At 41.1% G+C, this 144179-nt stretch overlaps 3 protein-coding genes across 3 annotated transcripts in view; 2 read left to right on the top strand and 1 right to left on the bottom strand.

Annotated features, from left to right (window-relative positions):
• The first annotated feature begins 7639 nt into the window (after nucleotides 1–7639).
• ptgis (prostaglandin I2 (prostacyclin) synthase) lies at nucleotides 7640–28929 on the top strand. Its single transcript, XM_080423868.1, has 10 exons — nucleotides 7640–7938; nucleotides 8889–9012; nucleotides 11501–11676; nucleotides 14004–14150; nucleotides 14641–14753; nucleotides 15497–15672; nucleotides 22711–22873; nucleotides 24120–24301; nucleotides 25538–25689; nucleotides 28173–28929. Exons 1-10 carry the CDS (start codon nucleotides 7781–7783, stop codon nucleotides 28330–28332), a joined length of 1551 nt encoding a protein of 516 aa, XP_080279994.1. The 5' UTR covers nucleotides 7640–7780; the 3' UTR covers nucleotides 28333–28929.
• A 5192-nt stretch (nucleotides 28930–34121) lies between these two features.
• Nucleotides 34122–128779, top strand: kcnb1 (potassium voltage-gated channel, Shab-related subfamily, member 1; the record flags this gene model as incomplete). Its single annotated transcript, XM_080423628.1, has 5 exons — nucleotides 34122–34346; nucleotides 34902–35255; nucleotides 124452–124662; nucleotides 126010–127543; nucleotides 128578–128779. The coding sequence occupies 5 exons, from the start codon at nucleotides 34122–34124 to the stop codon at nucleotides 128777–128779; spliced, it is 2526 nt and encodes an 841-aa protein (XP_080279754.1).
• Nucleotides 128780–143613: 14834 nt separating this feature from the next.
• Nucleotides 143614–144179, bottom strand: part of LOC308082019 (somatomedin-B and thrombospondin type-1 domain-containing protein) — a gene marked incomplete at both ends in the record, with an annotated part of 11016 nt that continues 10450 nt past the window's right edge. Inside the window, one exon of the mRNA XM_080423627.1 lies at nucleotides 143614–143731. Coding sequence (XP_080279753.1) covers nucleotides 143614–143731 — 118 coding nt within the window. The remainder of the gene's footprint in view (nucleotides 143732–144179) is intronic.

Genomic DNA, 144179 nt, shown 5'->3' with positions numbered 1-144179 from the left:
TCTCCCTCCGCTAAGTAGCTCCGGGAGAGGTTCCGTAGGGGCTACTGCGCATAGAGCCTATTCCATGGGGTAAATTCAGTTTTTCAGTGTCACCCAGCTGACGGCTGCTCAGTTGTGAGCTTGTAGGGCTACTCAACTTAAGATGGCTCAGGGTCCACTCAGCAAAATACCAAAAGTCCAAGGGGCCGCCATAAAAATGACGGTCCTATTTTGGATTTTTCGATTTTGTAACACACAAGAAAATGTACATTTTGACATCATATTCTTTTCACTGTACCAGTTTATTTTGTGTTGTGTGTCCAGTGGCAGACACCTATCCTGGGCGCGCGGCAAAGCCGCGCGGCCGGAAAAATTTGGGGGTCAAACCCCCCCAAAAACCCGAAATGCATAGAAAACTATGCATTATACCTGTAACAATTGACGCACCTGTATGTATGTCTGTCTGTTTGTTTTTGAAAAATGTTTTAGCAACCCATATATTTGAACGGAAATGTATATTTTTATCCTGTGCTTAAAAAAAACCATGAGGGGGCCGCCAAGACGCTGCGATCGGGCCGCAGGCCGCGGGTTGAGTAGCGCTGATTTATTGTAGATATTTCTGCCGATTGTTTCCCCCAGAATAGGGGGTGCTAGGGTTCTATAGTGGTCAAGACATCTCAACACATAGCCGGGCTAGGAATCGAACCTGGGAGTCCCAGGCTGGGACCTTCTGTTTCCCAGGTGGGCTCTCTACCCATTCAGTACTATGAGTAAATTTACTTTACTAGAGTATTTCACAAAATATAAATACTTTAAACTTCTACTCCACTACATCTCAGAGGCAAATAATCCTACTTTCTACTCCACTACAATTATTTGAAAATGTTAGGTACTAGTTACTTTTTAGATATAGCTACATTAAGTACTTAAGCCTTATTTTATACTTTTAAAACTATTCGAAAATAGTTGATCTACAAGCTTACAATGGGTGGGTCGCAATGTGATGCATTGTGAGCTTGCAGATCAGCTATTTTTTTTAAATAAAGTTTGTAACTGTAACTATGTTTTCAGGCCAATACCTTTGTACATTAAACTGAAGTCAGATTTTGAATACAGGGCCAGGCCTTTTACTAAGTTGAGTATTTCTATAGCGTGCTATTACTACTTTTACTTACTTGGTAGAAAGTAACTAAGTACATGTACTCAAGTACTGTACTTAAGTACAATTTTGAGGTACTTACTTTACTGGAGTATTTTACTTCTACCCCATTACATCTCAGAGGCAAATATTGTACTTTTACTCCACAATTATTTGAAAACTTTAGTTACTAGTTACTTTTGTAGATTTTGATTATTATTACAAAGCCCTATTTAAACTTTGGCAATTTGAAAATAGCCGATCTACAAGCTCACAACGCGTACACGTTGTGAGCTTGTAGATCTGCTATTTTCAAAGGATTTTAATACATTTTATACTTTTGAAAACTTGTGAAAACCTTCTGATAAACGAGTACTTTTACTTTTGGTATACTTATGTACATTTTGATACCAATACTTATGTACTTTTACTCAAGTACATTTTGAATTCCGGCCTTTTACTTGTAACAGAGTATTTCTACATTGCAGTATTGGTACTTTTACTTAAGCAAAACATTTTAGTTATTTTTCCACCACTGCTTAAGTAAAATATATTTTTATTTCTTCCACCACTGCAACTCAATACAATCATTTTTTTGTGTCTTTTGTCATTAGCACTGCAATCACTTGGATAGCCAGAGGTGGTGCTGTTTTCATTTGTGTGTGAACTTGTTTGTTTCCTTGTACTCACTTGATATTAACAAGAAAATACAGCCTGATAGATTTTCCAAGTGGCCCTGGAGATTTTACAGCAGACTGTGGAGCCACAGCTCACTGACTTTGACATTGGACTGGATGCTAAAAATAGCTGTTCCTCTTATCAGTTTTTTCCTAGTAGGTTTCACCTAGTACATGACTGACCCCTGCTGGTGGAAGGCTCACAGTACGCATCAAACACCAAGACTCAGAAAATCCATAGAGCTGGAAGAAGTAGCTACTCAGATATTTTATTTAAGTAAAAGTAGCAATACCACAATATAAAAATACTCTGTTACAAGTAAAAAGCCTGTGTTCAAAATGTTACTTGAGTAAAAGTAATGGCATCAAAATATACTTAGTAAAAGTACTCACATGTTTGAAAATAGCAGCTCTACATGCTCACAACGTGACGCGTTGTGTGCATGTAGTTCTGCTATTTTTAAATAGCCTTTATGTATAAAATAGGCCTGAAATGGTTAATGTATGTTTTATAATATAAAAATGTATATCTGCAAAGTAACTGGTATAAGTGTTCAAATAATTGTAGTGGAGTAAATGTACAATATTTGCCTCTGAGATGTAGTGGAGTAGAAGTAAAAGTACCAAAAATTGGAAATACTCCAGTAAAGTAAAAGTACCACAAAACAGTACTTGAGTAAAATGATGTACTTAGTTACTTTACAACACTACTACTAGGGCTGTCACGATTACACATTTTAGTTTACTAAAATTGTCACACAAGTTATTGCGATTAACAATTTCATTGTGTTTTTGGCATTGAACATTGGAACGTACAGTATGAATAAATTAAATATAGAACAACTGACATATTTAATAATTGTATACTTAATTTAGTTTTTTAAATACCAGAAATAGCTGATGTACAACCTTACAACGTGTGTCACTTGTAAGCTTGTAGATCTGCTATTTCTGCTAGTTTTGGACAATGTTTGAAAATGTATGAAACGATTAACGATTATGCTAAATAATTGCGATTCGGCGATGATGTAGTAATTGTGACAGGCCAGTTGTGCCGTGAATAGGATTTGAGATATTTTTTATAATAGGCGTATTACTATTATCAATATCCAGAGGGAAATATTTTATAAACATATTTTTTCTTAAATCATGTTATGTAACAAGACTATCTAAGCATAATGTGCATGAGTGTTGGGCATTTACTAAACATGTGCTACTACTGTATACTATCATTACACTTTCCCCACTGGTACAATAGCCAAATCAGTAATAACATTAAAGTTACTAATGCAATAAAATTTGAACAACAATGAACACAATCTGTTTCGGACCAATGTAGCTATTAAAGGGCAAGACCACTTTGGTAGAGGTTTGGGTTGTGTACTTATCTTGCCATGATGTAACTCCAAAGGTGGACAAGAAATAAAAATAAATTGCTCCATTGATTAGAAATTGATAATTCAAAATATGCTCCTCCCTCATTGACTTACATTGTACGCTGAAACAGCTCTAAAAGTCACTATTTTAGCACATAAACAAACACAAACAAAGCTGATTCAGACAATAGATCGAACATCACAAAATCCAAATAAAAATGTTAACTTCCTGTTGTTTTTACTATTTGTAGATCCGGATCCAGTCCGGGTTTTCTTCCTAATAAAAATGCCTAAATCAACGGGAAGTTATAAAAAAAATAAACAGTACTGGGTTTGGTGAAGTTCTATGTCTGAATCAACTTTGTTTGTGTTTGTTTATGAGCTAAAAGAGTGACTTTGAGAGCTGTTTCACAGCACAAGTCAATGGGGAGCATATGTTAAATCAATCAAATTTCTAACCAATGGAGCAATTATGTCCGATTCTTTGTCCAGATTTGGAGTTACATCATGGCAAGGTAACTACACAACCCAAACCTCTACCAAAGTGGTCTTGCCCTTTAAGCCTATAATTTATACACCATAGTCGGAGGATGTCACATGCGAAAAAAAGCAGATCTACAAGATATCACCATGCTGTGATGTGACGCATCATTAGCTTGGAGTTCTGTTCTTTTCAAGCATGCGCATCCTCTTGCAAAATGATGACGTGAGTTGTACAGGGGAAAGGGGGGTGAGTAGAAAAGGTATTCCTGTAATATAACTTGTAATGTAGGCTATACCTCTTGTCTTGAGTAACAAGTGATGCCAATATAGGCTCTATGCACAGCAGCCATATTGTGAAGACATTAACAGGTGTTACCCAATGATGCTAATGAAGGCTCTGTACCTCTGTTCCATTCTGGTCAAACAGAGTCAGGGTGCTGATATTGTGCATGTTGGCTCACTGGAAACACTCAGCTACACCAGTGGGTCTAAAATGTGGGTCCAGGGACCCTCATGGTTCCTTAAGTGGTTTCCAAATGGCCCCTTACGGGTGTGTAACTCTGAGAGTGTAAAAATGGAACCAAATGGACCTGTAAGGGTCCATTTGGTTCCATTTGTACACTCTCAGAGTTATGGGGGTCGTGGAAATTGAAAAATCTGAGAACCACTGTGCTACACTAAATGGAACAGAGCCTTCATTAGTAGGGATTGGTAACACCTGTAAAGGAAGTGATAATATGGCTGCTGTGTATAGAGTCTATACACGAATCCACGGAGCGCTGCCCTGCGCGCAGCCATTGCTGCGGTGTCAACGCTCCGCGGACACGACACCGCAGCAATGGCCGCCTACAGGCAGCTACAGGCAGCGCGCCTGTGGATTCGTCTATAGACCAGGGGTTTTCAACTGATTGTGAACCAGGGACCACCACCCTGACTAAGAATCAACCTGGGGACCACTGTTGTGTTGGGTGGGGATATGAAGATTAGTGCTTTGCTAACACTTGCTATGCATCCCATGCGACTACTAGTGGTCTATTCCTATCCCACGGTAACCCTTATTCTGTTCTCTTACTTTATCCAACCTTCCATTAAACTCATGTTAATTGATTTACTGATTTGTATGTTATGTATGAGTAAGCAGACACATGTGATTATATGGGCAAATTTCTTAATAATTATTACTCAATCGGACAATCTGGTACACTTCCCCTTGAGATTCTAACTCCCTTTTCTGTAGAATTTCTTGACCTCCGACTTCCCAGTAACTGACAACATTGACGCGTCATCATAGGTCACCATGTTGTTAATGCACTGTTCTGTGGAATAAAAAAAAATCTTTCACTTTCCTTCATTAGCCTACTAAATGCATGGTCAGGGACCACATGCAATACCTTCATGGACCACCAGTGGTCCACGGACCACCTGTGGAAAACCCCTGCTATAGACCAATTATTTGTTTACCAACATTGAGACTGGATGCACAGGTGAATGTTTAATGCAATCAATTCTCAACCTGTTGTTTTGGAGTTTCAACGCACCCCAACCCCCTCTTGTGTGTTGGCTAGTGCTGCGCGCCCTAGCGAGACCTGACAGAATGGGTTTCATTTGCAACCAGTATGACGCTTGCAACCAGTGTGACGTTGTCTGTTAAGGGGTCTATATTAAAGGAGTTCTCTAGCCTAGCCTACTAAAATATAAAATTGTCTTTAACCAATGAAATCATGTACGTTCTTGTCCATATAGTTTTTTATTTTATTTTCCCCCCTTTTTTATTTTTTGTTTTTTGTTGTGCATAATGTTATTTTTTTTCTGTTTTTTTTTTGTATTGATATTTGAACTGTGGTGCCACTATATATATGTCTATGCATTGAATTTCAAGGACCTCATTCGAAACAAGACCGCAAGGACTTTTATGAACGGACCTTTTAGACAAAGTATTTTAAATGTAACTGTGCTGTTTTACATTTTTGCCTAATCAAATATTCAATCAATCAATCAATCAATACGAGTTAAACATTGACATTTTTAAAGTATTTGTCCTAATTAGGGATGCCAGTTTGATGGTGCTGTCTGTCTGTCTGTCTGTCTGTCTGTCTGTCTGTCTGTCTGTCTGTCTGTCTGTCTGTCTGTCTGTCTGTCTGTCTGTCTGTCTGTCTGTCTGTCTGTCTGTCTGTCTGTCTGTCTGTCTGTCTGTCTGTCTGTCCACTGTGCAAGGGGAAAACCTTTTGTCTTGGCTAACATCTGCATGGCTTGTCTTGCATCATGAAGGGTTATTAGTTCACTGACGTACGTGTACATACTGTATGAGACATGGTTTCATTATGTCACATCCATCCAGGGCTATTAAAGGCTCTGATTGTGACACTACAATTATTTTGAGATTACACGCGTGTTGCGCAAGAAACCTCCAGAACGTCATCCGGCTCCGTACAGTAGGCCTACACCCGGTACAGCACTGTCTTGCTTCAACCTCTTTCCCCAGTGCCATAGAAAGCTGAAAACAGAATGTAGAGCATATGTGGGCCGCGGACCAATTTGTGTGGGTCGCGAGTATGGGTCGCGAGTGAATACCCCTAACCCTAACCCTAACCCATTTCAAAACATATATATATATATTTTTTGTAATAATTCAAAAATTTTCATAAGTTAAAAACCAATTCTTAGGTGTTTGTTTTTTAAGAAATCCATTAAAAAAAATCCATTAATTACAGGGAAATAAATACTTTTAGTAGTGAAAATAGCAGATCTACAAGAAGTAATGAAAATAGTGAGCTCTTCTTCACTAGTTTGGGTCCCGGGGAGATTTCTCTTTTGGGTCTCGAGCTATAAAAGGTTTGGGAACCACTTCTGTAGAGCATGACTGATATGACTTAACACAGAGTGATCTAATAGCTGTGGAATGTGCCTGAGGCAGGTTAATGTTTGATACACACAACAAAACACCAGCAGTGCCAAGCGGATGTCTATCATTTTCTGAAGCATCTTGAATAGAGAAAGTCTAAATGTTCATGCATGCACATAGATATGTTTCAGGAAATTGTGTGTAACTGTGTATCATATCACCGTTCAGGCTTTCAGTTGTGTTTTGTTTGAATTGTTACTGTAGGCAATTTACAATAGGCATTTAGCAGATGCTATTATCCAGAGTGACTTTGAGTGTGAGATCTGAAGCAGAGGAAGCATTACATTTGGTCAATAAACAAGGTCGGCAAGGCAAGGCAATTTTATTTGTATAGCATGTTTCAACAACAAGGCAATTCAATGTGCTTTACACAAAACATCAAGCAAAGGAAACTCAACAATACAATTATAAAGTGACATTAGGATTCATAAAACAAAAGGTAAATAGTCACAATAGAGTGCAGAGAGAACAACGCACTTCCTCAAAGAAACCACGTAAACAATGTCTAATCAACATGCTATCTAAATAAGATTATGTACATACAGTTGTGGAAAAAGTACTCAAATGTTTTACTTAAGTAAAAGTATCAATACTGCAATGTAGAAGTACTCTGTTACAAGTAAAAGTCCGGAATTAAAAATGTACTTGCGTAAAAGTACAAAAGTATTGGTATCAAAATGTACTTAAAGTACCAAAAGTAAAAGTACTAAAAGTTTGAAAATAGCCTCGGTATAAAATAGGGCTAAAGTGGTTAATGTATGTTTTATAATGTAATAATTTATATCTGCAAAGTAACTAGTAACTAAAGTTTTAAAATAATTGTAGTGGAGTAAAAGTACTATATTTGCCTTTGAGGTGTTAGTGGAGTAGAAGTAAAAGTATAGACAATTGGAAATACTCCAGTGAAGCAAAAGTACCTCAAAATTGTACTTTAAGTACTTGAGTAAATGTAATTAGTTACCGTACACCACTGTGTACACAATACATTAGTGGTGAAGAAAAAGCAAGTCCGAGAAACAAAACACAAGGACAAGTCACCCAGATCTGCAAAGTAAACTATGGCATGGAGGAGAGGAGGCATACAAGGAGAGAGAAGTGCTAGGGGGGGTTTTGGTGGAGTCTGGTGTCTTCATACTACTGTGGCTGTCAGCCTGTTGTCATACTAACAAGATGACAAACCTGTCACCAGATAGCCACACCTTCCCACGCCTCTTTCACAAGTTTCATGTGCAGTGAAACTTGTTGTCACCCTGGCAGTGTGGAGTACATAAGCCGTGTGGAGAGCCAGGGGAGAGCAGTGTTTGACAGGAACATGGTATGGACTATATTTCTGCTGATTAATGGACTTCTTGCCCTCGTTTTATTTTACTCCTCCCGGTCAAGGTAAGCCCTCATGTGAATAATATTGATTATGTACTTCAAATAATAATAATTATTCAATGTTTAATGGATGATAGTGATACAATGTTTATCGTATGCAGTGGTGAAAGTTGTATCCTCCTTCATGTGTCCTTGGCAGTGAAAAAGAAAAGTCCATATTCTTCACTATACAATTTTATATACTTTTAAACACAAATATTGTGTCTTAAACACCTACTGTCGAACCAAATCAAAGTGCTCTGAATGCATTGTGTAATACATACTATAAGGGTATAGAAATCAAAACAGAATTATAGTGGTTGTAGCTCTACTGTACACACCTGGCAAGAACTGGTACTAAATAGCACTGAAAGGGGTTCTTTGGCTCACAATCGGTTAAATCTCTCTTAAAGGTGAGTTGATATACAGTGTATAGCACCTTTGTCAAAGAGTGCCATATTGCAGTGGTTCTCAAAGTGGGGTCCAGGGACCCTCAGGGTACCTCGACGTGGTTCCAAATGGACCTAAACATGTATCTCTGAGAGTGTATACAAATGGGACCCTTACATGTCTGTAACTCTGAGAGTGTACAAATGGAACCAAATGGACCCTTGTGGGTCCATTTGGTTCCATTTGTACACTCTCAGAGTTATGGGAGTCCTTCAAATAATTTTTTATTTTTTTTTTAAAGTTTGAGAAACCACTGCTATATAGAACCACCTCTAAAGAACCATACAGGATTACAAGGCTTAACAGGTTCTTTGAACTGTAGCAGTGCCATTCAGCACCTCAACCACCCCAAAGGACAGCTGAAGAAGTGATTCTCAGACAATAGAACACCTTTGCCTGGGCCCTATAGCAGCAATAAAACAAACCAGTCGGTTTACACTGATGGATGAATGAATTCCAGCAAAGCTTTTTGTAACCGATCAATCTCAATGTTTACATTTCTGTGCTGTGCCTGTGCTTGTCAGACAAAGAAATGAGCCACCGCTAGACAAAGGCTTGATTCCCTGGCTGGGTCACGCCCTGGAGTTTGGAAAAGATGCTGCAAAGTTTTTGACACGCATGAAAAACAAGCATGGGGATATATTCACGGTGAGTTTTCAAACGGTATTGTTTTATACAATGTAACCATGTAGGACTGACAACGTATTTGCGCAACACCTGAACAAACATTTGTTTTGTGGGTAAAAGCAAAGCAAAGTTTGTTGTTTACCCAGGGTGTTGGACTAAGTTAACACTTATTTACAGCCAGACCCTGCATGGAAGCCTTGCTCAAGGGCTATTCAGCGGTGATTCATGATTGATGTGATGAATTGGGGAATCGAACTAGGGACCTTCCGGTATCAAGGCCGCCCCTCTAACCACTAGGCCACCGCTGCCACTAGATGCATGCAACCGCACTCTGGAATGATTAAATGAGCAATTCACCCATTTCCAATCTTATCTTCATACAGTATAATTCATCAGGGCTTCAACAGGGGGTCCGGGACCGTAGGGGGTCCTTAGAGTTACTACAGGGGGGGGGGGCGCCAAATCTTTGTGTGATAGGATCATCTTTTTACATGAACCACTTGAACTCTATCATCCCTATTCTGAGGAGAGCTTTAGCCAAAAATAGCCGATCTACAAGCTCACAACGCTTGCAGCGCGAGGCGTTGTGAGCTTGTAGATCGGCTATTGTCGGCAAAGCGGTTTGGTGTAGAGGGGAAAAAAGAGAAGATCCAGTACAGAGTGAAAGGTCAAGTTTACCAAGTATTGACGGTTTACGTGGTTAAATGTCTATGCTATCTATGAAATCTATGAAAAAGTTTAATCTGTAACACAATGTTTAACAATATGTAGGGGGGGGGGGGTCCCTGCTTCATCTCTCTCTCAGCTATAAGGGGTCCTTGGCCTGAAAAAAACGTCAAAGACCCCCGGTATAATTGGTCTCACTAACGCTCTGTCTGGTTGCCCTGCAAGGTCAGCTGTTGACAGAAAGCTGCCTTAACGATGACATCATTGTGGGGATTCCGAGCTAATGGAAACTGCAGCCTATATCTCATGGAATGTTAGCACGCTGAGACAGAAGCCACTGCTCTTGTGTCAATAACATATATTTTAAAAGTGTGAAATAGGCTCCATGCACAGCAGCCATATTGAAAAGAAATTGGGCCTCTTCCTTACTTCCTTCACAGGTGTTACCAATTATACTAATGAAGGCTCTGTTCCATTTAGTGTAGCACAGTGGTTCTCTAACCATTTCATTTCAGGACCCTATAACTCTGAGATTGTACAAATGGAACCAAATGGACCCTTACCATTTGTACACTCCCAGAGTTACACACCCCTAAGGGGCCATTTGGAACCCCCCCCCCCCCCCAAGGAACCATGAGGGTACCTGGACCACACTTTGAGACCCACTGGTGTAGCACAGTGTTTCCAGTTAATTAATAGCCATCATGCACAATATCAGCACCCTGCTTCTGTTTGACCAGAATATTGAATGGAACACAACCTTAATTAATATCATTGGTAACACCTGTGAAGGAAGTAAGAAGAGGCATTCCATCCACATCCACCTCTGAGACAGAAATGGCATCATCCCACAGTGAACATTAAGGAATAAACATTTTGAATAAGGGGCTTTTACTTGTTGTATTGCTACTTTTACTTAAGTAACACATGAGAGTAGGCCTACTACAGTGTCACACAATATCAAAAATAGCCTATCTACAAGTTCACTTGTGAGCTTGTAGATTGGCTATTTTAGCTATTTTTTACTTTGGTTGTAAAAAAAGAAAAAAGTAAAAGTGGTTAAGTCCGTCTTTGGGTTTATAAATATTGAACCAATGAAAAGTATTCACATGAGCTTGTGACTAAATAATTTAACTACATCGGATCCATTGAAACACATGCAAAAAATATATAATCATTTCCTGAAAATGAACAATTTTGGACATAATAGGTTTCCACCCTATAGCAACGCAGTGGTGGATAAAGTACTCAAATGTTTTACTTAAGTAAAAGTATCAATACTGCAATGTAGAAGTACTCTGTTACAAGTAAAAGTCCGGAATTAAAAATGTAGGCCTACTTGAGTAAAAGTACAAAAGTATTGGTATCAAAATGTACTTAAAGTACCAACAGTAAAAGTACTAAAATGTTTGAAAATAGCAGATCCTCAAGCTCAGTTGTGAGCTTGTAGATCAAATAGCCTAGGTCTGTGAGCTTGTTGAGCTTGTAGATATGTGAGCCTGTGAGCTTTTAGATCAAATAGCCTAGGTCTAAAATAGGGCTAAAGTGGTAAATGTATGTTTTATAATGTAATAATGTATATCTGCAAAGTAACTAGTAACTAAAGTTTTCAAATAATTGCAGTGGAGTAAAAGTACAATATTTGCCTCTGAGATGTAGTGGAGTAGAAGTAAAAATACTGATAATTGGAAATACTCCAGTAAAGTAAAAGTACCTCAAAATTGTACTTAACTTAAGTACTGTACTTGAGTAAATGTACTTAGTAACTTTACACCACTCTAAGGAAGCTGATTGAACCATAACCATATGACATCATTGACTGACTAATATTCCTGTATAATAGGTGCGTGTTGCTGGTCAGTATGTGACCGTGCTGCTAGACCCTAACTCCTATGATGAGGTTCTCTATGACAAAGTCTCACTGGACTTCTCCTGCAACAGAGCCCAGCTGATGAAACGCATCTTCGGCCTGGAGCTGCCCGACTTCAACCCTGCAGCCGAGAGGGACTGGATGAAACGGTGAGTAAAAACGGGACCGTACCTATGTTCCCCAGGTTCTATGAAAAATAAGCTCGATGCACAGCAGCCATATTGGAAAGCAGTGGTGGAAAAAATACTATTTTTTTGTATTAAAGGGATACTTCACTTTCACATAAAATAAACATTTAAAAAATATATTAAAAATAAATGAAAAAAGTAATGGAAAAATCACGGCCCCCTCACGCATTAGAGTGTCCTACTAATGTGTGAGGGGGCCGTGATTTTGCCATAACTTCTTTCATTTTTCTTTTATATATTTTTTTAATGTTTATTTTATGTGAAAGTGAAGTATCCCTTTAAGTATCAATACCATCATGTAGAAATACTTTGTTAAAAATGTAGGCAACTTGAGTAAAAGTACAAAAGTATTGGCAGCAAAATATACTTAAAGAACTGTTAAAGTAGTGATTATGCAGAATGTCCCATTTCACATGTTTTTTAAATGTATGAAAATCCTTGGAAAATAGCAGATCTATATAAATTCACAAGGCACGTTGTGAACTTGTAGATCGGCTATTTTCAAATAGCCAAAGTATATAGGGCTGTATGTTTGTTTGGTAATGATAATCAAAATCTACAAAGTAGCCACTGTAACGTTTTCAAATAATTTTTGTGGAGTAAAAGTATTTGTTTCTGAGATGTAGTAGAAGTAAAAGTATTTAAACTTGGAAAAGTGAAAGTACCCCAAAATTGTACTTAAGTACAGTAGCCTACTTTAGTAAATATACTTGGTTACTTTCCACCACTGTTGGAAAGAAATTACTTATTTACTTACTTACTTCCTTCACAGGTGTTACCAATGACACTAATGAAGGCTCTGTACCATTCTGGTCAGGGTGCTGATATTGTGCATGTTGGCTCACTGGAAACGCTCTGCTACACCAGTGGGTCTCAAAGTGTGGTCCAGGTACCCTCATCATTCCTTGAGGGGGTTCCAAATGGCCCCTTACAGGTGTGTAACTCTGAGAGTGTATAATGGTACACTCTCAGAGTGCACCATTTGACTCTCAGAGTTATTAAAAAAGTTTGAGAACCACTGTAGCTACACTAAATTGAACAGTATTTGGGAGAAATTAGTCTGCAAGAGGCTGCTCTGTGACAGTGAGTAATGCATGTACAGTGCGTATATGCCAGTGATTCTCAAACGCATTTGGCCGCGGACCCTCATAACTCTCAGAGTTACAGAGCGGTAAGGGTCCATTTGGTTCCTCCTAACTGATCATAATAATGATAGCTCAGATTTATATAGCGCTTTTCTAAGTACCCAAGTCGCTTTACATAAAGAAAAGGAGGAACCAACTTTATTAAGAAGAAAAAGCAATAGGAGATAAGTGCTAGATTAAAAAGATAAAAGGTTAAGCATGTGTTGGGGAGACATCTTAACTAGACCAATCATTTACCTGGGGACCCCCTGGAACCCCCTCAAGGACCCCTGGGTGTCCCCGGACCCCACTTGGAAAACTACGGGTATAAACTCAAAATAAATCTAAGACACATTATGTTAAAAATACTTTAAGCCTGCTGTCTCAAGTCTACTCTGCTGTCACCTCTGGGTGATTTTGTTTATTTCTTTCCGAAAATAGCAGATGTACGTATCCGTGAGCTTATCCGAGATCTGCTTTTTTTATTGTTTGGAAATGTTTCAAAAATAGATAGAAAATAGGGCATAACCATTTAAAGGTAGGGTAAGTGATTTGCGTTGGTTAAAATAATTGTTAAATAGCTCTATATTCTGATAGTACTCATTGCTATAGAGTGTTTGTTCAGTATTAGGAGTCTCCTTGTCTCTCCACCTCTTTATTAAACAGAAAATGCATTTTCGTTTCAGTTTCAGTTTCATTTCCAATTTTATCCAACCAGGACAGAGAACTCAATCAGGATACAGATGAAACAAGTGAAATTGGAAGTGATGACGCTAAGAAATTAGCATGCAAAACTGGAACACTATACAAATTAAGCTTAAAAATTGGTACTTTCTCCTGATTGGCTGAGATTTTGACACCTACCGAAAAATTTATTTTCTGTTTATTAAAGAGCTGGAGAGAAGGGGAGACTCCTGTTACTGAACAAACACTCTATAGCAATGATTACTATCAGAATATAGTATATTTTAACCTTTTAACAAAATACTTTTTGTTTTAACCAAAAAATATCACTTACCCTACCTTTAAGCTCTGTTGTAAAAAGGTTGTCAACAATTTGCAAAAAAGTGGAAATAGCCAGTCTACATTTATTGTCAATCAATGTCGATTGACAATAATAATGATGATGACACTGCTTAATGTAATCAATTGACATGTCCTCAGACACTTCAATGGGGTCAATTTAGCCAAACTGAGCTGTTCCATGGGCAACCACCTGGAGGCGCTGCTGCTGGCTGAGCAGAAAGGCTGTGAACCTTCAGAGTGGAGACAGGAGGGACTCTTCAGCCTCTGTTACAGTCTGCTGTTCAGGTAATCATCATAGGATTTATATAGTATTATTAACAACTACAACAACTACAAAATAGCAACAATAATGGGACAACAATGAATGCCAAGTAATCCCTTATGGTAGAGGTAAAGTATGTTATACAATATAACTAGTACATCTGTATGGTAGAGCATGTTACACAATATACTGTAACTAGTACATCTGTATGGTAGAGTATGTTAATACAATATAACTGGTACATCTGTATGGTAGGGTTTGTTAATAATAATAATATACAGTAACTAGTAGACCTACATCTGCAGTGGTCGGAGGTGGTCTCCCTAATTCCATTGATACATTTTGACCCCGGTGTCAAATAAACCTACTGGTTGATTGGACACTACTGTAGATGTGCCACTATCTTTATTGTAGTTTGGACATTGTTGCCAAGGAGAGGGAGACAATGACCATTGGACATAGATTTAACGGAACAAATGCAGCAAGATTCTCCAACGTTTTCTTTTCCCTCAGGGCCGGGTATCTCACGCTGTTCGAGAGGAGCAAGAATGCTACTGATGTGTACAAAGAGTTCCGCAAGTTTGACGCCCTGCTCTCTAAACTGGCGCGCTGCACACTCAAGCCAGGTAGGCTAAGCATGACACTCCTCGCTTTGTAGCTCTGCCTTTACATCCGAGAGAGTTAACCTCTAATTGTGCATAAGTATCACAGTATCTACAGTAGTATGAACCATTTAGTGTATCTACGTGTCTCCCATATCTAGTCAAGCGGCGGGTTGGACGGTTTTGTGCATTTATGCAATGTCTGCGTAACATTTCACACAGCCACAACACTGTGGATTTATACATTCATAAAGATTTGTCAGTAAAAATAATATATATAAAAAACAATCAATAGAAAAAGAATGCAGTGAAAAACTATAAGTTATAAGAAGTTAAAAATCCTAAGTAAAAAAACAACAACACAGTTAGAAAACACAACTATAACTACAATGGAAATAAATTAGCTGGTCAGATTGCTTTGTAAAGGAATAGAGTTCTATCGCACACGCTTACCACTTACATTGGCACAAACGTGACGCAAAGCTTGGCTGATCCGTGAAGTTGATGGGTTGAGTTTGACTATATAACAGGGAAGCCGATGCCCACAGACAGACAGAGAGACAGACAGACAGACAGACAGACATTCGTGGATTTTCGGTTCTGGACAACCGCTTGTCCGACCGAATTCCCACACGACACACGGCAAGTTTGTAATCTATCGCTCAGACAGGATAAATCAAATTTTGAAAAGTCAAAAAAAATAGTAATAAATAGTAAAAATGCCAGATCAGACCCTGACTGTATTCATCATGTTGAATCTCTAACAGAGGAAAAGAAAATGGCCAGCTCATCTCGAGAGCGCCTGTGGGAGCTGCTGAGAAGCGGGGGTCCCTCAGAGCCCGCGGGCTCCTGGCAGCAGAGCTACCAGCAGTATCTACAGGAGGAGCGGGTAGACGTGGAGATGCAGAGACGGGCCTTACTGCTGCAGCTGTGGACCACCCAGGTGACTATAACACTCATCATGAAAACTTAAAGGCATAGTATGAAAATTTGCCCTGTGTTTAGTTTATACAACAAAACAACATATATATACATATATATTGTTTTACTCATAATGTCCCTCCACACTACTCCAGTGGCATAATAACTTCTGGTACAGAGGGAAATGATTGGTGAAAAATATATTTATATATATTTTTAAAACACATGCCAAAGCCTTAAGTGCTACTGACTTCCCTTACTGATCACACACATAAATAAACACACACAGGTAACAATTCAAGCAGCAGCAGAAAGCACAAGGCGTGTGAGTTACAGCCTGTTGACAACGTTAAGCTCTTAAGCCCTATTTTATACTTCACATGGATTGAAGCTTTCACCGGCAGTGATTTCACTCATTTGGTTTCTATAGAGGCCATCAGCTTTGGAAGAAGTAAAAGTTGCAATACCACAATATAGAAATACTCTGTTACAAGTCCTGTATTCAACATTGTATTTGAGTAAATGTTTAAAAGTATTGGCATCAAAATATACTTCATTAGCAAAGTTAAAAAAATACTCATTACGGATGGCCCAGTTTACAATTTCTTCCTTTTCTTTTACTTCTAAAAATAGCCGATCTACAAGCTCACAAGACTTCGCATCGTGACACCTTGTGAGCTTGTAGATCAACTATTTTTGTATAGCCAATATAGGGCTTAACTCATTCACTGCCACAATTATTGCTGGCCGCGTTTGCCCACTGCCAGAGATTTTTCATTTAAAAAAAAAAGTACTCAGGAGCCGAGATACAGAATTTTTAAGTTTTAAGTTAACAAGGAAGTGGATGGGAGTGTAGATCTTTAAACAATCATATCTCCTTGGTCTTTGGGTCAAATTTGAAAAAAAAACTAAAAAATAAAAAATAATAATAATTTTTTTCAAAAAAAAAAATTACGTTTTTTACGTCAGTGGCAGGATTGGTAAACGGGACAAATTACGTTTTTTACGTCAGTGGCAGTGAATCTTAATCGGGTAATGGATAGTAATCCAAATCTGCAAAGTAACTATAGAAACAAACGTTTCCCCCCTAAAAAAAAAAAAAGTAAAATGTAAAATGTATATGACTGTCCTGTCCTAACTTGCATGGCAAGTTGAAACACTGCATGGCCGAAAAAAAAAAGATACTGTACCTATTGTACCAAACGGAATGGGGTCAAGTTTTGGTGTTTGGTTGGGAAACTCCATTTCAAAGACAACAGGTTCTGCTGTTTCAAAGACAACAGGTTCTGGTGGAATTTTTAATGTGATATAAAAGCACTGCTTGAGCCCAGAGGCGTGTTAATACATGAGATGTGTGCCAGCGGGCCTCGATACAGCACAGGTTTAATCTTCAGTTGGGCGTGTGAAGAGTTTCGCCTCATTTATGTCGATTTGTAAGTAGCCTACAGATGAGACTTCAGTGAAACAAAGAGCTGGGTATAACTCATTCTTCTGGAAAACGGTCAGTGGTGGAAAAAGTACTCACAATTTTTACTTAAGTAAAAGTATCAATACTGCAATATAGAAATGCTCTGTTACAAGTAAAAGTCCGGAATTCAAAATGTAATTGAGTAAAAGTACAAAAGTATTGGCATCAAAATGTACTTAAAAAGTACCAAAAGTATAAGTACTCATTATGCAGAATGTCCCATTTCAGGTTTTCAAATGTATAAAAATCTTTTTAAAATAGCAGATCTACAAGCTCACAATGCGTTGCATCGTGACGCATTGTGAGCTTGTAGATCGGCTATTTTCAAATGGCCGAAATGTATAAAGGGCTGAAGTGGTTAATGTATGTATGTTTTGTAATAATAATCAAAAAAAGTAACTAAAGTTCCCAAGTAATTGTAGTGGAGCAAAAGTACAATATTTGCCTCTGAGATGTAGTGGAGTAGAAGTAAAAGTATTGGAAATTGGAAATACTCAAGTAAAGTACAAATACCTCAAAAGTGTACTTAAAGGAGAATTTTGGACTAAAGTTTTCTTACCTTTTCTATGACGTTATGATATCTTAGGATGAATGGTACAGTAGAAAATTTTCATAACTCCACCCCTGAGCCGCCACAGCTTAAAAGGTGCGCGGATAGGCCTTAGGTTAGATCACATATTTTAATAGCTTTTTATTTAATTTTTTTTGGTGAGATCTGACGTTCATAGTGACAAAACACTGTCCCCAAAAAAAAAAAAAAAAAAAAAAAACAGAAGTCTCGCTAGACAAGATTGAAAGATTTTTTTTTGGTTGCATAGTGTTCTGTCACTATGAACGTCAGATCTCACCAAAAAAAAAATCAAAAAAAGCTATTAAAATATGTGATCTAACCTAAGGCCTATCCGCGCACCTTTTAAGCTGTGGCGGCTCAGGGGTGGAGTTATGAAAATTTTCTACTGTACCATTCATCCTAAGATATCATAACGTCATAGAAAAGGTAAGAAAACTTTAGTCCAAAATTCCCCTTTAAGTACAGTACTTGAGTACATGTACTCCACCACTGAAAACAGTACATCACCAGACATTGTTGAAAAGAAAATCTTCTCCCACGCAGTCAATCCTTATTATCCATGCTAATAGTGAGTCAGACATCCTTACTGTACATTCATATTTAAGCCCTAAACAAAGTTGCTATGGTGCAGAGAGTTAGTTTAACTGTAATCTAGCTGAGACAAGACAACAATAGGCTTAAGTGCTAATACTTCTACAGTCTAGACGAGAGTCTACTCAAATCCTGCTGACCATGAAGTTGACGTTGCATAAAGCTGACAGGTGGGGGAGCTAGTGCGCTGTCTCTGATTTTGTCTGACTAAAAACTGTAGTGGAGACCAGTGGTGTAAAGTAACTAAGTAAATGTACTCAAGTACTGTACTTAAATACAATTTTGAGGTGCTTTTACTTTACTTGAGTAGCCTATGTCTATTTTTCAATAATTTGAAAATGATACTTCAGTAAATCCACTACATCTTAGTAGTGGATTTTTTTACTCAACTACAATTATTTGAAAACTTTACTAGTTACTTTGCAGATTTAGATTGTTATTACAAAACATACATTAACCACTTAAGCTCTGGCTTATACTTTGCCTATTCAAAAATACCAATAATACAAGCTCACAATGCGTTGTGATGTAGTGCGATGAATTGTGAACATTGCTTGTAGGTCGGCTATGTTTGAAAAAGTTTGTAAAATTTTTAAGAAGTTTGAGTACTTTTTTGAATACTTTTGTACTTTTGCGCAGGCCTTTTACTTTCTTATTTTTTTTACTTAACCCATTTTTTTTTCGTTTTTTTGCGGGGCTCCCCCAAGCGCGGGGCCCTGTGCGACCGCACCGTTCGCACTACCCTTCCTGCGGCCCTGCATCCGGTTCTGGATATCAAGCCAATAAGGAAGTCATTAAAACGCTGAAGTTCTTATGCTTTTCGTGACGGGAAATTCAAAGATGGTGGATTTGAATTCGCTGATATAGTATTCTCGAACTCCAGGCTTTTATTTTCCTTCGCGTTTTGCTAAAAAAATAAGAGCCTGGACCAGCCTGTTGACGTTCCTGGCATAGGAAGTGGGAGTCGACCTTTCATTTCCCCAACCAACCAGAGTGAATCAAGCACTTTATCGCTTTACCTCTTGCACTTTACTGTGATGATGATGGTGATGATGATGAAACAAGCACTTTATGCCGGCACTTTATAATTCCTTTTTTATCTCTTGTGATGATGATGATGATGATAATGATGATGATGAAACAAGCACTTTATCTCTTTATCTCTTGCACTTTACTGTGATGATGACGGTGATGATGATGAAACAAGCACTTTATGCCGGCACTTTATAATTCCTTTTTTATTTCTTGCACTAGATGCGCCCAGACCTATGTTTTTATGCTATGGTGTTTCTTGTCTGCTGTTGTCCTGTACTGTCTGTATGTTTTAAACCACTACTCTGGCTGTAAACCCAATTGCCCTTCTGGGACATTAATAAACTTGAACCTTGAACCTTGAACCTTGTGCAGTGGGCGTCGCTCCAAATGTTGTGACGTCAGGGCTCTCAATAGAGACACACGGGGACTACAAATTTCACGCCCACTTTTGAGACAGCGCCGCTACTCCCGGTCCGTTAGAACGATGAACTGCAGCTGCCAATGCATTCCCTATGAGAGGATATGAAAGTTAGCCTACTTTTAAAATTATCTTGCATTAACTGAAGACGATATTGATTTAAATAAAAATATGTTTCCAAATGTATGGAGTGTCTTTGTCAACATATCTTCTTGTTTTCTTAATAGTTGATGTGTTTCACATTTAATTTGCCACTTTAACGAGTTACCCATAATGCTAACGCAGCAGAGGGTAGACAGCAGACGGGCATTTCAGTGACATCACTGTCTTTACGAGCGCTGAGCGCCGACCACTGGCGTACCCACTGTAGAGGCAGGAGAGGCGGTCGCCTGCCCAACTAAGATCTCGCCTCCCCTAAAAAAAAAAATAACCCGAAAATGTGTCATTGCGTGCTTAATGTCCTCAAAGTCACGCATCCAACAAGCTTTGAACTGAGCAGATTGGACCTTCTGTTCCAGAGATAATGACCAAAACCTATTGAAAACGGCCACTTTCGGCAGTTTTCTGGGTATTGAAAACCTCAAGGGATGCGTCCGTGACGTATATACCATGCGACCACTTAAACTCTCGATCTCCGATGCTAGCGGTTTTGACATACTGATGGAGTATATTATAGTATATTGTGGGTAGTATATCGAGATGAAAGATATGGGACATTAAAAAGGACAAATTAAACAAATGGGACAGATTATTAGAACACAAAAAAAATCGCTACAGCCTCAGTAGTTAACCAGTGAAATGACGGTATTTTACAATGCCTCTCATAGAGATTGCATTGAGAGCTGCAGTTCATCGTTCTAACGGACCCCGAGTGTCAAAAGTGGGCGTGGATTTGTAGGCCTTCCGCTTCCGGCCGTGTGTCTCTATGCTGCCGCTTGGGGGAGGAGGAGGGGCGCGGGGCGGGGGCTGACGGACAGATCGGTGAACCAATGGGATCCCACAGAATCTTTCTCCAGAGATTCTGAACCCGCCCCTCTAGACCAGATATCAGACTCGCTAGGGCAGCCGACTGATATAGTGACTTCACATCACGGATCCCTTCGTCCGTATTTTTTACAGTCTTTTACAGTTCTCAACCTGTGTGGGCTGGGGCCCACTGGTCCAGAAAAGGTTTGAGAACCACTGAGGTAGAGGCAGTATAGGTTCGATCCTTTTATTGTTTTACATGAGACAGACGGTTATGACATATAGTGATGATAATAGTTTAATCTACTTTAGTTTCATCTAAAGTCATGGACTTATTGGGCGCTCGGTTCTCGGTTGGCGCCGTGGTAAAGTAACTGTTCACCACCGTCGAGTCTAGGGTTTGAATCCGCTGTGGCACGTCTGGCTTTGTCGAGCGTCTATATACAAACACATTTGGTTGTGTTCGGGGGAGGGAAGCCGGGCGGGGAGCGTGATATTCGTCACTGCGCGTGTGCGGAATGTTGAACCGGAGGAGTAGGTTGGTGGTGCTATGTCCTCCCGGTGAGGGCTCCTCACTGGCAGGTGAGCCAGTCGGATACAACAGCAGTGGCAAGCAGTGTGAGGAATTAATTGGCATAACGACTAAATTGCGGAGAAAAAGGGGTAATAAATGATTGTGCTGCAAAAAAAAATAAAAAATCAAATGTGTGATACACAATGGGAAAATCTGTCATAATTACCCCTATTCGCCCCGGTATCCCCATGCCTGGACGATAATATGTGACCGAGTCCAGCTCTCCCCAGGCTGGCAGAGGGAGAGCAGCGCCCAGGACTGGGTGAAAAAAAGGGTTACAAAATCTATTTACTAAATATACGCTACATTTTATGTGCCTCAAAAATATCTGCCCGGCATTTGAGCCTGTGTGGCAAAATGATTTGATGTGGTGATCTTGGAAGCGACAGGGAGGGTAAACGCTGCTCTTCTAACTTTGGAAGCATTTGGCTGTGTGTCAGCGGAGAGCTGACCCGAACGGCACAGAGGTGAGAAGAGCTGGGAGAACCCGGCAATTAATGTGTGACAGGCTAGGCTTGCTGGTCCGTCTGTCCCTGCCAGCCTGTCACACATGTGTCTCCGAGGACCTCTCAACATCACTCACATCCAGACAAGACCGCGGCCCCCGGAACCTGAGGGACTTGTCACCTTTCTAAATAATACATGACATTATTAGATTATGTCAAAACCTTTATTCCATCTCTCTGCCCAAGATCTTTGTCACTTTTGACTTCCGTGGAGGAAGATATTTTATTAAAGATCTACTCTACTGTGTGTGTGTGTGTGTGTGTGTGTGTGTGTGTGTGTGTGTGTGTGTGTGTGTGTGTGTGTGTGGGGGGGGGGGGGGTGCGTGGCTAATGTGTTTTTGAAGCTTAACCATGAAAGCCCTGGTTGTTTCCTGCACTCTGCAGATCTCTAAAATGTGAATATATATTTATTACATTTTTCCAATAAAAAATCTGGTTTTACAGAAAACTCACAGAAAAGTGTTTTGACTCAAGGCAACACTAAACAGAGAGTGTTTGCATTGGTTTGATGTCACTCATAGCCTCATCAAAGACGAGCATATATCACAGGAGGACTTTTACTTGTAACATCATATTTCTATGGTGGTATTGCTACAGTACTTTTTCTTAAAACCCGAGGCCGTTTTTCTACAAATGCCTTCTAAATCCTAACAGCCCTAACAGTCACTTATATTGCTAAGAAGCAAAGATTTGAGTTAAAAATGTTTGCTTAAATTTTTTTTCAAAGATTTGCAAAATAAAAAAAAATAGCAGATCTACAAGCTCCTTATGAGCTTGTAGATCTGCTATTTTTGAATGGCCAAAGTATAAAATAATGACACCGATGCTTTCCCGGTTTTAATGGGTTACGTAAAAAAATGCATACTGTGTATGTGAACACAAAGAACTGAGTTGTGTGTTTGATGTGGTGGTTCTTTTTGGTTTGTTCTAGGGCAACGCTGGACCCTGTGCCTTCTGGCTGCTGAGTTTCCTGCTCACTCACCCTGAGGCCATGCAGGCCGTGCGGGCGGAGATCAGAGAGATCCTGGCCGGGACGCTGGACGCCCCCACCCCCCTCCATGTGCTGCTGGACGCACACTGCACCCCTGTGCTCGGTGAGGAATCTGTTCAATTATTCACCATGGTGTTGTAAAGTAACTACTCAAGTTACTAAGTACTCAAGTACTGTACTTATAATTGCAATTTTGAGGGTTTTTCTTTTTACTTTATTGGAGTATTTCCAGTTGTCAATACTTTTACTTAACACCTTAACGTAACACCACAAACATTGTACTTTTACTCCAGTATAATTATTTGAAAACTTGAGTTGCTAGTTACTTTGTGGATTTTGATTATTATTACAAAACCACTTTTGACCTACCGTATATATGTACTTTCGCTATTTGAAAAAAACAGATCTACAAGCCCACAATGCGCGCTGTGAGCTTGTAGATCTGCAATGCAATTAAAGGACAACTTCATCCATTTTCAACCTATCTTCAAAACTAGTCCTCACTGATGCTCATCATGCACATCTGATCAAATACTACTGCTTATTCTATGTATTGACTCCATCGCACATTCGATCGAACCTTGCTGCTTTGGTTAGATATATCAGCAATTACCTGTAGGCTACATTTTTACAAAATGCTGCTAAATTATAAGCTATTGTACCTGTCCAAGACAAGACCCTAAACCTAATGTATATTATACATCAAGTCTTCCCAAACCTTTCGAACTGGGCACCCCCCACCCTGACAAGCACTTGGAATTGTAGGCATTACATTTAGTTTGACTTGGTTCCACCGATAATGTTGAGAAAATAGCCGTTCTGCAAGCTCACAACGCCTCGTGCGAGGCGAGGCGTTTCGATCGAAGACAGTATTTTTACTTTAATGGAGTATTTCCAATTTTCAGTACTTTTACTTCTACTCCACTACATCTCAGAGGCAAATATTATACTTTTACTCCACTACAATTATTTGAAAACTTTAGTTTCTTAGTTAGATTTTGACTATTATTACAAAACATTACATTAACCACTTCAACCCTATATACATTTCGGCCATTTGAAAATATTATTCAAAATATTTTATTTATATTATATTTTATTTTATATTTTTTTATACATTTGAAAACTTGAAATGGGACATTCTACATATTGAGTGCTTTTACTTTTGGAACTTTAATTACATTTTGATGCCAATACATTTTGAATTCCAGACTTTTACTTGTAACAGAGTATTTCTATATTGCAGTGTTGATACTCTTACTTAAGTAAAACATTTGAGTACTTTTTCCACCACTGTTTTCTCCACCACTGACCATACTGTGCATTCATTCATTCATCCCTGTGTGCAGACAGTGCTCTGAGAGAGACGCTGAGGCTCACGGCGGCAGCCATCATCACCAGAGAGGCGGTGCAGAGCAAGGTGCTGCGCATGTCCAACGGCCAGGAGTACCAGCTCAGACAGGGGGACAAGATCTGTCTGTTCCCCTTCTTAAGCCCTCAGATGGACCCGCACATACACCACGAACCCCAGGTATAGCTACTGAACTGAACTGTATGACAGACAGACAGGCATAGAGAGACAGGCATAGAGAGACAGAGAGAGAGAGAGAGAGAGAGAGAGAGAGAGAGAGAGAGAGAGAGAGAGAGAGAGAGAGATTTGTGAAAACTATCAAATGGAAACTAAGTTGAGTGTTGATCGTTAGTGATGACTTAACCTTCCCCTGTCAGGCTGTCACAGAGCATCTAAACTGTGTGCCTTGGTGTTGACGGCTACAGCATGACGCCATGCGCTGTAACGTTCAGGTACTGTGGTGTTTCAACACAGGAAGGATTAGGGGCATTCACTGAAACGGCTGAGAAGAGGCATCCTCTGGGATGAGCTGCTTAATGCCTAGTGCTGACACAAACAAAAGACATCGGCAGCAGCAAAATCACTAAAGCTGCGAAAGTATAGCTTTTGTATTGTATCTGAGCAAATAAGATGCAATCCCTCTTTGATCACGCGAGATAAAAATAATTTCACCCACTTCTTTACACCTGTAAACCTATGGTGTGACAATAAAGTAAATTCTGGGATTGGGACAGTAGCATTTTTCAATCAATAAGTGTCATACCTAAGGGGCACGGTGGCGCAGTCTGTAGCGCTGTCGCCTCACAGCTAGAAGGTCTTGCGTTCGATTCCCGCCGGGGACGGTGGGGGCGTGTTCTCTCCTCCGCGTCATCAGTGCCCATACCCTAGGTGGGGTTGTCAAAAGGGCCTTTCTGAGTTTGCATGTTCTCCCCGTGTCTCCTAGGGTAGGTAGTACCCTCACAAAAAACATGCAGTAATCCTGGTCTCTATACTGCCTCCCCCTGGTCAGCCGGGGCGCCTGATGGAGGGGAAAGGAACTGGTTGGAATAACGTGTTCCTTCCACGCGCTACATCTAACCAGGGAAACTCCCCCCTGTCGCCTGATAAGAAGCGGCCTGCTCACTCCTCATGCATTGAAGGAAGCATGAGCTCAGTTCGGGGCTCTCCCCAGGCTGGCAGAGGGAGAGTAGCGCCTAGGATTACAAGCTTAGGCAATTAGCCCTTGGTGAAAACATTTGATTAAAAAAAAAAGAAGTGTCCTACCTGACATCAGGGTTTAAATGTCTCAGTGAGGGAGACCTCCAGTTACTGTAAATCGTAAAATCTGTATTTCAGGTATAAACTGTAAAATTGTGTGTTGTCTGTTGAAATTTGATCGCAGTTTTTAACGTCATCATTTTTGTGTCTTCGTAACAGAATTTCAAATACGATCGCTTCCTAAATGCCGATAAGACGGAAAAGAAGAAATTCTACAAGGATGGGGAGAGGCTGAAATACTACACCATGCCGTGGGGCGGTGGGGCCAACGTCTGTGTGGGGAAGCAGTTTGCGATCAAGGGCATCAAGCAGTGAGTATTCTAACGTCAACTCACCCACGTTTATGAATGAGATCCATCCAGCATCGGCTACCTGGAATAACCATACCTTTCCCCTAAGCATATCCACACGGTACTGTGGACAGTGGTGGGCAGTACATGTACTCTGACTGTACAGAAATAGGCCTACTACTGGTTCTCAAACTTTTTCATGTCAAGGACCCCAAAAAAAATGTATTTGTGCCATGAACCCCCAGAAAAGAAGATTTATGTAAAAATTCAAACCTTTCCAAACATTATCGATATTTTTCAAATATTGTCAAAAATAGCAGATGTACAAGCTTGTAGCGCGACACGAAGTGACGAGCTGCGAGCTTGTACATCTGCTATTTTTGAATAGCCAACGTTAAAATGGATACAGTGGTTAAAAGGATTGTGATGCTATGTTAACTACTTTTGCTGGGTACCCCCTGGAACCACCCCAAGGACCCCTGGGGGTCCCTGGACCCCACTTTGCGAACCAATGTACTAAAGTAGTAGTACATGTTTTGAGTACGTAGGCCTATTGTACTTTACGTGTTTTTTAATGTTTTATTTTCGGGAACCTTTTTACGTTCATTCCTCTACATTTCACAGACAAATATATTGCACTTTTGACTGCACTACATGTCTAGGAAGGGAAAAGGTAGCCTACATTATGAAGTAACCACTTAAGTCCTATTTCGAAAGTAGTGAAAATAGCCGATCTGCAAGCTCACAATGCATCGCACCATGACACGTTGTGAGCTTGTTATTTTTTTAATTTGGAATACTTACGTATTTTTTCATTTTGAAAAGCAAGTACTCCAGTACTTCAACTCAATTACAAATTAGACCGAGCAACTTTCACTTAGTGGTAGAGTAATATTTAACTGGGGTCGAGTACCACTGAATCATATAATTACTGGAACAGCTAATACACCTGTTCCCTTGGAAATACCCGCGTTCATGTTACTGTGGGTTTATTCGACCCTTCCTTCCATGACTATCAGTGTAGTAATTAGCTCGACGGTGTGTTTACACTGCGTTGCGTGCAGGGTTAATGCTGAGGGAACATGTCTATCCAATTATATGGGTTAAAAGGTGCATCGCGGTAATCCACCGCACATGGAAAAAAAGAGTATAGGCAGGTCTGTGGGGAGACCTGCTAACATACACAGTAAGAATCCTCAGTCTACCAAATGGACCCGAGGGTCTGTTTGGTTAAATTAACACTGAGAGATTTGACTGTGTGCTGCCATTAGCAACCAGCTTGATGCTTCTAGGCTTTGCTGGTGGTGTAGGCTACCTGCTGTGATGTGATTTCTATGTGTAGATGTTAGGGAATCGATTTGACTCAACTAAAGCCCCTCCCAGTAACCAAGTACACACATGAAATATAGGTTCTTTGGGGGGCGGTTGAGGTGTTATATCGTCTCTGTCGGGGGTAAACCTCATAATGTCCAAAACTGTTACTTTCCAACATTCAAATTAAAAAATAGCAGATTGACAAGCCGCGACGTGTTTCGAGCTGCCGCTACTTTTGATAGGCCTATTTTTGTGTGACGCTGTAGTATGATCAAGTAGGGCATTCATTTAGGAAAAAACTGAATATTCATATTATGTCATTTTGCATATTTTTTTAATTTTGTGCCAGGGACCCCCCCCCCCATACAAGAATTGTGTTGAAAACATCAAAATATATTCCAAATGTTCAAATTTCTTTCAAGATAAAAAAAAAAGCAGATCTACAAGCTCACAACGCGTCATGCGCTTGTAGATCAGCTATTTTCAAATAGCTGATGTATTGGGGTTAAAGTGGTTAAAGTGATTTTGATGCTATATTAACTAATTTAGCTGGGGGAACCCCCTGGAACCTCCTCAAGGGTCCCTGAGGGGTCCCCGGACCCCACCTTGAGAACCACTGGTCTAGGTGTATGGTGGTGTATGTTCACTGTTATGTGACTCTTTTTGACCTACAGGTTTGGTGTACGTTCACTGTTATGTGACTCTTTGTGACCTGTAGGCAGTGTTGGAAAAAGTACTCAAATGTTTTACTTAAGTAAAAGTATCAATACTGCAATGTAGAAGTACTCTGTTACAAGTAAGAATCCGGAATTAAACATTTACTTGAGTAAAAGTACAAAGGATTGGTATCAAAATGTACTGAAAGTACCAAAAGTAAAAGTACTAAAATGTTTGAAAATAGCAGATCTACAAGCTCACAACGCGTGGCGATGCGACGCGTTGTGAGCTTGTAGATCGGCTAGTTTAAAATAGCCGATGTACAAAATAGGGCTAAAGTGATTCATGTATGTTTTAGAATGTAATAATTTATATCTGCAAAGTAACTAGTAACTAAAGTTTTCAAATAATTGTAGTGGAGTAAAAGTACAATATTTGCCTCTGCGATGTAGTGGAGTAGAAGTAAAAGTATATACAATTGGAAATAGTTACTTTACACCACTGACTGTTATGTGATTCTTTGTGACCTACAGGTTTGTGTTGATGGTACTGACTCGTCTAGACGTGGAGCTGTGTGACCCACAGGCCCAGGTTCCGCCCGTCAACCCCAGTCGCTATGGTTTCGGGATGCTGCAGCCAGTAGGAGACCTGCAGGTTCGCTACAGGCTCAAGAGGATGTCACACTCAATTTAGTGACTGACGCCTCCTTCATAGAAATGGTGGAAGAAGTACTCCCATTTTTCACCAAAGTAAAAGTAGCAATACCACAATGTAGATATACTGTACTCTGTTACAAGTAAAAGGCCTGAATTAAAAATTTGACTTTTTAATAAAAGTACAAAAGTATTGGCATCAAAATATACTTAAAGTAGGCTACCAAAAGTCAATGTCATTTTGCAGAATATCTCATTTTCCGAAAGTGTTCTAGGTTTGTCAAAATCTTTCAAACAGCAGATCTACAAGCTCACAACACATCGCATCACAACGTGTTGTGAGCTTATAGATCAGCTATTTTTGAAAGTGTCAAAATCGTAAAACCCAAAATCTACAAAGTCCTTTCTACACATTTTGAAATGGAAAATGTGAAGCATCCTTACAAATCATTTTAAATCATTTATAATTTATATCTCATTTATAATTTAAATAGAATGTAATTCACAGTGTAATTAAAGTGTAAAATAATCATTAGACATGTGTGTTCAGCTTAATACCTTTTCAACAGTTGTTTGACACAACTTCTTTATTTATATAATATTGTATACTGTATTGATGCTTTTATAATATTTAATGTTGTATGTTTTATCTACTGTAATGAAAAAAAGCTCAAACACAAATAAAATTGTGTATCCTTTGTATGAGTTCTCTCTCCTGATTCGATGACATTTGGTATCCCAACTGCTGTAACTGAACAAACAGTATAGCAATGATTACCATCACAATAGAGATATTTGACAAATACTGAAAAAATAACCAATTTAGACCGGGAAAGAATCTGTGTAATCTTTAGATTTCTTTGGCTATTTGAAAATAGCAGATCTACAAGCTGCTATACGAGCTTGTAAATCTGCTATTTTTGAAAAAAAAATAAAGTTTGCGCAAATCTTTGAATATATATATATATATATTGTCTTCTAAATCCTACAGTTTTTTGTAAACCGTATGTTGCTGGTTCTCAAACTTTTTCATGTCAAGAACCCCCAAAATTATATGTATTTGGCCGCAGACCCCCCCCCCCCCATCTCAAAATATTAGGGACCCCCAGAACCAAAGATTTGAGTCAAACAATTTCCCTTTAAAAAAAATATATATATTCAAATATTTGCACACATTTTCAAGATTTAAAAAAAAAAATAGCAGATCTACAAGTTCATAGCGCGGCTATGAACTTGTATATCTGCTATTTTTCAACAACCAAAAATCTAAAATGACAGATGCGTTCCCGGATTGAATGGGTTAAGTTATAATGAGAGTAGCACTGTAAGGCATGACTCAAGAGATGGAATGATCTAGACCGTGAGCCCCACCAGTGATTCTTAAAGTGGGGGTCCTCCAGGGGTTCTTCAGCAAAATGTGTTAATTTAGCATTAACATCAGTTTAATCACTTTAAACCTATTTTATAGCCTACTTAGCCTTTTTTAAATGTTGAAAAATCATGAAATAAAAAGTTTAATGAGGGGGGGGGGGGGGGACACAAATCTTCTCTTATGGGGGTCCCTGGCAAAAACAACAACAACATAGTTTCAACTGCCTGGCCAATTACATATAGGCTAGTATCAATATACAGGGTTCCCGAAAAATATTTAAAACAGGGTGTGCAAAGCAGTGGTTCTCAAACTTTTTCATGTCAAGGACCCCCACAATGTATTTCATCACGGACCCCCATCTCAAAATATTTCGTTCCAGGGACCCCCTGAACCATTTTGCATGTTGGCTTTAAAATACGTATTCAAAGATTTGCACGAATTTTCAAGATTTTTTTTTTTTTACAGATCTACAAACTCATAGTGCAGTGCTATATGAGCTAGATCTGCTATTTTTCATTCTGAATAACCAAAGTATAAAATATGGAAAAAGGGGTTAAAATGATTGTGACGCTTTATGAACTAATTTTGCTGGGGACCCCCTGGAACCCCCCCGAGGACCCCTGGGGGTCCCCGGACCCCACTTTGAGAACCGATGGTGTAAACTAAGGGTTAATCAGATGTGGGAACAACCAGTACTGGTGGAACCATAAGGGTCTGCCATGCACGGACCCCTCTGTAACAGACAGACAGCTGCGTCTGAACGCCCCTTCCCTTCATACACACACTCTCTCACACACACACACACACACACACACACACACACACACACACACACGCGTGAACACAGGCATACACCGTTAGCCTACATCCATACATCTGATCTGAACACAGAATGGATGCTCATACTTGTTGATCCGCACCCCGCTGGGCTTGAGGAGCAGCATCTGGGGCGTACATGATGCTGAGGCTGATCTGCACACAACAAGCCTTATTGAGACCATCATCTCCTGCCACCATGTCTGAAGGAGGCTGATCGGAACGGAACGGAACGGGTCACACAACCCTGATGGACATTATTGGGGAATTATAAGAATAAAGCAATAACGCAGACCGTTATATGTTTGATCTGCAATCTCTCCGCCTTAAATGGATGCGTTATCCCAGAGAAAAGGTAAGGTGTTGCGTTCGTGTTGAATCTCAGCTGGTCCGCTCGTTTAATAAAGCGCTATTAGGTGTATACTGTAACGTCGCTGGTCACGATGTGTTTTTTCCCCCCCCAATAAGCTGTATAGCCATATCAATCATTATTATAGATCAGCTATGGCGTAGAGACTGGTCTGCATCTAAACTGCGTCCTAACGGTGGAGTGGAGCTGATCAGCCTGAATAAACACGAGAAATGGGGAAAAAACACTCAACAATTTGTATTTTGCAACGCTGCATCTCTCCACATATCTCAAATCGTACTATTAGCCTACTTAATCATTTAATTAGTGTATAAATAGGCTGCTGTTTCATTTTGAGCTGCGATTCAAGCACAGTTCTTAATCCATAGAGAATTGAAAGAGATTGCTTTCAGCTTTTTGCAATAATGGTTGAATTGGCCAGTTAAATTGTTGAATTGTAGGCTAGACTATACAGTGAAAACGGTGTTAGGGGTGGGGGCTTCACTTAAAGCTGACTGGAGTCCACCAGGCCCCCTCCCCCTTTTCCCTCTACACCAGTGGTTCTCAAAGTGGGGTCCGGCGACCCCCAGGGGTCCTTAGGTTTTATCCTTTTTTTTTTACCATTTATATGTTAGCTATTCAAAAATAGCTGATCTACAAGCTCGCCGTATTATGTGACTTCGTGGCAGGCTGTGAGCTTGTAGATCTGCTTTTTTTTTTTTGAGGATTGGGAAATTTACGAATGATTTGGATTTTTTTTAAACATAAATCTTCTCTTCTGGGGGTCCCTGGCACAAAACATTTTCAGATGGGGGGGTCCGCGAACAAACACATATCAGTTTGGGGGTCCTTGACTTGAAAGAGTTTGAGAAAGACTGCTCCACAAGTCTATTTGGCAACAAAAAAAAACCTATCTACAAGCTCACCATTATCGACTATGTTCGCCGATTGTTCGCACAAGATCTGCTGTATAGGCTCAACCGTGAAAGCCTCCTGCAAAAGAACGCTTCTCTTTAGGTTTCTGCTGACAACGTAGGAATTGCGGACAGCCTCATAACCACAACAACAACCCCATTCAGTGGTGTAAAGTAAGAAAGTACATAATACTAAGTAGCCTACTGTACTTACTGTAAGTAAAATGAAGAAAAGTATTGTGGGTGGGGACTGTAAGTGTGCGCTGTCCACTCCAGTGGTGCTGAAATGCTCAGGATTCACCACTCTGATTCTAATAGCCTTTTTCCATAGTGGGTCTCTTGCCAAAAACATTATTAGCCTATCTTCCTGCAATTGTTTTGGCCAGTGGTGTAAAGTAAGTAAGTACATGTACTCAAGTACTGTATTTCAAATTGTCAGTACTTTTACTTCTACTCCACTACATCTCAGAGGCAAATATTGTACTTTTTACTCCACTACAATTATTTGAAAACTTAAGTTACTAGTTACTTTGTACATTTTGATTATTATCACAAAACATACAGCAACCATTTCAGCCCTGTATTACATTTCAGGCATTTGAAATCTACAAGCTCACAATGCCTTGCATCACTATAGGCATTGTCAGGTTGTAGATCTGCTATTTTCAAAAGATTTCGTATACATTGTATACATTTGAAAACTTGTGAAATGGGAGCTTTTGCATAATGAGTACTTTTACTTTTGGTACTTTAAGTACATTTTGATACCAATACTTTTGTACTTTTACTCAAGTCAATTTAGAATTCTGGACTTTTACTTGTAACAGAGTATTTCTACATGGCAGTATTGATACTTTTACTTAAGTAAAAAAATGTGAGAACTTTTTCCACCACTGCCTAATAATAACAACAACAACCCCATTGATGGAAATATACCTATAACTATAGTCTACTGTCACCATTACTTCACTTTGGCCTGAAATTAACTTTGTGTGCCGTAACTTTTACGTTTAAGACCTCTTAAGTCACAACGTCTGCAATTCAACAAAAAGTACTCAAATTTTTTATTTAAATAAAAGTATCAATACTGCAGTGTAGAAATACTCTGTTACAAGTAAAAGTCCGGAATAAAAAATTTACTTGAGTAAAAATACAAAAGTATTGGTATCAAAATGTACTATTGGTACCAAAAGTAGAAAGTACTCATTATGCAGAATGTCCCATGTCACAAGTTTTCAAATGTATAAAATGTGTAAAGAATCTTTTGAAAATAGCAGATCTATAAGCTCACAACATTGTGAGCCTGTAGGTCTGCTATTTTCAAATGGCCGAAAGGTACTGTATATAGGGCTGAAGTGGTTAATGTATGTTTTGTAATAATAATCAAAATCTACAAAGTAACTAGTAACTCAAGTTTTAAAATAATTGTATTCGAGGAAAAGTATAATATTTGCTTCTGAGATGTAGTGGAGTAGAAGTAAAAGTACAGAAAATTGGAAATACTAGTTACTTTACACCACTGTATGTAGGGTGTCTCTTGCCAAAACAAAATCAATAAGATAGGCTAATATCTTTTTTGGCAAGCGACCCACTACGTAAAAAGGCTATGAATTAAAGGCTATTACAATCAGAGTGGTGAATCCTGAGGATTTCAGCACCACTGGAGTGGACAGTGCAGACTTGGCCACCCACAATACTGCTGCACTCGTGACCCCGGACAGCTCCCACTAGTCTCAGGGAGTGGTTGGGCCAGTAACTAAGTACATTTACTCAAGTACTGTACCTTAAGTGCCATTTCCAGGTACTTTCACTTGACTTGAGTGTTTACATTTTTGACAATGTATACAATTTATGCTTCTCCCCCGCTTCTACATTTCAGAGGCAAATATTGTACTTATAATCCACTACAATGATCTGACAACTTTAGTTACCAGAGTTACTTTGCAGATTTAAATTACAATACATACATTAACCACTTATTTCATACTTTGGCTATTCGGAAATAGCCAATCTACAAGCTCCCAATGTGACATGTTGTGATCTTGTAGATCTGCTATTTTTTTTCAGTAAAAAAAAAGAGGAGAAAATAATGACTACTTTTACCATGTACTATTTTGACGCCAATACTTTTACTTAAGTAACATTTTGAATAATGTGGGCCTTTTTTCTTGAAGTATTTGCACATTGTGGTATTTCTACTCTAACTTCTTCCCATTGGAGAACATGAGTTGTGCTTCACATAACACAACTACCCATTCCTTTCTTTTTGTTGTGTCTTTTCCAAACCACCAGAAACAACAATGAAAGCAAACCCAAGCGACCACAGGAGCCCATAGCCTTCCTGCTGTGCCTCGCCACCCCCGATCTTCATCCAAACCATGGAGAACACTTCAGCAGACCTCACCAACAAGGCCGGCTCCCGCTCCACGGCCTCGCTTCCCCCTGAGCCGCTGGACATCCTCCGCAGCAAGTCGTGCTTCCGCCGGGTGAGGCTGAACGTCGGCGGCCTCCCGCACGAGGTCCTATGGCGCACGCTGGACCGCCTGCCGCGCACGCGCCTGGGCAAGCTGCGGGACTGCAACACGCACGAGTCGCTGATGGAGGTCTGCGCAGTGTTGATTTCGTCGACTAAAAACTATGACGAAAAATGTTCGTCGACTACCTTTTTTCACTGACAAAAACGAAATAAAATGTAAATAAAAACTAAGCTACGATGACTAAAACTAAGACTAAATATACTGACAATTTCGGCAACAAATAAAAACTAGACTAAATTGTTAGTGAGGGACGAGTGGAGAAGAGATCCAGTACAACTAAAAGACAAGTAATTTTATGTTTGGTTGCGCTCGGGTGTTGCGCTCTGAAAATAGCCGATCTACAAGCTCACAACGCGTCGCGCTGCGACGCGTTGTGAGCTTGTAGATCGGTTATTTTCAGCATGCAACCAAGTGTAAAATCTGCCATTACGACGCCATCAAGGCACCGCCAAAATACAGTTTTAGTCGACTATAATCTTATGATATTTAGTCGACTAAAACTAGACTAACAGTAAAACATTTCAGATGACTAAATTATGACTTAAAACTAAATGGAATTTGATTCAAAAGACTACGACTAAAACTGAATCAAAATGTGCTGTGTCAAAATCAACACTATAGGTTTGCGACGACTACGCCCTGGAGGAGAACGAGTACTTCTTCGACCGGCACCCGGGCGCCTTCACGTCCATCCTGAACTTCTACCGCACGGGCAAGCTGCACATGATGGAGGAGATGTGTGCGCTGTCCTTCAGCCAGGAGCTGGACTACTGGGGCATCGACGAGATCTACCTGGAGTCCTGCTGCCAGGCCCGCTACCACCAGAAGAAGGAGCAGATGAACGAGGAGCTGAAGCGGGAGGCGGACAACATGAAGGACTGCGAGGGCGAGCAGTTTGACAACACCTGCTGTAGCGAGAAGCGGCAGAAGCTCTGGGACTTGCTGGAGAAGCCGAGCTCCTCGGTGGCGGCAAAGGTAATTGCTTTGTGTGTGGCATGTGTGTGTGCGCACACACACACACACACACACACACACACACACACACACACACACACACACACACACACACACACACACACACACACACACACACACACACACACACACACACACACACACACACACACACACACACACACACACACACACACACACACACACACACACAATTGCTTTGTTTTCCTTTCAAAATGCATACATTGTTACATTGACCCATGGGTCTATTTCATCAGCCAGTAAATTTTTATGTTTTATGAAAAACATCTTCAGTTTAATCAAAACAATTGGTATACAGTAGGAACAGCCAGAACATTACACCCAAACCACACAGGGCCGTTCCCTCTGTGCAGACAGGGGAAAAAAAGATGGTTCTTTAAAAGACAAGGCTATATGGTTCCACGAGAAAATACCAACGAAACCTATCACCTACGAAAGAACCATTTCATTTACTTCCTTACCTATCCTCTTGGTCCAGGTTGTTGGGGCATAAGGTCTCAATCACACACTGCCACTGAACACTGTCCTGTGCTTTGGCCTGTGCTTCGTCCCAGGAAAGACCGGTGGTGGAAAAAGTACTCATGTTTTACTTAAGTAAAAGTGTCAATACTGCAATGTAGAAGTACTCTGTTATGAAAAGTCCGTAATGAAAAATTGTGAGGTACTTTTCACTGGAGTATTACCAATTGTCTATACTTTTACATCTACTCCACTACATCTCAGAGGCAAATATTGTACTTTTACTCCACTACAATTATCCAGTTGCTAGTTACTGTACTAGATATACATTATTACATTATAAAACATGCATTAACCACTTTAGCCCTATTTTATACCTGGGCTATTTTCAAATACAAGCTCACAACGTTGTGAGCTTGTAGATCTGCTATTTTCAAACATTTTAGTACTTTTACTTTTGGTACTTTAAGTACATTTTGATACCAATACTTTTGTACTTTTACTCAAGTCAATTTTGAATTCCGGACTTTTACTTGTAACAGAGTACTTCTACGTTGCAGTATTGATACTTTTGCTTAAGTAAAACCTTTGAGTACTTTTTCCACCGCTGCTTATCATCAAATCAGCTGTTTCCAAGGAGGACGATGTCCTCAGGCCTTGGAAAAGATTGATGTCATAGTGTGTGTCCCTGTGGTGTGGCTGACGGTGTGACACATTATGGGATGTGAAGGGGAACGTGAGACCGTGAGCGTAGTGAGGATCCAGTTGCAGCATGTCTGCAGCGGCCCGGGGATGCCAGGTTTCTGGATACGATGCTTGTCCCGGTTTTGGAGTATCCTAGAGTGGGACACAAACTTTTTAGCTTAAGACCCAAAAGAGAAATTAGATGTTTGCCCGGGACCCAAACTAGTGAAAATAGCAGCTTTTGCAGGTTTTGTAGTGGTGGGAATTATTGTTCATGTCAGTGTTCGAATCATTTCGTTCTTGTTCACTAAAAAGATTAGTTCTTATGATTTGTTCATCGTTCAGCGCTTCTGGTTCCGTCGTCCTCCTCTCACGTAGTTCAGTCCAATGACGACAGAGGAGCGTCTCTCTTCAGCCAGTCAAAATGTTGCATTTTGCCACGGACTAGACTGAACCCCGGAGTCACCAGGCTTTCCACATCGAGGGAAATGAACGACTCGAGGAACGATAACATTTGAGGAAGTGACCGAGATCGTTCTCTTCACACAAAACAAATCGTTCATGAACTTCACAACACTACAGTGTAGGCTGGTGTACCAGAGATGTTTTTTAAAAAAATCTAATCGGGGTCTGTGGCCAAATCCATTGGTTCTCCACCTTTTCAGGCCGCGACCCCCAAAATAATCATTTTTAACCGGGTGAGTTGAGGCATTACATTTCGTTTGACTCGGTTCCACAGATAAATATTATTTTATAGCTTGTAGATCGTATATCAGATTATTTTTTTTGCCTCTTTCTTATTTGACAATTTGGCCAATGTTTGACCAATCTTTCTAGTGTAGTTTGTTGATTACTTTTGATGCAGTAATGGTCTTTTTTTTGTTTGTATTAAAACGGTCTTAAAATTTCTTACATTGTCACTTCACTGTCATCTGGGTACAACCCCCAAAATCACCCACAGATTGAGAATCCCTGGCCTAATCAACCTGGGGATTATTGAAATGAAAAAAGCTTGCAAAAACAATGTTCTATAATGCAATTGGACCAGAGCTAATATTGGTCTAAAGCTCTAGTTAAAATCCCATCTTTTCACTCCCTGGGCTGAATGTGCAGATACATATCTGTATATCCATATCCAGATATATATTCAGCGCTCTTTCATCAGGGAGACATGAGCTCCTTTGATCGCTCTCATCTGGACCGGACCGGAGGGATCAAAGTGAACGCTGTCCCCCGCTTCCCCCCCACAACACACGCACGGCTAATAGCATTTCACAGGGAACACAGTGCCTGGTTTGCCTGGCGGCCATCATCCTTACATACTGCAGGACACGGCTTTTCAAAGAGGGAGCCGCGCCATGGGGGGCAAATTGGAAAGGAGGGAGAAAAGAAAAAGGGGGGAAAAAATACGTTTTGTAGACATATCGCTGCTGTTGGGATGGAAACCTTGCATGTCCGAAACTGTCACTTTTCAGGACTCAAATGCAAAAATAGCCGATCTACAACCTGTAGATCAGCTATTTTTGCTACTTCTGTGTGACCGTAGTACCGGCGTCGGCAACCTTTTTGACATGAAGTGCCATGTTTTCATTTTCTAGACAACATTAAGTTGAATTATGACACCACATCAAAAATGTAAATTTTCAACTGATTTTGATTGTCGATATAAAGAGAAACCTTTTTCTTCTTCATAAATATATATCAGGAGGTAATAATCATTAGGCTCAGAGCAATAACCCCACCTAATCTCCCAGAGTTTGAATGAATGTAGAATTATGTGCATGATGAACTTCATTTAACTGACTAAACTTTTTTTTGAATATTTAATTTTAAAAGAAAAATCCTCTCTCTCACACTTATGCCAGTGTGCCAGTGATCACCCTCCTCTATGCCAATGTTGGCACCTGTGTCTAAGGTTTCCTACCTCTGCTGTAGTATGACAAACTAGGGTATAAATGTATATATATATATATATATATATATATATATATATATATATATATATATATATATATATATATATATATATATATATATATATATATATATATATATATATATATATATATACTGTATAAGTAAAGGTATCTGCCCGGCAGCAACGATAATTATATATATATAGAATTTCACTTTCAGCCAATTATTTTTCCCCTTTTTCATCCATTTAAGTCATCGTGTCAATTAATTCCTCCCGCTGCTTGTCACTGCTGTTGCACCCTACTGGCTCACCTGCCAGTGAGGACATCGCGCCTCCGTTCTCCTCCTTCTCCCACTCAACAGTCTACAGCTTGGTAGCCCAGGTGGAACCAGTCTCTCAATCAGGGCCACACAGAGGGGGGAGGGGGTGAGCAGGAGCAGAGTCACAACAGGGCAAAGACAGGGGCAGGGCGTCTAGAACAGGGTAGATCGTGACATAAGCATGCTTCGATTATTTTGATTCATATTAGGACACATTTGCTCGACTGTAAAGACGAAACGGAAGCGAGCCGCGATGTAAAGTAACTAAGTACATTTACTCAAGTACTGTACTTAAGTACAATTGTGAGGTACTTTTACTTTACTGGAGAATTTCCAATTGTCAGTACTTTTACTTCTACTCCACTACATCTCAGAGGCAAATATTGTACTTTTACTCCACTACAATTATTTGAAAACTTTAGTTACTAGTTACTTTGCAGATACAAATTATTACATTATAAAACATACATTAACCACTTTAGCCATATTTTATACCTAGGCTATTAGAAAATAGACCATCCACAAGCTCACAACGCGTTGTGAGCTTGTAGATCTGCTGTAAATTTAGAATTCCTGACTTTCACTTGTAATACGAGTACTTCTATATTGCAGTATTGATACTTTTACTTAAGTAAAACATTTGAGTACTTTTTCCACCACTGCTCTGATCATTTTCAAAGCCTCCGTTGCTCCAGACTGTACGGCGGAAGCGTTTGAAAATCGTGGGAGGCAACAGTCTGGCTTGCGAGATTACTATTTGGGTGGCGCTTATTGGCATAGAAACATTCGGGAACCCCTGGCATGGGAAATGGAAATGAAAGTATTAATGGTTTGTGCCGGGTGACGGCTTAGCCGTGTGAGCGCTGTCAGTACTTGGAGAACTGACTGAGACGAGTGGGCCTCGAGTCTGTCAGTGGAAATGACTTTTTCATGGGGATCACGGGGATGTAAAATCAATGTTTATTGTGTTGTAGTTTAAGATAATGCTGTATAGCCTCCCGTACAGAGGAGGAGACGACTGCACTGAGTGCTTCTCATATTCTGCGGTCTCCATTATCATACCCAGAGTCCACAGTCTATCAAAGAGTTGGAGAAAGTTGGGGTTTTGTTGAGTTGTAAACCACATAACCCCTACTTAGTTGACCGAGGTCTCCCTGGACTAGTTTTCCCCCTAATTTTTTTTTTGGAGCAAATCTCAAAACACCAGATCTACAAGCTCACAACGTGTCGCATAGCAACGTGTCGTGAGCTTGTCGTTCTGGTGTTTTCGGTGAATGCTCGCCTACTATGACAAGCCCACAATAGGGTCGGTGTAGGGTTCATGTGATTCACCAAATTCATTGATAACTGTCATCGAAGATGACTCATGGATTAGTCACAGTGGCAGAGGACATTGTTACCCTCAAAACACATCGCTGCTGTCCAAAACTGTCCCTTTTTTATTATTAATACTTTAAGCCATTAAGACCTGAGGCCGATTCTACAAAATGTCTTCTAAATCCTGACTGTTTTTTGAAAAATCTTATTTTACTACTGTATGACAGTGGTTCTCAAACTATTTCATGTCAAGGACCCCAAAATGTATATGTATTTGGCCACGGACCCCCATCTCAAAATATGTTGTTCCAGGGACCCCCAGAAGAAAAGATTTGAGTTACAAATGTTCGCTTGAAAAAATATATATTCAAAGATTCGCACAAATTTTCACGATTTTTCAAAATTAGCAGATCTACAAGCTCGTAGCGCGGCACTCGGTGCCGCGCTATGAGCTTGTATATCTGCTATTTTTGAATAGCCAAAGTGTAAAATAATGCTTTTTAGCTCAAATTATTAAAAAAAAACATGGAGATACGTGGAGGTTTCTGCCCGACAGCAACGATAAGACCCAAGCTATATAGCTTTGCGATTTCAAATTGAAGCATTTAACGGAACGCTCTTATCCAGAGCCACTTACAAAGTTTACTGTGGGTCAGAGAAAATGGCATGAACCCAACAGCAAGGTAAATGGATGAAGCAAGTGGAGTGCAAAGACGGCAATTACACTAAGTGCTATGAAGTAACTATAGGATACCAGGTGAACATCCAACCTAGCATCGGTCTAAGCAACATGCTATCTAAATGACATTCTTAACCCCATTCACTCCGGAAACGCATCTGTGTCATTTTAGATTTGAGCTATAAACCATTATATTTATACTTTGGCTATTGAAAAATAGCAGATCTACAAGCTCATAGCCGCGCTACGAGCTTGTAGATCTGCTTTTTTTAAATTTTTATCTTGAACATTTCTGCAAATCTTTTAATACATATATATTTTTTGAAACAACATTTTCGACTCAAGTCTTTGCATCTGGGGGGTCCCTGGAACAACATATATTGATGGGGATCGGCGGCCAAAAACATATTTTTTTCCCCTTGACTAGGAAAATTTTGAACACCACTGATATAGCAACAATAGTCTTTCAAAAAAAATTAAGACATTTGTTGAGATAAATTGATAAAAATGTTCACTTTAAAAATACATATATTCAAAGATTTGCGCAAAATGTTCACGATTTCTCAAAAATAGCAGATCTACAAGCTCATAGCAGAAGGAGCGAGTGCATTCTCTGGCAGCGGCAGCAGCCACGGCGTCGCTGGTAACTGCCGACAACAGCCGCGGCAATGTTTCCTCTGCCGCGGCAGTGTCTCCTAATCCGCGGTATCTGCTATTTTTGAATAGCCCAAAGAAATCTAAAAAGACAGAGATGCGTTCCCGGATTGAGCGGGGTTAACATTTGTGACCAAGAAAGCAGTAGCTGATACGTCTTAAGATAACAGATGTGAACAAGTAACCAACATTCATTTGCAAAGAGTGACTATAAGCTACTACTCTGTATCAAAAAAACAGGCAACAAGAAGTGATACAAAGAACGGAGATAAGGCAGGGGGTGAGGTGGAGTCTGGAGACGTGAGGTTTTTTTTTTGGCTCTGGTGGAAAAAAAGTTTGAGTGAGTCTGCAGTTAACAGTTCAGTTCAGGGGAATTTATTCCACAGCTGCGGAGCCAGAAGAGTCTAGACTATAGGATGCTTGGAGCGTTGGCCAGGGCCTTGTAGAGAAACGGGGACAGATGTCCTGTGTTAGATGATCTAAGTACGTGAGAAGGGGTGTGTGCGTGTGTGTGTGTGTGTGTGTGTGTGTGTGTGTGTGTGTGTGTGTGTGTGTGTGTGTGTGTGTGTGTGTGTGTGTGTGTGTGTGTGTGTGCGTGCGTGCGTGCGGCGTGCGTGCGTGCGTGCGTGCGTGCGTGCGTGCGTGCGTGCGTTCAAGTCTAAAGCAGAAGCTTTGCAGATTCGTTTTTTTTTCTTCCTTATCAATGCTCAACGCCCGCCCCCGCAACAACATAACCTTTTTATATGTCTGTTGATTTTACAATTACAGCCCTACAGGGGAAATTCTCTATCAACCTCTGGGCTTCTAAACTTGTCCTGTAGGGTTATATATAGAATTGGATGCAGGCAGCCATGAAGGGAGCACAGAAGGCCGACAGGTGAAGATGTAGGGGGGGTTGAAGACCAGGTGCGCCGTAGTCTCGCTTTGCCAGATCAGTGGATGTCTCCGCCCATCTCCGAGATCTCTGAAAGACTCTGCGTACTGCGGTATTCTGGATCAGTTGTAGGGGTTTGAGTGAGCATGCTGGAAGACCAGCGAGGAGGGAGTTGCAATAAGCCCACATATCTGGAGGTCTGGATAAGCAGATGGGCTGATTCCTTGGTGAGGAATAAGGGTCTGATCCCATTTACATTTTGATACCAATAATTTTACTCATTTTTACATTTTGAATTCCGGAGTTTTACTTGTAACTTGTAGTACTTCTACATTGCAGTATTGACTTAAGTAAAACATTTGAGTACTTTTTCCACCACTGCCCAGATGTCGTATATGTTGAAAACCTCCTACTGGATCGAGTGATCACTGCAACATGTGCCCGATCCCTACAATAGGCTCTATGCACAGCCAATATTGGAAAGAAATTGGGCCTCTTCCTTAATTCCTTCACAGGTGTTACCAATGATACTAATGAAGGCTCTGTTCCATTCTGGTTAAACAGAGTCAGGGTCATGTTGGCTCACAGGAAACCCTCTGCTACACCAGTGGGTCTCAAAGTGTGGTCCAGGGACCCTCATGGTTCATTGAGGGTGTTCCAAATGGCCCCTTGCTGGTGTGTAACTCTTGAGAGTGTACAAATGGAACCAAATGGACCTGTAAGGGTCCATTTGGTTCCATTTGTACACTCTCAGAGTTATGGGGGTCCTTGAAATTTAAAAGTTTGAGAACCACTGTGCTACACTAAATGGAACAGAGCCTTCATTAGTATCATTGGTAACACCTGTTAATGAAGTAAGGAAGGGGCCCAATTTCTTTCCAATATGGCTACTGTGTATCGAGTCTATAACAATCTCTGCAATGATGCTTTTAGCGATATTGGCAATTAGGGAGGGGTCCGAATGACCCATTATTGGATTATTTGTGAGGGTCAAAGCCAGCCTGCTTAATTGTTGTCGGCCGTATTGAATTTCTTCTGAAAGACGAGCTTTAATTGTAAGCGACTTTACAAAATGCATGCATCAGTATTGGCGACATGGCTAATAATGGGTGTGTTGTTATGAAAAACGAATTGAAGAGATTTATTTTGTGTTTAAGATCGCTGCCCTCGCAAATGTCAGGACCAGCAGGCGGCAAGGATCCGGTTCTGAAAATGAAGCCAGTGAGGAAGTCATTAAAACGCTGCACTTCTCGTTAATGGCCTAGAAGGTGTCGCTACTGTATTTCCACTCCTGCTGGTTGCAGAAGAATTAACACTCCAGTGAATGGTTTTATTAACGTAGGAAAAAAAAATCATAATTACTCAATGCTCTAGACCCATTGTTGACCTGTCTGTCCAGTATAAAATGCTGGATGAGTGAGAACTTTCTTAAGCTAAACGAGGATAAAACAGAAGTTCTCATAATTGGCTCCAGTGAGCAGAGAGAATCAATAATAAGTAGACTTGGTAACCTGGCTGTAGAAAGTAACACCACAGTAAAGAACCTGGGGGTTATTATTGATTCTGAATTGAATTTTAATTCACACATTAATCATGTCACCAAGATTGCTTTCTTTCATCTTAGAAATATTGCGCGAATTAGAGACTATCTGTCGTTAGACGATGCAAAAACGTTGATCCACGCTTTTGTTTTCTCTCGGCTTGATTACTGCAACGCACTCTACTCTGGCCTGCCAAAGAAAACAACTGACAGATTACAACTTGTTCAAAATGCGGCAGCCAGAATTTTAACTAAAACTAGGATGAGAGAACATATCACTCCAGTTCTAGCTTCACTACACTGGCTCCCGGTTGTTTTTAGGATTGATTTGAAAATTATTTTAATAGTTTATAAAGCTCTAAATGGTCTGGCACCTTCCTACCTCTCTGACTGCCTAGAGAGAGGTATGTTCCAAACCGGGCCCTCAGGTCTTCTTCGAGGTGCCTACAATGACATAAAAAATACGGTGAAGCAGCATTCTGCTTTTACGGACCGACAGTGTGGAATAAACTCCCATTACACCTAAGACAGGCAGCCTCTGTCGATAGCTTTAAAGCACAGCTCAAGACCTATTTCTTCACTCTTGCTTTTAGCTGATTCTTTGGTTGATTTTTAATTCCTCACTGTATTGCCTATTTTAATGTTGTTTTATGCTTTTATTTTATTTTTGTTTGCTTTATTGTTAAATTGGTTGTAACTGTAATTGCATTCTTGCTCTGTAAAGCACTTTGAGCTGCATTTCATGTCATGAAAGGTGCTATACAAATAAAGTTTATTATTATTAATGGTATCAATCGCTAGTTTAAAGACTTTCAATTAAAGAATTTCAATTACTATGACATGCGTTTTTGTAAATCATGGTCCCATTAATTAAGAAAATTAAGTATTATGCTTCTAAGGCTTCTACTGAGTGAAGAACCACCCTTTGTTGCCCTTCCAGCCAATAGGCTCTATGCACAGCAGCCATATTGGAAAGAAATTGGGCCTCTTCCTTACTTCCTTCACATGTGTTACCAATGATACTAATGAAGGCTCTGTTCCATTCTGGTTAAACAGAGTCAGGGTCATGTTGGCTCACAGGAAACCCTCTGCTACACCAGTGGGTCTCAAAGTGTGGTCCAGGGACCCTCATGGTTCATTGAGGGTGTTCCAAATGGCCCCTTGCTGGTGTGTAACTCTTGAGAGTGTACAAATGGAACCAAATGGACCTGTAAGGGTCCATTTGGTTCCATTTGTACACTCTCAGAGTTATGGGGGTCCTTGAAATTTAAAAGTTTGAGAACCACTGTGCTACACTAAATGGAACAGAGCCTTCATTAGTATCATTGGTAACACCTGTTAATGAAGTAAGGAAGGGGCCCAATTTCTTTCCAATATGGCTACTGTGTATCGAGTCTATAACAATCTCTGCAATGATGCTTTTAGCGATATTGGCAATTAGGGAGGGGTCCGAATGACCCATTATTGGATTATTTGTGAGGGTCAAAGCCAGCCTGCTTAATTGTTGTCGGCCGTATTGAATTTCTTCTGAAAGACGAGCTTTAATTGTAAGCGACTTTACAAAATGCATGCATCAGTATTGGCGACATGGCTAATAATGGGTGTGTTGTTATGAAAAACGAATTGAAGAGATTTATTTTGTGTTTAAGATCGCTGCCCTCGCAAATGTCAGGACCAGCAGGCGGCAAGGATCCGGTTCTGAAAATGAAGCCAGTGAGGAAGTCATTAAAACGCTGCACTTCTCGTTAATGGCCTAGAAGGTGTCGCTACTGTATTTCCACTCCTGCTGGTTGCAGAAGAATTAACACTCCAGTGAATGGTTTTATTAACGTAGGAAAAAAAAATCATAATTACTCAATGCTCTAGACCCATTGTTGACCTGTCTGTCCAGTATAAAATGCTGGATGAGTGAGAACTTTCTTAAGCTAAACGAGGATAAAACAGAAGTTCTCATAATTGGCTCCAGTGAGCAGAGAGAATCAATAATAAGTAGACTTGGTAACCTGGCTGTAGAAAGTAACACCACAGTAAAGAACCTGGGGGTTATTATTGATTCTGAATTGAATTTTAATTCACACATTAATCATGTCACCAAGATTGCTTTCTTTCATCTTAGAAATATTGCGCGAATTAGAGACTATCTGTCGTTAGACGATGCAAAAACGTTGATCCACGCTTTTGTTTTCTCTCGGCTTGATTACTGCAACGCACTCTACTCTGGCCTGCCAAAGAAAACAACTGACAGATTACAACTTGTTCAAAATGCGGCAGCCAGAATTTTAACTAAAACTAGGATGAGAGAACATATCACTCCAGTTCTAGCTTCACTACACTGGCTCCCGGTTGTTTTTAGGATTGATTTGAAAATTATTTTAATAGTTTATAAAGCTCTAAATGGTCTGGCACCTTCCTACCTCTCTGACTGCCTAGAGAGAGGTATGTTCCAAACCGGGCCCTCAGGTCTTCTTCGAGGTGCCTACAATGACATAAAAAATACGGTGAAGCAGCATTCTGCTTTTACGGACCGACAGTGTGGAATAAACTCCCATTACACCTAAGACAGGCAGCCTCTGTCGATAGCTTTAAAGCACAGCTCAAGACCTATTTCTTCACTCTTGCTTTTAGCTGATTCTTTGGTTGATTTTTAATTCCTCACTGTATTGCCTATTTTAATGTTGTTTTATGCTTTTATTTTATTTTTGTTTGCTTTATTGTTAAATTGGTTGTAACTGTAATTGCATTCTTGCTCTGTAAAGCACTTTGAGCTGCATTTCATGTCATGAAAGGTGCTATACAAATAAAGTTTATTATTATTAATGGTATCAATCGCTAGTTTAAAGACTTTCAATTAAAGAATTTCAATTACTATGACATGCGTTTTTGTAAATCATGGTCCCATTAATTAAGAAAATTAAGTATTATGCTTCTAAGGCTTCTACTGAGTGAAGAACCACCCTTTGTTGCCCTTCCAGCCAATAGGCTCTATGCACAGCAGCCATATTGGAAAGAAATTGGGCCTCTTCCTTACTTCCTTCACATGTGTTACCAATGATACTAATGACGGCTCTGTTCCATTTTTGTAGCACAGTGGTTCTCAAACCTTTTAATTTCAAGGACTCCCATAACCCTGAGAGCGTACAAATGGAACCAAATGGACCCTTACAGGTCCATTTGGTTCCATTTGTACGCTCTCAGAGTTACACACCCCTAAGGGGCCATTTGAAACTCCCTCAAGTAACCATGAGGGTCCCTGGACCACACTTTAAGACCCATAGTGTAGCAGAGTGTTTCCAGTGAGCCAACATGCACAATATCAGCACCCTGACTCTGTTTGACCAGAATGGAGCAGAGCCTTCATTAGAATCATTGGTAACACCTGTGAAGGAAGTAAGAAGAGGCCCAATTTCTTTCCAATATGTCTGCTGTGCATAGAGCCTATAGCATCCGTTTCTGGTTGCTTTACGGGACCGGAAATTCCAAGATGGCGGATTTGAATTCGCTGAAATAGTGGCTTCAAAACGGGTCTGTAGAAACCGATAGGTGACGTCACGGCTCACTTACTCCATATCTTTTTACAGTCTATGGTCAGGACACATCGAATAACCAATGATTCGTTCCTATATCAGGCTATACCACCCAATGATTAGGCCTATTCGACCATGAAAAGCCCGGAGCTGTGCATGTGTACACTGTGAGTGCTCATCACTTCTTTCATTAGCACCATTACGAGGGTTGTAAAAAAGGCTTTGTGCACCACTGGCAGGAAAACACAGCAACCTCCTTACAACAAGTGGCCGAGTTGATCAATTCCTAATTAGCTTAAAAGCTCCACGTCGTTGATAGCTCACCACAGACCCATACAGTGGTGTAAAGTAACTAAGTACATTTACTCAAGTACTGTACTTATTATGTACAATTCTGAGGTTTCCAAAAGTGAGGTTTGGAAATTTGTACAATTACTTGAAATTTGTACAATTATCCTGCGCTGTGATTGGCCAAAAAGTACCCCGCCTAACCCTGCACCGTGATTGGCCAATCACAGTCTATTCAGGACTGTGATTGGCCAGTGTCACATGACACATGTGCATAGCCCTATATAAGAAACCATAACTTGAAAAAAAACATAAATTGGTTTTTTTCAAGTTATGGTTTTGTCCATCATAAAGAGTGTTTCAATAAATGTATTTATTTTTTGTACATGATTGGTTGACTCCATTCAGTATTGTGATTAGCTAGCAAGACACCGCCCACTTCACACAGGGTGTGATTTTTTTGTATATATTTTTAAATTTTCATGCTATTTTTGGGCGGTGAAACCGCCCCTATAAGTGAGGTTTGGAAATTTGTACAATTATTTACTTTAGTGGAGTATTTCCAATTTTCAGTACTTTTACTTCTACTCCACTGCATCTCAGAGGCAAATATTGTACTTTTACTCCACTACAATTATTTGACAACTTTACTAGTTACTTTGTAGATTTAGATTATTACTACAAAACATTCATTAACCACTTCAGCCCTATATACATTTCGGTCATTTGAAAATAGCCGATCTACAAGCTCACAATGCGTCGCGAGCTTGTAGATCGTCTATTTTCAAAAGATTTGTATACATTTGAAAACTTGTGAAATGGGACATTCTGCATAATGAGTACTTTCTATTTTTGGTACTTTAAGTACATTTTGATGACAATACTTTTGTACTTTTACTCAAGTACATTTTGAATTCCAGACTTTTACTTGGTATTTCTACATTGCAGTCTTAAGTAAAACATCCGAGCACTTTTTCCACCACTGGACCCAAACTACGAAAAAGCATTGATATGCCCAACACTCCTGTCGTACGACGGTGGGCTCGCGCATAAAAAAATTGCCGATCTGCAAGCTCAGGGCGCGTCGCACCGCTATTGTGGGCCTACAGTGACGCATTGGCCTCAGCTCGTGTGTTTCATACATGCAGGCTGTGGGTTTGTTTACTGTCACTGGCGCGTCCTCAACCGCAGGCTGGCCCAGTGTTTGCTCAGTGCGCTGGCTGCTGTCCCCCCTCCCCCCCCACCCGTCCCCCCTCCTCTTTCCAAGACAAGTGGGATTCATTGGATGTGTAACAGTGCATAAGCAGATGGTCACTGGTAGAGACAGAATGACTAACAAAACAAGCACAAGGTATACTGGTGCCAGACCATAAATCTGCAATAGTATAATTAATCTTTAGAAAGGCTGATCACAGTGGGTTAGAATGATGTCTGTCTCTCTGAGTGAGTGAGTGAGTGAGTGAGTGAGTGAGTGAGTGAGTGAGTGTGTGTCTGTGTGTGTGTCTGAGTGCTAACTTAAAGCTCCTGTACAATCCAGGTCTTATTTGAAGGAGTAAAACATTATTTTAAGTAATAACATCTCAGATCAAGGTATTGCATGCCATAGTAATCTGATGTATTGTTGTTTCAGGCTCTGATGAAAGCATAACGCCCAAACGCATCAGAAATAAAGACAATGGTATTACTAAACTGACTGGCAGTGTCTTGCAAACCCTTATTTTGGAGTGCCGCTTCCTCCCACCTCGGCGGATTATTTCATATCATTTTAGTAATGTTTTAGTAACGAGTGTCTTGATTTAACCACTTAAAGCCCATTTGGTTGAGTGGAGTCCCACAGGGCTCTATGCTAGAGTCTTTTCAGTTTTCTGTTATTGTGGGGAAAGCTTTAGCTGAAAATAGCATATCGACAAGCTCACGACACGACGCGTCTCGTTGTGAGCTTGTCGATATGCTATTGTCAGCAAAAGCTTTCCCCACAATACGGATTAAGCGGATAACTAAATGTTCTAGTTATAGTGCGGTTGTTATAGATAGCTAATCTGTTTACTGGGTAACAATATATTCAGACATCAGGATACCTACCGTATTAGAGTATGAGACCAGTGGACCAGATGGATAGATAGTCTTTAGCTATTTATTTATGGCAGTACAGTACAGGGAAATGGCAGTGATGGAGGTGATGATGATGAAACATGTGATGAAACAGTTGATGATTTATGGCTGTAATGAAACAAAGGAAACCACAATCAACTTAAAGGTAGGGTAAGTGATATTTTTGGGTTAAAACAAAAAGTATTTTGTTAAAAGGTTAAAGCACTATATTCTGATAGTAATCATTGCTATAGAGTGTTTGTTCAGTAACAGGAGTCTCCCCGTCTCTCCAGCTCTTTAATAAACAGAAAATACATTTTCCGGTAGGTGTCAAAATCTCAGCCAATCAGGAGAAAGTACCCATTTTTAAGCTTAATTTTTATAGTGTTCCAGTTCCAATTTTCCCTGCTCATTTCTTAGTGTCATCACTTCCAATTTCACTTGTTTAATCTATATCCTGATTGAGTTCTCTATCCTGATTGGATGAAATTGGAAATGAAACTGAAACTGAAACGAAAATGCATTTTCTGTTTTATAAAGAGCTGGAGAGACAAGGAGACTCCTTTTACTGAACAAACACTCTATAACAATGAGTACTATCAGAATATAGAGATATTTAAAACTTATTTTAACCAAAGAAAATCACTTACCCTACCTTCAACTTAAGTACATATATAACGAAAAGGAAAAGGAAAACAGAACTAAAACCAAGGATACTTACTCAATAATGCGTCAAAATAGGAACACAGGAAAATGGAACACAGGAACTGAACACAAACTAAACTGCATGCCTCTCAAACACACACAGAAGTAGCTGCCTATTAACTGCAATTGGGTGCAGGTGGTGTTAATCGAAATCAGCACAGGTGTGTAGAGTCAATACTCAGTCCAGAGCTCCTCCCACCTGGGATTGAGCTGGAGGGGATTTTCTACAGAGGTCAGCGTTGCAATCACCTCTCTCCGTCGGGGGTTAGGGTTAAGAAAGAGCAGCGGGAAACAGCGGACATAAATCCAACGGACGTTGTCGCTTTAAATCAACACTCGATATTTTACAATGCAGGCATTGTAACCATGGTCCATGTTTCCATTCAGAGTTAAATTAGCAGCCAGGATTTGAACAGAGAGGCGGTGCTGTCTATGTTCTCTCTCTCTCTCTCTCTCTCTCTCTCTCTCTCTCTCTCTCTCTCTCTCTCTCTCTCCCTCGCTCCCTCTCCCTTCACCCTCTCGCTGGGCTCTCTTATCTTTGCCCGCTTGCGCTGCTTCTCCAGGCACCTCCACTATATACCTCCAACTAAATGTCAGGGAAATGTCACATTCATTATTCTACCAAGGAAGTCTCCAGGCCCCCAATTTGAGGCATCCCAGTCTCAGCTGTGTTCACATTCTCCACGAGCCACACGGCGCATACGCATAGTCTGTCTCCCCTCACATGCTCACAATCACATTAATGTGTCCATGAGCTCACCGTACAATGAGATCTGTGTCAGACCACTGGCACAGCAGCATGTTGTCGCTGTCGGGCAGAAACCTTTTTTTATCATATCATATCATATCATATTTCATGTTGTTTTGTTTGTTTGTTTGTTTGTTTTTTCATAAAATAATGCCCTGTGGGCAGTGGTTCTAAAACGTGTTCATTTCATAGACCCCCAAATTCATTTGTATTTGGCTGCGGACCCCTGTCTGAAAACGTTTTTTTTGCCAGGGACCACCATGCAATATTTGTGTTGTTAAAATGTTTTAAAAATATTCCACATTTGTCTGATTTTTCCAATATGTTTTGAAAATAGCAGATCTATTAAGCTCACAACGCGTTGCATTGGGCCACGTTGTGAGTAGATCGGCTATTTTCAAATAGCCGATGGACGTGTATGGAGTTACATTTGTGTCTTTATTAACCAAACAAAAGAAAAACATTTGAGAGAGAAAAAATATAAACAGAGCAAAGAATAGTTTTGAATGAAAACAAATTAAAACAGCAAGCGAAAAATATTAATTTGTAAGCAAAGGAAATTATATAAACAGAACAAAAAAATATTCTTAATTAAAACAAATTAAAAACGCAATCAAAAAAATATATTTGCAAGCAAAAAAATATAAGATTTGAAAGAAAAGAAAAAATTATTGAGAACAAAACTTTTAAAATTCAAGAGTAAAGAAATAAGGAAAAACTGTTTAAACTACATAAAACAAAATACTTAGTAAAATGTTTGGGAAATAAAATGTTTTTAATGTTTTTTTCCTCATTTGCGAATGAAAGTTGTTTTTTCTGATTGCAAAATGCCTTCTCTCTCAAAACCTATGTCTTTGGTCTCGATTTTTTTTTCTCTCTCTTGGATTTGTTTGTGTGAGGGGTTAAAGTTCAGAAGGCGGGTCCTACGCTGATAGATGTAAGACACCTCTCCATTGGTCACTTGGAATCTGAGTGACAACTCCCCCTTCCTTATGTAGCTTGTTGAATGCAGGGATGGAGGTGTGTTACGGCCAATATGTTTTTTTGATTGATTGAATTGAAAAAACTAAAAAACATGAAAGTATAGTGCAAGGTCAGCTAAGAGTATTTAAAACCCAAGAAAGATGACTTGTTTCCATTGGGGTCCTTTGTACTCAATTCATAGAGACATTTAATGACAGACAGATATACACTACTATGCAAAACATCATAAAAAACAAAAACAAAAAAAATATGTACAGTAAACAGTTTGAGTAAACAGATTGATGGAATACTTTATTAACAGTAGGATACAGAGGTACAATTGTACAATGATTGTTATAAGGATAACACAAAAAGGCTCGTTTCCATTGTGGTCCTCTGGGACTGAGGTCAGAGCTCCATTCCAGCTCTGGACGCTACACTATTCGTTACAATATTGAGCATTTTAGGCTATTAGCAATTCAGATGATTCCCTAATGTTAGGTTTCTGTTCTACTTACAGTTTGTGATCTGTATTTAAAATTGTTGTATTGTTGTTACTGTTATAGTAGGCCAGTGGTTCCCAAAGTTGGGATCGGGACCCTCAGAGGGGGTCCCCAGATTAGCTTAATGGGCAACATTGTTTTCTCTCTCAACAATAAACAAACCAACCTATACAGTATAAGTGTATACAGGGTAACACATTTCTAAAGTGACAATTTAATGACTTTTAAGACCTTTTTAAGGCATTGTGCGCTTGTAGTTCGGCTATTTTCACAATATTTATCTGTGGAACCGAGTCAAACTAAATCTAATGCCTACAATTTCAAGTGCTTGTCAGGGTGGGTGGTCCCCAGTTCAAGTATGATTATTTTGGGGGGTCCCCAGTTCAAATATGATTATTTTAGGGATTCACAGCCTGAAGCACACTATCAGACGAAACGTTTCCAAAGCAGTCTATCTGGAATGGGCCTGGCCAATAGACCAGTCACTTCAGCCTTGCCTTAATTAGAATAACGAATATAACATAAAATAATGTAGCTTTATTTTATAATTTCAAAGGGTTCCGAGGCTGTGAATCCCTAAAATAATCATATTTGAACTGGGGACCCCCCAAAATAATCATACTTGAAGTGGGGACCACCCACCCTGACCCAGGCATTAGATTTAGTTTGACTCAGTTCCACAGATAAATATTGTGAAAATAGCCGAACTTCAAGCGCACAATGCCTTAAAAATGTCTTAAAAGTCATTAAATTGTCACTTTAGAAATGTGTTACCCTGTATACACTTATACTGTATAGGTTGGTTTGTTTACTGTTGAGAGAGAAAACAATGTTGCCCATTAAGCTAATCTGGGGACCCCCTCTGAGGGTCCCGATCCCAAGTTTGGGAACCACTGGCCTACTATAACAGTAACAACAATACAACAATTTTAAATACAGATCACAAACTGTAAGTAGAACAGAAACCTAACATTAGGGAATCATCTGAATTGCTAATAGCCTAAAATGCTCAATATTGTAACGAATAGTGTAGCGTAATGGAGCTCTGACCTCAGTCCCAGAGGACCACAATGGAAACAAGCCTTTTTGTGTTATCCTTATAACAATCATTGTACAATTGTACCTCTGTATCCTACTGTTAATAAAGTATTCCATCAATCTGTTTACTCAAACTGTTTACTGTACATATTTTTTTTGTTTTTGTTTTTATGATGTTTTGCATAGTAGTGTATATCTGTCTGTCATTAAATGTCTCTATGAATTGAGTACAAAGGACCCCAATGGAAACAAGTCATCTTTCTTAGGTTTTAAATACTCTTAGCTGACCTTGCATTATACTTTCATGTTTTTTAGTTTTTTTTGCAAACTGCTAATAATAATAATAATCAAAAAACCATGCTGGCCGTAACACACCTCCATCCCTGCATTCAACAAGCTACATAAGGAAGGGGGAGCTGTCACTCAGACTCCAAGTGACCAATGGAGAGGTGTCTTACATCTATCAGCGTAGGACCCGCCTTCTGAACTTTAACCCCTCACACAAACAAATCCAAGAGAGAGAAAAAAAAAATTGAGACCAAAGACATAGGTTTTGAGAGAGAAGGCATTTTGCAATCAGAAAAAACAACTTTCATTCGCAAATGAGGAAAAAAAACATTAAAAACATTTTATTTAGCACAACACATTTTATTACCCAAACATTTTACTAAGTATTTTGTTTTATGTAGTTTAAACCGTTTTTCCTTATTTTTTTACTCTTGAATTTTAAAAGTTTTGTTCTCAATTATTTTTTATTTTCTTTCAAATCTTATATTTTTTTGCTTGCAAATATATTTTTTTGATTGCGTTTTTAATTTGTTTTAATTAAAAATATTTTTTGTTCTGTTTATATAATTTCCTTTGCTTACAAATTATTATTTTTTGCTTGCTGTTTTAATTCGTTTTCTTTCAAAACTATTCTTTGCTCTGTTTATATTTTTTCTCTCTCAAATGTTTTTCTTTTGTTTGGTTAATAAAGACACAAATGTAACTCCATAGACGTGTACATTGTTAAAGTGGTTAAACTAATGACATTTTCATGCTATATTAACTCATTTTGCTGGGGACCCCCTGAAACCCCCTCAAGGAACCTTGGAGGTCCTGCCCTATGACAGTGAGGCATGAAAGTACCTAAAATAGTTGATACAAAAACGTAAATTCAGCAAAAATATCCCAAAATAGCCACACAAAAAAAGGGAAAATAGCAGATATTCTAGCATCACCATGCATTGCGTGCTTTTACATCCGCAATTTTGGAAAATGTTTGAAACATTTTAGGGAGGCCAGGTTGTACGAGGTTCTGTGACACCAAGTCTGTCCGTGGGTTTTCTGCCGTAAATATTGAACCAATAAAAATAATTAACAAGAGTTTGTGACTAAATAATAACTACATTGGATCCATCTGCCCCTGTTCTGGCTGCCCTGCCCCTGTTCTGGCTGCCCTGCCCCTGTCATGTGCTATTGCTGCCCTGTCGTGACTCTGCTCCTACTCAGCCCCTCCCCTCTCTGTGCGGCCTGATTGTGAGACTGGTTCCACCTGGGGTTCCCAGCACTGACTGTTTAGTTTAATTGAGACTGTGGGTATTTAATGAGTGTTTGTTTGAGTCGGGTGTTTGTCGTCGATGTTTCCTGGGAGTTTGTCCTAGTTCTAAGTTACAGTTTTGAGCCCTCTGTGAGGTGTCCTTTTGTTACCGGTTTTATTTAAGTAAAGTGTGGTCAACACTTGGTTTGCTGTGTGTTCCTGCATTACCTGAAAAGTAATTCACAGATGATAACATAATTCTATGTCATATAGACATAGAATATCCATCCTCTAGGAAGCCTATGGAATATAAAGCCATATGTATGGCTGTTCTTGGAATGTAGGGTTGTATACTGTGTTTCACAAACACTGGGTCGGGACCCATTTGTGGGTCACGGACAACACATTTTTATGGGTTGCGAGTAAATATCCCTTTTTTATGTTTCCTATATTTATTTTTAAATAATTTCAAAAGATCAATACAGTAAAAATCTAACATTGTTCAAAAGAACTTTGTACATTTAAATACATTTTTAAATAAATGAAAATAGATCTACAAGCTCACAACACGTAGCTATTTTCACCAGTTTGGGTCCTGGGGAGAAGTTTTGAGCTAAAGCGTTTGGGAACCACTGCTGTAGCAGATAATACCAGAACATGGCTTATTATATATATATAAAGTTATACTATGTAGCTTTTTCAATTTAACAGTAATTTTTTTATATATTTTTTCACAGGTATATTTTACAGAATGACCATTCCAACTTCTCTAAATATTATCAAACACAATTATTTTATTCATGAATGTCTACCCAAATGCATTTGTGTATGTGTTTTACCGTTAATAAATGCCTGTGAACCTAGCATGTTTAAATAACATGCCATCTAAAATGCATTTTAACATTGTTTACAGAAGGTGGCGGGAAGGAGTGTAGTGGTGTAAAGGTTCTCAAATGTTTTACTTAAGTAAAAGTATCAATACTGCAATATAGAAATACTCTGTTACAAGTAGGAAAAGTCCGGAATTCAAAGTGTACTTGAGTAAAAGTACAAAAGTATTGGTATCAAAATGTACTCAAAGTACCAAAAGTGGAAAGTACTCATTATGCAGAATGTCCCATTTCAAGTTTTCAAATGTATGAACATCTTTTGATAATAGCAGATCTACAAGCTCACAATGCGTCGCATCGCGACGCATTGTGAGCTTGTAGATCGGCTATTTTCAAATAGCCAAAGTCTAAATAGGGTTAATGTATGCTTTGTAATAATAATCAAAAGTATATGGGAGAGTTAAATGCTGAGGCCCCGATTTGATGTCTGAAGAGGTGAGTCTTCAGGTGACGGCGGAAAATTGGGAGTGAGTCTGCATTTCTAACTGCAATGGGGAGTTTGACTCTTATCTCTCCTTGCTCTCAAACTATAGAACAAACTTTGTTCTATAGTTTGAGAGCAAGGAGAGATAAGAGTCTGGGACGTGTGGAGCGTTGTCGCAGGTGTTCTAACGAAGGTTCAGTCAGCTGCCCTGTGTTGTAGCTGATCTGAGTGAGCGGGAGGGGTTGTTTTTTTTTGGCGAATATTCCTCCCAGAATAGTCATGCTGCTGTTCAAGTGGTTAACCTCAATCTGAAGAAGCAGACTGTGTGCAGAGCAGGTGAGATGAATGCAAAATGGGCGACGTGAAAATGACAGACTTTAGATTTTTGCATTCAAACTCCAAGGGGCGTGGTTTTCATTTCAGGAGGGTCATTCAAGGGAGTGGGGCCTGGCATAGTATCTATTATCATTATTCTAAATGAATAAGTCATAATTACAGTTTCAAAGTTATATTACTGTACTATATATTATCATTATTCTAAATGAATGTGTCACATTACAGTTTTTAAGTTATATTCCTACCGTACTAGGGTTTCAGGAGGTAGCTTTCACACAGGTACCAAAAACAGCATTAGCTTTTCCTAAGGAAAAACTGCCGCTGCTCAGTCTGAGAGTGATTCTTACCTCTCCTCCTCAAGGTGTGTTAGATCAGTGGATCTCAAAGTGGGGTCCGGGGACCCCCAGGGATCCTTGAGGGGGTTCCAGGGAGTCCATGGCAAAATTAGCAAATTTTAAACCCTAGATAAGTAAAATAATGTTGAAAAATCCACAATCCAACATCTTTACACACAAATCTTCTCCTATGGGGGGTTCCTTTCTCTTCCTGGACAGTTAGCGTGCTGAAATAGAAGCCATCGCTCTTGCAACAATTAAAAAATAAATAAAGACCAAACCTGGCAACCGATGATGTCACTGGTAGGCAGGTTTCTGAACTGTAACCAGCCTTCCTCTGAGCTGCAGAGTGAGTAGACAGAAATGATACCATCTTAAGAGCATAAGTTCACCAATTATATGAAGATAAGGCTGACAATGGGTGAAGCTCCTTTAAACACATTGATTCATGTCTAATAGTCGTTAGAAATATGACCGTTTTATTCTTTTCAATATTGCTGCACTGTAAACACGGATGTGTTTGTTCAATATTCCCTGGCTTGCCCGCCGGGTGGGAATATATAACCACAGAGAATGGCTAGGCTGAGAGGTATAAACAAACACACCCATCCAAGCCAACTCCACTTAAAACAATAGTAATTGATTACGAAATGAAAACGTGGTTGCGACAGAATCATCCTTTGGGGAGAAATTGTTCGCCGTGGCCTCGGCGTACACCCTCCCTCTCTCTATCTTTCTGTGTCTGGATCATGTGATGACAATGTGTCTGGGTTGTGTGTGGGTATGGAAAGCAGTGATGTGAAGGAACTAAGTGCATGTACTCAAGTACTGTACTTAAGTACAATTTTGAGGGTTTTAATTTTACTTTACAGGAGTATTTCCAATTTTCGATACTTTTACTTCTACTCCACTACATCCCAAAGGCAAATATTGTACTTTTACTAGATTTTGATTAATATTACAAAACCACTTCAGACCTATTTGGTAATTTGAAAATAGCCGATTTCTGCAATAGGGTATTGATACTATTACTTAAAACATGCGAGTACTTCATCCATCACTGATGGAAAGGCACAGGGCAATGGAGGTAAAGAATATAATAAATAGATGTATGTGTCATTACATCATTACGGTGCAAGCAGAGAAGACAGGCTGTATGGAGACTAATGTTTATACTGTGAACACATCAAACAGGAGTGTGACATGTTGTTCATAACTAGGACAAACATGACGTTACAATGTCTAATACAGTAAGGCAAGTGTATTTGCATAGCACAATCCAATGTGCTATACACAAAATATTAAGCAATGGAAACACATTATAAAAGGACATTTTAATTCAATAAAAAGGAAGACATGAATAAAAAGGTTAAGTTAAACACCTATCTATCAAACAGCTATTCAGGAAGTACAAATAAAACTGAAAAATAAGAGAGTGAAATTACAGTGTAGACAAATAATCAAAACATCTCAATAGATGCAGCAGCAAAACAGAACGTTTTTTTAGCTGTGATCTAAAAGAACTGAGAGTTGCAGCAGACCTGCAGCTTTATGGTAGATTGTTCCAACATATAAAGTCCCTGCTTCTCCACGTTTAGTTTTGATTCTAGGGACAGAATGCAGACCTTCCCCAGATGACCTGAGAGGTCTGGATGGTTCATAATGTCGCACAAGATCAGAACAATTTGTCGTCCCTAAACCATCCAATGCTTTCTAAACCAACAGTAGTATTTTTAAATGTATTCTTTGACACACAGGGAGCCAGTGTAAAAAAATTAAGAACTGGAGTGATATGCTCCACTTTGTTGGTATTATAAGGACTCAGCAGCGTTCTGAATCAACTGCAGTCGTCTGATCGATTTTTTTTAGGGACACCTGTAAAGACACTGTTACCAGTGTTGCCATGTCTACTTATTATAAGCGACTTTGGGCTTGTTTTTCTGTAAAGTAGCTTGTAAATATTGCTAGTTGCGGGTTGTTTCTGAAGTGTACCGTAGTTGCTTATTTGGGCTGGCTTCCCAATGTTGTTTAAACCAGTGGTTCTCAAACATTTTCATGTCAAGGAACCCAACATTTTGTATATTTGTCCACAGACCCCCATCTGACAATATTTTGTTGGGGACCCCCATACAAGATGTGTGCTGTTAAGATATTTTTTTTTCTAGTTTTGTTTTGAAAATAGCAGATCTACAAGCTCACAACGCGTAATTTTCAAATAGCTAATTTATATAAGTTTTGTGTGGCTTGGGCTTGTTTTAAGTACATTTTGACTTTTACTTGTAACAGAGTACTTCTACATTGCAGTATTGATACTTTCACTTAAGTAAAACATTTGAGTACTTTTTCCACCACTGATGTTTAGTACACTACATTGCAATATGTGTGAGCATCCCTCCCGGCTCCAATGTCCGTAGACCCCACACGTAATTGAACATATTTCTGTCATTCAACGTTCGGGGTAATCTGCAGAGTGGGATCGTTATTCCCTCGTGTCAGCTATGTTTGTATCAGCAGTCAGAGGTTGTGAATTGAAATGTAAGTGTTGGGTTTTCTCTGCTCCGCGGCCACTTAGCGAGTCCTGCAGAAGTGCTTTGATGTCACCGTTGTTACGGCTCGACAGGCAATTGTACATGAATATGAAAAGTAATGGCATGTAGGATGAGACGTACACAGCTATATGTGAAAGAGGCGGCAGACCATGGCAGCCCATGTGAGGGATGTGTGTGTGTGTGTGTGTGTGTGTGTGTGTGTGTGCGTGTGCGTGTGCGTGTGCGCGTGCGCGTGCGCGTGTGCGTGTGCGTGTGCGAGAGAGAGAGAGAGAGAGAGAGAGAGAGAGAGAGAGAGAGAGAGAGAAATAACAGATTGGTCTCTCTACCCATAAACGCCCATGACACTTCATGTTTAATTCATTATAGGGACGTTGATGAAACCATAAAATCCATGTCTGTGATTTCAAGACGGTGCCGTTTTAGTCTTTCTTCGTTGCCGGGCAAGAATCCTGTGTCTCCGTATATATTTCAACCTGTTATGTATTTTATCATAAATGAATGCCCTACTTCATTATACAAGAGAAAAGTAGTGAAAATAGCAGTGATGTGACGCGTTGTGAGCTTGTAGATCGGCTGTTTAACCCATTAAATCCGGCAACGCATCTGTGTAACCACTTGAACCATTATTTTATACTTTGGCTATTCAAAAATAGCAGATATACAAGCTCATAACGCGGCACAGAGTGCCGCGCTATGAGCGTGTAGATCTGCTTTTTTTTTTTATTGTGAAAGTTTTTGCAATTTTTTGAATATATATATTTTTTTCAAGCTAACATTTTTTACTCAAATATTTACTTCTGGAACAAAATATTGATGTTTTTTTGTATAATGTTGGTGGGTCCTTGACATAAAAAAAGTTTGAGCACCACCGATATAGCAACATAGCTTTTTCAGAAAACTGTTTGGATTTAGAAGACATTTTGTAGAATCTGCCTCAGGTCATAATGGGTAAAAAAAAAAAAAAAAGAATATCACTCACTCACTTATCCCATGGCCTAGGGGGCCGTAGGGGTGTCATGGTGGATGCTTGGGCAGTCAGGGATCTCCAGTGCTCTCGATCTTCTGCTGTGCGTAGCAGGGTTTGGAAGCTGCAGTCAGTCCATTCCTTGATGTTGTCCATCCAGGACTTTCTCTGCCTGCCTCTTCTCCGCTTTCCCTCTACTGTCCCCTGTAAGATGGTCGTTGACAGGGACATTTGTCTTGTGACATGACCACACCAGGCCAGTTTACGACATTTTACTGTTGATAGTAGAGGCTCCTGTTCTCCAGCATGGGTGGTAACTAGCTGTCTAACATAATCATGATATATGTAGCATCCTTCTGTAGCCCTTGTTTTTGAAGGCCTGTATCCTGTGCTCAGTGTCCGCTGTAAGTGTCCTGCTCTCACAGCCATATAGTAGGGTGGAGAGGACAAGTGACTTGTAAAGTCTGACCTTCACCAGAAAACTGTTAGGATTTAGAAGACATTTTGTAGAATCGGCGTCAGGTCTTAATGGGTTAAAAGAACGAATATAGCAACGCTATATCAGTTTTGGTGCATGCCATGGTGAATGTAGGCACTCTAAAACCGTATCCAAAGGGCTAAAGACTGACTTGAGACAGCTCTTACTGAGTTGAATGTGCGTGGACATCCTGGAGCTCTGTGATTTGTGGGTTTTAAGGGGAATGTTGTCACATTGTCACGCCAGCTATGCTGGTCCATTATGAGCACGAGTGCAGACTTACAGTAGATCCTCATAGGGCTCTTTTGGTTGTACACCCAAAACTCGCCTCGGCTTTTGCAGCCCGGGCACCCAGGCTCCGGAATGCCTGAGGATCTAAAGGCGCCAGCAAAGTCGTTCTCTTTTAAATCACTTCTGAAAACATACTTTTGATATCAAGGCCGTTTCCCAGTTGCATTGCCTCTTTTATCCAACTTCTTTCTTTCCTTGTATACTTGGTTTCGTTTGGCCCAATTTGCTTCTTTGATTCTATTCTTGCCGTTTCTTTTACAGTCTGTTTTTAATTGACGGTGGCTGTATAGCTCCTTATGGCTGTGTTTTGTCTTGCTGTTGTGAAGCACTTTGTAACAACATTTAGAAAAGCGCTTCATGAATAGTTTATAATAAGCCGGAGGTGACAGGATTGTTGTAATTGGATAGTCAGTAGTACAGTATGTATCAGTGGTTCTCAAAGTGGGGTCCTTAAGAGGGTTCCGAATGGACCCTTACAGGTCTGTAACTCTGAGAGTGTACCAAATGGAACCAAATGGACCCTTTTGGGTTCATTTGGTTCCATTTGGTACAATCTCAGAGTTATGAGGGGTCCTTGAAATTAAAGGGATAGTTCACCCAAAAAAAAAATCTATCGATTAGTCACCCCATGGAGACTTGAATTCATGGATATTTTTTAGTTTTTGTCGCATTCCTAAGCCAATAATATGATGACCAGCGGACATGTAGCCAGCGGTTCCCGTAGGACATACAAAGGAGACTCTTTGTGTCTCCTACCGGAACCGCTACCGGTCATCAAATTATTGGCTTAGGAAAACAAAAACAAATCCATCCATTTTGGGGGTGAACTATGCCTTTAAAACAATTGAGAACCACTGGTATCGATCCCATCAGCTGGACGGGGAGGTGCAGGATTGGCTAGTGCCAGTCCATAGCCTCACGGTGAAGTGTATCCCATAGCCTTGAGGGATGATTGTTCTGTGATTAATTCACAACAATGACAGTTGTCATTGACCGATCTGAAAAATATGAAGAGAATTGAGGTCCTTGGACTGCTGTCAGCGTGCAGAAATATGGAGAAGAAATCTGAAACGCACACACACACACAGACACACACACACACACACACACACGCACACACGCACACACACACGCACACACATGCACGCACACACACACACGCACGCACACGGCAAGGTTGAAAGCATAAATCTCCCCGGCAAGACATTAATTACTTTGGCGCCAGACAATGCACAGGACAAACAAATAACCAAGGCCAAGGCAGAGAGAGTGTGTGACGTCGTTCCCTAAAACCACCCAAAAAAACACTCCTCACATCTGTCAAAGTGCTTTTGTGCGTCAGATAGCAAGCAACAAAATCCAATTATGCTTCTCCCACGTCAACGCATTCTCCCTGCCGAGACGGTTGACGGCTTTGGGACGGATTTGACCATACGTCAAGCGTTTGACGTGGCGGGGGTATACCCGCGATGGCACATGTTGACTAGGGGGGTGGGGCGATGATTTACGATTCTGTCCCTTTTCGGGACGTAACTCTTAATGACGCTGAGTCAGCTGAAGCGGACTTCGGAGCATTCGGCACGCCGACTCGTTCGCCTGACGGCTCGCTCGCCGTTAGCCTCTCGTGGCTCAAGTCCGCTTCAGACGACGCGCCTAATCCGTAGTTTGGTTCTCAAACTGGGGTCCGGTGACCCCCAGGGGTTCTTGAGGGAGTTCCAGGGAGTCCCCAGCTATATGATAAGGAACCAAATTGACCCTTATGGGTCTGTAACTCTGAGAGTGTACAAATGGAACCAAATGGACCCCATTTGTACACTCTCAGAGTTAAATTACAATACAAAATTGGGGTCCCAGAGATAGAAATGCCATTAAATGGGGGTCCGTAGCCTATAATGCAGGTCAAACTGGGGGTCCTTGAAATTAAAATGGTTGAAAATCACTGCTAGAGCCGTAAAAAAATCTTCTCTTATGGGGGTCCCTGGCATATCTTTTCAAATGGGGGTCCGCGGGCTAATAAGTGTCAATTTGGGGCCACTGTTTTAGTTTGAGAACCTTTGTTTTAGCGCATCCGTCACCCGTTGAGAACGGTACTTCCGCATTCCAGGAATGGCCGAGAAGAGGACCCCCGAGGACCCCCGTCACATCAAATGTTTGTCCCATGAAGTCACTATATTGCTATCTGGGAGTGAGAGTATGTCGCCCATGTCATATCATTGCCGTCTGGCAGAAACCTCATATCTCTCCATATTTCAACTTTTTTGTGTTTTTTTTCATGAATTAACGCTACTTCATCATACAAAAGTGTTGCATAAAAGTAGTGAAAATAGCCGACCTACAATCTCACAACGAGTCGCAAACTTAAAACATAAAAAATGTACGTTTTGGACAAGGTTTCCCCTCGACAGCGACCATATTTTATATATATTTATATGACAAAGTAAATTACTTTTGTCTTTCTTCCATCCATCCATCTTCAACCGAATCGGGTCGCGGGGTTAACAGTTCCAACAGAGAGCTCCAGTCTTCCCTTTCCAGAGCAACATTAGCAACTTCCTCCTGGGGGATCCCAAGGCGTTCCCAGGCCAGTGTGGAGATGTAATCCCCCCATCTGGTCCTTGGTCTGCCCCGGGGTCTCTTCCCAGTGGGACTTGTAACCAGTGGTGTAAAGTAACTAAGTACATTTACTTAAGTACTGTACTTAAGTTGAGTTTTGAGTTTTTTTTCTCTTTACTGGAGTATTTCCAATTTTCAGTACTTTTACTTCTACTCCACTACATTTCAGAGGTAAATATTGTACTTTTACTCCACTACAATTATTTGAAAACTTTCCAAGTGAAGGAGCAGCGGTTCTACTCTGAGTCTCTCACGGGTGATTGAACTTCTCACCCTATCTCTAAGGGAGAGGCCGGCCACCCATCGGAGAAAACTCATTTTGGTCGCTTGTACCCGCGATCTTATTCTTTCGGTCATGACCCAGACTTCATGACCAGCTCTCTTTTTGTAACCATAGTGCGGTACAGCCACTGCAATACCGCTACTGCTGCTCCTATTCTCCGGCTGATCTCCTGCTCCGTCCTCCCCTCACTCGTGAACAAGACCCCGAGATACTTAAACTCCTTCCCCTGGGGCACCTTTGTCTTTCTTCCCATCATAAATAAGTCAGCCGGCCGACGGCATAGAAACCAATCCCCAGAAGCAGTAATGGAAGAATTACAACGCCACAGTGTAGAAATACTCTGTTACAAGTAAGAAATACAAGATTTTTTTATTTGAGTAAAAGCAAGAAACGTACTGGCATCAAAATATACTTAATGTACCAAAGTACAAGTACTAAAATGTACGCACACACACATTTTTTTAAGATACTTATTTAAAAATTTGTCAGGTTCTTTTGAATAATAGCCGATCTTCAAGCTCACACTACCTCTGAATCACATCCATTTTATTAAGTCATGATTTATCATCGGCCAAGCAGTTTATAACTTTTAATGAAGACTCATTCAGTCTTCATTTAACTCTGAGAGTCCATGTACACATGGAACCAAATGGACCCGTAAGGGTCCATTTGTACACTCTCAGAGTTACAGACCTCTATGGGTCAATAATTCCTATACAAAATGCACGAGTACATGGCACATTCATGAATTATAATCCAACCCCTATCTCGACTCTCATGCATTCATAACACATCTCTGACTGTGTACTGCAGATATCGCACATAATATCCACCTTGTAGTTGTTGCAAAGCTATCGTCCTCAACTTATAGATTACTTATCAATTACAGTGTGTGACCGAATTAGGTCTAATAGCAGTATATTTGGCGGCGTAGACCTGAACAGGAAAATAAAGTCAAAACGGGTCCACATTATAGCCTCACGTTACCAAAAGAGAGTACTATATCTATAACGGGACTCCGCAGACCATGCAGGAGACACAAAAGTCCTGGATTTACGGTATAGCTAATAATAACTGAAGGGGAGGGAAGTGATCACTCTCAGGCTATTTCCTTTTGTCTTGGACTTCATCTGGGCTGCGCAGGGACAGAAGCTTGTGGGATCCTTTGTATGCTGAGATAGAGTGTGTGTTAGCGCGTGCGTGCTTGCGTGCGTGCGTGCGTGCGTGCGTGCGTGCGTGCGTGCGTGCGTGCGTGCGTGCGTGCGTGCGTGCGTGCGTGCGTGCGTGCGTGCGTGCGTGCGTGCGTGCGTGCGTGCGTGCGTGCGTGCGTGCGTGCGTGCGTGCGTGCGTGCGTGCGTGCGTGCGTGCGTGTGTTCCACTGGTTGCTCTCATGCCAGGTTGTTCTCTGCACCTGACATCAAGTACTTAGCATCTCTCTCCATCCACGATGGTTTAATCTTGCCCTGAAGTCTTAAAGCTACAATCTGGAACTTAACGATTAAAATGTCTTCTTTTTTCTAACCAATCTGTATGGTGGAGTATGTTAAACAAGGGATACTGAATTGTGAGCAGGCCATTGTTGAGAAATAAGCCCTGACAAGGTGATTAGACCCCGAGGCGAAGCAGAGGAAATACATATTTTTCGGGTGTTTATTTCTCAACAGCATCTTTTTTTCTCAACAATTCATTATGCGGTTTATTACATGGCTAATTACATGGCTATTACATGGCTAAATAAATAAGTCGACGCAACATGTAGCAACCAAACTATTGCTTACTGTAAAGAAAATAGTCCGTAGGAAGTGTTGATCAAATAATCAATATTTAGCACAAACAGCACAGCGCAGCGCAGCGGATTGATTGATTGTTTGACTCAGTTGCACACTCTACGTCCATTGGCCATTTTCTGGTTCCACTCCAAAAAAGCCAATGCATTTTTCCCATAGAGATTTCCAAAAATATTTATATCAATTATTTTAAGCTTAGAATCAAGCCATCCAGGGTCCTGGTGAATTAAGATCATAAAACGTTTGATTCTGTAAAAAAATAAAAAAATAAAAATAAAACAAAGGGTATTTATCAAATAAAGTATATCATATAATTAAATATTCCATTTTTTTCCTCACAGAATCAAAGGTGTTATGGTCTTAATTCACCAGGATCCTGGATGGCTTGATTCTAGGCTTAAAATAATTGATATAAATATTTTTGGAAATCTCTATGGGAAAAATGCATTGGCTTTTTTGGGGTGGAACCAGAAAATGGCCGCCACTGCCATGCCCTATAGCATGGACTGCTATCCAGAAATAACAGACAGCTGAGTTCAATCAGTGCATGGCAAATCAGCATTGACCATTCAACCAAGCCGTGTAATAACGCAATATAACTGGTACATGTGCAGTGGATGGAGGTGGTCTCCCTACTCTTCCATTAAGACGTTTAGACCCTTTGACGTCTGATAGGACACCTACAGGTTGACAAGTAGTACCGCCTGAAGCTCATAAGCGCAATATGCCCTCTGAACAAGCATGGATTCCCTCTGGGATGAGCGGCAGATGTTTGGGTTCCCCTCGCGAGAGACGTTGGGTTTGAGTTCCAGGTGTTGCAGTTGCGATTACCTCTCTCTGTGGGGAGAGAACAGTGGTGGAAAAAGTACTCAAATGTTTTACCTAAAGTGAAAGTATCAGTACTGCAATATAGAAATACTCTGTTACAAGTAAAAGTCCGGAATTCAAAATGTACTTGAGTAAAAGTACAAAAGTATTGGTACAAAAATGTACTCAAAGTACCAAAAGTAGAAAGTACTCATTACGCAGAATATCCCATTTCAAGTTTTCAAATGTATAAAGATCTTTTAAAAATAGCAGATCTACAAGCTCACAATGCGTCGCATCGCGACGCATTGTGAGCTTGTAGATCTGCTATTTTCAAATAGCCGAAATGTATATAGGGCTGAAGTGGCAAGTGGGTAATGTATGTTTTGTAATAATAATCAAAATCTGCAAAGTAACTAGTAACTAAAGTTTTCAAATAAATGTAGTGAAGTAAAAGTATATAATATTTGGATCTAATCCGAGATGTAGTGGAGTAGAAGTACAGTAAAAGTATTGGAAATTGGAAATTCTCAAGTAAAGTACAAATACCTAAACATTTTACTTACTGTAAGTACAGTACTTAAATTAAATGTACTTAGTTACTTTCCACCACTGGGAGTGAACTCACAATGTATGGATTGTATATTTAAAGCCCTCTATGGTAACCACTGAGCTGGAGAGTCCCATATACTACTGTACTACTACTACTGAGTTGTGTCATGAATTGTTGATGGCTATGGATCTCTCCCTGACGTTTAGCCACTGCACTGTTCTAACAGTATAGATTTATGATCAGGGAAGAGCTAACCTATCGATTAACACTCCCTGACCTGTGAACTATGACCCGTGACCGCTGTGCCCATCTCTATCGAGAGTGTCTTAAAATGAGCAAGACAGACAGACAGACAGACAGACAGACCGACCCTCTGTTTCCATGTGTTTTTGTCACTCCATAGACCAATCACAGGAGAGACTGTGTTTGGCAGTCAGCCATTTGAAGTTATACCTGGCTGTGTTGAGTTGAACCTTCCTGCCTTGAGTCTCGGGTCCTACTCTGCATTTTCCTGACACAAGCTCACAATGCACCGCAACACCTTGTGAGCTTGTAGATTTGCTTTTTTTTTTAACACATTTTGGCAAAGTTTCACAAATCTTGAAGAAAAAGTGCAATGGAACATTCAGCATAATGAATACCAATTACACTTTTGAACAGTGGTGTTAAGTAACTAAGCACATTTACTCAAGTACTGTACTTAAATACGGGGGAAAGAATCACTGAAAAATGGGTTTAAAAGTGATTCAACTGGTCAGCCAAATGAGATATCGGCATATAAGTGATATTACAATAAATGTACATCTGTTCTTGAGGTAATTGTTCATCCCCCAAAATCACGAAGGCTAATTTGACCTTTGGGATACACAAATAAGTGGGTGTGTCCAATAACATAGTTACTGCACTTTGGCTTGGCAGGGCAACAGTTGTGAGGTATTTTTACTTTACTGGAGTATTTCCAAATGTCAGTACTTTTACTTCTACTCCACTACATCTCAGAGGCAATATTGTACTTTTACTCCACTACAATGATTTGAAAACTTTAGTTACTAGTTACTTTGCAGATATAAATGATTATAATATAAAACATACATTTACCCTTTTAGCCCTATTTTATACATAGGCTATTTGAAAATAACCTCACAACGCGTCGCGATGCGACGCGTTGTGAGCTTGTAGATCTGCTATTTTCAAACATTTTTGTACTCCTTTGGTACTTTACGTATATGTTGATGCCAATATACTTTTGTACTTTTACACAAGTACAGTTTGAACTCTGGACTTTAACTTGTAACAGAGTATTTCTATTTTGCATTATTGATACTTTTACTTAAGTAAAGCATTTGAGTACTTTTTCCACCACTGCTTTTGAATACAATATAACTTTTATTCATAACAGAATATAACAATCTGTGTAGCCTACGTCTTCCTCCACTCTGTGCTATGAAAGTAACCACTTCAACAGTGAACATGATCAAAGTGAATACATGTTTTCTTTGCCAGCCAAAAGGTATAATGTAAGAGCCAATATCCCTCTGTTTGAGACTAGCCATCTGGTTCTACCACGAGTTAATTAAAACGGGATGAGGACAAAACAATATCCTCCCACACTAGTGATTACGGTATGCTTAACTCATAATTCCTCATTTGATTGAAAAGGAATGTAATATCGAGAGAGAGAGAGAGAGAGAGAGAGAGAGAGAGAGAGAGAGAGGGAGAGGGAGAGGGAGAGAGAGAGAGAGAGAGAGAGAGAGAGAGAGAGAGAGTTATTTATAAACTGGTTGATATTTAGTGTCATCATATCCATTAGCTTCAGTGATGCTGTTTCACTATAGAAGCTAGCTGTGTGTGTGTGTGTGTGTGTGTGTGTGTGTGTGTGTGTGTGTGTGTGTGCGTGTGCGTGTGCGTGTGCGTGTGCGTGTGCGCGCGCGCAGTGGTGGGAAAAGTACTCACATTTCTTACTTAAGTAAAAGTATCAATACTGCATTGTAGAAATACTCTGTTTCAAGTGAAAGTCCGGAATTCAACATTTACTTGAATAAAAGTACAAAAGTATTGGTATCAAAATGTACTTAAAGTACCAAAAGTAAAAGTACTAAAATGTTTGAAAATAGCAGATCTACAAGCTCACAATGCGTCGCGATGCGACACGTTGTGCACTCGTAGATCTGCTATTTTCAAATAGCCTAGGTATAAAATAAGTGGTTAATGTATGTTTTATAATATAATAATGTATATTATGTTATATGTTATATATATATATAATGTATAAATAGACAGGGATCTAAGACAGGTGAACTCAACAACAATCATAGCAGGATAGGCTAAACTAGGGGTCTTCAATGTTTTTTAGCCCAAGGACCCCCTAGCTGAGAGAGAGATGAACTAGGGACCCCCCATATGTTGTATAAAATGCAGATAAAACTTTTTCACAGATTTCATAGATAGTGTCATAAACTAGATCTGCTATTTTTGTCTAAAGTTCTCCTCAGAATACGGTTCAGGTGGTGAATGTAAAAAATAAAGATTTGGCGGCCCCCCTGTAGTAACTCTGAGGACCCCCTAGGGGTCCCGGACCCTCTGTTGAAGACCCCTGGGCTAAACTCATAGACCGTAAAAGAATATATGGACAGCGTCACGCCATTGGTTTCTACAGACCGTAAATAAAGCCTATTTTGCAGCAATTTCAAATCTTTCTATATCCGGTTGATATCCGGTCCGAAATGCAAACGGAAATCAATGCTAAATTGGCTGAAACCGCAGCGAGGGCGGGTCTTCACTCGGTAGAACCAGTAGAAACCCTAGAAACAGGAGGGGAGGGGAGGGGGGGGGAGCTAGGGGAGCGGAGGAGAGGAGAGGAGAGGAGAGGAGAGGAGAGGAGTACATCTAGATGTGAGGGCCGCAAAGCCTCAATTTACAAGCCGGATGCTAAACCCTTGGCTAAACTACACAAGACACAGGTGGAAACCATGACTAAAAATCACAAGACGGGTGAGACCAGACAGATAACAACAACAAGGCCAGACAGGAAGTACAAGAACGTAACGACAAAATAAGACACGCGAGAAACACCAGAGGGTCAACAGACTAACAGAATTACAAGACTAACACGGAACATACTGAAGAGACTGAACAAATAACTACAGAAACTAAACAAGTAAACAAGTAAACAAGACTAAACACGTAAACCGAACAGGGAGCAAGAACAAAAGAATGTCCAAAAACTGAGAAAAACTGCCAAAGTCCAAGGACTGAGTATCGGGCCATGACAGCTTGTAGATCAGCTACTTTTGAATATCTGAAATATAAAATAATGACTGAGAGGTTAATGTATGTTTTATTATAATAATAATCTCTGCAAATTAACTACAGTAACAGCTGTCAAGTAATTGCAGTGGAGAAAAAAAGTATTTGCCCATGAGATGTAGTGAAGTATAAATATAAAGCAAGTTCTTACAAATTGTACTCAAGTACAGACAGTACTTGAGTAAATGTACTTAGTTGCTTTACACCACTGCTGAGGCGTTTACTTTTCTTGCCTATACGTACAGCACAACGTGTGTCCAGAGACAGTGTTCAGTTTAGGGTTCATTAACACCACTTGAGTCATAAAGAGTCAGAAATGTGTCAAAACATATAGGTGCTGATCCACCATAATTGGCACAGGTGCACTGGTTATATCATCACTGTCAGACAGGTGGAAACCTTGTTTGTCCAAAACGGTTACTTTTCAGGAAATGGAAAAAACAATAACATGTGTTCCAATGGATCCAGAGTAGTTATTATTTAGTCAGAAGGCCTTGTTAATACTTTTCATTGGTTCATTATTTATAAAACCCTTTTTTTTAAATAGCGAAAATAGCATTTCTGTCAACTCAGGACAACTCATGAAGGATAAGATATTTTTATTGAATATAAAATGAGCAATATATTTATTATGGTTTGGCGATGAATTGGATCTACTTTTAGGTACAGTACTCTGATAAAGCGCATCTCCCAACCATAGGGACTCCGAATCCCCCGTACATAAACAGCAGATCCAAAACGACAGGTGGTAGCTGGGGTGGTGGAGGGTGAGCAGCAATTTGAGCAAGACAGCAATGACAGCAGCAGCATCAGTATGAGTGCAGCATAAGCAATCAGGATGAGAAGTGCAAACTTCCAGCTTAAAGGGATAGTTCACCCTCAAAATGTCATTTTTTTCCTTTCGATTAGTCACCCCGTGGAGACTTGAATTTGTGGATATTTTTTTGTTTTTGTCCTAAGCCAATATAATTTTATGACCAGCGGACCGGTAGGCAGCGGTTCCGGTAGGAGACACAAAGGAGGCTCTTTGTGTCTCCTACCGGAACCGCTCCCGGTTACCAAAGTATTGGCTTAGGAATGCGACAAAAGCAAAATAATATCCACAAATTCAAGTCTCCACGGGGTGACTAATCGAAAGGAAAAAAACTAAATTTTTGGGGGTGAACTATCCCTTTAAATAGAGTGGTCTGAGAATGAATGCGATTGGGTGTGTGGACGTGAACGTGGAGCTGAGGCGGCCCAATAGTCGGCCGCCAACAACTGCACTAAGTTCTATTTTCGCGACTTTTGCGTCTCACACTGTTGTACGACAAAGTAGACGGAGATGGAGATACAAGGTTTCTGCTTGACAGTGAAGATTAAATGAATATTTTCTCCTACAACAGACTAACTCACATGAATTCCCATGGGGAAATATATTGAACACTGGGGTTGAAAAATGGGAGGTAGTTAAAGACATAATGCAGGCCATGATCATCTGTATACAACAGCAAAGCTAGAGCAGTCTGTGTTCATTAAAGGCATATGTGACTTTGCCCTCTGCACTTACAAATGACAAAACAATAGATACACTACCAATCATTTCCCTCTAGACCAGCAGTCATCAGCCACTGGAGTAGTGTGGTGGTTATTAACTGCCGAAACACATTATGCTCTCGCTGTATTTCGGTGTTTTCACTGTTTGTTTTGGTTGCCCAAAATACAGCGAAAGGGCAATATGTTTCCACATACAGTTACTGGTGGCTGCTGGTATAAAGTGAAATGATTGTTGATAAATGATTTGTTGCTGCCCTAGTGCAGCGGTTAGAGCACACGCCTTTCGTGCGGATGGTCGTGGGTTCGAACCCTGCCTGGGGTCGACGTCAGCGAGGGCATGCGTTCGCGACAGGTTCCCGACGCCAAACCAAATGGGTTCAGATCTGAGCCAAGTCTCCTGAGGAGGCGCCCGAGAAGCCCGTCCTTGACGGGAGTCTCCAGACGTAAAAAAAACTTATGACGACGATGTCAACACAAGGCAAAGTTACTAGGCTGTAAAAGGTGGTGACGACGCGACTCGTTGTGACCTTGTAGATCAGCTATTTTTGGCCCAGTGACACCGGTCCGTCACACAACTGAAATTAAGCATTATTCAGCACCGCTAAGTGGAGTGTCGAGCAAAGCATGCTTAAAGCCTAGTTTATGCTTCGTCTGCGGGATTTTGACTCTGAAAAAGTGACACATTCCTGGGATGCAATGAGGCGTTAGCCATTAGCGCTCTGAGGGGAGGGAGGCATGCGGAGGAACAGACAGCAAAGGTGAAAGAGTTATGGATGTGATACAAGACAACCTGGACTATTACAGAGATAGAAGAGACATGCTGAGAAACAGTGGTGGGAAGAAACTTACATCTACATTTACTCAAGTACTGTAGCCTACTGTACAATTATGAAGTACTTTTGCTTTACTTGTGTATTATGTCTACTTTTCATTATACTTTATACTTCTACTCCATCTCAGAGGCAAATATTGTACGCTTCACTCCACTACAATTATTTGAAAACTTTAGTTACAAGTTACTTTGTAGATTTAGATTTGTGTTCCAGAACATTCATGAGCCAATTAAGTAGTTTCTTTTGTAGTAGCTGATCAACATGGTGACAAGCTTGTAGATCATGCTGTGAGCTTGTAGATCGGCTATTTTCAAAAGATTTTGAACATTTTGAAAACTTGAAAAGATGAAATGGGACATTCTGCATAATGAGTGATTTTACTTTTAGTAGCCTACTTTAAGTATTTTGTACTTTTACTCAGTACACTTCAGGACAAGATTTGACTTATTTACGTATTTCTTTGTATTTCTACTTCTACTTACAGTATACTGTACTGTAAAACAGTAAAAACATCTTGGAGTAGAGAGATGCTGAGAAACACCTTTAGATATATATATATATATATACCTTTTTATAGGTTGTCCGTCTTTCCGTCGGTCCATCCGTCCGTTTGTCCATCCCTCCAGCGATGAAATGAGCAGTGGTGTAAAGTACACTAAGTACATGTACTGAAATACTGTACTTAAGTACAATTTTGAGGTACTTCTACTTTACTGGAGTATTTCCAATTTTCTGTATTTTTACTTCAACTCCACTACATCTCAGAGGCAAATATTGTACTTTTAACTCCACTACAATTATTTAAAAAACTTTAGTTACTAGTTACTTTGCAGATATAAATGATTACATTATAAAACATACATTAACCACTTTAGCCGTATTTTATACCTAGGTTATTTGAAAATAGCCGATCTACAAGTTCACAACGCTTCGCATCGCGACGCGTTGTAAGCTTGTAGATCTGCTATTTTCAAACATTTTAGTCCTTTTACTTTTGGTACTTTAAGTACATTCTGATACCAATACTTTTGTACTTTTACTAAGTAAAGTTTGAGTATCGGAGTACTTCTACATTGCAGTATTGATACTTTTACTTAAGTAAAACATTTGAGTACTTTTCCCCACCACTGGAAATTAATAGAATTAGGTGGTCAAATTTCAAGGTCCCTGTGTGACCTTGCAAATCACATAATATACAGTACCCCAAAAAAGAAAAACCCAACACCTTTTGTTAAATTCCCTCAAAGTCTTCACTACGTGTTCTATGTGAGTCTGGCCGGCCAGATTAGCTGCAACTGCAACTGGTTGTCAGTGGCACACAATATAACCACAATGCAATATTTACACTTATTTTTCAATTCTATCTTCGTATTATCACCTCCAGTCCAAACTGGCTGCCATGCCAGACACAGCCCTAGGCAACCAGGCCTGGTGGGGAGCTGCGTTCCAAGGAGTGCACTTTTCTAGTTATTTATTTAATGTACTGCAATTTCTTCCACTTACAACAAATAATTTCACAGACTCTTCAGTGTAAACTTGTGATGTGAATATAAACTCGAAGTTGAAGAAATAGCAGAAAGGGTGTATGACTTAAGGTAGAGTATATGGTAGGTGAGGAGGCTGTTTCCCCCTTGGCAAGAATAGTCTCCAAAAGTTTGAAGTTGTCATGGACTGACGTTTGTTATCTTTCATGGTGTACTTGTGCTTTCTTCCATATCGTTTCATAATGCTGCTTCCTAAAACGCTGGGTTGGGACTCAAAATGTGTCATGTCTGCTGCCCCACATGACTCGAGATAGAGTTTTATGTTCAACTTGTCTTCAGTTCTTCTCAGGCTTTGATATTTTATATTATGAACAAAGTGAACGTTCTGACTTACTGTGAAAACAGAACTATGGCAAAGGGAATAATGCATTCAAATGTGATCATATAATTAACAGGCTCTTGTAAGGGGTTATCTAAGACTTAGATAACTAATATCTAACTAATATAACTTCGATTCTAAAGTTACTGTAGACAGGAAATTACAATAGTTTACATGCACCAGATCAAGATTCAAGTTTCATTTGTCACTGACATTTCGCTACAATGTTGATGGGACTTGAAACATTGTAGCGCAAAAAAAATTATTCAGACAATATAGAACATCACCAAACCCAGTACTGTTTTGTTTTTTTAATAAACAACTTCCTGTTGATTTTACTATTTGAAGATCCGGATCCGGATCCAGTCCGGGTTTTCTTCCTAATGAAAAGGGTAAAATCAACAGGAAGTTAACATTTTTATAAAAAAAAAAAAACAGTACTGGGTTTGGTGATGTTCTATATTGTCTGAATCAACTTTGTTTGCGTTTGTTTACGTGCTAAAAGAGTGACTTTGAGAGCTGTTTTACCACACAATGTAAGTCATTGAGGAGCATATTTTGAATTATCAATTTCTAATCAATGGAGCAATTATTTTAGATTGGAGTTACATCATGGCAAAGTAACTACACAACCCAAACCTCTACAAGTGGTCTTGCCCTTTAAGAGCAAGTGTCAAGAGCCATTGATCATTCATTCGAATCAGCTGTGTGGAGGGAGAACTTGCAGGGTAAGTAGGCAGACTAATATGAACCTTATTGATTCCAGCCAGGTTGTGTTCCCACATTATTATTGACTGAGAGGGATTACTCAAATGAATTGAATGACTGGAAACAGGAAGTGTTCAGGCGCGCGGGAAGTCCTTAATACCTAGGGGGGCTGTGCGTCGGGGGGGACTCCTCGCGGGCGCGCGATTTTTTTGGGGTTTTCTGTGTTTTTCCCCACACAAAAAGGCATTAAGACAGTGCAAACACCAGGTTGAAGTTCATCCATGACCGTAACAGACTGCTATGATCCATAAAATATATATATATTATAAAAAATAAAATAAAATAAAAAGTTTTTTTTTTTTTTTTCTTCCCATCACCAGGGGGGCTGCTCCCATCACCAGGGGGGCTGCAGCCCCCATAGCCCCCCCTTCCCGCGCCACTGGAAGTGTTGCCCATAATTCACGCACGGCCTCATGGGACACTGGAAACTTGTGGTGTCACGAGATCCTCCAATAATGAGCCTCTCCGCAGAGGAGCAGCATGGACACAGGCCACTGGATCTAAGGGCTTTGGGGCCGTCACACCACTTAAACCCTGTACACTGACCAGAGTCCCATCTCTATTAGCCCTTTTAGACCTGAGGTCGATTCTAAAAAGGCCTTCTAAATCCAAGCAGTTTTACTGAAAAACGTATGTTGCCATATCTAGCTAAAATCTAAAACGACACAGATGCTTTCCCGGATTGAATGGGTTAAGGCCAAGAGCCCAAGCTGCCTCCCTTGAACCCCAGTGTAAAATTAAAGTTCTAAAAAGTGAAATATTAACGTATAAAACATTTTAAAAAGTTGCCCATGACATTCCCCAGATCATAACCGCTATAGAAAGTTTCGGTCTAAACTTACACAGGGTGTGGGCGTGAATGAAAGACAGACACACAGGTAGGCAGGCAGGTAGGTAGGTAGGTAGGTAGGTAGGTAGGTAGGCAGACAGACAGACAGACAGACAGACAGACACACAGGTAGGCAGGCAGGTAGGTAGGCAGACAGACAGACAGACACACAGGTAGGCAGGCAGGTAGGTAGGTAGGCAGACAGACAGACAGGCAGACAGACAGACAGGCAGGCAGACAGAGACAGGCAGGCAGGCAGGCAGGTAGGTAGGCAGACAGACAGGCAGACAGACAGACAGGCAGGCAGACAGAGACAGGCAGGCAGGCAGGTAGGTAGGCAGACAGACAGGCAGGCAGACAGAGACAGGCAGGCAGACAGACAGACAGACAGACAGACAGACAGGCAGGCAGACAGACAGACAGACAGACAGACAGACAGACAGACAGACAGACAGACAGACAGACAGACAGACAGACAGACAGACAGACAGACAGGCAGGCAGGCAGGCAGGCAGGCAGACAGACAGACAGACAGACAGACAGGCAGACAGGCAGGCAGACAGAGACAGGCAGGCAGGCAGGTAGGTAGGTAGGTAGGCAGACAGACAGGCAGGCAGACAGAGACAGGCAGGCAGACAGACAGACAGACAGACAGACAGACAGACAGGCAGGCAGACAGGCAGGCAGACAGACAGACAGACAGACAGACAGACAGACAGACAGACAGACAGACAGACAGACAGACAGACAGACAGACAGACAGACAGACAGACAGACAGACAGACAGACAGACAGGCAGGCAGGCAGGCAGGCAGGCAGACTCGCAACTTATACATTATTATACATTACATAGCTTGTAGATAGACAATAAGGTTATGAATCATTTTATTAAATCTGGTCAGATGCTACAATGAAGTGCTGTTTGACGTGCCCAAAAGTCATATGGGATGTTACAACATGTCACATCCTTTTTGCCAGACCCAAGGGGTCGGCCTACATGAGGCTTTGTCGGTCGGTCGGTCGGTCTGTCCCTCTTTTCCTGTCCTGTCCCTCTTTTCCTCTGCACACACGTCATACGAAGTCCGGCCATTCAGATTTCAACCACTAGGGGTCTGGCAGTACCAGGTCTCCTGGTTCCCTATTTTCCCCTAGGGTTGGGGTTGCCATAGAGCTGAGGGAAGATATAGGGGCGAGGGAGGAGGCCCTGGATCCTAGCCTGGCATGGCCAGACTAATATCACTGCGTAGAGATTAGTCTGGAATCTCTGTGTGGAACCTGCATTTCCAAGGGGCAAATAAAAAAAATGCCTCTGGTGATAAACCCGCCCCATATTTGCATACTGGGCCCTGATTGGTCCCTCACTACTTCGGAGGGAGTGAAATCGAATCACAACTGAGCGGTGCCAGACCTTTTTTGCAATGGCAGATTCGTCTGGTTTTCAGGCTACCTGGATCCAACCCTGATGTTTTGGTTTCCCAGTGCTGTGCTTCCATCAGATCCAACCAACAGCCTGAGCCCTTCATCTTCTGAACTCAGCAGACTATGAGCAAAATTCTCACTCTGCAGTATCTTTTCTATGATATCGTCAGGATTCACCCTGGTGTCGTTAACTCTCTTCGACTGATTCTCTACAGAGCCCTGCCTTATGGCATGTCTCGTGGTCGTGGAGCAGGTGAATGCCTCTGGTGATAAACGATAAAGACCTCCAGTCTCAGCTTGTGGGATTCGCGACGTCATAGCTGTAGATGGAGGCGCACGGACACTCGGCACGTGCAAGGTTCTAGAATTCCTGTCCTTTCCTTGGCACTTATTTTGCATTCATAGGCGAATCTCTTATTCCACTGCACACGGTTATCTTTGACTGGTTCCCGAGAGGACACTTCGGTAAAGCGACCGTCAAAGAGTCTGACTTTACAAAATATAACTCCATTGACGAGGGGAATCAAAGAGAGATCGACCAAGTCGAAGTCTACTTTGAATTTGAATTTCTTTTTCTTTTCTAGAATGAAAGACATTGTGTCAGGATATCTTTTCTCTCCTGACTGTTGCTACCTCAACAATCCTGTGCTGAGGTATCAGCACAGAGGCTATGGTGTCATAGGTGTGCGTGTTGCCGACTAGGGGAAGTTACTACCGGCAGGTGGATTTGTTGGTGGCTAAATGACGTAGTGATGTCATTGCGTGATGATGTCATTGCAAAATGACGTAAAACGTTACTTACATCGACTGGCAAGTCTTTAGTTTTTGTTGCCAGACCCAAGGGGTCGGCCTACATGAGGCTTTGTCGGTCGGTCGGTCGGTCGGTCTGTCCCTCTTTTCCTGTCCTGTCCCTCTTTTCCTCTGCACACACGTCATGCGAAGTCCGGCCATTCAGATTTCAACCACTAGGGGTCTGGCAGTACCAGGTCTCCTGGTTCCCTTTTTTTGCCAGACCCAGACATGGCCAACATGAGGCTCAACATGAGGCTCTGTCCCTATTTCGTCCATATATGGGGATAAATGTCTGTCCATCTTTTGTCCCTCTTTCGTCCATACATGGGCATAGACACAGGCTGACACGTCATGTGAAGTCCGGCTTAGCCGTGACGTAGTGCTCTGATCTTATAAAGTACTTATTCTGGGTCTGGCAGAACCAGGTCCCCTGGTCTTTTTTTGTGACATGTTTTGGGCTTGTATATCTTGTATTTTCACTATTTTCTAACAGAAAAACTATACAATAACGCGGTTGTCATTTATCCGATTAATAGAAACTCTAATTGATAGAATAATTGCAAAGAAAATGATCGATACTTGCTGCCCTAGAGAAATAGATTATGCTTGTGAGAAGCTTACTTTGGTTGGAACAGAGTTGGAATTTGCTGACATACATTGTACTAAAAATATTCTCTGTGAAAACGAGTCTGGGGGATTAATTAGCTTGTGGTGTACGCCTGTAAAAGGGAGATTATGACCTACAGCCAGAGTTGCCAAGTCTGCTTATGTAAAGTCGCTTGTACATTTTGGTAGCCGATCTATGCTTGTAGATTTGCTATTTGTTTTTGATTTCTTTTATACAAATCTGGAATGTTTTTGAAACATTTTACAATGTGTATGGGGGTCACTGGCACAAAATATTTTCAGATGAGGGTCCGTGGCCAAATACATATTAATCCGGGGATCCTCGGCATGAAAATGTTTGAGAACTACTGATTTAAAACAACATTAGACTAGAAAGTTTCACTGACCTGCCCTAATCGCTTATTTTGGTGTATGTTTTCATACACCTGGCTGCTTGTTTCTCTCGCAAAATCTGGCAACACTGCCCTCAGCCCTCACTGTGCCATGCACTCCAAATCAGCAGCGACCCCAAAGGACAGCGCTTATCAATGACTCACACACTGCTTCATAATGACAACATGAGGCTGTGTTATCCTGGTCAATTTGGACACCAACGTTTCCATGAGAATTATGCCATGATGGACAGTAACTAAGTACATATACTTGAGTGTACTTAAGTTACATTTTTGGACTATTAATTTTTTGTTTTTGTTTATTGCAAGCTGAAGACAACGGTATATTTCAAATAGAAATATTGTACTTTTAACTTCACTACATTTGTAGGAAGGGACTCTTGTGACCGAAACGTACAAAAATATATTTAAGCAATATTACACGAGAGGGTGTGCTTTACCGTCATTATTGGCACGCCAGTGATGCGGTCAGGAACGAGGCGAAGCCGAGTTCCGCGAGCATCACTGAAGTGCCAATAATGTAAGGTAGTTGTACGAGCTCTTGTCTTATTGGATCTTGTTTATTCGATACACTTATTTGTTTTAGCTCTTGCTCATTTGATTTTCTTATTTGTCTCATCTGTTTATGAAAGTAGGTAGCTGATATATTGCACTTTTACTTTAGCGCTAGGTATACTCTTAGTTGCTTGTTTTAGAAGAGAATGCACTTAATACTTCTGGTGATTAGTGGTTTCCTTGCCTACCTATGTTGAATGCACTTACTGTAAGTCGCTTTGGATAAAAGCATCTGCTAAATGACTGTAATGTAATGTAATGTAATCGCAGATCTACAAGGTCTCAGCACGTCGCAGCATTCAGAGCTTGTAGATCTGCAATTTCCTGAACATTTCTGAACATGTATTTAGTAATTACTACTTTTGAATACTTGAGTATTTATTTGGTATATCATTTTTCCACCACTGATCGAAAGTACTAAGCACATTTACTCCAGTGCTGTACTTAAGTACAATTTTGAGGTACATTTTGGGGCAGTGTGTGTCTGTGACCGAAAGGTTCGATCCCCAGACCGGCAGAAAAGATCTGTGTGTGTGTGTGTGTGTGTGTGTGTGTGTGTGTGTGTGTGGGGTGTGTGTGTGTGTGTGTGTGTGTGTGTGTGTGTGTGTGTGTGTGTGTGTGTGTGTGTGTGTGTGTGTGTGTGTGTGTGTGTGTGTGTGTGTGTGTGTGTGTGTGTGTGTGTGTGTGTGTGTGTGTGTGTGGGCTTAGCTGAAAAAGAGATCTCCACCCTCAGCATACCTACCTTGGGTAAATAAAGGTTTAAAAAAACACTTACCGTACTTTACTTGAGTATTTCCATATTTTGATACTACTCCGCAAATATTGCACTTTTTACTCCACTATAATTATTTGACAGCTTTAGTTACTAGTTGCTTTGCAGAGTTAGATTATGAATTTACTTTGGTACTGTTATTTTATTTTGTGGTATTGCTCATTTCAAATCGGAGTACTTTTTCCACCACACTGATGCGAACATGAGGCTGTGTTATATCACTGTCAATTTGTCACAGAGTTTTGGACAACAAACGTTTCCATGACAAGTACGCGTGCGTGTCCGAGTATGTGTACGTGTGCACGTTTGGGAGGACTGATTCCATTAGACCTCCAGTCACACATTTCAAACTCAAACCCTGACGGAGTGAATTTTTGCCACGTCTTTTTCGATGTGTAAATGTGTGTGTAACATTGCAGGCCTCCCTAGAGCCTGCCTCAGCTAGCATGGAATCCGAAGCCACCAGTTCCCCGCACACACATGCTGTGGAATATTTTTTACAGATTTCATGCTAAACAGATGCAGCGCTCGGAGGCAGGCAGCCCCGCCGACACATTTCTCCGACACGCTCACACTGGCACCTCCTCGCACTCGCGCCCGCGCTCTAATCTTGCGAGATCAAAAAGGTTTGGAAACGACGGCTGACACTGAAGGCAGACAGCTTGGAGAGAGGGTGGAGAGGAGAGTTGCATAAGCAAGACTTAAATCGTCAGATAACATCAGCAATGCAATGCACTATGCCAAGTAGACTGTCACCGAAATTAAATCCAAGATCCTCTGTCTCTCTTTTGGGGTTATTGTTTCTCCATTATCCTTACCCACTTAAACCCATTATACATCATTGACGGCGGTCCCCCAGGGGTGTGTACTTCGTCTGCTTCTTTTTCCCCTTCTACACCAAATCTCTTAATGGAAAATATTCTACAATCTCACAACTTGTGAAGTCTTACTTTATAAAACACCCTCCTCTCCCTCCCCGCTCACAAACTGTGAAAAAACTCCCCATTGCAATCAGAACTGCAGACTCACTCCCAATGCTCTGCCATAATCTGAAGACTCACCACTTCAGACTCCGCCTCACCCCATAGCACTCACCTCTTCAGACTCCACCTCACCCCCTAGCACTCATCTTTTCAGACTATACTTCACCCCCTAGCACTAACTTAGTCAGACTCCACCTCACCCCCTAGCACTCATCTCTTCAGACTCCACTTCACCCCTAGTACTCATCTTTTCAGACTCTACTTCACCCCCTAGCACTCACCTCTTCAGACTCCACCACACCCCCTAGCACTCACCTCTTCAGACTCCACCTCACCCCCTAGCACTCATCTCTTTAGACTCCACCTCACCCCCTAGCACTCATCTCTTTAGACTCCACCTCACCCCTAGCACTCATCTCTTTAGACTCCACCTCACCTCCTTAGACTCCTCCTCACCCCCTAGCACTCACCTCTTCAGACTCCACCTCACCCCCTAGCACTCATCTCTTTAGACTCCACCTCACCTCCTTAGACTCCACCTCACCCCCTAGGACTCATCTCTTCAGACTCCACCTCACCCCCTAGTACTCATCTCTTTAGACTCCACCTCACCTCCTTAGACTCCACCTCACCCCCTAGCACTCATCTCTTCAGACTCCACCTCACCCCCTATTATTCATCTCTTTAGACTCCACCTCACCTCCTTAGACTCCACCTCACCCCCTAGCATTCACCTCTTCAGACTCCACCTCACCCCCTAGTACTCATCTCTTTAGACTCCACCTCACCTCCTTAGACTCCACCTCACCCCGTAGCACTCACCTCTTCAGACTCCACCTCACCCTCTAGCACTCATCTCTTTAGACTCCACCTCACCCTCTAGCACTCATCTCTTTAGACTCCACCTCACCCTCTAGCACTCATCTCTTCAGACTCCACCTCACCCCCTAGTACTCATCTCTTTAGACTCCACCTCACCTCCTTAGACTCCACCTCACCCCCTAGCATTCACCTCTTCAGACTCCACCTCACCCCCTAGCATTCACCTCTTCAGACTCCACCTCACCCCCTAGTACTCATCTCTTTAGACTCCACCTCACCTCCTTAGACTCCACCTCACCCCGTAGCACTCACCTCTTCAGACTCCACCTCACCCTCTAGCACTCATCTCTTTAGACTCCACCTCACCCTCTAGCACTCATCTCTTTAGACTCCACCTCACCCTCTAGCACTCATCTCTTTAGACTCCACCTCACCCTCTAGCACTCATCTCTTTAGACTCCACCTCACCCTCTAGCACTCATCTCTTCAGACTCCACCTCACCCCCTAGTACTCATCTCTTTAGACTCCACCTCACCTCCTTAGACTCCACCTCACCCCGTAGCACTCACCTCTTCAGACTCCACCTCACCCCCTAGTACTCATCTCTTTAGACTCCACCTCACCTCCTTAGACTCCACCTCACCCCGTAGCACTCACCTCTTCAGACTCCACCTCACCCCCTAGTACTCATCTCTTTAGACTCCACCTCACCTCCTTAGACTCCACCTCACCCCGTAGCACTCACCTCTTCAGACTCCACCTCACCCTCTAGCACTCATTTCTTTAGACTCCACCTCACCCTCTAGCACTCATCTCTTTAGACTCCACCTCACCTCCTTAGACTCCACCTCACCCCCTAGCATTCACCTCTTCAGACTCCACCTCACCCCCTAGCACTCACCTCTTCAGACCCCTCCCCCAATGCATGCTCTTCCCGTACTGCTAGCTTACTACGCAGATATACTGTATCTTGAATACCTGTTCTCATGTTTTGTGCATTAGATTAGTTTTTGTTATTTAGACAGATGCTTGGTTAATTATTTACCTGGCATGCTTCATTGAGGCACTACACTGTTCTCTCTGCACTCTACTTATGTGACTATTTACCTAGTTGTTTTTTGACTAGAGTTCATGCTTACTCCGATTTTGCACTTGTAAGTTGCTCGGTATGAGAGGGCCTGCTAAATGCCTAAATTGTAAATTGTATAATATCTCTGCTGTCCGGCAGGAACCAGCTAACTCCAAAATGTTCATTTTTCAGGAAATGGAAAAAGTGGAGTTAGGAGGTTTTGTTCATCATTGATAAGAACAGCTGAATGGACCTCCAAGCTCACAATGAGGTTGGAGGCCAAAAGGGGGTGGAGCCTGGAGTCAGCAAAACCAGCTAACTCCGGTGGACTTTGGTTTAGCAGAAAAATTGAGGATCCAATGGAGTTAGCTGGTTTTGTCAGAAGTGCTTTTTAATGATTTTCATTGGTTAAATATTTGTTTTACCAACACACAGACGTAAAGGGTGTTCAATGGAGGGACAGCGAGTGCATTTTCCGGCAGCGGCAGCTGCCGCGGAGCTGCCGCGGAGCGGCGGAGCTGCCGCGGAGCTGCCGCGGAGCTGCCGCGGAGCTGCCGCGGAGCTGCAGGCGGCGCCAGCTTTGGGAGTGTGCTGCGTTTGTGTAACGCAGTCCCCACCAATATTATTTACGATTCTGTGCCTATCGGTACATAACTCGGACGGCGCTTAGTCGACTAGCAGACCATCGGCCGGTCGTCGCGGGCACTCGCGCCTGGAGGCGCTCGGGCGCGACTCCTTGGCCTCAAGGTCTGCTGAGTCGGCGCGCCTCCGTCATGGTCCAAAACTATACTTTATCGGCGGAAAAAATAAGTTGACTGCCGCTCCTCCACCGGCAGTGCCGTGACTGCCGCTCCTCCACCGGCAGTTCCGCGGCAGTTCCGCTGCTCCGCCGGCAGCTGCCGCTCCACCGCCGGCAGTCACTGCCGGGAGCTGCCGCTCCTCCACCGGCAGTTCCGCGGCTGCTGCCGCTGCCGGAGAATGCACTCGCTCCTTCTGGTTCAATGGCCATGATTTATGGAAAAAAATGCAAAAGCGTCAAAATGGAGTTAGCTGGTTCCTGCCGGACAGCAACGAATTATGTAACAACAAACATCTTGGATAGCCTACAAGTACTGTACTGGAAGTACAGTGAGGCTGTTTGTTGTTGTTCGGTGTGGTCCTTGCTTACAGCTAACGATGATTCATGCATTGGCCATGACCCTTAAGAATGACTGTACGTCACCATTAGCATGATATGCAGCCCATTTCCACTACACACGCTATACTGTATAGACACATGTGGTCAGTGGTGGAAAGTAACTAAGTACACTGTACTTAAGTACAATTTTGAGGTATTTGTACTTGACTTGAGTATTTCTAATTTCCAATACTTTTACTTCTACTCCACTACATCTCAGAGGCAAATGTTGTACTTCTACTCCACTACAATTATTTTTAAACTTTAATTACTTTTCAGATATGAATTATGATATTATGAAACATACATTAACCACTTTAGCCCCCTTTTATTCATAGGCTATTTGAAAATAGCCGATCTACACTGTGAGCTTGTAGATCTGCTATTTTCAAACATTTTAGTACTTTTACTTTTGGTACTTTAAGTACATTTTGAAACCAATACTTTTGTACTTTTACTCAAGTAAATATTTAATTCTGGACTTTTACTTGTAACAGAGTATTTCTATATTGCAGTATTGATACTTTTACTTAAGTAAAGAATTTCAGTACTTTTTTCCACCACTGCGTGCGGTAGGCTACAGCCAGTGCCTATATAATTAGACACCGTAGCCTTGCAGACATGATGCATACCGCTCTCCTTGACCTTCGCAACCTTCCTTAGTAGTGGACGATCGCTCTCTGCTCGGTCCGCTGCAGGCCACAAAGGGGCAGGAGGATGGATGTTTGACTTTGAGAGGAAAGTGGTGAAGGCCAGGGAGACAGAAATAGAGTCCTCTGAAGTGGAGGGGAATCACTCGTCAAACGTCAAGCTCACGGTGGCTGATTGGGGAGAAAAGGGAGAGTGCCACTTGACCACTGGCGAGAGGAAAACGTTCGCCTTGAGGAGCTCTACTCTCACCTGGCCCCCGGCCCGCGCTGCGCGCACACATCCACGTCACACGCACGTTGAAGTCTGCGCAGCTGAAATGCAAGCCAATTGATTGATTGATGTACTTTAGTTAGTAAGACATGAGAAACAGTACATGGAAGTACAATTCACAATACAAGGTCTACTAAACTGGATAACTCATAAAAGCACTAAGCTTGTTTAAAATGAGGTCCCACGCACACAAATCATGATGACATACTGTATAAGAGACAGACAGATATACAGTACTATACAGAACGTCATACAATCAGCTTACAGGTTACTGGTATGAAACATAAGAAATATGTAAAAGAAAAAAAAACAGTTTGGGGCAGGGGGGGGGGGGGGGTGTTAGTGGGGGGGGTAATCCGTCAAACGCATTTATTTTCCTCGTTATCGTGCGGAGCTGTAGGCATGAGTGCTGCTTTTCCGGTGTGTCGTGACTTGACTTGGGTGTATCGCTATATTGTTTTGAAGCGAGCACCAGGCTACATGTGCGCACGTGCGCAAGTACATTTTGATACCAATACTTTTGTACTTTTACTACTTTTTACATTTTTCATTCCGGACTTTTACTTGTAACAGAGCGTTTCTACATTGCAGTATTGATACTTTTACTTAAGTAAAAAATATGAGTACTTTTTCCACCACTGTCAGCGCCTACAATACGCTGCAAAATCTACATCTAGTACGTAAGGAAAAAGCACAGTCCTAAGTTTACCTCGCATGCTACAGCAATCGAATGACATCCCGTGTCTTGGACTTACACCACGCTGAGGACAAGTATGACTGAACTGTCTCGTGACGCACTACGCAGACACTATTCTAAGTGGGTAGATTGTACTGTACGTACTGTACAGCACAGACACCCCCGGTTACAAAAGAGTCAAGGATAAGCACGTTAATCTGAGTGCACGCTTCCCAAAAGGATTACGACGAGCGCCAAGTAATGCCCACATATCTGCGCTGTAAGAACGCAGAAGAAAAGGCCCAGAGATGTTGACTCTGCTCTGCTGTAGCAGGAGAGTTAATTGTGAACAGTGGTTGGAAAGTAACTGAGTGCATGTACTCAATGTACTGTACTTGAGTACAGTTTTGAGGTACTTGTCCTTTACTGGACTTTCCCATTTTCAATACTTTTACTTCTACTCCACTACATCTCAGAGGCAAATATAATATTGCGCTTTTTACTCCAATGCAATTATTTGAACACAAAATGAGTAAAGTAAAAGTACTCATTTTGCAGAATACTCTATTTCAGAATCACATAATCTAAATCTACAATGTGGTAACTAAAGCTGTCAAATAATTGTAGAGGAGTAAAAAGTTCAATATTTGCCTCTGAGATGTAGTGGAATATCAAAACATAAGTAAAGCAAAATGTAACCGATCCACCACTGATCCTTCCTGATCTCCTTTGTGTTCACAGTTAATTCATTCAGTCTACTCATTTGCTGTCATGGTCATTATGAACCCTATTATAGGAGCCTACATTTGGAAAATAGGCAATCGACAAGCTCACTACAAGCTCACTACAAGCTCACTACAAGCTCACTACACTACAAGCTCACTACAAGCTCACTACACAACAAGCTCACTACAAGCTCACTACACAACAAGCTCACTACAAGCTCACTACAAGCCCACTACACTACAAGCTCACTACAAACTCACTACAAGCTCACTACAAGCCCACTACACTACAAGCTCACTACAAGTTCAATACAAGCTCACTACAAGCTCACTACACAACAAGCTCACCACAAGCTCACTACAAGCTCACTACAAGCCCACTACACTACAAGCTCACTACAAGCTCACTACAAGCTCACTACACTACAAGCTCACTACAAGCTCACTACAAGCTCACTACAAGCTCACTACAAGCTCACTACACTACAAGCTCACTACAAGCTCACTACACTACAAGCTCACTACAAGCTCACTACACTACAAGCTCACTACAAGCTCACTACAAGCTCACTACAAGCTCACTACACTACAAGCTCACTACACAACAAGCTCACTACACAACAAGCTCACTACACTACAAGCTCACTACAAGCTCACTACACTACAAGCTCACTACACAACAAGCTCACTACACTACAAGCTCACTACACTACAAGCTCACTACAAGCTCACTACACTACAAGCTCACATAGTAGCTCAAGCTAAATCGAGATCCCTGATGTCATTAGTATATGGCCATATATGGGCATGGCCCCTTTTGTGGGCATATATGGAGCTGAGTAATTTGTTTGCACCTGATGCCATGATGACACATTGAGGTTAGACAACACACTCCATATTTGGGCTTAGCTGCTTTGCAAATTCTTTAGTATATTGTTATGGCTGAGTCATGGTGACATGAGAGTGATGGTGTGGTCCAACCGCCCGCCTGTCCTCCTTAAGCCAATTTTAATATAGGATTAGTCCCGCAGGGGTTCTCAAACTTTGTTATTATACCACAACCCCATTTTATGGTGTGTGTTTTTTGCCGACCCCACACTTTATTTACAGTGCAATTTGAAAGTGGAAATAAATAATATCTTGCTGGCCTTATATATGAATGTTTATTAGAAAATGAAATGACAGTGATTCCTGCTGATTTGTATGCCTACCTTATCAATGAAATGAATAATGTAGCTGGCTGGCAGAACGGAGGCATGGGGTGGGGTCGACTATTGACTTCGTCACTGTCTGTCACACACACACACACACACGTTAGTTAGTAGCCTACTCAGTGGATGAAGAGATAAGAGACGTGGCGAGTACGGAGTTTGTAACTGAAGCACGCCCGTACAGAGAGAGAGAGAGAGAGAGAGAGAGAGAGAGAGAGAGAGAGAGAGAGAGAGAGAGAGAGAGAGAGAGAGAGAGAGAGAGAGAGAGAGAGAGAGAGAGAGAGATTCAGCAGCACGCTGTAAATATGAAATAAGCAGCAGGATGTGTTTGCACGTACACTAAAGCAAGTCAATTAAGTCACTCTCTCTCTTATGAAGAGAGATTTATGGAGACGAATAGTATGCCTGGTTATACACTGCGGTCACGCCAGCCACACCTCGTTCACAGTTATTATAACACATGTCTCTCTCTCTCTCTCTCTCTCTCTCTCTCTCTCTCTCTCTCTCTCTCTCTCTCACACACACACACACAGTAGCCGATAAACTGAAAATGAAATAAACAAACTCTTTCTCTCTGTGTGCAATTCCTCTCAAATGAACAGCCCCCCCCCCCCTCGCTCACTCTCTCATGCTGTTTTGTAATGTTTTTGGATGGAAATATTGCAGGCTGGACTAAATGGCAATACATTTTTGTTGCGGGCAGGAGCTGTGGTCATGTCCAAAGACCCTCCCCTAGCCACCTGGCTGGTACTGTGCGTACTGTGTGTGCGTGTGCGTGTGCGTGTGCGTGTGCGTGTGCGTGTGCGTGTGCATGCGTGTGTGGCTGTTGCACGGATCTGCTTGGGGTAGTGAATGATTGCAACCCCATTAATGCTGTGTTGTCCTAAACAGCTCCATAACTTCCATAGACCGATGTGGAATTATTTAGGGGAACTACTCCTCTGTGTGTCCAGTGAGGGCTTGGTAAGGTACTGTTACCAAAAAGGGGAGGGGCCACTGGCCGCATGGTGAGGAAAAAGAACAGAACTTCAAGCTAACAACGCGTCGAGTGACGTAAACGACGCCAGACCACTTCCGGTGCTAGTCTGGAATATAATTTTCAAGTTTCATACAAACTGTACATTGTGCAAGTTCATTGACGGTGCGGAAAGCAGCTTTTCCAATAGCCAGACTACTGAGCAATATGTGTGCAAAGTGTGGAGCACGCGTTTGCCGTGAGACCCCGGACAGTGCTGACTCCGAACTCCATGGGTTTCGTCCTTGATTATGGTTGAAAGATACCTGGAATTCATATAGCGCCTTTCGAAGTACCCAAAGTCACTTCACGTGTGTGTGTGTGTGTGTGTGTGTGTGTGTGTGTGTGTGTGTGTGGGGTAGGGCATTCACAGAATAGTCGAATATTCGAATATTCGAATATCAAACCGACTATTCGACTATCAAACCACTATTCGATTATTCGAAGAAAAAAAAAATTGTTTTTTTTAAGATTTTTTTTTTTAAAGTGGCTTTTCTAGAGCAGACACGCAGCTGTGAGCTCTGGTGTGACGTCAACTCGCATTCCTTGAGTCGAGTCATCAATGCCATTGAAAAAAAAAAAAAAAAAAAAATCCTTTTTTTTTTTTTTTTTTTTTAATCAAACCGAATAATCGACTATTCGAATACTTTTGGGTCGAATAATTCGAATACCATAAATCACTATTCGTTAATGCCCTAGTGTGGGGGGGGGAAATAAAAGCAGTAAAACACTAAAAACAAGAGTTGAAACAAAGTCACCCGGAAAGGCAATTCTGAACACGTGGGTTTTTTGGCTCTTGCTCGGGATCCCGCTGAGAAGTGCGGTCCAGTGGTTTTCAACCCTTTTCATATCAAGGTCCATTACTTATTGGGCATTTTAGCCACGGAAACACCATTTGATGAGATTTAGACTCTTAGACCCAAGACTTAAAATATTTTTGTTGTCGTTTAATAAGATAGGAGAGAGAACAGGCAAACTTTGATCAAAATACCAAGGACCACTGGTGGTCCCTGGACCACTGGTTGAGAACCACTACAGTAGTCCATCCTGGAAGAGACAAGGGACCATCTTTACAGCATCAGGCAGAGTGAGGGTGGGACGGAGTTTGGCTTTATTTATTTAGTGGAAGAAGGAGGTTTTTTACAAAGGTGTTTAATGTGGGCCTCAGAGTTGAGGTGGGGGTCCATCGTTACACCCAGGTTGGGGACAATAAATGAAACCAGTAGAAGAGTTTTACCCTCAATTAACCCATTAAGACCTGAAGCCGATTCTACAAAATGTCTTCTAAATCCCAACAGGATTCTGAAAAACGTATGTTTCTATATCAGTGGTGCTCAAACCTTTTCATGTCCAGGACCCACAAAATGATATGTATTTGGCCGCGGACAACCATCTAAAAATATTTTGTTTCGGGGACCCCTAGAAGCAAAAGATTTGAGTTAAAAATGTTCGCTTTGAAAGAATATATATATTCAAAGATTTACAAAAATAGCAGATATGAGCTTGTATATCTGCTATTTTTGAATAGCCCAAAGAAATAAAAAAAATTACATGGATTCGTTCCCAGTCTTAATGGGCTAATGCCAGGAGACTTAGGACCAATCATTATGAAGATAAGGTTGAAAATGGGTGAAGCGCTCCTTTAATTGTTTAGAGTGTTCTCTTTCTATAAGAGCACCAAACCAGACGGCTCTCGGATCTCACATCTGCACCAAAAAACCCTTTCAAATCTTCTCGTCTTCCATTATGTGCCCGGCAGGAGGGCCAGGGCATTACAGTACAAGGAGAATGTCATTGTCACCCGCTGTGAGCGCTCACACACTGACGATGTGACACACACGTCTTTATCAGCAGAGCTTATCGTTGCTGTACCGTGGAAACCTTGTATGTCCAAAACCATTACTTTTTTCAAGAAATGAAAAACAAAAAAAAGAACCTTGGGCTCCAACGGATCTATTGTAGTTGTTAGTCACAAGCTCTTGTTTATAAAAACCCACGGAGGCACTTAAGCACTTTCAATTTCACTTTCAAAATGTTTCAAAAGTAGGAAAGAAAGCTCACAAACAGGTGTTGAAATACGGAGATACAAGGTTTCGGCCTGACAACGACGTTATGTAAGTGACAGACCCAGCCTTTGCTTCTGCTTGTTGTTGTCGTTTTGTTTCCTTGAGTTTCTGAAAGTCTCTCTGCCTTTCTCTCTCTCCTCTGCTCTCTCTGAATGTCTCTCTGCCTTTCCCTCTCTCTCTCCTCTATCTCTGAATGTCTCTCTGCCTTTTTCTCTTTCACCTCCGCTATCTCTGAAATGTAAAAAAGAGATGTGTCACTATCACCATAGCAACTGTCACTTCTGTGATGCTTTGGACTTGCAGCTGCCTTCTATTCAGACATCATCGTTGATTTGTGTGTGTGTGTGTGTGTGTGTGTGTGTGTGTGTGTGTGTGTGTGTGTGTGTGTGTGTGTGTGTGTGTGTGTGTGTGTGTGTGTGTGTGTGTGTGTGTGTGTGTGTGCACGCGCGTGTGCGTCCGTGTGGGTAGGTGTGCATACGTGTGTGTGTGTGTGTGTGTGTGTGTGTGTGTGTGTGTGTGTGTGTGTGTGTGTGTGTGTGTGTGTGTGTGTGTGTGTGTGTGTGTGTGTGTGTGTGTGTATGTGTGTGATGTATGTGTGAAAGTGGATCTCATGTGTCCAGTCATTTTCTCTCTGTGTTGTGGTTTGCACAGAGTTTTGTCATTTCCTTTTATCTATTATTTCTACAGCATCCAAGCTGTGTGCGGTATCAACAACATAATGGCATCCATCATGAAAGGATGCAATGGCTTAATAGTTATGTCTAAAATAGTAATAGAATTGTTTTCCTATTTCATGGCAAGGCCGTAGAAATAAATGTATAGCATGCAGTGATGGAAAGTAACGAAGTAAATTTACTGCAGGCCGACTTAAAGGGATGGTTCACCCCATGGAGACTTGAATTCATGGATATTTTTTTGTTTTTGTCGCATTCCTAAGCCAATAATTTGACGACCGGCAGCTGTTCCTGTAGGAGACAGAGAAAGTCGCATTGCGACGCATTGTGAGCTTGTAGATCGGCTATTTTTAAATGGCCAAAATGTATATAGGGCTGAAGTGGTTAATGTATGTTTTTTTTATAATGATCAAAATCTACAAAGTAACTAAAGTTTTCAAATAATTGTAGTGGAGTAAAAGTATAATATTTGGATCCGAGATGTAGTGGAGTAGAAGTAAAAGTATTGGACATTGGAAATAGTCAAGTAAAGTACACATACCTCAAAATTGTACTTAAGTACAGTGCTTAAGTAAATGTGCTTAGTTACTTTACACCACTGCTGGTCTGGACAACTCCGATGCACTCTACAGCAAGGGGACGAGCAGGCTGTTCGTCCTGAGAAGGCTCAGATTTTTTTGGTGTGTGCAACAGGATGTTGCAGATGTTCTACCAGTCTGTTACGGGACATTCTTAATTTGATTGGCTGCAGCTGTGTTGCTACTATAAGGGCAGTGTTATGCAGCCTGCCCTGTTTTTAGCCCGTTGTAAGTTTTTAACTTTAAGTGGAAAACAAGCTACAAAATCAGCATAGGGTTTCAACCCATTTAGACCGGGGAAGAATCGAAGAATCTGTGTGTGTCATTTTTAGATTTCTTTGGCTGTTGAAAAATAGCAGATATACAAGCTCATAACGCGCGTTATGAGCTTGTATCTGCTATTTTTGAAAAATCGTGAAAATGTGTGCAAATCTTTGAATATATATATAATATATATATATATATATATATATATATATATATATATATAAGCATTTTTTTTAACTCAAATCTTGCTTCTGGGGATTCTACAAAATGTCTTCTAAATTCTAACATTTTTGGGGGAAAAAACGTATGTTGCTATAATATAGTGGTTCTGAAACCTTTTTCATGTCAAGGACCACCCAAAATGATATGTATTTGGCCACGGACCCCCATCTCCAAATATTTTGTTTTGGGCAGAAGCAAAAATGTGAGTTACAAATGTTTACTTTAAAATATTCAAAGACTTGCGCAGATTTTCACGATAAAACTAAATAAATAGCAGATCTACAAGCTCGTAGCTTGTAGATCTGCTATTTTTGAATAGCAAAGAAATCTAAAATATGCGTATGCGTTGTGTGTGTAATGTGTGTAATTCTTCCACCACTGATAGCATGGACATTTCCATTTATAGCAGCGAGCGCTGTGCCGCCGTGACAAACACGGCAGAGGAAGTAATCAATCGGTGCAGGGGGGCCTGTGTGTCACGGTTATTTGATATGAAGATGCGTCGGTTATGGTATCCATAGCGATGTACGTCACTGGGTGCCCCGGCAAAGTATGTCTGAGTAGAAGGTATACTCCAAATGTTGTCGCGTTGGAAGGAGAATGACAGGGAAAAGAGTCAGATAAGGTTTTGACAGATTTTACTTAAACTATGAGTGTTCTATATGCCTAACTGAAAAAGACGGGGTGCCGTGATTTTCAGTGATTTCCCCCCCCCCCTAAAACATAATCATCAGGTATTATGGTTATACTAGGAGGAAGATTTAAAAAAAAAAAGTGTACAGAAATGGTTAAAATTATGTTTTTATGTGGACACGCCTCCAGTTCACTAAGTATACCTGGTTCTCACCTTAGCACCTCCTCCACCACCTTAGCACCACCCACCTGTTGTGTTATGATAATGAGGGGGAGGGTATATTTTTACTATGTCACTAAATGGCTGTTTTTCTTTTGGCACGTTAGACCCTCAAGGTTTCAGCCTCCAGGTAGAAACTCAAAATAGTCAGAGAAGACATAAAACACAATAAAAACACCACCAGGGGGCTTAATGAAGTTCTATCAACCTCATAGACACATGAAAAACAGAAAAAGTGCAAAACCATGGCACCACCTCTTTAAATTCAGCAAAGCACTGCATTACAAAGCATCTGCAAAGCTTGTCGTCTAGTAGTCCTCAGTCGTAATTTAAGGGTGCTCTTAGAATTATTATTTGTTTGGTTGAAATAAAAATGTCTTCAAAAGTTAAAGCTCTTTTATGATATTGTGTTTGTTCATTAACAGGGGTCTATCCGATTCTCCAGCTCTTTAACACATTCCATGCCAGAGTTTAATCTCATAATGTACTCACCAGTGCCAGCGTTTTATTGTTGTTTTTTTGTTTTTTTCATGTCGCCACAGACCTCGCTAAATAAGTTAAAAGTGCGCGTTCATTTGGTTCTAAACACACGGCGGATCCGTGAGAAACGGCCAGCGAAAATAGTTTCCAAATCCGTGCCGCCATCTTGAAGATACAGCCGATCAACGGTAAACAGTGATCAGCGAGGAGAAAAACAACAACCGAGAAAATCGAGTTTTAAACAGGATCCCAGACAGGAAGCGGATACGATCGAAAAAACCGGAACCCGAATAATTCTGTTTCCGACCGGAAACCGGAAACGGAAATGGATAAAAAAAATTCGGAAAGTGCACCTGGGGCCATTACAATGGGAATCGGCGGTTCGCGTAGATCTACGCGACTGGCACGCTGCGGCTTTAAATAGGTTCGCGTAGATCTACGCGACTGGCATTCAATGTGTTAATGAACAGACTATACATGTTCAGGTTGGTCACCAATTTCATCCAATCAGAACAGAGAACCCATTCATCAGCTTCCGTTTTATAGTGTTCTGTTAATTGTTTTGTTTCATCACTTACAATTTCCCTTGCTTATCCTGTATCCTGTATGAGATCTCTCTCCATATTGGAAAAAAAAATGGTAACCCAACATGAAAATGTATTTTTTGTTTATAAAAGAGCACTCTATAGCAAAGGTTCCGAAACTTCGGAACTGGGGACCCACCCTGACAAGCACTTGGAGTTGAGGCATTACATTTAGTTTGACTCGGTTCCACAAATAGCCAATCTACAAGCTAACACAGCTCCTCTGTCTTAAAAGTTCTTAAAAAAAACAATGTTGCACATTAAGCAAATCATCTAGGGACCCCCGATAAAATCTTTTGGGGACCCCCCTGGGGGTCCCGACACCCAGTTTGTGAACCGCTGCTCCATAGCAATGATTACTATCTAATTATAGAGCTATTTAACACATGTTTAACAAGAACAAATCACTTACACCACCTTTCACCCTTGAGAATGTACAAATGGACCCGTAAGAGTGCTTTCCTTTTCATTTGCACCTTCCCAAGAATGTAATTAACACTCAGGGTTTCACCTACCCAAAAAATGAAATTAATGATCAGATCAGTCTTGTGTTAGCCTGGTGCACCAGACTCGAGGTATTTTTTTTCTGCGTCTATTTATATACAGCCAGCGTTGACCGGCCACGGTTTAAATATAGATGCTAAGTCTGGATTCTCTCCTTCATCTGAGATGCATGAATAATTGAGGAGGAGAGGAGATGAGGTGGAATTCATTCAGGAGATGAATATGAGTCCTGACTCAGTGTCCGATGGCCTGCGCATACTCTATATGCTGAAAAGTCAGTGCACACTGACAACCTTTATAATTACCGTTTCTAATTATTGCTTCCTTTGTTCCATGTATAAGTAATTCTTATCCACCTAGTTTACTATACTTAGTAAACTGCATGGACCTGAGTTGGCTCTGTACTTGGCGCACTGTACTTGTCAGTGGTGTAAAGTAACTAAGTACATGTACTCAAGTACTGTACTTAAGTACACATTTGAGGAATCTTTACTTTACTGGAGTATTTTCAGTTTTCAGCACTTTTACTTCTACTCCACTACATCTCAGAGACAAATATTGTACTTTAGTTACTAAACTTTGCAGATACATTATTATATTATAAAACATACATTAACCACTTTAGCCCTATTTTATACGTAGGCTATTTTCAAACATTTTAGTACTTTTTGTAAGTATATTTCAATGCTTTTTTTTACTTTTACTCAAGTACATTTTGAATATTGGACTTTTACTTGTAACAGATGTAACAGATCTCTGGTATTGATACTTTTACTTAAATAAAACATTTGAGTACTTTTTCCACCACTGGTACCACACCAAATCTCTTAGTCGATAAATGCAAACATTACATTGTGCGCTTGTAGATCAGCTATTGTCCACGAAAGCCCTGTCACAGGTTCTGTGCCTGACATCCCTGTAACAGGGCTGGTAATAATGGTCACATGACCTGTGACATGATGGCCATGACAGCCCTGCCATTCAGTGCTGTGAGAGGGGCCTGGTGTGACAGGGCCTGACATTCATATACAATTCTACTTATAATCGTAACATGCTTTTTTCTCTCTCCCCGGGAAGAATGATAATCACATACTTAATCACATACAAAATCAGATATTTGGAAATCGATTAGATGTTTTCAAAATGATATTATTATAAACATTATGTTATACAATACACAATAAAAAGTAAGCTTATAATTTAATTGGGTGTGGGGGGTGGTAAAGACTTAGGCGGTATACCATCAGTATCATGGCCGGTATCATGGTCAGTATCATGTCAGTGGCGGTCAAGAGGGCACGCACATCCAAAAATTTCAACGGGTGCTTGATCTAAATGGATGAAATGTAAAGAAAAAGAGAAGGTCTGCACATCGTCTTAATGCTCCCAAAATAATGTATTAATTGAGCGGTAAAAAAAACGCTCTATTAATACATTATTTTGGGAGCATTAAGACGGTGGGCCAACCTTCTCTTTTTCTTTACAGTATCATGGTCAGTATCATGGTCAGTATCATGGTCAGTATCATGGTCAGTATCATGGCAGTATCATGGTCAGTATCATGTCAGTATCATGGTCAGTATCATGGTCAGTATCATGTCAGTATCATGGTCAGTATCATGGTCAGTATCATGTCAGTATCATGGTCAGTATCATGGTCAGTATCATGTCAGTATCATGGTCAGTATCATGGTCAGTATCATGTCAGTAGCATGGTCAGTATCATGGTCAGTATCATGTCAGCATCATGGTCAGTATCATGGTCAGTATCATGGTCAGTATCATGTCAGTATCATGTCAGTATCATGGTCAGTATCATGTCAGTATCATGTCAGTATCATGGTCAGTATCATGTCAGTATCATGGTCAGTATCATGGTCAGTATCATGTCAGTATCATGGTCAGTATCATGGTCAGTATCATGTCAGTATCATGGTCAGTATCATGTCAGTATCATGTCAGTAGCATGGTCAGTATCATGGTCAGTATCATGGTCAGTATCATGTCAGTAGCATGGTCAGTATCATGGTCAGTATCATGTCAGTATCATGGTCAGTATCATGGTCAGTATCATGGTCAGTATCATGTCAGTAGCATGGTCAGTATCATGGTCAGTATCATGTCAGCATCATGGTTAGTATCATGGTCAGTATCATGGTCAATATCATGTCTATTGCAAAGTTTTTGAAAAAAAGAATATTGTTGGAGCAGCAGCAGTTATTAATATTAACGCAAATACAGAATGTATTGCTGACATCAGGGGGAGTCCCCGGAGGAGTTGTAACCTGAGGGGTTCACATTGCCGGGGAAAACTACACAACACAAGTTCCCGTCGATTATGGATTACTACGTGATTGACATCAAAGGTCATAATTGTATCATTGTCATGATTGTCCCTATGTTATCTGCTGCTATGCTATGGGGTGCTAAGATTTGGAATATTGTTGAGAGTTGCAACTAGCTGTTGTGCACTGTGTGTGTGTGTGTGTGTGTGTGTGTGTGTGTGTGTGTGTGTGTGTGTGTGTGTGTGTGTGTGTGTGTGTGTGTGTGTGTGTGTGTGTGTGTGTGTGTGCATGTGTGCATGTGTGTGTGTGTGTGTGTGTGTGTGTGTGTGTGCATGTGTGTGTGTGCGCGCCTGTGTGCGTGTGTGTGTGTGTGTGTGTGTGTGTGTGTGTGTGTGTGTGTGTGTGTGTGTGTGCGCTCACTTGCTACAAGTGACACAGTCACGAGTTGACACGGAACCAGTAGATTATCATCACAGTATTATGGTGCTAGTAAAAGCTGGGAGAGTGTGTTATTATTGTTGCTCCTTTATGGTCGTTTGAATTATAGTTTATATTTGGGAATGTGTTGGGATGAAGTGTCTTGTCGCAGCCTACTGACTGACTGTCTGATTGGTTTGATTGGTTTGATTATTTTGAACGATATCAGGCGGTCAACGGGACCGCCGTGACTGTCGATCTCAAAGACACCTGACATAATATTTTGAGGAAATTGAAGGCAAAAATATGAATTATTGTCTCCGCCAGGCCGAAAGGCATGGCGAGAGAGTATGTTTTCGCCCCTGTCCGTGTGTCCGTCCGTGTGTCCGTCCGTGTGTCCGTCCGTGTGTCCTGTCTGTGTGTTAGCAGCTAATCTCTGGCTCCGTTGGCCCGGTCGCTCCGAAACTGTGCACACACACTCCCTGGATGCCAATTCAGAACCTCTGCCCAAATTTTTTCACATGGGCCTGTTATAGCGCCACCAGGAGGCCGATTTGTGCAAAACCCTTTTTTTTACATTACTCCTACAGATTTTGCAAATCGGTACACAGTATCTCTGTAGTCATGTGATCAACACAAATCTGTCCGATTTCCCATATTCCATCCTAATTGCCTATGGTTGGCTTCCAAAGTTTGCAGGATTGGTCCGTTTTGAACAAAAAGCCTCAAACTATGCACGCAGTTGGCGATTTCCGTGAATTTTCACACACACATTCCCACTAGGCCGAGGAAGAAATGCCACCCTTTTCACATTGGCCTGTTATAGCGCCACCAGCAGGTCTAATTTAGCAAAACACATTTTTGGAACAAAATGCCTCAAATCATGAATGCAGTGTCTGATTGCCGTGAAAGACCTAAGAATAAATGGCACCCTTTTCACATTGGCCTATTATAGCGCCACCAGGAGGCCACAATAACGTACCTGACCTGGCGGAGACCTGTGCTCCGAGGAGCACTTTTTCTAGTTTAATGAATACATCTTTTTTTCGCAAGGCCTAGCCACTAATTAATTCCTGCCTACGCCACTGCTCTTGGCTGTTATAGCCTTCTCCACTGTTCTGGGATGGATTTTCACTGGTTGGAACTAAGCCTGTCACAATTAACACAAAATCGCCTGATTGCAATTATTTTAGATAATCATCATAATTGCTTCCAGTCTTCTGTATAAATCAATTTGTCGAAAAACAGCAAAAAGAGGCGACGTATAACGTGTTGCTTTGCGATGCGTTGCGAACTTGTAGATCGCCTATTTCCACAACTTTTTGAAATAAATAATAAAGTATAAAATGATTAAAAGGATGGTTATTAAACAAAAATGAGCCCTATAGTTGGAATCCAGCTGCTGCAGTTTGCTTCGAATCAGTAGGGCATACAGTACAGGTCCATTTAGCAGCCCAGGACCCCAGTCATTTAACCCAGTTAGACCGGAGGCCCGATTCTACAAATGTCTTCTAAATCCTATAACCTTTTTATGAAACGTATGTTGCTATATCAGTAGTTCTCAAACGTTTTCATGTCAAGGGCCGCGGACCCCCATCTCAAAATATGTTGTTCCAGGAACACCCAGAAGCAAAGATTTGAGTTAAAGATGTTCGCTTTAAAAATATATATATATTCAAAGATTTGCACACATGTTCAGGATTTTTTAATAGCCAACGCTAAAATAAAAAAATGACACCGATGCTTTCCCGGTTTGAATGGGTTAAAAACCGCAGTGAATTACTGCGATCACAGAATGAGAGACTCAGATGAATGCTAACCACTTAATCTCGGTTGGTCATTAACTTTATATAATGACAGGCCCCTTCTCACAAGAACTGAATATTTTAGAGTGAGCTAGTACATTTACTCAAGCACTGTACTTCATTACAACTTTGAGGTACTTTTACTTTACTTGCGTATTTCCATTTTTCAATAGCCTACTTCTACTCCACTACAACTCAGAGGCAAATATTGTACTTTTTACTCCACTACTATAGAGCACCGAAGTCTGAGGTCACTGCCAGTAGAGGGCCAATAGAGGGCGCTGTTCCAGGGTTCGTGGCTTTATTTTTTGTGTTGAAATCCCCATTTGGGAATCTTAGATCACGTCATATAAGAACTGTGTTCCAAACATAAACACACCACCCTGGCGTTTTTGTCAGGGGGGTGGCTCTGCATCGTTTATGATATTCATTCATATTTGATACAGCCTGTTTCTGGCGAAAATGGAATTAATTCTGCCTTAAAAGTCTTAAGAACTACTACTTCCGGGTCTGAAATCACTGTCCCCACACTGTCCCACACAGCACACCTTCAGTCGATGCTTCATATCCATATGAGTAAAAACGCCAGGGTGGTGTGTTTATTTTTGCAACACAGTTCTTATATGAAGCGATCTAAGATTCCCCAATGAGGATATCAATACAAAAAGTAAAGCCATGAACCTGCGGAATGCGCCCTCTACTGCCAGTGACGTCAGGACTTCGGTGCTCTATTATTTGACAGCTTTACTAGTTACTTTGCATATTCAAATTATTCATACAAAACATATATTAACCCTATTCGAAAATAGCTGATCTACAAGCTCACAGTGTCTCATCGTGATGCGTTTTGAGCTTGTAGATCAGCTTTCTTTCCCAAACAAAATGACACACTTAGAAAAATCTTTGTACTTTTACTTTGGTACAGTAAGTATATTGTGATGCCAATACTTTTGTACTTCACTCAAGTCATATTCTTAACACAGGCCTTTAACTTGTAACAGAGTATTTCTACATTGTGATTTTTCTACTCTAAGTAAAAAAAAAAGTAAATCGGAGTAGGCTTCTTTTCCAACCCCAGCCTGTGAGCATTTTGAATTTAGTAGCACGGAGCGAATGCAATAGATTGCTGGCTATAGGGACCGTTTGACAATCCTTCCCAGATCGGTCCGTATATCAACATGAAGAGATGGCATAACCAATTAAGAAAAATATGTCACCCTTTATGACAGCTGTGGGATTGCTCATAGGGCACGCACATTCAAATGTGAAGTGTTAATTCAGCTAATCTAATTGTCAGAACGGACCCTTATGTGTCCATGTTGACGCTTTCGGAATTAAATTAACCCATTGAAACCGGTAAAGCATCTGTGTCATTTTAGATTGTTGCGTTGGCTATTCAAAAACTAGCAGATCTACAAGCTCACAGCGCGTCACTTCGTGCCGCACTGTGAGCTTGTACATCTGCTATTTTTCAACATTTTTGAAAGATCTTGAAAGTGTCTGAACTACTCATTTAGAAGGGATTTGTAGAATCAACCTCAGATATTAATGGATTAATCCATCAAGACCGGGAACGCATTTGTGTCATTTTAAGATTTATTTGGCTATTTATCTATTAATATTTTTGAAGAATCGTGAACATCTCTGTTCAAAAAACTTTGAATATATTAATTTGTTAAAGCGAAAAAAATTATCTCAAATCTTTGCTTCTGGGGGTCCCTGGAACAAAATATTTTGGGATGGGGTCCGCGGCCAAATACATATATAAACATGTTTTCTAAATACTAACAGTATGTTGCTAGCAGTGGTGCTCCAACTTTTTCATGTCAAGGAACCCCAGACGTATATATATTTGGCCGCGGACCCCCATCTCAAAATAGTTTGTTCCAGGGACCCCCAGAAGCAAATATTGGAGTTAAAAATGTTTGCTTTAAAAATATATAAATTATATATATTCAAAGATTTGCACAAACTTTCATGATTTTTCAAAAATAGCAGATCTACAAGCTCATACCGCGGAACTCTGTGCCGCACTATGAGCTTGTAGATCTGCTATTTTTTGTATAGACAGAGAAATCAAAAAATGACACAGATGCGTTCTTGGTCTTAATGGGTTAACACTGGTTTTGCGGCGTAGACCCTTTGAGCATTCCCAAAGCTGTTGTAAAGTGCTGCACATGGACTTAATTGGTCATGCCTTATCTCTTCATGACGATAAGGAGAGATCTGGGGAGGATTCCATGCAAATTGGACTAGCAAATGTATGCGCACAAAGTTGTGTGCTCTGCCATTTAGTAGGCTTGGGATCCGGAGCCTAGAGGAACCGGAGGAACTAGATCCAACATTGAGGAACCAGAATCGGTTACATTCAGTGGTGGAAAAAGTACTCAAATGTTTTACTCAAGTAAAAGTATCAATACTGCAATGTAGAAGTACTCTGTTACAAGTAAAAGTCCGGAATTCAAAATGTACTTGAGTTAAAGTAGAAAAGTATAGTTATCAAAATGTACTTAAAGTACCAAAAGTATAAGTACAAAAATGTTTGAATATAGCAGTTTGACGCGCGTTGTGAGCTTGTAAATCGGCTATTTTCAAATAGCCAAGGTATAAAATAGGGCTAAGGTGGTTAATGTATGTTTTATAATGTAATAATTTATACCTGCAAAGTAACGAGTAACTAAAGTTTTCAAATAATTGTAGCGGAGGAAAAGTAAAACATTTGCCTCTGAGATGTAGTGGAGAAGTAAAGTATTGAACATTGGAAATACTCCATTAAAGTAAAAGTAGCCTACCTCAAAATTGTACTTAAGTACAGTACTTGAGTAAATGTACTTAGTTACTTTGCACTGCTGGTTACATCACATCTGGAACCGTTTACGGAACCGTGGTTTATCACACTGTCAGTGATAGTATCTCCACGGCTGCTATAATTACGATACCGGTGGTCCTTCAACTTTTTTTTTATTTCAAGGACCAGCATAACTCTGAGAGTGTACAAATTGAACCACATTTGGGAGTCCCATGGACCCCACTTTGAGAACCACTGCTTTCCTGGTCACCAGTCTGGGTGTACTTGTTTTGGATTAGAACAGAACCTGGCAACCAACGAGCGTGCGCGTGCGTGCGTGTGTGTGTGTGTGTGTGTCCGTGTCCGTGCGAGCGTGTGTTTGTGTGTGTGTGTGTGTGTGTGTGTGTTTTCATGTCTCAAGCTATGGTGCCGGGGGAAAATGTGGAAGACACGGTCTCCTCCCGTTTCCATAGTAACCCCATCTCTTTGCGAGGCAGGGATGCAGAGCCGTTCTACATTCAGAGAGAGGAGTGTGAATTATTCCAGATTATCTAACGCATGTGTCCTCTTAGAAGGCACTATAGCGGGAACAGCTTGGATGGCCAATTGAACTGAGCATTAGATGTTTGCTAGGTCCATCGTTCATCCTATACAGATAGTATCCTATACAAGATTTAGATAGCATGTCGTTTAACCACTTTAACCTAAGTATCCCTATTCTGGAGGGGGGGGTTTGCCAAAAATAGACAATCTACAAGCTCACAACTGAGCTTATAGATCGACTCGAGATTTGCTGTTGAGGGAAAAAAGCGATCTAAGTTGCAACTGCACTCTGTTTCTCTAAGACTAGAGGGTTTAAGTGTTTAGACAGATACTAGGTTCATTGTTTATACCTGGTATCCTATTGCAGTGGTTCTCAAACTTTTTCATGTCAAGGACCCCCAAATGGACACTTATTAGCCCACGGACCCCCATTTGAAAAGATATGCCAAGGACCCCCATAAGAGAAGATTTTTACGGCTCTAGCAGTGATTTTCAACCATTTTAATTTCAAGCACCCCCAGTTTGACCTGCATTATAGGCTACGGACCCCCATTTAATGGCATTTATATCTCTGGGACCCCAATTTCTATTGTAAAATCAATGTTAATTTAACTCTGAGAGTGTACAAATGGAACCAAATTTGGTTCCATTTGTACACTCTCTGAGTTACAAACCCATAAAGGTCAATTTGGTTCCTAGCTATCTATCATTTAGCTGGGGACCCCCTGGGGGTCACTTTGAGAACCAACGATTTAGATAGCATGTTGTTTCTAGACAGATGCTTGGTTCATGCTACTGTACCTGGAATCTTATAGGTCAAATGTACTGAATGTTATTTAGATAACATGTAGACTATATTTGTGCACGGACACGCTGTGATTGGCCAGTTGCCACTTTGAGTGGCAATTGGGGCAAACGCTCACCCCCAAAACATGATTTACGATTCTGTGCCTATCGGTACATAACTCGAACGGTACACACTCGGTACATAACTTCGCAACATTCGGCACGGCAACTCGCTTGGTGGTGCCGCTCGTGGCTCAAGTTCGCTTGAGACAGCGTGCCCCGTCGCGGTTAAAAACTATATTTTACCGTCCAAAAAAAATACCCTACATTGTTTTCTCTGCACTCTACTTATGTCATTATTTACTGTGTTGTTTATTGACTAGATTTACTCTGCTTATTCCGATCTCACACTTGTAAGTCGCTCTGGATAAGAGTGTCTGCTAAATGCTGTACCATGTCATTGTATGTTGTAGCATCGATACGATCAAATGATTCAACAGATCGTACCAGTTATAGCGCTCAGACAGTGTCTGTCACCTGGCGAGAGCATGTGTCAGTGGTTCTGAGCACATAGGACCCGAATAGGTCCTGGAAAGTGTTAATGGAGTGCTAATCCCCCCTGGCCAAAGACACACACGCGCGCGCACACGCACACGCACACGCACACACGTTGCTTTTATTACAGAAATTGGACTGCATCAGCTCTCCGATAATCTATTGAGAACATTATTGATTATTTGTACTGTATATCTGTACGTAATTGAGAGGGATATATATAATATATGAAATGTGAAAATAGCAGATCTACAAGCTCACAACGTGTCGCGATTGCAACGCATTGTGAGCTTGTAGACCTGCAATTTTAGCAATTTTTCCATGACAAAGCAGAAATACAGTATGGTGACAGGTATACACAGGTATAGTATAAAAGTATAAAACAGGGCTTAATTATTTGGGAGTAATCGATCATTCATATTATATACATAATCTTTTTTTATGTAATTATCCATGAAACATGTTTCTCGATTATGTGATTAATGTAAAAAGCAAATCGATAGAATGATGGCTGAGAAGATAATGGATAGTTTCAGCCTCGGTGAAAATGCGGACGGCAAAGCAGAAGATAAAATGCCAAGCAGACGGAGAACAACAGACCGGTGCACATGTGATGCTTCAAAGCTGGGCGAGCTTTTAATAAGGTACCAGAGGGAGGAGAGAGAGAGAGGGGGGGGGGGGGGGCGTTGATGAGAGAAAGGATGGGTAGAAAGAGAAGTAGGGAGGGAGAGAGAGAGGGAGCGAGGGGAGAGGGGAGAGAGAGGGGTTGAGAGAGGGGGGCAGGAGGAGAGGGGGGAGAGGGAGAGAGAGAGAGAGAGGGGGGGGTGAGAGAGGGGGGGGGATTGTCAGTTTGTTTTCACAAGCACCTCCTGTCAAGCCAGATGGGGTCGTCATGGAGACGGAGACTGGCAGCCTCAGCTGGAAGCGTGATGCTCATCATGTGGATCATGTGACTTGTAGACTAGAGAGTATGATGGGTCAGGGAGCGGTGAGGTAAGACCTCCTCACCCCTTCCTCTTTCCCTCTCTCTCTCTCTCTCTCTCTCTCTCTCTCTCTCTCTCTCTCTCTCTCTCGTCTCAAAGGGGCTTCCCAAGTTCTCCATGCCAAGGTCCCACCTGTTGCAAAATAGCTTGATCACACTACAGGGTTACACAAGAGTATCGAAAGTAGCAGATCTGCAAGCACGGTGCAAAGCGACACGCTTTGAGCTTTTTGAATTTGAATCCTGAAAAGTAACCGTATTGGACATACTGTATGAGGTTTCCACCCCTTAGGTCTTAATGGGTTAAAACTATTTTTCTTTTCTTTGCATAGTTACTGCACTTTGACATTTGAGAAAAAGAGGAATAGAGGATGACGTGTGGGTCAGGTAACGGTCAGGCAAGACCAGGAAACACCCCCCCCCCCCCCCCCCCCCCCCCACCCCTCGCTCTCCCTCAGTCTCTCCAGTCAAAGGCTATTTAGGCATCCAGCTGGGAGCAGTGTGGCGGTTCACAGAGAAGGCAGTGGGGCTTTACAAGAACGACAGGCTGCCATCTCGCTGCTCTCACTGCTGCTCAGTGGTGGAAAGTATAACGAAATACCGCACTTGAGTACAATTTTGAAGTACTTTTACTTCACTTGAGTGCGTTCAGTTTTTTTTAAATACTTAATACGGTACTTCTACTCCACTACAGGCCTTTTACTTGTAGCAGAGTATTTCTACACTGTGGTATTGCTACTCCTACTTAGGTAAATAAGAAAAATGCGAGTACTTTTCCACAATTGCAGCAGTGCTGCTAATGAATGTGTGTGTGTGTGTGTGTGTGTGTGTGTGTGTGTGTGTGTGTGTGTGTGCGCGCGCGCGCGCGCGCGTGCGTGCGTTTGTGCGTGTGTGTGTGTGTGCACTGTGGGTGCGGGTCCTGCGGCCGTGTGTGTGTGTGTGTGTGTTCTTGTGTGTGTGTGTGTGTGTGTGTGTGTGTGTGTGTGTGTGGGTGTGTGTGTGCCCGCCTGGCTGCCAGAGCTCGGGGACTCGGGGAGTTCCATGGATGCCATCTGGGATGCCAGCATACTTTCCAGGGTGTGAGAACACTAATCGGAGTGGTGTGGAACGCAGGCCATGAATCATGGAGCAGACTTGTAGTTCTGCAGAAAAACACACACCTCGCTTCCAAGGTTCATCATCATGGCTGGTGTCTTTAAAGGGAGTCTCACGTTTCAGTGACTGATAATCCATAATAGTCATTTAATGATTTATGGATATTGTTTTTTTTTAGCCCCGCTAGCTGCAGGGCTCCAAGGATGGCAATGTCGCTCGGTCGGTCGATTCGTCCGTCCGTCTCTTCAGACCAGTGGTGGAAAAAGTACTCAAATTCTTTACTTAAGTATCAATACTGCAATATAGAATTTTTACAAGTAAAAGTCCAGAATTCTAAGACTCTGCTTCATTTAAAGTACGAAAGTATTGGCATTAAAATGTAGCTACTTAAAGTACCAAAAGTAAAAGTACTAAAATGTTTGAAAATAGCAGATCTACACGCTCACAACGCATCGCGATGCGGCGCGTTGTGAGCTTGCAGATCGGCTATTTTCATACAGCCTATGTATAAAATAGGGCTAAAGTGGTTAATGTATGTTTAATAATATCATAACTTATATCTGAAAAGTAACGAGTAACTACATTTTTCAAATAATTGTAGTGGAGTAAAAGTACAATATTTGCCTCTGAGATGTAGTGGAGTAGAAGTAAAAGTATTGGAAATTGGAAATACTCAAGTAAAGTACAAAAACCTCAAAATTGTACTTTAGTACAGTACTTGAGTAAATGTACTTAGTTACTTTCCACCACTGCTTCAGACACAGTATTGTCGTAGACACATTTCTGATGTTTCTTTGCCTAACCAGCTCGGTGGTCTTGTGTTTAGTGTCAGCCCTGAGACTGGGAGGTCAGAGTTTTCAAACATTGTGTAAAAGTTGTCTGGTTTGAGAGACTATAATGCGTCCATCAATCCAACAAGATATCTAAAAAAACTACTGGCTGCATTGCTTTAACCCATTAAGACCGGGAACGCATCTGTGTCATTTTAGGTTTTTAGCTATAACCATTATTTCATGTAGAAACTTCGTCTCAGGAATAACCAGTACCATTTACGAACCATTTACCATTTATTAACCATTACCATTATCAACCATTTACCATATATGCAATGCTACTGCATTCAGATTTGGCGGTGTGACTCTACTCATGTGATATTACAAATTCCCTGCGCAAGCATGTCACAGATCTGAAATCACAAACCCCCCAGAGCAGAGCTTTACATGAACATAACATTGAACCTTCAATGCATAATTAAACTACCACATATCATAGTACACTCCATATAGAACCACAGTGCAATCCACAGAATCATCCTATTAACAATGTGAACTAAATGCCACAGGGAGGTGGAGGGCATTTGAAAACCAACAGCTGTACAACCGGCACTGACAGCTAAGCACGTAGAATGAACAGAGAACAGAGGCTGCTTAAATTAACCGCCAGAGTTGCACTGTGGGAATGAGGGCATGAGTGAGTTGGCTTGTAGCGAATGAGAATGACATGAGGTTGAACGTACTGACTTGAAGTTCTGGTGTACGTTAAGCTTGTTAACGAATGAATGGGGCGGGGGGGGCTGTCCGGGGAGAGTGAACGTAGCATAAAAACCTCCTGCCTTCCGTGTCTACATGAACTATTGCTATGCTGAATTTTATACTTTGGCTATTCAAAAATAGCAGATATACAAGCTCATAGCTTGTAAATCTTTTTTTTTTTTTTTAAATAGTGAAAATGTGTGCAAATCTTTGATTATACGTATATATATTATTTTAGAGCTAACATTTTTAACTCAAATCTTTGCTTCTGCGGGGGTCCCTGGAACAAAATATTTTGAGATGGGGTGTCCGCGGCCAAAATAATTTTGGGGGTCCTTGACATGAAAAGGTTTGCGCACCACTGATATAGCAACATACGTTTTTTTCAGAAAACTGTTTTAGAAGATTTAGATTTAGAAGACATTTGCAGAATCGGCCTCAGGTCTTAATGGGTTAAAACTCCATTATTTTTTATCAGTTTAATCATTTGCATAGTTACTGCATTACTGCACTACGCTTTGGTACACGTCACGTACCTGATTTGTGAACCACTGGTATAGCGGCCCTGAAAATCTGGTTAATTTGAAAATATGTCTATTTTATGAGAGCTATTTCAGGGTGTGTGCATCTGTGGCTTTTGTGTGTGTGTGTGTGTGTGTGTGTGTGTGTGTGTCCATCTCAGACAGCTTAGTGAGGGTCCGCGGCATCCTGTCCCATGCATAATAACGTTGTTTCTGTCGGGCAGAAACCTTGTATCTCCATATTCTTTACTTTTTGAGTCTTTTTTTGGGGTAAATGAATGCCCTACTTGAGCATACTACAGCGTCACAAAAATAGCGTATCAAAAATAGCAGATCTACTAGCTTGAAATGCGGTGTGTTTTGAGCTTGTCAATCTGCAATTTTTTGATATTTTTGAATTAGAATCCTGAAAAATAACACTTTTGGACAAGGTTTCCACCCAACAGAGACGTTATGTTTTTTTTAGGAGTATGTGGACTACTGTGTCCAAGCTCATAATTAAATTTGATCTATAAGGGATATAAAGATCACATACAGTAGAGCTTGCAAACCCACCTACAATACATATTTCACAGATAGTGAGTGTGTGTACAAAAATATTAATGTTTTTCTTCTATTTGGCTCCAACTGAGAGTCCAACAATTGCGTATGTTGCTGCTTGACACTCCAGTCATATCCGGTACTCTATGCTGCTTTCTCTCAAAATCATAATTGTTTTCTTCTTTCAGTTTCACGTCCAGTGGAAGCTGGATCCGAATTTAACCGTGCAATGTTTTAATGAAATTAACACACCGTGATAAGCCGGGAGAGAGAGTGATAAATCAGCAGTCAGAGTGTAGAGTGTGAAGCTTGCAAAGCAAGGGAACATAACACAATCAAGCAGGGTGTATTTGTAAATGGTGCATTTATGCAAAGCGTTTTACAATGTGCATTACATTCACGCACCGACGGCGGAGGAAACCATGCAAGGCACCCAACCCCCAGGAGCAGTTAGGTGCAGTGGTGGGAAAAGTACCCATATTTGTTTTACTTAAAGGTAGGGTAAGTGATTTGCTTTGGTTAAAAAAATGTTAAATAGCTCTATATTCTGATAGTATTCATTGCTATAGAGTGTTTGTTCAGTATTAGGAGTCTCCTTGTCTCTCCACCTCTTTATTAAACAGAAAATGCATTTTCGTTTCAGTTTCAGTTTCAGTTTCATTTCCAATTTTATCCAACCAGGACAGAGAACTCAATCAGGATACAGATTAAACAAGTGAAATTGGAAGTGATGACACTAAGAAATGAGCAGGCAAAATTGGAACTGGAACACTATACAAATTAAGCTTAAAAATTGGTACTTTCTCCTGATTGGCTGAGATTTTGACACCTACCGAAAAATGTATCTTCTGTTTATTAAAGAGACAGGGAGACATCTGTTACTGAAAAAACACTCTATAGCAATGATTACTATCAGAATATAGTATTTTAACCTTTTAACAAAATACTTTTTGTTTTAACCAAAAAATATCACTTACCCTACCTTTAAGTAAAAGTATCAATACTGCAATATAGAAATACTCTGTCACAAGTAAAAGTCCGGAATTCAAAATTTACTTGAGTAAAAGTACAAAAGTATTGGTGTCAAAATATACTTAAAGTAACAAAAGTAGAAAGTATACTCATTATGCAGAATGTCCCATTTCAAGTTTTCAAATGTATAAAAATCGCTTGAAAATAGCAGATCTACAAGCTCACAATGCATCGCGATGTGACGCATTGTGAGCTTGTAGATCGGCTATTCTCAAATGGCCAAAATGTATATAGGGCTGAAGTGCTTAATGTATGTTTTTTTAATAATAATAAAAATCTACAAAGTAACTAGTTACTAAAGTTTTCAAATAATTGTAGTGGAGTAGGAGTATAAGTACAGAAAATTGGAAATACTCCAGTAAAACTAAAATACCTCAAAATTGTACTTAAAGTACTTGAGTAAATGCACTTAGTTACTTTACACCACTGGTTAGGAGCTCAGTGTCTTGCTCAAGGACACTTTGCCACTAACCCTGGGGGGAGCTGGGGATCGAACCGGGTCCTTACCATTCCTAAGCGTCCGCTTTACTGAACCACTGCCGCCACTTATTTGACACTTACTCATACAGGAGGTAGCCTGGCCCCAGCCCCTGAATCGGAGAGGTGTGCGCGTTCCGAGAAAAAGTTCTGAGAAGAAATGTCTCCGAACTTCCAGAAGTTTGGAATGACGTCAATTCGTGGTGATCGAGCCTTTGCTGCAGCTAGCCCCGAGGCTCTGGAATAGCCTTCCATTTAATAGTAGAGCCTCTCAGTCCATAGAAATGTTTAAATCATTATTGAAGACACATTTCTTTTCTCTGGCTTTTGAGCACAGCTAATCTGATACTCCATGACCACTGACTCTACCTCACTTTTTTCTGCTGTGCATTTTTAAAATAGTTTTTCAATTGCTGCATGTATTTTTTTGTTTGTATTGTTGTATTGTTTTTATTGTATGTATTGTGACATTGTTGTTCTCTACTGCTGTGTTGTATAGCACACTTTGGTTGGCTTCAGTCATTTGAAATCTGCTCTATAAATACAATTTTAGTTGAGTTGAGTTGAGTCCCTTTCCGAAGAAAAGTTGGAAGGAGAATGTATTGGGCTTTAATGGGACATGTTCCACAGAGAGTGTGCTAACACAACGATACAATATAACAAGAAAATACATGTAATAATACTGGATGAGATTAGGGCGGTTTCAGACTGGGTTCGTTTGAATCAAACCGTTCCCGAGTACGCTTGGCTGGCCAGCATTCACACTGGCCAAGATTCTAACGCACTCAAGACCATTTTCATTGAACAGTAATGGTAAATATGTGCCTCATGGGGGCGCTGTTGACTATGGGGCTTTGGTAGAGCGAATGTCATTCACAGAAGAAAAGTCACTCTAGAGTGAATAATAAAGTTTGACTGTGTTCCTGACGTTGTCTTGAGTTATAATAACAACAGATCAACAATACACATCCAAAGCAGTGCATCCGATGTCAGTGCAGGAAGGATCAGGCAGAGAGTGACTGGGTGACAGCTGTCAAAACCCGCCGCTGGCTACTGCTTGCAATCCGACTAGTGACATAAATACACTAATATCAGCGTATCCAATCAATAAAATCCAATGGCCATGTGAACATGAATGAATAAAGGTCCAAAGTAAAAAGGTGGATAAAAGTTACGGTGTTAAAATGATAAAAGGAGCCTGTTTATAGAGGAGCAGCTGGCGTCAGCATCTGCCTCTGTCAGCGTGGTTAGGACAAAACATGTGTTTTTTGTTTATTACACATGTGTTTTTTGTTTATTATTTTTCACGGCTCGCGCTACTCAAACACTAGCGGGATTATTATTTCTTGTCAACATTCAAGTAGAACTATGAGAAGGTATAACCCAGCTAAAATAATGTGTCATTATAAAAAATATATAAATGATATATGATTAGCAGTCCACTTCCTTCTCTTGGAACGGATGGATTCACACTGCCGCGTTCCGTTCCCGACTCCGCAGCAATCGGACCCGAGACTACCTCCCAAGGTGGTTTCGGGTACGGTACGGTGATGCGTTACGGGGAACGGTTCGCTACGTTCACACTACCACAACATCTGCCATGTGGTCCGGGGTGCGCACCCGGGACCATAGTGTGAAAGCGCTCTAAGTTCAAGTACACATGGAACTGCTGTATGACAAACCTCTTGCAGGTGATTGTTAGGTGAGATTTTTCCAATTTGGCACTGTAAAATGTTACCATACGGTATGTTTAGCCTACCAGTGGAAGAATATCTTCTCACATGGTTTGAAAATAAAAAGTGAACTGACCTACTGGGTAAATTGTTTGGAGAAAGGCCCAAAGTTCAGAGATGTGTTGATTTGTGTAGGCAATTGTGAAATGAGATTCCTCCAATTTGGCACTGTAAAATGTTATGTTTACCAGTGAAGGAATATGACCTTCTCAGATGGTGAACTGACCTACTGAGGCATTTGTCTGGTGAAAGGTCAACGCTCAGAGAATTGTGTGTGTTGAGTTGTGTAGGTGATTCTGCATTGAGACGTCTCCAACGTGGCACAGTCAAATGTTATCATGTTCACCAGTGATAGAAAATGACCTTCTCACATGGTTTCCATAGCAACGAGCTGATCTACCGAGGAAAATGGTTTGGTTAAAGGTCAAATTAGAGATGTAGAGATGTATACCTGTTGATCTTTTAGCAGCACTGTCAAAATGTCAGCTCCTTCAGATAGGCCCTCTTGTCGTGGTTTGAGATAGGGCTTACCACCACTGTGTCCTCAGCAAACTATGGTGTTTGAGTTGTTCTTGGACAAGGACTACAACAGAGGACTCAGTATGAATGCTGAGACATGTGTATCCAGGGACATAATATGTATCCAGGGACATAATATGTATCCAGGCAGGGACATAATGTGTACCAGGGACAGAACACACTGCAAGGGCTGCCTTTATAGTAGTCCTTGAGATGTGATGGGCCTTCTCCCAGACACTTAGCAAAAGGCACTTGATCGGGCTAGCCTGCTTAACTGCTCAACAGCTTTAAGCCTACTGCTTCAAACACAACTACTATAGTACAAATACAACTAATACAAACTAACAACAGCCTACTGTTTAAAGCACTAATATACTTTAGCACTCAAAGTACAATTACAAGTAAGACGCGCGAACGCTGGAGGCGAACGCAGATTGACTGTGGCTGCCATATTTCAACCACACTGTAGTAGTGCACTCTGCCGCACTCTGCCGGCTGTATACAGGCAGTGCAGCTGCTGGCATTTCAGCATGGAGTTTCGAGTCACATGGGGGCGCGAGCCAATGAGAGCGTGAACACACGCTGTATACAGGCAGTGCAGCTGCTGGCATTTCAGCACAGAGTTTCGAGTCAATGAGAGAATGAGAGCGTGAACACAGACGGAAAGACCATAAATATGGGACAGACACACACACAACGCAAGCACGATGATATAGTAAGCTCCACTTGGTCGGAGGCGCGGCTTCGTCGCGCCTCCTTCCGTGTTCGCAAATAGCAATGTGTTAGATAAGAAAATCCTATACTTACACTACACCAGATGAGTTCAGTAGCTCAGGTCTCTACAGATTTGAAAGCACACAGAGTTTATAACATGTCATCTTTTCACAGGGATTACTTATTAGTGCGTTACTGTAGATATACATTTTGGAGTGGATTCATGTGTCCAGATGCCTGTCAGACGGACATAGTGGCCCTCATTTATCAATGGAGCGTAAAAAACTGCATATTTTTTGCCTTAAATTTGCCCGTGGGCCAACGTCCAAGTGAGATTTATCAAAGGATCCTATATAGCCAATCCTAGCGTACATTTGGTCGGAGCTTTGATCAATCTGACGACTGAAACCGAGCGTAATTTAAATAACACGCCCTTAAATATTCTCGAAACACCAGTCTCCGACTCCCGAAAATGCTCTCGCATATGCGCTCGTATATTTGAAAATAGCAGATCTACAAGCTCAAAACGCGACGTGATGCAACGCGTTGTGAGCTTGTAGATCTGCTATTTTCAAATAGCCAATGCAGCCAGATCTGCAATCTTAGCTGAATGACTGTTAAAGCAGTTTGTTTAAATGAGTTTATAAAATGTTATCTTTTCACAGGGATTTATTATTTATTAGTGTGTTAGATATACATTTTGGAGTGGATTAATGTGTTCAGATGCCTGTCAGACGGTCAGACAATGCTGCTCCGCATGTCTACGATGGAACAAACGGGTGCAGACAAAGTCTAGTCAAGTCAAGTCAAATGTATTTATATAGCACATTTAAAAACAACAGCAGCTGACCCAAAGTGCTTTCCAAAATAATAGCAAAAAAATAGACCTTAGACCTTAGTCTACACGGCCTCAGACCTGACGTGAGATCTGAGTGGGCCGTACGCAAAATTCAAAGTCAGCATATATTATTGATAAATGCCGAAAGTTGCGGTGATCTCGCTGTACGCCCATTATTTGGTCTACACTGCGTTGATAAATGAGGGCCAATGTGTATCCAGGGACATAATGCGTATCCAGGGACAATATGCGTATCCAGGGACATATTATGGGAAGGCAGGCAGGAAACACAAGAACATTACTTAAGGTATAAGAAACACAAAACACACAAGACTCACTTGTATTCTCTCATACTTTCATTGTTGACTGTACAGCAAATTCATCCCAGTGGTGTGTTAGGCTATATACGTAGTGTGACCTGCAGAAACATTTCGTAGCCAAGCGTAGCCGTCCAAAACAGAGAAAGCGTATCTGATACGCAGGAGGAGGGGCTGGGAGCAGCAAGAATGTAGACTTTTCGTTTCAAATAGCCTTTTTTCATGTGATAATGTGGAGTCTGCGGTGAAAACTTATGTGTGGCTATTGTCTTAAGGTGGCCGTTGGAGTTCTGAAGTAATTCACACATTAACTGCTTAAGAGCGGTTGTTTCATTTGGCGACAACGCGCACATGTGCGCGTGCATTTGCCGTGCGTGTGTGAGGGAATAATTATAGCTTGTCCTCTTCCTCCACGGCCAAATACATATCAATTAGGGGGTCCTCGACATGAAAAAGTTTGAGAACCACTGCTCTAGACATAACGATTAACTCAATCTAACTATAGTTTAACACAGTGAAGTGATAACTCAATGAACAGCCTGTGGATGTGGCTTCCACTGTCTGCTCCCTTCTCATTCCACCCACATCATAAGCATCCTCCACACCAAGTACTGTAACTGTGGGATCTGGTGGGGTCGGGTTCAAGCAATTCCTTTGCGGGGTCATCCCTATGTTCCCCGGGTTCTATGTTCCCCCACTAAGGTTAGGGTTAGGGTTAGGTTTAGGTTAGGTCCTATGTTCCCCGCTCTCCCTAGGAAAGCGGGGAACATAGGACCCGGGGAACATAGGACCTGGGGAACATAGGTACGGTGGAAAAAGTACTCAAATTATTTACTTAAGTGAAAGTATCAATACCACAATATAGAAATACTGTGTTACAAGTAAACGCCCGGAATTCAAAATGTACTTGAGTAAAAGTACAAAAGTATTGGCATCAAATGTACTTAAAGTAGCAAAAAAATATAGCCGATCTACAAGCTCACAAAAAAATAATATATATAGCCGATCTACAAGCTCATAATGCGTCGCATTGTGAGCTTGTAGATCGGCTATTTTCAAATGGCCAAAATGTATATGAGCAAAATGAAGTGGTTAATTTTAGTTTTGTATTAATAATCAAAATCTACAAATTAACTAGTAACTAAAGTTTTCAAATAATTGTAGTGAAGTAAAAGTACAATATTTGCCTCTCAGATGTAGTGGGGTAGAAGTAAAAGTATTGGAAATTGGAAATACTCAAGTAAAGTACAAATATCTCAAAATTGTACTTAAGTACAGTACTTGAGTATATGTACTTACTTTACACCACTGGCCCCAGCTAAATGATTGATAGTTAGGAACTAAATGGACCCCATTAAGACCTGAGGCCGATTCTACAAATGCCTTCTAAATCAGAAGTTCTCACACTTTCAAGATATATATATTTTTTTAAACAGATGTACCAGCTCGCAGCACGGCACGAAGTGACGTGCTGTGAACTTGTACAGCTGCTATTTTTGAATAACGCAAAAATCTAAAATGACACTGATGCTTTCCCGGTTTTAATGGGTTAAAGCAGTGGTTCTCAAACTTTTTCAGAAGAGGAAGATTTGTGTAAAAAAATTCAAACCTATTGAACATTTTCCAAACACTATAGGAACAAAATGGACCCTTATCTCATTAAGCTGAGGCCGACTGTACAAATCAGTAGTTCTCACACTTTCAAGATTTTCCAAAAATGTTACCAAATAGATATGTACAAACTGTATGTCTGCTATTTTTTGAATAGCCAATGTATAAAATATGGATAAAGTGGCTAAAAGGCGATTGTGATGCTGTTCAGGGGGGGTCCTCATTTTTACTGTGGACCCCCTGAACCCAGGGGTCCTGGGGTGGGGGGGGGGGGGGGGGTTCACTCTGAGAACCACTGCCTTATTAGCCTGCCCCAACCCTCCTGATTTCGTGTATAAAGGGGCGGGTGTAAAGAGCCGGCGAGAGACTGCGGCTGATCCCATTGGTTCACCGATCTGTCCGTCAACCCCCGCCCCGTTAACACAACATTACGAGCGACGCCCACTGCACTCTGGTTGGTTGGGAAGTGAAACACTTCCTCATACCCAGTACGGGCTATGGTTGGGCCAGGCTTTTATTTTTTAGCAAAACTAAACAATAAAAGCCTGGAGATCGAGGCTACTGCCTTATGGTTCTGTAACTCTGAGAGTGTACCAAATGGACCCTTACGGGGTCAACAGTTAATGGAACACATTCTTTTTTATTATCGATTTTGGGGGGACATTTTGACATTCTGCATTTTCCACAGTTGTTTATAGGTGCTTCTCAATTATTCAATTAATCGGAAAAAAGTTATTGATAGCATAATTGTAAAGAAAAATAATCGACAGTTGGAGCAGTCCTAGTCCACTTCCTCCAGGGCAACACACACAAAAAAACACACAAACACACACACACATGCGCACAGTCACACACGCCGGAGGCGAGCGGGAATGGGAGGCTGTACAAGATAAACAGATAGGGTCATTATTCATGCCTGCCATCGCCGCTATGGCAACAGTGCTTCCCCCTGCTCTGATTGGCCGTAGATAAGGTTGCTGTCTTCAGCCATCGCTCATACACTTGGGAGCACAGATTCAGAATTATTGGGCCAGTTGTCACCGCCTGGTGCTGTCAATCAGCCATTAACGAGCCTGCCCACTCGCTGTTGCCCTATTTCTGTTGCTTGTCCCCTTCACTCCCTCCCCTGGAGGATTTAATACAGAGAGAGAAACACCCTGCCTGCTCAACACACTGGGAAATCCTCAGTGTTTGTTTAACTTTAGAGTTACCGATCCGTAAAGGTCCATTTGGTTCCATTTGTACACTCTCAGAGTTATAGACCTGTAAGAGTCCATGTGGTTCCATTTGTACACTCATAATCATAATCATAATCCTCTTTATTGTCACAACATCACAGGTTTACAGGTGTTCAACAGTGGGCGAAATTCATTTTTGTGCAAGCTCCATCGTTTTTGTTGTTTCCATGAAAGAGAGAGAAGGGGGAAGGGGGGAAAGAAAGAATACAAAACAAAGGTATCTACATATTTACACATATAGTATAGAGCACCGAAGTCTGACGTAATTTACACATCCTACCTGGGTCGCGGTTCCCCCCCCCACCCCTTTCTGATTCCCATAGACGTGTTTAATATTGTGTCAAATAAGAACTGTGTTCCAAAAATAAACAAATGACCCCGGCGGTTTGATTCTTATGGATATGAACCATCAACTGACGGTGAGAAAACGATAATGTTACTTCCGACGAATTAGTAAAATTTTCGCCAGAAACAGACTGTTTCAAATATGAGTCACTGACTATCATAAACGATACAGAGCGTCCTCCCTGACAATATCGCCGAGACAGTTTGTTTACTTTTGGACCACAATTCTGCATATGAGACGATTCTAAGATGACCCAATGTTATTCTCCATAGCGAAATTACTTTACGAACCAGGGGATGGACGAGTGACGTCAGGACTTCTATCCATCCATACAGCATGTACATGAGGTTTATGAGGGGGGGGGGGAATGTTGAACGGGAAAAGTAGGACGGAGGCGCTACGTCCTCCTGGTGAGGGCTCCTCACTGGCAGGTGAGCCAGTAAGGGGACCACAGCAGTGACAGGCAGTGGGAGGAATTCATTGGCACGACGACTACAGTGGGGAGAAAAAGTGGTACAAATAATTGTCTACTCCAAATAAAAACAACAGTAGGTGTCCTACACCAAGGTTTAAATGTCTCAATGGAAGATTAGGGAGACCATGTCCTGCAGATGTAGTTGTTTATTGTACAGTATATACTGTATTTATTCTATACAGATTTGTTAAAATACACATTTTCTCATTAGAATAAGTTTGAGATAACAGCTTTATAAATGTGTATATAAATTAAACATAACACTAGCTTGCATACAGTATGCACTAAATGCAAACTAAACTTAACTGTCCTTCAGAACAAGCACAGTGTCTGTTCTGTTATATGGTGTCCACATGCACGCACACGCACGCACGCACGCACGCACGCATAAATACATATATATTTTTAAACGCGAACGTTTTTTATTCAAATCTTTGTTTCTGGGGGGTCCCTGGAACAACATATTTTGAGATGGGGGTCCGCGACCAAATACATATAATTGTGGGTGGTCCTTGACAGAGTTTGAGAACCACTGATATTATAGCAACATACGTTTTTTTTAAAAAACTGTTAGGATTTAGAAGACATTTGTAGAATCCCCAGAAGCAAAGATTTGAGTGACAAATGTTCGCTTTATAAAATATATATTCAAAGATTTGCACAATATATATTCAAAGATTTGCATATGTTTCAGTTGGGTTAACTGAAACATATTTCTAAATGTATTCAATTCCGATGAATTAGGCTCAATTGTGAGTACGTGGAGGACAGTGGGTTAATGTGTCTGATCAATCACTGTCTGCGCCGTATGGCAACGATGTGCATCTGCAGCCACCTGCACTGTGGTTGTAAACGCTTGGTCAACCAATGGCAATAATGGAAATAATGGAATAGTAATGGAATAATTCCATCATTTCCAATAATGGGAATAACGATACGATGGGAACTATGCACGAAAAACGAATTTCACCCACTTTTTTTTACTTCTGTAAATCTGTGATGTGACAATAAAGCTGATTCTGATTCTGGCATAGAATCTCCCTCATCACCCATGGGGGAAGAAGTACTCAGATTTTTTTTATTTTATTGTGGTAGCGATACCACAATATAATTTGTTTTTGTTGCTGTCGGGAAGAAACCTCTTATCTCCATATTTTTACTTTTTGTGTGTTTTTTTCGTAAATGAACGCCCTATACTTGATCTACAGCGTCACACAAAACTATCAAAATTAGCAGATAAGCTCGAAACGCGGCCGGCGAGTTCTCTCTCCTGATTGGATACAATTGGTATCCCGACCTGAAAAACATTTTCCGTTTACTAAAGAGCTGGAGAGACAGCCAGACAGGGAGACCATGAGGACTCTCAGAATATAGAGCTATTTAACACTCATTTTAACGAAAAAATATCACTTACGTTGAGTAAACGTACTCAGTTACTTTCCACCACTGCTTCAGCACCTTGTTTTCAGTGGCTCTCCACCCTCACGTGAGGACAGGTTACCCGGCAACAGGCCACTCAGCCTTGATTTATCGACAACAATTAAGCACCGCCGCGTTCATTGAGCGAAACCCCCCCTCCGTAAAAGGTTCAGTCACAGTCTAGTGAGTGATCAGAATATCCTCACTGTCGGGTGGAAACCTTGTATGTCCAAACCTGTTGGTCTGTTTTGAGGAAATTGAAAAAAAAGAACTATGTGTTCCCCATGGATCATATGTCGTTATTATCTGGTCAACGCAAGCTCTTGCTAATCATTAGATAAGGATTTATAAAACCCATAGACAGACTTAACCACGTAAATCTTTCACTGTTTTGAAAAAAGGAGATGCAACGCGTTGTGAGCTTGTAAATCTGCTATTTTTGCTGCTTTTGTGTGACACTGTATTATGAATAAGTGGGGTGTATTTATGGGGCAGGGGGAAAAAATATATATATGGAGATAAGAGGTTTCTGCCCGACTATATGTAGTAATAATGTCTTGTGCACTTGCCGTGATGTGCCATGCATTAGAATGATTGTAATGTCACTTTATGACAAATATACACAATTATTGTTGGATTACTGCTGCCTCTGTGAATTATCATCTCTCAACTCAGGCAGTGGTGGTGGTGGTGGACAGTAACAAAGTACATTTTCTTGATTTTTTTTTCGTTTGTGTACACTAGTGTTAACGCCACTACATTTCAAAGACAAATACTGTACTTTTGACACCCTCTTGAGCCCTATTTTAAATATATTGAAAATGTCTCACAACGAGCTCAATACAGCAATGCATTATTGGCATTATAAAGAAAAATTACTTTGTAATTTGTACTCAAATACAAATACAAATTTGACAGAGCAACTTTCACTTGTAGTGGAGTAATATTTGTCTACTGTATACTTTCACTCAAGTACAGGGGTTGGGTACTTTATATCCCAAGGATAAAATAAGGCTTGAGTGGTTAATGAATGTTTTGTAATAATAATGTATACAAGTAAATAATAAGGTTTTCAAATAATTGTAGTGGAGTAAAACATACATTATTTGACTCTAAATTGTAGTGGAGTAGAAAGTATGAAGGATTGAAAAATTTAAAAACTCAAGTAAGCTAAAGTCAAAGTACCTCAAATTCGTACAAAGGACTGTACTTGTGTAAATGTACTTAGTTATTTTCCACCATAGAGAGGAAGTCGGTTTGGCTTTGTGCCCTTCAGGCCCAGGCACTGAGAAAGGCTGATTCCATCAGGGACTCGAGTCCTCTGAAGACTGTTATCGATGGGAGGGAAATCCAAGCCCCAAAAGTCTGGCCAATATCTGACATGGTCGAGTCTAATCCAAATTCCTCCAGACAAATTATTCAATTACCCAATAATGTAAGATAGCAAACCCCTTCCAGCCCTGATCCTCCATGTCAGTTCACACTGAATATGGTTGTTGCCGGGTGGAAATCATGTACATAATCGTTGCGTAATGTACCAAAAAAACAAACAAAAAACTGTGTTTCAGTGGATCCAATGTAATAATTATGAAATCGCAAGCTATCAGTGGTGGAAAGTAAGTAAGTACATTTACTCAAGTACTGTACTTAAGTACAATTTTGAGGTACTTTTACTTTACTTTTACTCCTCTACAATTATTTGAAAACTTTAGTTACTAGTTACTTTTCAGATATAAATTATTATATTATAAAACATACATTAACCACTTTAGCCCTATTTTATACCTAGGCTATTTGAAAATAGCCGATCTATAAGCTCACAACGTGTCGCAATGCGACGCGTTGTGAGCTTGTAGATCTGCTATTTTCAAACATTTTAGTACAGTAGGCCTACTTTTACTTTTGGTACTTTAAGTACATTTTGATACCAATTCTTTTGTACTTTTACTCAAGTCAATTTTTAATTTCAGCCTTTTACAGAGTACTTCTACATTGCAGTATTGATACTTTTACTTAAAAGTCAAACATTTGAGTACTTTTTCCACCACTGCAAGCTATTGCTAATACTTTTCATTGGTTCAATCAATGTTTATAAAAACCCACAGAGACACTTTCAACCTGGCATCCCTATTTTGCGCAAGAGATTATAGACTGAATCATCACAGCGACCAAAAGTGTGTTTCCAGGTAGATAATGCCATCAGCGTTATTGGAGCAGTATTATTCTTTAACTTTATTTCTGGAATGCACACTGTACTCGGATCAACCAAAACACGTAGCAAAAGCCCAACCTTCCATGAAATCAATTGGTATAGTTCATGTTGTATAGCTCACACACAATCAAATACTATTCTCTTGCTGTTCACTTTTTCTCCATAACAGAGAGATAATTGTATTTTCCACATGTAAATCTCAGTCTAGATTAGATCTTTCTATGCATCATGGGTAGGGGGGTCTGGGATCCCTAGGGGGTCCTCAGAGTTACTACAGAGGTTTGGTGTAGAGGGAGAAAAGAGCAAACCAAGTACAGAGCCAAATGTCAAATTTAAAGTATTGTCCCTGCTTCATCTCTCTCTCTCTCTCTCTCTCTCTCTCTCTCTCTCTCTCTCTCTCTCTCTCTCTCTCTCTCTCTCTCTCTCTCTCTCTCTCTCTCTCTCTCTCTCTCTCTCTCTCTCTCTCTCTCATACTGTAGCTACAGGGCCCTTGACCTGAAAAACCCCTGCCATACATCATTCGGAGCTATACTGTAGCTATAGGATTAAAGATCACATTTGGCTGTTCTTCTTGTTGCCATTAATGCTCAGGCCTATACTCTGAAGCAACTGCAGTTTGATAAGTGGGTCATGAATTAGTAAGCGTTCCAAGTGAGTCCCCTGCTATTAGCTCGGCCAAATTCCGCCTGAGTCAGACGGTCTGTTGAGATACTTTTATTATGAAGTCTGCACTTTGGTTACCGTCGTTGCAAACCTTGTACGTCCAAAGTAGTTTGTTTTTTTAAATAGTGTAAATGTTGTTATTATTTAGTCTTAAGCTCTTGTTAAGACTTAATTCATTGGTTAAATATGTATAAAGCCCAAAGGCACACTTGACTTAATGATTTTCAGAAAAATCGCAGATCTACAGTACAAGCTCACAACATGTCACGATGCGTCGAGCTGTGAGCTTGTAGATTGGCTATTTTTGCTACTTTTGTGTGACAGAAGTATAACGAAGAACGGCACTAAATTACGGGGGGGGGGGGGAGTTGAAATATGGGGGCGTCGATGGGCTAGGGGTTAACCACATATATAGGCTCTAATGCAGTCTGACAGCGAGACACCAGTTCGATTCCTGTGCCCGACGGCCTTTGCTGCATGGCACTCCCTGCTCTCTCTCTCCCTGTTTCCTGTCTCCTTTTCACTGAGAAATAAAAATATCAACATAAAAAAAAGTTGAGATACGAGTTTTCTGCCCGACGGCAACGATATTGAAACTGAATAGGCTCTATGCACAGCCGCTATATTGGAGAGAAATTGGGCCTCTTCCTTCACAGGTGCTATCAATGATACTAATGAAGGCTCTGTTCCATTCTGGTCAAACAGAGTCAGGGTGCTGATATCCAGGGACCCTCATGGTTCCTTTAGGGGGTTAAAAATGACCCCTTACGGCCGGGTGTGTAACTCTGAGAGTGTGCAAATGGAACCGAATGGACCCCTAAGGGTCATTTGCACACTCTCAGAGTTATGGGGGTCCTTGAAATCAAAAAGTTTGAGAACCACTGCGCTACACTAAACGGAACAGAGCCTTCATTAGTATAATTGGTAACACCTGTTAAGAAAGTATAGGAAGGGGCCCAATTTCTTTCCAATGTGGCTGCTGTGCATAGAGCCTATTCCACCCCATGGGACAATCAAAAGGTCTCACTTTCCTTTCCTTTCTTGACGTCTGTTTCGATAATCCTTTGTCTTCCAGATCCTGGCCATCATCTCCATCCTCTTCATCATACTGTCCACCATCGCCCTGTCCCTGAACACCCTGCCGGAGCTGCAGGACACGGACGAGTTCGGCCACGCCTCGGACAACCCTCAGCTGGCCCACGTGGAGGCCGTGTGCATCGCCTGGTTCACCATGGAGTACCTGCTCCGCTTCCTGTCCTCTCCCAACAAGTGGAAGTTCTTTAAAGGTATAGCACAACAACTTTTGATATTTAAATACTGGTCCATTGATCTAAACCCAGTGATTCTCAACCTGTGGGTCGGGTGCGGATCCCCACAAGATTTTGGGGGGGTCCCCAGATGACAATTTAAGGACATTTTTAATACCTAAAAAGAAAGAGAAAAAGACCATTTCTGCATCAAAGTTCAACAAACTATGCCATAAAAAATTGTCCAACATTGGCCAAATTGTCAGATAATATAAGAAAGAGGCAAACATTTTTTAAATAGCAAATCTACAAGCTCACAACGCCTCGCAACGCGAGATCTTGTAGATCTTCTATTTTTTAATTTAGTAAATTTAGCTATTTAGTAAATGTAATGCCTCAACTCCTACAATTCCAAGTGCTTGTCAGGGTGGAGGGTCTCCAGGTCAAATATGATTATTTTGGGGGGTCAGGGCTTGAAAAGGTTGAGAACCACTGATCTAAACATTGGTTTCTTTTTTTCATGTGATTATCTTGTTGCTGTCGGGCAGAAACCTCTTATCTCCATATTCTAACTGTATGTGTTTTTTCCCCCCGTAAATTAATACCATACTTGATCATACTACAGCTTCACACAAAAGCGTCAAAAGTAGCAGATCTATAAGCTCAAAGCGTGCCGTGAAGCGACGCGTTTTGAGCTTGTAGATCTGCTACTTTTGATGCTTTTAAATTTGAATCCTGAAAAGTAGTTTCGGGTCAAGTGCTACGGGCTAAGTCTGAAGAGGTGAGTCTTCAGATTACGGTAGAAAATTGGGAGTGAGTCTGCAGTTTTGACTGAAATTGGGAGTTTGTTCCACAGTTTGGGAGCCAGAAGGGAGTAGAGTCTGGGACGTGTGGAGGGTTGTCTCTTTTTTAGGGAAGGTTCTGGCAGCTTCCCTGTGTTCGCTGATCTGAGTGAGCGGGAGGGGTTGTAGGGTTGGATCAGGCTTTGAATATATGGGGTGCCATGCCTTTGGTTGCCACCACAACTGAAGGTTTTGATGTTCTGATTGCGACGCATTGTGAGCTTGTAGATCTGCTATTTTCAAAAGATGTCTATACATTTTAAACATTATATCAAATTTTGATACCTTGTGAAACGGGACATTCTGCATAATGAGTACTTTTACTTTTGGTACTTTAAGTATATTTTGATGCCAATACTTTTTTTTACTTTTACTCAATTAAATTTTGATTACTGGACTTACTTGTAAGAGAGTATTTCTACATTGCGGTATTGATACTTTTACTTAAGTGAAAAATGTGAGTACTTTTTCCACCACTGTCCAGTACTGTTTTTTTCACATTATTTGAATATCCAGCATTAAAATGATCTGTTGCCCTGCCTAGGTCCTCTGAACGTCATCGACCTGCTGGCCATCCTGCCCTACTACGTCACCATCTTCCTGACCGAGTCCAACAAGAGCGTGCTGCAGTTCCAGAATGTCCGCCGCGTGGTGCAGATCTTCAGGATCATGCGCATCCTGAGAATCCTGAAGCTGGCTCGTCATTCCACGGGCCTCCAGTCGCTGGGTTTCACCCTGAAGAGGAGCTACAATGAACTGGGCTTACTCATCCTTTTCCTGGCCATGGGAATCATGATCTTCTCCAGCCTGGTCTTCTTCGCTGAGAAGGACGAGGACGACACCAAGTTCAAGAGCATTCCGGCGTCCTTCTGGTGGGCCACTATCACGATGACCACGGTAGGCTACGGAGACATCTACCCCAAAACGCTTCTCGGAAAGATAGTCGGGGGTCTTTGCTGCATAGCCGGAGTGCTGGTGATAGCGCTGCCTATCCCCATCATCGTGAACAACTTCTCTGAGTTCTACAAGGAGCAGAAGAGGCAAGAGAAGGCCGTCAAACGCCGGGAGGCTTTGGATCGGGCCAAGAGGAACGGCAGCATCGTCTCTATGAACATGAAGGAGGCGTTCGCCCGCAGCGCCGAGCTGATGGACGTGGTGGTGGAGAAGAGCGACCGGCCCAACGACAACCACCTGTCGCCCAGCCACTGGAAATGGACCCCCAAGATGGGACGGTCGGAGACCAGCTCCAACCGCTCGTTCACCGGCCAGGAGCTGGGCTCGCCCAGTCAGGTCCAGGCCACCTGCAGCCCCCAGAGACTCAACGCTCAGAAGCTGGAGGAGATGTACAACCAGATGGCCAAAACCCAGTCGCAGCCCAACCTCAACGGCAAGGACAGGAGCTCCAGGGTGGGCAAGCTGACGGACGAGATAGAGCTGGGTGCCATCGCGGACCAGGGTCCGCCCATGCTGGGGACCAGAGACGCCGTGGGGGACATGAAAAGCCTGTCTAGCATCGACAGCTACATCAGCTGCGCCACGGACTTCCAGGAGAACCCACGTTTCCCTCACAGTCCGGCGGTGGTCCTCGGCTTCCCGGAGAGCGGGCGGTTTTCCCACAGTCCCGCCACGGCGGGCCTGTCGGGGCGAGAGAGACCCGGTGCCAGAACGGGCCTGCAGACCGCTCTGGGCCGTGAGCCCGCACTCGCCCCTCCATCGGCGACGAAACCCTCGTACACCGAGAACGCCCGGAAGTTCCTCTTCTCCGGGAACCCTTCCAAGAGCCTCGCGCACAAGGGAGGCTGCCGTGGCGAGGCGGAGTCGGGACCCTCGCCTCTCTCCGACAGCTCGGTCATGTCGGACCACTCGCTGCTGAGCCCCGAGGTGTCGGTCTACACCACGGCCAGCAGCAGGACGCCGCCCAAATCCCCGGAGAGCAGCGCCCTGATGCAGGCCGTGTTCACCTTCCACGACTCGTCCATCAGCAAGTACATCGACGCCGACACCGACGACGACGACCACCTCCGGGACGTCTCCGACACCAGTCCCTCGGAGCGCCTGCTGACCGGCTTGAGCCCCAGGTGTAGGGCTGCATCTAGCGATTATTTTCTCAGTGATTATTGTATCGATTACTTTTTTCCATTACTCGAATTATCGCGAAGCAATAGTTTTGTTTGTTTTCAAACACATTTTTATCACAGAAACCTGATATCTCCATATTCTAACTTTTGTCGTAAATTTACACCATAGTGGATCATACGCATCACACAAAATGTCAAAAGTAGCAGATCCACAAGCTTGAAACACGGTGCGATGAGACGTGTTTCGAGATTGTAGATCTGCTACTTTTGCTACTTTTGAATTAGAATCCTGAAAAGTAACAGTTTTGGACATAATGTTTTCACCCAACAGAGCCGATATATAAAATTAACGATCGATCGATTAACTACTTAAGCATTACTTTATACTTTGTTGCAAAAGGGTGTTGTGCAAAGATAACCAAAGTAGCTTTGTGCCTATAATGACATGCCCGAAATAGGGATCTGTGACATTGACTGCCAATCACGTAGATCTACGCGAACCGCTTTAAAGCCGCCACGTGCCAATCGCGTAGATCTACGTGAAGTAAAAAAAAAAAAAAAAAAGGTTTTTTTTTTTCCAATTTCACCCAAAGACCAAGGAGATATGATTAGTTGAAGATCTAGACTCCTATCCACTTCCTTGTTAACTTAAAACTTAAAAATGCTGTATTTCGGCTCCTGAGTACTTTTTTTTCCCAATGAAAAACTCTGGCACTGGCTAAAAAAATATGAAAATAATTCTGGCAGTATTTTGATTATTTTATAAAAATTATCAATCATCGATTATTTTCAGATTAACCACTTGAACCCCAGCATCCGTATTGTGGGGAAAGCTTTAGCAGATAATAGCCGATCGACAAGCTAGAGCTTGAGCTTGTCGATCGGCTATTTTCAGCTAAAGCTTTCCCCACAATTACAGAAAACAGAAAAGACACTGGTATAGAGCGCTGAGGGACTGTATGGGTCAACCATAACATAGGGTTTAAGTGGTTTAAAGCGATTAGTGGAGTAACTGTTTCTCCTCTACACCCAAGGTGCCGCATCAACAGCGGCTACCAGCGGGCCGCCAACCACCTGGAGGCCGCCCAGAAAAGGCTGGCGGGCCAGAACTGCCTGTTCCCGCACGAGAACCACGTGGGCCCGGCGGACGCGATGACCACCACGACGACGACGACGCGCAAGCCCAAGTTCGAGCGGGGGGGCGTCCGTCCGAGCACCCTGGACGAGACTCTCTGAGACACAACGTGAACGGGGGGGGTGGGGGCGGGGCGGAGCAGTGCCGCCATGCTGCGAAAAGCGAAGAGACGGCCGCGACAGGGGGACGCCAGAGAGACGCTACGGTACAACACTCTGGAGGACGCACCAGAGGACAGGTTGGGGGAGGGAGGTTATAAAACACGGAGGGACACAATGCACTGTGGGGGTGTGGGGGGGGGGGGGGGACGTCATGGACAGAGCCGCGGTTGCACGAGGCTCAGGGTTTGGTGGAGTACACTTTCTACTCGTTCCTGTTGCCCTATGCCCCGCCCCCCCGGGGACGCCGAGCCGAGCGGTCTGCGTAAGGGTCCCAAATGGACCATGGACCCTTACGGGTGCATTCGGTTCCATGTGTACACTCTCAGAGTTATGGGGTCCCAGGGGCCCTAATGCATACCAAACTTGGGCGATCCTTGAAATTTAATTAGGTTTGAGAACTTCTTCCCAGAAGATGCCATGGTGGGCCTCTTCCTTGGGTCTGAGAGGGTGAGGCGGAGTCGGCCCGAGGCTGTGGTCGGACCAGAGGCCGTCGGTGGGGTTTTGGGGGCACAAAGGGGGGGGGGGGGGGATTGTTGCGGCAAAGTCCACGTTTGTTCTGAACACTGTGGAGGGAACCATCTCCATTTTGTCCAGGTTATACAGTATCTGAGCTGCCCACTGTCCCATTACAGAGTCCCGACTCCTTTTGTACTCTTGAAGATACACGAGAGGACTTAGATGCCTATAAGCTATTTAACTTGTGCCCTCCTGCCCCAAACCTGGCCTTAGTCATTCCTGTGTGTGTGTGTTTGTGTGTGTGTGTGTGTGTGTGTGTGTGTGTGTGTGTGTGTGTGTGTGCGTGTGCGTGTGCGTGTGCGTGTGCGTGTGCGTGAGCGTGTGCGTGTGCGTGTGTGTGCGTGCGTGGTCATTGGTATGCTTGTATGTGCGAAAGGTAATTTATGTATACTCACTTTTGAGATGGTCTTACCCGATTTATTTTTATATAGATAAGAGAACAGTATAAATAGAGAGAAAAAAACACGTGATCTGCTAGTTTAATGTGTCACGAATCATGTATGTTTAAGTAGTCCTGTGTGATGTTTCATGTCCTGGCACACGCACAGACACTCGCTGGGTTCCAGCATAATTGTTGTGTGCTGTTATTTCTGCCTGTCCTCATCTCACGCCAGTGGTGGAAGAAGTAACTCTGAATTTTTACTTTGATAGAAGTAGCAATACCAAAATATAAAACAATACTCTGTTGCAAGTAAAAGGCCCTTATTCAATATGTGACTCGGGTGAAAGTACAAAAGTATTGGCATCAAAGTACTAAAGTAAAAGTTCTTACATTTTTCGAAACTTTTTTCAAAAATCTACAAGCTCACAACGCATCACGCGTTGTAGTCGAGCTTGTAGTCGGCTATTTTTTAATGACGTTTTTAGGTTTATTTCTCATTTTTATGGTTCACATAAAATTGTGTTTCACACTTTCACAGCGACTTAACTGGTTAATATATGTTCTGTAATAACAATCTAAATCTGCCAAGTAACAAGCTACTAAAGTTTTCAAATCATTGTAGCGGGGTAAAAACAATAACTGCCTCTGAGACGTAATGGAGTAGAAGTTCAAAGTATCCAAAAAAGGGAATTACTCTCAAGATTGCACTCAAGTACAGTACTTAAGTCCCCCACCCGCACACACTTACGTAAAGTGACTTTGAGTACTTAGAAAAGCGCTATATACATTTGAGGTATTATTATTGAGTCAAATGGACTTGGTTACTTCCCACCACTGTCTGGCGGTGGGGTGCAGAGCGTTAGCTTCTCACACCTGTGATTACTGTCTTGATTCTATATGTTAAGAGCTTTTCATGTTTTATATCAAAAAGGGTGCCAGTGATAGATCAAGAGTCGTTGATACAGGCTGGAGAATAATTATCCCTCATGACTGCAGCACAATAAACGCCACATTTAAGCAACATTTTTAACGCCCGGGATTCGAACCCGCGTCAAAACGCCACAATCTTAACCACTAGCCAAAAACGTGAATTCTGCCTCGGTTGGGGGAGATATTAGGCTGTTGGTCATCATCTGAGTCATTCTGCTACACATTCCACAAGATAAGATAACATAAGATATGATAAAGCAGCGGTTTCCAACCTTTTCTGGATCAGGGCCCACTTGAAAAATGATCTCCGATCTCGGGTCAATGGAACCATACTCTTAAGTTCCTGTTGATATTCATCGATTCAAATCGTAGTGTTTCGCAAATTATTTTGGGGGACCACTCGCAACGACCTCACGGCTCCCCCCCAGTGGGCCCCGGGCCCACAGGTTGGGAATCGCTGAGATAAACCTACATGGTTCACCGGAGGTAAATCCAGGTGTCACCATAGCAGTGAGAAGGAAAGGCAGGAGATAGTGCAGCATTATCATGTATATCAACCCATTCAATCCGGGAACGCGTCTGTGTCATTTTAGATTTGAGCTATAACCATTTATTTTATGCTTTGGGCTATTCAAAAATAGCAGATCTACAAGCTGCCGCGCAATGAGCTTGTAGATCTGCTATTTTTGAAAGATCTGCGCAAATCTTTGAATACATAATAGTCTTTGAAACAACATTTTTAACTCAAATCTTTGCTTCTGAGTGTCCCTGAAACAAAATATTTTACAAACGTTTGCTTAAAAAATGTGCTAAAATTTGTACTATAAAATATAGCAGATCTACAAGCTGGGTGAGGGGGTGGGGGGTCATTTGAGGGTTGGTTAAATACTGTTCACAAACTGAACAATTATTTCTTTGCTGTCGGGCAGAAACCTCTTATCTCCATATTCTAACTTTTTGTTTTTTTCGTTAATCTATATGCCTTACTTGATCATACTACAGCGTCACACAAAAGCCTCGAAAGTAGCAGATCCACAAGCTTGTAGATCTGCTACTTTTGAATTTGAATCCTGAAAAGTAACAGTTTTGGTCATAATGAGGTTTCCACCCGACAGAGACGATTTGAAAAGATCGCAAATGTAATAGTTGTGTTGTCTGCAACCATATATTCTTTAGCCAATGATTATTTTCCAAAAAATAGTGAAAATAGCAGATCTAGCCCACAATTTGCCGCATCGCGATGTGTTAAACTTGTTGTGAGCTTGTAGATCGGCTACAAGCTCACAGAGGGTCGCTTTTTTGTCACCCTCTACTTTTTTTCCCCCGCAAATGATGCCTCTGCTTCACAGGCCAAAACACTGACCCACATTCTCCTATGTGTCCTCGTGTCCCTCACACACAGAGGTACAAACCCCCCTCATAAAGCTTTATATGAGGTTAGTATGTCACCTCAGTGAAAGATAGCAAAGCAATAATGTGCTAGTTGAGTTGTAATCGACATCACCCAACTCCATCCCCCTCCTCATCTCGTACTTATTTTTCTTTTTTTGGGTAGCCAAACATTTTGTAACCCCCTTTTTCTCCCCAATTTTGTCGTTATGCTAATTGATTCCTCTCCACACACATTTCTGTGTTGTCACTGCTGTCGTATCCTACTGACTCACCTGCCAGTGAGGAGCCCCCACCGGGAGGACGTGGAGCCTTCGGCCCGACTCCTCCCGCCCAACACTCCCCGCTGACAGGTGCCGAAATATTCATTTGTTTTCGCTTTTATTCCGTATTTCAGTTTGGTGTTTGACTTCAGCTAAGGTTTAGTCAGCTTTACAACTGCACAAGTAGTTTTAGATGTACGAATTGACTAGATTAAGCTTATATTGTATTTATTTGCTAACCTAAGCTGTCCGTACATGTGCTATATTGGCGAGTTTATTGTCTTTTAATACAATCAGATAGGACTTAGATAGCCTCTACATTGTTTGCAGCTAGTGTACTCCATAAAACCAACCAAAGAGGTAACATCTTTTGAGTGCATGGTAAGAGAAGACCAGTGCAGTCAGATGTGTCCATGCTACTGTACTGTACTCAGTGGTGGGAAAAGTACTCAAATTGTACTTAAGTAAAAGTATCAATACTGAAATGTAGAAATACAAGTAAAAGTCCAGAATTCAAAATGTACTTGAGTCAAAGTACTGGCATCAAAATGTACTTAAAGTACCAAAAGTAAAAGTACTCATTATGCAAAATTTCCCATTTAAAGTTTTCAAATGTATACAAATCTTTTGAAAATAGCAGATCTGCAAGCTCACAAGAGCTTGTAGATCGGCTATTTTCAAATGGACGAAATATATATTATATAAATGTATATAAGTGCTTAATGTATGTTTTGTAATAATAATCAAAATCTACAATGTAACTAGTAACTAAAGTTTTCCTTTGAGATGTAGTGGAGTAGAAGTAAAAGTATTGGAAATTGGAAATACTCAAGTAAAGTACAAATACCCCAAAAAGAAAGTACAGTAGAGTACAGTACTTGAGTACATGTACCTAGTTACTTTCCACCACTGACTGTACTGTACGTCTCATCACAACCATATCCATAAAGGAGCACAGAGTCATAACCACACTGCTCATGGTCATCAATCATTAGAACAAAGGCAAAGACACACAAGCATGCTTGATCACGTGAATGCATGAACACGTGTGTGTGTGTATGTGTGTGTGTGTGTGTGTGTGTGTGTGTGTGTGTGTGTGTGTGTGTGTGTGTGTGTGTGTGTGTGTGTGTGTGTGTGTGTGTGTGTGTGTGTGTGAGAGTGTGCGTGTGCGTGTGTGTGTGTGTGTGCACGCATCAATATTTTAGGACGGCAATTTAATAAATTATATTTTTTCCCTCTTTTTTTGCATAATAACCCTGAAGCCTGAGGTGTAGCTCACCAGAAATAGGTCATCTACAAACTGGAAACTTGTGAGCTTGTCGATCGGCTATTTCTGGTGTGAGACACCGGAGGGCAACTATATGTGAACATAACTTCAACCCTGACCCTTAAACCTAACCTCTAAATGTCTAATCCTAATCCCAACCGGAATATTTTCCTAATAATAATACTACATTTAAATAAAATCCTCAAATTCTACTTGTGGGGACAGTTGGCCCTCACAACTAAAGTAATAGAAGTACACACACACACACACACACACACACACAAGCACACGCACACGCACACGTACCTGTACACGTACACGTACATGCACACGCACACGCACACGCACACGTACATGTACATGTACATGTACATGTACATGTACATGTACATGTACATGTACATGTACATGTACATGTACATGTACATGTACACACGCACACACACACACACACACACACACACACACACACACACACACACACACGCACGCACGCACTGAAAAGGGCAAACATACACAAGACGGTCCAGAGGATACCTAGCTCTGGCCAGTTTCCATGGTGATAGCAGTTGTCCTCAAAGCAGCAGAGCAGCACACAAGGCTTCTTTAATTGAGGTGGACAAGGTCTGATAGCATCTAGCATATGCACACATACGCACGCACGCACGCGCACGCACGCATGCACACACACACACACACACACACACACACACACACACACACACACACACACACGCACACACACACGCACACAAACAAACACAACCACACACACAAACACGTGCACGCACGCACACAGGCATGCTAAAACCAGTAGTTCTGGGCCGCGAGGGAACTGAAAGTGGGCCACAAATAATTGGCAAAACACTACGATTGTGATGATGATATAACATTTACCTATATATATATATATATATATATATATATATATATATGCACACATGGAAAAGAACAAATGTCATGGTAATTTTTTCTTTAATTAGTTAGTGTTCATTGTGATACCGCTAAATAGGAACTTAGAGCATACTGTGTTAGTTCCATTGGTTCAAGCCGGAACGCAATCAACTGATTCATCATAACATGCTCTGAAAATGCACGCGGCCCACCCATCTGACCACTTAACATCGGCCGCCGTGTTAAGTGGTCAGATGGGTGGGCCGCGAACGCTTTTGAGATTTTCAAGTGGGCCCTGATCCAGAAAAAGGTTAACCACTATTACAATTGCAGATATAGGCCTACACACACAGCAGATTAAGACTAAACTAACATTTCTACAAGTTGAGAGCTCCTTAGCAGCAGACTACTGGCAAGCTGCTTTGAGCTTTCTTCTACAATGCCTCTAAATATCTATTCGTCTCTGTCGGCTGGAAACCTCATATGTCCAAACAGTAACTATTCAGGATTCAAATAAAAAAAAATAGCAAAAGTGGCAAGCTCGAAACGATGCCGCAGCTCTGCTACTTTTGATGCTTTTGTGTGACGCCGTAGTATGATCAAGTAGGGCTCTTCTGCCCAGTTTTGTACTTTTATATTTATCATATATTTATCATTTGACCTATTCTCTTCATCATATGTTTCTATATATATGTATATATACATATATATATATTATTTTCTTTTTAGTTTTGTTGTTTTTAGTTTTTTAGTTTCTGTTTTTGTTCGTTTTTTGCTTTTAATATTAAACAAATGAAAGTATATGTAATGTAAACGGTGAGGTTCTCACATAAGCCCCCCTAGGGTTTCCTACCTCACCGGCACAGCAACTAAAAATCTTACACTTTCCCTTGGAAAGAATGAACATGTCCTGTATGTGTACAGTATACACAAAATGTATCAAATAAATCTAATTAACACAAAAAGGCTTTTTACCATCTGGATATTGCTGGAGTCATGGAGAAACCTCTTTTTGTGTTTTTTCGTAAATTAACTCCCTACTTGATCATACTACAGCCTCACAGAAAAGCATCAAAAGTAGCAGATCTTCAAGCTCGAAACGTTTTGAGCTTGTAGATCTGCTACTTTCGCTGTTTTTTTTTATTTGAATCCTGAAAAGTAACAGTTTTGGACATGTGAGGTTTCCACCCTACAGAGACGACGTGCTGTCTCTTATAGTGAGAGGAGCTGAGGTGTGAAGAGAATAGCAATGACTGGGAGAGGCTGAACACACACTTTGTGCATGCGTGTGTGCGTGCGTGCGTGTACATTACTATGCTTGTGAGGACAATTGTCCTGGATCTCATAAGAGAAATGGAGATGGATGGATGGTTTTATGATTTAAATAATATTTGGGGAGTTAAGCTTACAATTAGGAAACCATTGATGTTGGGGTTACGGTTAGGATTAGACCTTTAGAGGTTATACAGTAGGTTTAGGATGGATAGGTTGGAGTTATGATGATTTATACTTATTTGCGCGCCGGTGTTGTGCAGCAAAAAATAACCGATCTACAAACAAAACAGATTGGTTAAAAAAACAAAAACAAAGAATACAAATTACATATGATGTAATTTATGTAATTTTGAGACGGTATGAATGTAATTTGTAATTTATTTATTTTTTGTGAAGAAGCAGCGATATAATGGCCGTCCTAAAATGTTTGTGTTCTCACAAGTATAGTAATACAAAGTTTGTGTGTGCGTGTGCGTGCGTGTGCATGTGCGTGTGCGCGTGTGCGTGAGTGTGCGTGTGCGTGTGAGTGTGTATGTGTGTGTAGAAGGCTGTGCAGAAGAGCGATGGAGGTAGTGCAGTTCAGCCACGGCATTAGAGCAGTGTGGTTATGGCTTAACCCAATCAATCCGGGAACGTGTCATTTTAGATTTGAGCTTTAACCATTATTTTATACCTTGGCTATTCAAAAATAGCAGATCAGCTCGTAGTGCCGCGCTACGAGCTTGTAGAAATCTTTTAATACATGTATCTTTTTAAACAAACATTTTTAACTAAAATCTTTGATTCTGGGGGGGTCCCTGGAACAACATATTTTGATGGAGATCGGCGACCAAAAACAAAATTTTGGGGATGCTTTTTTGGTTTGAGAACCACTGATATAACAACATAATCATTGTTTCAAAAAACTCTTAAGATTTAGAAGACCTTGGTAAAGATTTGCAAAAATGTTCATGATTTTTCAAAAATAGCAGATAGAAGCTCATTGCGCGGCACTCGGTGCCGTGCAATGAGCTTGTAGATCTGCTATTTTTGAATAGCCAAAGAAATCTAAAATGGCACAGATGCGTTCCCGAATTGAATGGCTTAATGGAGGAGAATGAAGGGGTTTCCGCTCCTTCACTGTGAATGGACGCCTATCAAGGGAAGTGTTCTGCATCAGGAGAGTCAGTGTCCTGTGATGTTCCAGCCCAGTCTTTGGTTGTTCTCCGTGCGCAAAGCTGTCTCCGAGCAGAAATGTTATTATCAAAAGAACGCCAATTCATCTGTAAAACCACTGCAGTTCATTCCTTTCTAGGGCTGAAACTATATCGATTGTTTCCTTAGCGACTGATTACTCTATTGATTGCTTTTCAGAATTTCTTTCAATTCGTTTTTTTTTATCTTTTATTACATATCAACACGACATTCTTTTTTTATAACCGTCTATATCGATGATTAACCACTCATGCCCTATTTTATTATTTGTCGTTAAGTTAAAACGATAGCAAAAATTGTCGATCTGCAAGTTCAAGAGGTTGTAAAAAATATATTATTTTTAATTCAAATGTATTATTTTCTATTATTGATTAAATCGATTAGGTCTTTTAACTGTTGTGCCCCTATTCTTTTCTGCATACATGTGCTTGATTTAAAGCAGATGCACAGGAGAGAGAGAGAGAGAGAGAGAGAGAGAGAGAGAGAGAGAGAGAGAGAGAGAGAGAGAGAGAGAGAGAGAGAGAGAGAGAGAGAGATGGGTGGAGCATCAAAGCCCAAAGGCACTGATGTGGAACATGCAGCCTAATTATCACACATGAACTAATTGTACTAGGAGAGTCAGCATGAATGGTAATATGGTCTTACAATGGCAAGTTACAGTAGCCTATGTTGTCCTTCCCGACCTTTATCTCCGCTACATTGTTTTACTTGTACTTGAAAGTGCAATGTTAAATAGCTCTATATTGTGATAGCAATAATTGCTATAATAATGATAATAATAATAATAGCTTGAATGTATATAGCGCCTTTCATAAACCCAAGGACGCTTTACATCAAAACAATGAACAACTAACAGACAAATGAACAAAAAAACAACAAACAACTATATGCCTTAAGTAGAGTATATACAGTATATAGCGTGTTTGTTCCGTAACAGGGGTCTTCTTGTCTCTACAGCTCTTTAGTAAACAGAAAATACATATTCAGTTCGGGATACCAATGTCATCCAATGAGGAGAGAGAACTCAGGATTTACAGGATAAACAAGTACACACTACACAGAAGCCATATTGGTAATGAATTGGGCTCTTTCCTTACTTCCTTCACAGGTGTTACCAATGATACTAATTAAGGCTCAGTTCCATTTAGTGTGGCATAGTGGTTGTCTTATTTTCAAGGACCCCCATACTGTAACTCTGAGAGTGTACAAATGGAACCAAATGGACATTTGGTTCCATTTGTACACTCTCAGGGTTACACACCCACCATAAGGGGCCATTTGGGAACCAAAATGGAGGGTTTCTAGTGAGCCAACACACACGATATCGGCACTCTGACCAGAATGGAACAGAGCCTTCATTAGTATCATTGGTAACACCTATGATGGAAATAAGAAGAGGCCCAATTTCTTTCCAATATGGCTGCTGTGCTGAGCCTATAGATGGGTTTCCTGTTTGTAAACATGAGAGGATGATGCGCGCGCAGTGGCGGGATGAGCCTGTAGAGGGCGCTATTACCCGCAGCAGCTCTGGCCAATGTACATTCAGAAAATAAATGGTCTTCACCAGGTTTAATGAAAGTAGATTAAATGATGCAGTTTGTAATATCTTCTTTACTCAATAAAAATGATTTGTCGAAAGTTGGATCTGTTTGTATATAATAGCAGCATTATGCCTATTATGCCTATAATAGCAGCATTATGCCTATCTAAATCCCGAAAATAACGAGAGAGTGAATGGCGCTTCCGGTTCGTTCTCCCCCGCGCATGCGCAGATTGGGCACTCTGCTCTGTGATGACGTCGCGCGGAAACCCATCTATTGGAAGTAATGAAACAAATACACGAGCGGACAAAATTGGAACTGTAACACAATCTTTGTGGCGTTCTCTTTCTCGATTGGATGAAATGTGTGAGCTGAGCCACTTGAACATGTATTTTCTGTTTTACTAAAAAGCTGGAGAGACCCCTGTTACTGAACAAACACTCGTAGCAAAGAGTAATATCACAATATAGAGCTTGGAACGTTTTGTACAACTATGACTTACAGCACCTTTAATTTCAAATAGTTTTTGTTTTTTTTTCATGATGACTGCCACATGAACTGGGCAAATCCCAATTGAATCAGTGCCCTTTGATTCTATTAACCCATTTAGACCGGGAAAGAATCTGTGTCATTTTCAGATTTCTTTGGCTATTTTTTTTTTAATCATGATTTTTTTTTTGCAAATCTTTGAATATATATATATTTTTTTTAAAGCAAAAAATAGTGGTCCCATTGCCAGTTTAGTGGTTCTTAAACAAAATGGTTTCAATAACCACTTAAACCCTCTATTCTTTATAGTAAAACAGAGCATCAATTAGCCTCATTCCCAGCCTTACTCATCTAAGAAGAGAAAAGTCTGGTCAAGACCTAAAGCAGAGAGTGTCTATAGGGGGCGGGACTTCCGTCGTACGTATTTCCCCCGGAAACAATCTTTTTCGACCAATCACAACAACTCGTTTCATTCACGGAGAATGTAAACAGATTTGTAAAGCATCAACGTCATTTCCTTGGGCGGTACTTGGGCGTGGTCATTAATAGACTAATAGAATTTAAACCTATACTTATTCCCACAAATGTGACCACCTCCTTACACTCTCGCTCTTCTCACTGAAGGCACTTAAAAAACACTTAACCCCTATACACTTAAGTTGAACGGAGTCCGCCATGGCTGTATGTTAGGTCCCTTTCGCTCTTCACTACATAATATTCGCCGGAAAGAGCCCTGTCACAAGCTCACAAGCTTTCGAGCTTGTAGATCTGCTATTTTTGCCAAATGTTCACGACAGAATAGGCGGATAAGCACACTCATGGACATTTAGAATAGTGGTTCCCAAAGTGGGGTCCGGGGACCCCCAGGGGTCGTTGGGGGGGGTCCCCAGCAAAATGTGTTAATACAGCATCACAATCATGGAACCACTTTATCCATATTGTATCCATATTGTATATGTTGGCTATCAAAGAATAGCAGATATACAAGCTCACAGCGTGTCACTTTGTGCCGCGCCGCGAGCTAGTGCATCTGCTATTTTTGAAAGTATTGGAAAAGGTATTGGACAGTGTTGAATCATTTTGAATTTCTTTAACACCTAGGGGGTTCCTGGCACAAAATAAATTGCTTTATCAAGGACAAATGACGGAGGTCAAAGCGGGGATGGGGAAACAGTAGGCATATTTAATTGCATTTTCCATAAATGTCTCATGTTCTTGTGTTTAAAAATAATTTACCGGGCTGCTTAATGGAGTTTCAGACACAACCTACATTTCATTCGAAAGACCATTTTGAATGCTATTCGTGTCCTGATTAATTCCATATTGCATGTCTAATCTCTTCATCTCATGAAATGTCCTGGTCAATTTAAGTTCAAACATTTCAACACCTGTAGACATTTACAAGATTCAAGATTTGCATACAAAATGTAGATGTTCCTGTTTGCTAGTTAAGACCTCCATAGATTGGATTGGTTTGATTTTACAGTAGGTAGGTTAATCATATTTATTTTCTGTATTGAGGTAGTCAGGGACCATATTCTACTTGGATATAACAAAAATTAATGATGACAATCAATATTGTATCAATAGGCAGCAAGCACTATCGTAGAGAACTGAGTTTATAGCCGGAGTTATACTAAAGCCGGTGTCGCGTGGCGCTGTCGCTTGCTGGAAATAGCAGATCTGCAAGCTCCAACGTGTTGCATCCGCTATACATGCGTTGTGAGCTTGTAGATCGGTTATTCCCGGTGTGCGACATAATCGTACAACGGAGTATTAAAAAAGCATTCGGATGGACAAACGATATCACAATAAGGTGCACAAGGGCACATGCACAAACAGACAGAGTACTGATATCCTGACCCTTTTATGCTTTTAGGTAAAGTAGCATTCAAGAACACCAAGAATGATGTTCTGAAGTGAAACCTAGACTGTGATACTGTGACATGATGATTACAATGATTAAAACAATATTACTGAAACAAATAAATAATCATTGTTTTTAATTTCCTTTGGGCACTTTATAAGCCAGCCCTCTCCTCCATTTCTGAGCAAGCCAGCTAACATCCATAACTCGAGTAAAAAGAGCTTTAACTTTTTTCCCTTAGAAGAGATACTGATTGTAGCCATCGTGTTTTAATCTGATTTTTATATATGACTTAATTAAAAGCAAGGGGCCTAAATTAAATTATAAAGAGGTTGAACCTTTGACCTTGAATTACTGATGTACAGGCAGGGTTAGCTCCAATTACTCTGAATCAAAAATAATATATATTACAGGGTTGATGTTGAATGAAAATGCCTTGGTTAGCAAAATACATTTGACAAAACATAGCAAAAGGTAGCAAAACCAGTACATATTTAGATTTTTTTTTTAAATAGTATCATTATTTATTTATTTTTTGAAGCTCTCAGTGGAATCGACCCCAACCTTATACTGAAGCCATCGGTCTTTGTACACTTTCCAGGTAATTGAACAAAGATTTGAATGAATTTCCCCCTGCAGCTCTTATATAATGTTGTTTGTAGGTCTCGAGGCTGTTTGTTTTGTAAAAAAAAAAAGAGAAAAAAAGAAGAGAAAAGAAAAAAAGTAATTTCTTACCAGTTGAATTTATATGCTGTTGTTTCGGTATAAATGTTCTGTTGTTAAAATGCATGTTGTACCTTTTGGAGACGTGACAGGTTGTAAAACTCACACAAAAGCCAGTACTTTGTCATGTAAAAAAAGTGTCTCAATGTCCGACAATATTTCTATTTCTTTTAGAAAGGCAACGTTTCCCTTGGATGACTCAAAATGAAATAAATCTAATTACTTTACATTTTGATTTATTGATTGTTTGACTTGCTTTTAATTATTTGTTTCATGGTTCCTTATGGGAAAACTAAATTCACACAACCACGATACATTAAATGAATTCAAAAGCTAAATTGGACAACTTTCTGTACATAATAGCAAGGAATATACCAAATCACAATGTTTGTAAACCAATTGATACAGTGTATTTTTGAATGGATATACAGCCTACTTGCAGGCTTACCTGAAGTGGTAAAAAATAATTAAAAGATAAACCAAAACAATTATGCCAAAATCTATCGAAACCAAATGCTCTGTATGTAGTGAATTAGGACTAGGCTTTACACACACAAAGTGGCCAGTCCACCAAAAGATTGAATCTTTCTTTCATATCCTGGTATATAAATATTTGGGTTTTCAACCAAAACATCTTACGTAGATAGTAACAGAAATGGCTATGAAATATGCATGACATATGCAGTGGAGTTATGGCAATAAGTTGCCCCCGACCAATAAGGCGGTAACATTGACATACAATCCAGTGGCCAGGGCGGGCAGGTGGTCGGTCGGTCGGTCGGTCGGTCGGTTGATAGATCGATAGATTGATAGATCGATAGATACTTTATTTGTCCTTGCGGAAATTCATTTTGCATCAGGCAGCCATATCAGGATACAAAAGAAATCACAACACATAAATACGCAATACATAGATATATTATATGGGCCTGCAGGTAGATGCGCTATCCACGCAAAAATATACCGTACCCATTTACTAGTGCTATTGGGCAGAAACCTTGTATCTCCATATTTCAACTTGTTTTTTTCTTTAATCAATACCCTACTTCGTTGTACAAGCTTGTGTCGCACAAAGGTACCGAAGATAGCCCACAACTAGGCTATATAGTATACAGTATTAAGCTCACAACTTTTATCATTTTTTGTGGTTAAGTCTGTCTTGTCTGTTTGTGCGTTTTACATATATTGAACCAATGAAAAGTATCAACAAGAGCGTGTGACTAAATAATAACTACACTGGATCCAGTGGAACACAAGTTATTTTTGTCCATTTCTGAAATGTAACGGATATACTGTACAAGGTGTCCACCTGACAGCGAGTGACAACATAGCATCAAAATCCACTGTAAACACGTGAACTATATTGTATGCTTTGGCCATTCAAAAATAGCAGATCTACAAGCTCACAGCGCGTCACTTCGTGCCGCGCTGTGAGCTTGTACATCTGCTATTTCTTTTTTTCAAAAATGTTTGGAAAATGTTTAATAATTGTTATTGTATTTTTACATACATCTTCTCTTCTGGGAGTGCCTGGCGTAAAAATATTTCATATGGGGGGGGGGGGGGGGTCTGCGGCCAAATCGTTGCTGTCCGGCAGAAACCAGCTAACTCCATTTTGACGCTTTAGCATTTTTTTCATAAATCAGTGCCATTGAACACCCTTTACGTCTGTGTGTTGGTAACAAATATATTGAACCAATGAAAAGCAATAAAAAGCGCGTCTGACAAAACCAGATTACTCCATTGGATCCTCAAACTTTCTGCTAAACCAGCGAAGTCCACCGGAGTTAGCTGGTTTGGCTGACTCCAGGCTCCACCCCCTTTTGACCTCCAACCTCATTGTGAGCTTGGAGGTCCGTTCAGCTGTTCTTATCAATGATGAACAAAACCTCCACTTATTTTCATTTCCTGAAAAATGAACATTTTGGAGTTGGAGCTGGTTTTTGCCGGACAGCAGAGATATATCAAATTGGGGGTCCTTGACATGAAAAAGCACCACTGACATGACATACAGTACACACGAGGTATAGGCTAGCATCAGAGCTCATATGAAGAGGAAGCTGTGCACGGTGGGACAGGAGCAGGAGTCCAGTCTCCCGACGCGTCTCCACACACCCCGGCACCGAGGGTTCCCTATGGCCTGCCACTGGAGAGACCGCCTCCTTGAGGAGCCAATGGGAGGAGAAGGAGTTATTATTGAGCATGTCATCCAACAGACTCTTTGTTTTGTAGCAACTCAGTAGAACGACCAGTGGTGGAAGAAGTACTCACATGTTTTACTTAAGTAAAAGTAGCAATGCCACAATATGAAAAATACTCTGTTAGGGCGCGCTCCCACCAAGAGTTGGCTGGCCGCTGTTAAACGCAGGTTGTGCGCGGCCACAGTTTTCTGCAGCCAGCGGATTCTAAAAAACGGGAGTGTCGCGCCTGTCACTCACTTTCAGGAGCCTCCCCGTAGCCCGCACCGCCTGCCATATCTATGCCGCCTGCTGCCTTGAGCACCATGTTGCTTCCTGAGTCTTGAGACGGTCCGCCTTCGACTCACCCGATTGGACAGAGGGAGAAAATCAGCGCCTGCCTCCAGCAGTTTTATGCTTAGTCGCGGAGAGC

Source organism: Gymnoscopelus braueri (assembly GCF_963280865.1).
Source record: "Gymnoscopelus braueri genome assembly, chromosome: 3".
Classification (NCBI taxonomy): Eukaryota; Metazoa; Chordata; class Actinopteri; order Myctophiformes; family Myctophidae; genus Gymnoscopelus; species Gymnoscopelus braueri.
Note: the sequence above shows the minus strand (reverse complement) of the source record. Positions and strands in the feature narration are given on the sequence as shown.

Coding starts and splice junctions, on each gene's coding strand:
- ptgis (XM_080423868.1), top strand. CDS start 7,781: ATGTGCAGTGAAACTTGTTGTCACCCTGGCAGTGTGGAGTACATAAGC. Junction 9,013..11,500: donor AGCATGGGGATATATTCACG/GTGAGTTTTCAA, acceptor CCTGTATAATAG/GTGCGTGTTGCTGGTCAGTA. Junction 11,677..14,003: donor GAGAGGGACTGGATGAAACG/GTGAGTAAAAAC, acceptor ACATGTCCTCAG/ACACTTCAATGGGGTCAATT.